General features: G+C 34.6%; 4 protein-coding genes and 1 non-coding gene across 9 annotated transcripts; 4 read left to right on the plus strand and 1 right to left on the minus strand.

Moving 5' to 3' along the window:
* Window positions 1-6,176: 6,176 nt before the first annotated feature.
* Window positions 6,177-70,646, plus strand: LOC126816386 (nuclear hormone receptor HR96). Of its 2 annotated transcripts, XM_050542853.2 has the most exons (6): window positions 6,177-6,365; window positions 32,454-32,553; window positions 45,237-45,407; window positions 46,860-46,977; window positions 52,361-52,779; window positions 53,877-70,646. In XM_050542853.2, exons 2-6 carry the CDS (start codon window positions 32,488-32,490, stop codon window positions 54,351-54,353), a joined length of 1,251 nt encoding a protein of 416 aa, XP_050398810.1. In that variant the 5' UTR covers window positions 6,177-6,365; window positions 32,454-32,487; the 3' UTR covers window positions 54,354-70,646. The 2 variants fall into 2 exon arrangements, with proteins under 2 accessions (XP_050398810.1, XP_050398811.1); XM_050542854.2 differs by lacking the exons at window positions 6,177-6,365; window positions 32,454-32,553; window positions 45,237-45,407; window positions 46,860-46,977 and having other exon boundaries at window positions 50,306-52,779.
* Window positions 70,647-72,977: 2,331 nt separating this feature from the next.
* On the plus strand, window positions 72,978-84,769 carry LOC126816387 (coiled-coil domain-containing protein 172). Of its 2 annotated transcripts, none has more exons than XM_050542856.2 (10): window positions 72,978-73,287; window positions 74,467-74,552; window positions 75,329-75,445; window positions 76,986-77,151; window positions 77,965-78,066; window positions 78,282-78,384; window positions 79,088-79,388; window positions 79,929-80,006; window positions 82,968-83,073; window positions 84,399-84,769. In XM_050542856.2, the coding sequence occupies exons 1-10, from the start codon at window positions 73,152-73,154 to the stop codon at window positions 84,416-84,418; spliced, it is 1,215 nt and encodes a 404-aa protein (XP_050398813.1). In that variant the 5' UTR covers window positions 72,978-73,151; the 3' UTR covers window positions 84,419-84,769. The 2 variants fall into 2 exon arrangements, with proteins under 2 accessions (XP_050398813.1, XP_050398814.1); XM_050542857.2 differs by having other exon boundaries at window positions 72,978-73,236.
* On the plus strand, window positions 81,651-81,723 carry Trnat-ugu (transfer RNA threonine (anticodon UGU)). The gene has a single exon. It is a non-coding gene; the product is annotated as a tRNA-Thr (tRNA).
* A 1,633-nt stretch (window positions 84,770-86,402) lies between the features above and the next one.
* Window positions 86,403-100,459, minus strand: LOC126816382 (docking protein 1). 2 transcript variants are annotated; one of them, XR_007678326.2, is made up of 4 exons: window positions 100,323-100,459; window positions 96,200-96,557; window positions 92,497-95,217; window positions 86,403-92,419 (listed from the first exon to the last, which is right to left on the minus strand). XR_007678326.2 is itself a non-coding variant. In XM_050542846.2 (3 exons), exons 1-3 carry the CDS (start codon window positions 100,386-100,388, stop codon window positions 93,734-93,736), a joined length of 1,908 nt encoding a protein of 635 aa, XP_050398803.1. In that variant the 5' UTR covers window positions 100,389-100,459; the 3' UTR covers window positions 86,403-93,733. The 2 variants fall into 2 exon arrangements, 1 of the variants encoding a protein (XP_050398803.1); XM_050542846.2 differs by having other exon boundaries at window positions 86,403-95,217.
* A 9,622-nt stretch (window positions 100,460-110,081) lies between these two features.
* LOC126816383 (probable ATP-dependent RNA helicase DDX41) lies at window positions 110,082-132,080 on the plus strand. Of its 2 annotated transcripts, XM_050542847.2 has the most exons (15): window positions 110,082-110,277; window positions 111,961-112,038; window positions 113,991-114,165; window positions 117,295-117,369; window positions 118,140-118,200; window positions 120,035-120,244; window positions 120,576-120,729; window positions 121,721-121,857; window positions 123,425-123,587; window positions 124,388-124,591; window positions 125,830-125,926; window positions 126,592-126,741; window positions 127,804-127,875; window positions 128,052-128,162; window positions 130,391-132,080. In XM_050542847.2, exons 1-15 carry the CDS (start codon window positions 110,239-110,241, stop codon window positions 130,525-130,527), a joined length of 1,863 nt encoding a protein of 620 aa, XP_050398804.1. In that variant the 5' UTR covers window positions 110,082-110,238; the 3' UTR covers window positions 130,528-132,080. The 2 variants fall into 2 exon arrangements, with proteins under 2 accessions (XP_050398804.1, XP_050398805.1); XM_050542848.2 differs by lacking the exons at window positions 110,082-110,277; window positions 111,961-112,038; window positions 113,991-114,165 and having other exon boundaries at window positions 117,295-117,368; window positions 118,138-118,200.
* The last annotated feature ends 685 nt before the right edge of the window (window positions 132,081-132,765 follow it).

Consider the following 132,765-nt stretch of genomic DNA (forward strand, 5'->3'; position numbering starts at 1 on the left):
GGATCTCAAAAAGTAAATTAATGGTTCTTTGAATAATAATATGCACTTTGCCACCCATCCTTGACATTTTTAATCTTCAGTTAAAGGGGCATTATGGGAGATTAGATAAAGAGCTGGCAATTGGTTTTCACTATAATAGTTAAAAGCTAGATCATGTAAAGGGAATATGCTGAAAATTTCAATGAAATGCTCCACTCTGAACCGAGATATTAGCGATTGAATTTTAGGCCTAGCCTGGAACATCATTACTGAAGTCAGTACGATAAAAAAAAAACCATGGTCTCGATTATCTATTTTTGCACTTAATCATCAATGAGCGCTGAGCAGCAGATCGGGTTCAAATCCAGTGAAAATCGAACACATATTGTCGGACACAGAGAAATGAAATGAAATGAAATGGGGTTTAACGTCCTACTGTTCTGCTCCTATACTGGGCTAATGAAGACGAGCATACGCCATACAGTGTGCTATGAGGAAAATTTTGCCCGGACAGCGGCACTATCGCCTACTCTTATATCGAATTCCAACTGCCGTCCTAGACATTATGGAAATGATCGCCGATTTAATAAGAAATGTACTTTATTCAAAATCCAGCCAATCCGCGCCATGGGAAGGGTGCACCTTTTCGGGGTACATTAGGGGATGCAACCCTGAGATCGGGCATTTGTCACCGAAAGGTCATTGAATGGTGGCCGAACATTCCCCGAGGATTCAAATATCCTCGAAGGTCCCTTGATATGTCGGCGAGACATCGCCGATGCAGGTTCGTACAGTCCGGTAATTCGTATACTGGTGTGCAGGCCAATCCTTACACAGTTTCCATCGCAAAGTCTAGGGCATTTACAGGTCATCAACTCAAGAACAGTATCCGGTGCTGGTAGTCCTGTCAGCCAGCATATCCCAAGCTCGCCGTCTGTTAGGTTCCTTCTTTGTCCATAAGTTGGACTGTATCTGTGGTGAACTATCTAGATTTCTTCTCCAGGTCGCCGTCTAGTAATTTGCACGATTCGTATGCTGTTGTAGTGCATCTTCATATGGGTGCCCTACAACTACTCACAGAGGTTTTACACGAGTGGTCTACAATGCTCACTGTGATATTGCTAACAGTTCAACTAAAGACATTGGTAGTTGGTCAACATCACCCGACATTCATTAGTTTTGACATGGCTCTTTATAAAAGGGATGTACAGTTGCTAGATGCAAGGCCAAAAAATGAAGTTGTTCCGAGACTTGGGGAGCTACATGCTGTAGTGACGGCACTGCTGGCTCTTGGGACCTTAATAGAAAACTCCTGGATCGATGAAGCATCGGTTGAGACAGATCTGTACGGTCTATCCACAACAAGACAAATTCTCAAGTGCAGCCACTACAAAAGAGCACTCTGTCCACACATCCATGACTCTATTCGAACCTGCTGTGGAACAGTTCTTCAAAGAGATGCCACATCTAAAAGAAGTGTGCTTGAAACCATCAACTAAGTTAGAGGAAGCCTCTGCCAACACAACGTCTGGATCAAATGGTGGAGAAGAACGCATCAATATTGCAAACACTACTCTGCTTCAAGTCCTGAACAATGAAGATATCATTGCACAACTGAAAAAGTGTGAAGACAGGAAGTCAGCTAATGCTATATTCAAACATCTTGTTCTTCATTGAATCATCCAGAAACGCTGATCTTTTTCTCCATCTCTAAGCCGAAGATGCACTCAGCAAACTCTTCTTCGCAATGGATAGAATGGAACACAAACGCCTCTATTTTGCCGACATGCATGACATGAAGACCAAACATCCAGCAACATTGCAAGAACTTAAAGATGGAAACAGTCCGTAACCAAGAGTGTAATTCCGTGTGTATCAATAGGTGCTGAACATGCCCGTGGGCACCTCAACAGCCTGATGGAGATCCTTTTTGGCTCTTATGTGTTTCTAATAATCATAATGTCCGACAGGGATTCTTCTTGGCCTCCCCAGAGATTTCCTGTCTCTCTACTGAGCTTAAACTGCAGCCTGGGCTTCAGTTAAACAAGCCAGAAGTACACCATGTTATACGACACACTGTTGTCAAACAAGAACATGCGGCTGTTGAAAAACTCAAAACAACAATTTTGAACTATATAGGAGTCCATTTGCCGCTGAAGGTGACCAGTTGCACAACTTCATAACACATGCATACGTCCCACAGATTCTGAATGTTGATAACATTGGTCAGAAGCTCTACGAAGAATATGTCACCGAACGTATCAACTGGCAACAGTTTAAAAAAAACCCCAGAACATCGGGGTGTATATCCGGCATCAAAAAGCAAACTGTAAAGATTCGAGACCAGACAAAAAATCTGTATGGTCGGTTGATGGTTTTAACCAGATTAGACAGGGACATTGAATCTTCGAGTTCACACATACCCCAAAGGCCCTGTTTGCATCAGGTGGGTCAATGCTGCTATGCACAGACAAATCCAAACTGATACATAACCTTGGGAAGTTGACAAACCTGGAAGAAGGCCATGAGCAGACAGGGATATCAATACCGGGATGATGATACACCGAAAATAGCTGTTGTTGGCGGAATCTTTCTCGTCCAGACAATGACAGTTACGACTGGTCCACTCAGCACAGTGAAAGATCTAGCCCAATGAGTCAATGACAAGCTTGACATCGGGATTCAGTGAAGTTATTCTGGTCGTTGACACGTACAAATCCGACTCGCTGAAAGAGAAAACTAGAGAGCGGCGACGAAAAGGGAAAGCTCCTATACAGTACCAGATCGCAGATGATACTTACATCAAACACATTCACCTGACATGGTTTCTGTCATATGAATAAAACCACATCAAACCTAACAGAGTACCTTGTAAATGCAACACTCGGCTTCAGCAGGTCGTAGTTTTGGCATCAGGTCAAACCAGAAGCAACAAAGATCTACGCTTTGAAGACAATAACCAGGAAGAAGCCGATTCGCTCATGATCTGCCTGGCAGCTTAGGCATCACAGCGCTGTCCTGGTGCACAAATGGTATTTTGTACTCCTGATACAGTGCCAAGCTCTGCAAAATAACTTCCCTCTCTATAGCATCACATATGGTAGATATATTGAGCCAATGTGGAGAGCTTTGGGATATGTGCTACCCAGACCCTGATTTTCTAAAAGTGTGTTATCGAAATATGGACATGACTGATTATGAAACTTACTGAGCGTGTTATGGACTTCCAGATGTGCAAAGTTTCTCCATTTCAAAGCATTTCGGTTGGTACAATGGACCAAAAAGGGTACCAAAGACTAAACCGGTTGCGACAGGAACTATATTATATGCTCATCACGGGTTGTGATATTTCTTTCAGAACGAATTATCTCAAAATTGTTATAAAACGAACATAATACACATGTATAATTAAATTGATTTGTTAACATTTAATAATAACAACCCATATAATTATATAATTTGGCATGTCAACAAGTAAGATTTGGCCATTTAACCACGATATAGTTCGTTTCTAAATAATACCTCATACATTAAGAAAATAACTCATTAATCAATCAGTAGGCGTAAACAGAATCAGTCTGCGTAAAGTGCGTTGCATTTTGTGTTGCAATTGTGACAGGCATATTGAAGCGATATGTCGATTCCAGCACAAATGTGACCAGAATTTGGACCCAAATCTCTCGCGGCTTTGGAGATGGAATCTGCATCTGCAGGCATAGTTTGGTGTATCCCAGATGAGTGGATCTTTGTAGGTCTACATTAAACATTGAAGCAGTTGATCGTGTTCCAACATGAGTTTTATTATGTCCAAGTGCTTCTTATATAATGCCAGGTATGGTGGGATATTGGTGGTTCGAGCAGTTATCGTCGTATAGGCTACAGTTACACACCATTCTAAAATTTAAAAATATACCATCACATGAGACATGTCGTTGAAATGAAGAAAACCCTACACTAGACCTTTAATAAGGTGGGGGGGGGGGCGAATCTTTTTCGACGTTCCAAAGTAAAAGTTCGGTGCTAAGACCACCCAAATATACATTTTAAATGTTCCTATTATTAATTAGAACACGTTTCGCTATAATTTTTTTTTATATTTTACTCTGATATTTTATTGTTTTTAATCTTCCTAGTGCTTTTGACCTCCGGGGTCACAAAGAACAAAGGTGAATTTAGCAAGTTTACATTTTTATTGAAAGTGTGATTACTTTCGATCATTTTCAGCATATTTTCATGATACAAGAATGAGTGCGCATTCACTTTTAGTGCAAATGAACTCATTTGACCTTTGACCCCGAATATCTCGAAAACGCCCCAACGGCGGACTGGTTACCACCCTGCGTCGTATTCTACGCGAAAGTTGGGTCTGGTTGTGTGCCCCCCGCACTGAGCCTCCAGACTAGTACAATTTGATGGACATTTTTACCAAAATATCACTGTTTTTTGTATATAATATATCATTCAATTCATTAAGTTTTTAATTTGATTCAATAGAAAGTGTGAACCAAATAATTCCTTAAAGATCTAATATGGTCGCAAGGACCATAGTATTACATTCCCCGGTTATACGTGACAAGGAGTAGGTTCGCCTGTCCAACCTCGTGGGTTTCCCCCGGGTCCCCCCCCCCATCCACCTCTGCTAAAGACCCCTACTAAGGAGAAAATTATTGAAATAAAATTGAACAATATTACGTTAGTCCCGAAATGAATTAGTTTGTGTCGAGTGGGCGTTAACCCCCCCCCCCCCCTCTCTCTCTCTCTCGACCTATAAAATGTAAAGAAATGAAATACGGCACATGCCCCATCGAATGGGCGAATGTGCCCCATAAAAATCGTTTCTGTAATTATTTTCTTCAGAATTCTAATCTTTAAAAAGAGACTAAATGGCATTTCATTGTCCATTAGGGCATATTCCTGATGTCAGAAATGTAAATAATATTATGATTATAAGAAAATCAAAGTGATATATTCGAGAAAACTCTAATTCCCCTACATACATAGTCTACTTATAATTACAAAATTAAAGGGAGGTGGGAGAACTTGCCCCGAGGGTTTAAGCCTACTGTACTACTTGCCCTGGGGCCTGTTTCACGAAATTTTAACTAAAGTTAAAATCCAAATTTTAGTAGATACTTCAATTTTGATTGGCTAAGCACTAAAATCAATCTAATATTATCCAATCAAATTACTAAAATTTGGATTTTATCTTAGTTAAAATTTCGTGAAACAAGCCCCAGGGCCCTTATTCACGAAAACTTAAACTAAGTTACAACCGAAATTTTAAGAAATACTGCAACTTCATTGGATATATGCAAATTGATTTTACTGGTCAGCCAATCGAATTGCAGTATTTATTAAAATATCGATTGTATCTTAGTTTAAGTTTTCGCGATTAAGGGTCCAGGGGCCTATTTCACGAAATTTTAACTAAGATAAAATCCGAATTTTAGTAATTTGATTGGATAATATTAGATTGATTTTAGTGCTTACCCAATCAAAATTGAAGTATCTACTAAAATTTGGATTTTATCTTTAGATAAAATTTCGTGAAACAGGGCCCGGGGCCCTTATTCACGAAAACTTAAACTAAGATACAATCGGAATTTTAAGAAATACTGCAATTCGATTGGCTGACCAATATGCAAATTCGATATATGCAAATTGATTTTACTGGTCAGCCAATCGAATTGCAGTATTTCTTAAAATTTCGATTGTATCTTAGTTTAAGTTTTCGTGAATTATAAGGGCCCGGGTCTCCCCAAACAATTTCTCATTATAGGCCTACCCTACCTACACGCTGTCAAACAAAATTTATGTTAAACCCGGTGAACCCGTGTCTGTCCCATACCGACATACTTTCCCGTGCTTCATACTTCATCAATATTTTTACTTTTTAAAACTAAAAGATTAGCGTCCTTAAATAAAGCCTTCCTTGATTCGAAATTTAATTTTAATCATGAATATTAAAGATCTATCTTATTATATCTATAATCTATTTTAATTTTGATATTCTAGCTTCTAGCATCTACATCTTGTTTTGAATGAATCATTATTAAATAATTATAGGCCCGCGCTGAATATGGTTTTTAGATGTGGGAGTCTATCTTTATAAGAAAGGTGGGTCAAAGACATTGCTTTGAACCAGCCTGAGCTATAGTCGGTGGGATCAACAAGGAGACCCAGTTTGTACTACTTACAAGGTGAAGGTTATTTTATACCTATTTAACACGCAAGATGGCAGTCTAGCCTAGTTATTTATTAATCAGTTCTTGCCTTCGGATTTTATGACAGTTCGTCGCGATTTATTCTATTTTCACTGTTGTTTTTCAACCAAGCAATAGAAAGGGATTAAATATTATACTAATTACAACATTTAGGTCACACAGGTCAGTGCTATTTCTATATTACTTGCCGATAATGTGGAGTTGATTCACAACAGTGAATAAATATCAGAAATAGACTACACATAATTGAGAAGATATTGTTACGTTTTAGTACAGTACCGGTAGACTATAATTATAATGAATGTTTTGAGTTTGATATATGTATTTTTTTTATTTTATGAATTATGGTTGACATATTGTTAATTAAGGCAGTTTGGGATTGCATTTCTTGTTTATAAATAAATGTATTTTCTCTATACAGTCTATAGTATATAGGGTGTTACGTAAATTTCGTACGGTACTCGGTAGATCTAGGCGAGTAGCAAAAAAGTATAAAATAAATTACATGCTTGAATGAGCAGACATTGACATTTCACATTTCATCAAATTATTCTTGTATTTTACCCAGATTGACCAATATTTAACCTCGGCTCTCATTTATTTTCATAATATTTCTCAAGTTTAAATAGGCCCAGGTACTTACTACTTAAGTGTAGGTCATTTTCTGATAAGCCTGTAAAACCATATATAGGCAGGTATAGATAACAAATCTTATCTCTCAATCTCAACCCTCCGTGTTTCGAGATAAGAGTTGATGCTATTAACTTCAACGTAGCATATGCGGGAGCGATTCGCACCCGGCATTTGTAAACAAAATTGACAATAGTTTTAATCAAAACGACGATTGATTATTGTTATTTATAATATTTCTGCCACACCCAACAACAATTAAGCATATAATCCTACCTGAAACGGGTATAAATCGTCGTTTTTAAAATCGAGGCGTTAAGCCGTTACTAAGACCACCATCTTTTTAAACGATATGCTGTCATCATGAAGGTGCGGCTAAATATAAAGCACTGTAACTATGAATGGATTTCGATGGCGGTGAATGTCAGACAAAAACAATGCTTCATTAATTTAAACGCGAATACATTGGCCTCTGTAAGTTATTTTAAAGATGTTACGTGTATTAATAAAGAAATTGAGTTTGCCACTTGGAACTAAAGGCATCCAATCGTAGCTAAAAACAAACACATCAGTATATCTCAACGTTTTTAGCTAGAGATAAGTTATATAGTATGGAAGGGTATTGCTGCCAATATTAAATGCTCTGCTAAAATATCTTTTTCATTGATTATGTGTAAAAGGTACAATGTACAAAGTCCTAATACTGGCGGGGCGTTGGATGGCTGAATGGTTAGCATGTGCACGCTGTACCATAGTCTGTCATTGAGTCAACTGCCGTAGTTTCGATTCCCCGGTTGTACGTGACAAGAAGTAGGGTCGCCTGTCCAACCTCAGGGGTTTTCTCCGGGTCCTCGGGTTTACTCCCACTGCTAAAGAACCCTCTACGCGAAAGCGAATTATTGAAATAAAATTAAACCATATTATGTTAGTCCCGAAATAACTTAGTTTATGTCAAGTTGACGTTAAACCCCATTTCTCTCTCCCTCCCTAATACCGGTAATGATAAAGTCAAAATACCTCTAAGGGCAAAGTTAAATGTAAAACGTCAAATGCAATGTTTCAAATGTCAAATGTTTTATTGGAAAATGCTGTTTTTTTGACGTGTCTACATTTTACATTTCCTTCATTAAATTTTACATTTGCGCTCTGTCGCATCACAGTTGTTTGTCACGCTTTCTACATAGCATCTTACGCAGAGCACTAAGTTTTATATGCAAATGTAGCATATCACGTGACTTATTAACATATACGGAAACGAGGCCGAGATCAACCGGGCACAGGTCGGGGTCGATCGGCAACTCTTCCAGTGGTGCGGAACTGTTGTCTGAGGCGAGCAATGGTCGATGGGTGGACGTTAAAGTGTCTGGCGACGGCTACCTGTAAAGCCCCCTGATCCAGTATACCAATAGCTCTGTTCCTGTTTTCTTGTGTAAGGCGTGGCATTTTTCCGAAGTGATGAATGTTGAAATTTTGATCTGTATTTAAAGGGCCAGAGTGCAGAGAATGCACATGCAAAATGTGTGACACAGGACTGCCTAAAATCATGAAAAAAGACAAATGTTGCCTTTGCATGAACCAAGTTCATTATCGAGAACTGATATTGGGTTCAAACCCAGAACTTCACCTATGTGCCATATAATAGGAAAGCCCAAGAAAATGTTTACCAGAAATATTTCACGAATTAGGCATTGTGTTTTTAATGGCTTTTAGTATAGTATAAAATTATCTCTTTTTTAAGATATTACATTACATGCATTAATAAAGAAATTTGCCACTTGGAACTAAAGGCACCCAATCGTAGCTAAAAACAAACACATCAGTATATCTCAACGTTTTTAGCTACATTCTTGTAGCTAAATGGAACCTTGATCTTTGGGATATAAATCAAAATCGGATCAAAATTGTGACCTGTAGAGGGTCTACCACATTGGTATTAAAATGTACCGGTACATACTTTTACACTATTTGAGTAGGCCTATGTGGCGCAGTCATGTTGTCTGGCAGTTTTGCTCCATTTCAACCATTACTATGGTATAAAATTATCTCTTTTTTAAGATATTACATTACATGCATTAATAAAGAAATTTGCCACTTGGAACTAAAGGCACCCAATCGTAGCTAAAAACAAACACATCAGTATATCTCAACGTTTTTAGCTACATTCTTGTAGCTAAATGGAACCTTGATCTTTGGGATATAAATCAAAATCGGATCAAAATTGTGACCTGTAGAGGGTCTACCACATTGGTATTAAAATGTACCGGTACATACTTTTACACTATTTGAGTAGGCCTATGTGGCGCAGTCATGTTGTCTGGCAGTTTTGCTCCATTTCAACCATTACTATGGTTTATAATTAACGATGACATATTTAAACGTTTTTTTCAATTCTGCTACCTCTACTGGCATTAGGGGGTCCAACGGTTTTTTCAAATCTGTTAGCTCTACTGGCTCTTGAGGGTCCAACTCCAAAAGCTAAAAATGTGATTTTTTGTACAATCGGGGGTCATAATCCTGGATGTTACGGTCCAATATGCGCGAATATCGACTGGAACCAAGATCTTTGGGATATAAACATATATTTTAACGTTTTTTATGTTTGGATAAAAATTGTGACCCCTCGCAGTCTAATTTTACAACTTTTCGTCTGTTATCGATCTTACATTGTACCTGCAGTAAGTTATAATTATATAAGGATTACTTGTGTTTTCCTTCTGCTTTCGTCACTTCTGGTTTCTTCAAATCTTCATTACGCATCTACAATGTACCTCAACAATAATCACTGAAGTGTTAATATTATATTTGGAATGTGTTTACCAGTTCTGTCACATGTACTATTGACTGACACAAACATTGTCCTTTAAGATGTGTGACAATTGTGTTATTTATGAATTTGCTTCATGCTCATCATGCTCATACAATATAAATAGATTATTATTATTATTATTATTATTTTGTGTGCTCTGTTGTCATTTAATTCAATAACTGTATGATGCTTCTATTGTTTGATAAGGTCACATGATACCTGGTTAGTAAAGGCTTTAGAAATCGAAAAATTTCAGAGTGAAACCAGTCAAAGCGAAATTCACTAAGATAGTCAAAATGTACCCCCCACCCCCCACCCCAAATGATAATAATAAAAACCATTTCGATGCAATGACTATCATTTATAATGTGTGCACTGTCAATGAAAATATGTCATTGAGTCCAATGGCTTGGTTTTGATCCCACACTTTTAGGTCACAAGGAGTAGGGTCGTCTGACCTCATGGGTCTTCTCTTGGTCATCCGGGTTTCCTCTCACTGCTAAAGACTCACAAGCAAATGGTGTATTATTATTATTTATTATTTCTTGCATCACTTTCAGAATCTTCATATCATTGTTACGGATCAATCATGTAAAGATGCCTATGTTAATATTATATTTTTAATATCTGTTTAAAGGGTGTCTCTATTCTTTGGTACCTTAAAATAGGCGAAAATGGGTCTAAAAGCACATATAAATATAATTGTATATAAATTATGTTCGGTGAAATACTTGAACAGGCCGAATTGAACGACAGTCATTTATGCAAGCTTAGTCCATTCTACATGTTTTTTTATTGTCCCCGCCTTTCAAAGAAAGCAGGGGACTATTAAAATGGGTTTGTCTGTCTGTCTGTCCGTCACACTTTTTGGGACATAATAACTCTCCTAATTGAGCTAGAAGGTTCAAACTTGGCGTAGGTGTTTATTAGGTCAATGCCTTCATGGAGTTCGAAGATGAGCATTTTCTGCTTAGGATAAGCAGAGATAAGCAATTTGATTGGTTCATCCTTCGGGGCACGATAACTTTGGTTATAATTAAGTGAGAGTGATGAAACTCTGAGTATAGATTCATTATATCATTACCTCGATGAAGAGAATTTTCTGCTTAGGCTAAGGAGAGATAAGCAATTTGATTGGTCAAGACTTGGAACATAACAACTCTGCTTTTAATTGAGGTAGAATGTTCAAACTTGATGTAGATGTTCATTAGGTGAATGTCTTGACTTCGATCAATGATTAATATTTTGAGCTAAAGCTAAGCAGAGCTAAGCAATTTCATTGGTCAATGCTTTGGGACAAGATAAGTTTGATTCTATCTGATTGAGAGTGATGAAACTTAGTGTATAGTTGATAATCAGTTTGATTGCCTGATACTTTTGAAAAAAATAAATGTATGATAAATTAAAATGTGTCATCTATTTATTTAGGGTTTCAGTGGGGGACATCAGCCTCACTGTCGGCATGTTTTATATACATGCAGTTAATTATTTAAAATTGTAAAAAAAAACTAATGTTGGCGTATTTGCTAACAAATAAATTATTCCAGGTAGTTTGGATGCTTTCCAATAATTGATAGTTAACCATTATATAGTTTGGATATTGATTGCTGTGGAAATATAATTTTAGCTCTTGAAATGTTTGTTAACTTCACCCTTTAGAATGATTTTTAACAAGTTTCCCTTGTAATCGTGTTAGTGTTACAATATTCCTAATACAAGATTATATAACCTTCTGATTCTGCCAGACCATTACTAATAACTGATAGACTTAATCTAAACTTAAATACATATGTAAGATTTAGATAGAAAGCTGACCATTCTTGCAATACATACTTACAGTTCAAAAATTGATAATGAAAAATGAATATATTGAAAATTGCATTCAAATTACTTTATTCTGGGCAAAGTTATGACTGTTTGGAGATGCAGCATATGTTCGTTTATCATGAGCTTGATTATCCTTTTTTTCATTAAATTTTTGAATGTCACAGTTGTTCAAATCCATTTAAACCCCGGCCATCCGATGCTCTAGAGAGTTGATTGTGTACCCATTTCATTTCACCAAGTAATAATTAGAATTATAAGAACACTTTGTGTCTTCTTTTATGACTTAGTATAAATTATATAAATACATGTACTGCCATTTTTGTCATAAAAGTAATAATGTCAACAACTCAGCCAGTTTATAACCAGGTGTTCTTTTCCAGCCAAACCTGAATCCAGGTTTCTGTGTCAAAAAGGGATATTGACGGTTCAGTCATACACCAGCATGACATTATCTACCAAATTAGCAAGTAAAATTTAAATGCTATTTCAGCATGTCAGTTTATCTCTAGGTTCCTTTTAAAATTGGCACATATTGAACCGCATCTTCCTGGATTACGGCCCCTGATTGTACAAAAAGTCACGTTTTTAGCTTGTGGAACCTCTACTAGTCACAAGTTTTGTCAGATTTTAAAAGCTGTTCAAATATATCAGTATTACACCTTAGTAATGTCTAAGAATGACAAAATGGCGCCTCCCTGTACGCAAATAGTGTAAAAGTATGTAATACAGAGGTTGTTACCCCTCTAAAGGTCACAATTTTTTTCTGATTTTGATGAAACTTAAAATATATTTTTATATCACAAAGATCTGGGTTACTTTTGATGCGTGTGTCTATCGGACCCCAACTTCTTGGATTATGGCCCTTAACCTGATTTTTTTTTAGCTTGTTCTCTGTCCATCTCTTGAAAAATGTGGGCCTATCTTGCATGGCAACATCTTGTTTCTTTGATGAGTACATGGTTTAATTCTGATTAATTCAAAATTAACCTAGCAAGTTTTGTCTGATCTGATGAAAGAAGCCACTAAGAAAAAAAAATTACATATCTTGCACGTCTTGATCATAGTAATTTGACAGGGGGTAGTATTAAGGTACATATTGAAATATTAGTCTGGGCCAGTCCTAACACAGGAGGATGTTACATGTATTTAACTAGACTAGACCTACATATAGTCTTTATTATTAAAATATTTTACTTTTAAGAGTGTATCCGCGAGAAGACCATGCAAAAATCGCAAAAAGTACTAAGATGGGGGGTCGGAAGTTTTTGATCAAACTTATGGTATGACACCCCCTAGATGCAAGAGGTAACATGCTGAAGTGGTTACAGTCTGATGTATCTCTAAAGGACTGTACAGGAATTATTCATTTTATGGGTAAAATTGCGGTTTTCACATGTGTATTTATCACCTTTTTTAAGCACAGACTGCATTCTATGGTGGAATAGCAACCTTCTAATTTTGACCCTGTCTGGTAAAGCGGGTGGTCAACTTCTATCCCAGCACTTATTTGAAAAAAAAAATCAGTACATACTAATTTTGTATGGACTTGTTTTAGGGTACCATATTCACATTGTCCTTATAGTGCAGAAAAAGATACACTGTAACTTTTTCTTTCATGGTCGCAAGTAGAATTTCTTTGGATGGTTTTGAAGTGCTACGCACATAGTATCCATAGGTGTAAAAAAAATGAACGGAATGCAACATACTTAAAATATACAGCTTATTGAAAAGTGCTAAAAAAAAGCTTTTGTGATACATTTTTTGGCGAATTTAATTAGAGAAATAAAATTTTTGACTTTTATACGTTTTCATCATATCCATAGCCATTATTTGTACCATGTTGTACTTTATATAAGTGTGTATTTGTATTTATTGTATATTTGGTATTGTCGTATTGTCCCTTTAACATATTTGTTGTATTGTGTCTTTAAGATTTCATTTTCAAAAACAAGTTACCGAAAATGGCTACAAAATGTTTAATTTCAGAGCATGTTTCCACTATTCATTTTGGGACACATCCACTAATTTCTACAATACAGAAATGTGAAAGCTTAAATATTAACTGCAACGAAGCCTAATTGCGTCGAAGTGGGTGACATTGAACAGTGTAGTATGGTAGCTACAGCTCTCGGGCACCGTCAGCTGCACCTTCAGGGCCGGATTTAGAATAAGAGAGGCCCTAGGCAAACCCCCTGAACAGGGCCCACGACATGGACCTTGGGGCCCTGGGACAAGCAACTCGGTGAGAGAGTGGGTCGGGGGAAGTCATGCGGTTGGTGGTTCGAATCTCACTTTTAGGTGAATTTTTCATTTTCGTTGGATTATTTTATTTAAAATAATGTCTATTTGAGAGTAATAGATATGTTTGTTAAGATTGAGCACGTCGAAACTCCAATGGAAGGTCGTGGACAACTGCAGAAGTCAATTCCCGTTGACGCCAGATGAGCCATGAAAGTATTTTTTTCAAGATCTTTTTATAAAACAGATACTAATGTATTTTAGGGCTGGTAGTAAGCACCATATGAATGAAAAGGAAAATAAATTGTTAGTTTTTTTTTATCTACTACGGTTAATTATCTCCAAAATAGGGAAATTACAGGTTAATTTCATGGGTCATTGTTTCCTTTACCTAGTTTTTGTCAAGTCGATTCCGGTCATTTTTATTTTTTGTATCAAATGTTGGGAGGTTGCTTGTTCACGTGACCATAAATTTTTTAAACCCACCCCATGAAAGAAGTAGCTATAGGGCGTCAAACTTTGGGTGACGAAAAATGGGGAATTTAGACAGGCTTTGATATCCAGTCCGTATACAGATCTCGTTCGCAAGAATCGTCTGAAGTTAATATTGTGGTAACAGCACTGAGTCATCGATAAACTGTGTGAGTTTGGTCTTTCTGCTACGTATAGTAAAGGTGTAAGGACTTGCCAAAGTTGGTATTTGAGAAAAGACAGATTTTGGCAATTTCACCATATGAAAAATGTTTTTTCAATTTTCTCATACAGGAATTGAAAGATTTATCTAATATTGCACATTTATGTGTTTTGGGACTATCCCAACTTATAAACCAAATTTGGTCAAAATCTGTGATTGAAGCCTTAGCACCTTCTGCATGGTTTTCTCGCGGACACGCTCTTAAATTGCTATTTCAAGCTTATATTAGAGTTAAGAGGACTAGCAACATGTGGTATCACTTAAGAACATTGATCCACACTTAAAGGAGCTAAATCGCTAATATTTGGGACATAGAAATTGACACAAATGAGATGCAACACATGTAATAATGTAATATGAATGTATATAAACTGATTTACATTCAATTGTTTCTGTTTTTACTCAAATCAGTTATGTTCGGCGAATTACGTGAGAAGTCTCAATCGAATTGCAATCTCTAGCGTCTGGTTATTACAGTCTACACCGGTAGTATTTATTGCGCATGCTCTACAGATAAGAACATGGAGTCACCATTTGACATGACTTGTGGAAAGTGTTTAGCCTCATTGTTCGAGTTCCTTGTTACAAATGGTGCTGAAACGCATTCTTGTACAGAATTTGTGTACCAATGGTAAAATGTTTATTTTGTCTTAAATATTGGATATCAGAAACCCATGTTTTCTTTTCCCGGTAAGATCACAACACCCATGTTGATTTAGATTGACAAATAATTCGTGTTTTCAAAGTCCAAGTCTGTGGATGATATTGAGTTAAAGACTTCGCTACTTTAAAAAGCAAGGATTATGTGCAAAATGATCCCATAAACCCCAGTCATTGGAATTGGAAGTATTTTCACTATAATGTTTTATGATATTTTGTCAGACTACCATTTAACATTAAAGGAGCTAAATTGCTAATATTTTGGATCTAGAAATTGACACAAATGGGTCGCAACGCATATAATAATGTAATGTGAATGTATATAAACTGATTTACCTTCAATCGTTTCTGTTTTTACTGTAATTTCGAATCAATTTTGTTCGGCGAAATACGGCAGAAGTCTCAATCGAATGGCAATCTCTAGCGTCTGGTTATTCCTCTCTATACCGATAGTATTTATTGCGCATGCTCTCCAGATAAGAATATGTAGTCGCCGTTTGACATGACTTGTTGAATATATCTAGCCTCTTTCTACGAGCTCCTTGTTAAAAATGGCGCTGAAATGCACCATGGTACACGATTCATGTACCAATGTTTACTTTGTCTTAATTATTGGATATCAGAAGCCCATCTTTTCCTCATAAGATCACAACATCAATGTTGATTTAAATTGACAAATAATTTGTGTTTTCAATGTCGAAGATTTTGGATGATATTGAGTTAGAGACTTAGCTACTTTAAAGTTTATATTACATGTATATGAGACATTGAAAAAAACACTTCTTGGCAGATTTAGCTCTTGCATAATCTATGTTTAAGCTGTCATTTGAAGTTATTGATCATATTACCTTCCAGATAATGCAGGCAAATTTTGCAACAATACTATGAAGTACAGATGTTACCTGTACATCATCATGTTACCAAAAGTCGGACGGTCACCATTCAATCCATTTGATTTTAATACGCCACATCATCCTTTCCGCCCGTCAGTCCTTCCATACTTCTTATCAGCGCAATAGAAACTACAGTCTTTATCAGATTTTTCTGAAACTTTCAGGCAACTTGTATTATGACAAGATGAGAATCCCTATTTCTTTTCGTCAAAATTGAATTAATATTTTTAAAATTATGCTCCATTTTCACCGAACTGTCCCCACTTCTTGTCAGCGCAATAGAGGCTACAGTTATTATTACATTTTTCTGAAACCTTCACGAAACTTGTATCATCGGATTAATATTATTAGGGTTATGCCCCTTTTTACCAAAACATGTCTACACTGCTTCTAATGCTTGTCAGATTTTTCTGAAACTTTCAAGAAGTATACATGTAGCTTCTAATAATTGTCATCACGTTAGAGGCAAGTTTTCAACAGATTTTTCTTAAACTTTCATTCAGGTAGCTTGTATTATGATAAGTTGAGGATCTTTGTTTCTTTTTATCAAAATCGGATTTATAGAGTTAATGCCCTTTTTGCCGAAACCTATCCTCACTGCTTGTAATGCTTGTCAGCACCATAAAGGCCAGAGTTTTCATCATTAATATTTGTAAAGATATGCCACTTTTTTTTTGCTGAAACCTGTTCAAACTGCTTGTAGTCTCGGTCACCCAGTACCTCTTAGTCTTCAACGTACTGTTGGGGGGTGGGGAGATCTGGGAACGTTGTCATTATCAGACGAAAAGTTCCATTGCTCATGCATAACCCTGAGTTTGGGTTTTTATTTGGTTGATTATCCAGTATCTTTGGCTAAGTCAAGTAAGAGTTGTGCACTTTTCCGCATTATTATAAACAAACACGAATCGTGATGACGAATTAGGATTAATTAAAAAACATAGATATGACCCATGAAGAGAGAAATTTTACAATAAATAAAAATAAGAGTGTTGGATATTGAACTGACAATGCAATCAAGTGGATTTTCTTAAATGGCATGCTTAAATTAATTTCATGGGCCTCGACAGCTTGTTTTAGGACTAGTTACCTCCCTTAGACTTTATTTATGTTAATGTAAAAGACCGGTTAATCTTGCCAATGACCTATTATTCTCAAATGTTGACAACACATCCAGACACTGCTTGTAATGCTTGTCAGCACTTGTATTATGATAAGACAAGAATCCATATTTCTTTTCATCTAAATCTGATTAATATTTTTATAAGTTATGACCCTTTTTATACGCCAAGATGGAAATATGGACGTACATTGCCATCACGTCCGTTCGTCGTCCACGATTTCTTGTGAACACTCTAACGTCAAAAGTTATGATCTAATTGTCTTAAAATTGATATATGTTGTTTACATTAGTAAGATGAAGAACACTATTGAATTTCAATAATTTCTGTTAATTACTTGGCCCTTGTTTCACTTTCTTGCACCTTGTGAATGTTCTAACATCAAAAGTTATCTGCCGATCTGTATAAAATGTATAAGTGTCATTAGATTAGTAATCCAATTAGATTTCAGCAATTTCCGTTAATTATATCTGGAGTTATGACCCTTGTTTCACTTTGTTCCACTTTCTTAATTCTCCATTGATGAATGTTATCATCCAATATGTATGAAATTTATATGCATCATTTAATTTTGTGAGACGGAGGTCTATTGAATTTCAGCAATTCTGTCAATTACTTCTAGAGATATGGCCCATGATTTACTTTGTGAACCTTGTGAATTTCGAATGACAAAAGTTATCATCCAATCTGTCAAATTCAAAATTTTTCCGTAAATTACTTCTGTAAATTTTCTGTAAAGGCCCTTCTCTCAATTTGTAGAACCTTGTGAACCCTCAAACGACAAATTATAATCTGATCTGTATGATATTGTCTTTGTAAATGCCCTCAATTACCTACAAAAGAATAAATATCCGACAACCCGTCAACCGCTCAGACAATTTAACTGTTGTGGGCATATGTTTTGCTGAAACATGTCCCCCATGCTTGTAATGCTTGTCAGCACGTTATACCGCACACGTTAATGTGGACATATATTCTAAAAATTACCAGTAATGGGTCTTTTTCATGGATGACTTGAGTCATTTGGGTCATGACCTATCAATATTCATAACCCTTTTTTCATGAGTTTTCCCTCTTTGCCAAAAACCTCCTGAATGTGAAAGAGGCTAGGTTTTAACAAATATTTTTTCAAATTTTGTTGGAAATGGGGTCATATAATAGGATGAACTCTAAGAGATAAAATTTTCTTCAAGGATCCTAGATCCTTGTGAAATTTGCCCAACATCCAAGTTTTCCTTTCGGATAAGCTGCAGTTGAGACAAAGCTGCTGTGTGAGCGTATTCCATGCTTTGTGATGCCAGTTCTTGATTTATACATGTAGGTCCACATATCTTGGAGTTAATAGACTGGAATAAAACCAATTAGAGATTGGGTAAATACCTCAACTATATGCAAACCTGATGGATTTGTCATTTACATTAAAGCTTCTTATTTATTAAAACTTTATAGTAATAGTTTACATACAGTTCATCTACATAATATGTTCACGTATATTCAAGGGTAGATACTTGTGTTGACAGATCACTGCAGATTCATGCATTTGATTGTGTTATAAATGAATGAGTTATCATTGCATTATCAAGTTGTTTAGAAGATCAGGTGACAATGACATGTTGAGATGCATTATGTAAGATTTAGATAAAGAGCTGGCCATTCTTGCTATGATATTATAGGTTAGAACTAGATAATGAAAAATTAATATATTGAAAATATCAGTCAAATTATTTTATTCTGTGCGTGGTTATGACTTGATTTAGCTTTATAGTCTTGAATGTCAAGTACCATTGCTATGAAAATAAAAAAAAGTCTTGATTATCCTAGATGCTAATCCTCTTTTAGAAGCATCTTGAATAGAACATCGTGCCCATTTAAAGGTTAAAAATACATGTATTAACTTTCAAACTTTTTGCATGTCAAAAAGTAATTAATCATAAGAATAAATCTAACGGAAGTGTCCTTTTTGTCCCCCGCCTTTCGAAGAAAGAAGGGGACTATTAAAATGGGTCTGTCTGTCTGTCTGTCCGTCCGTCACACTTTTTGGGACACAATAACTCTCCTTCTAATTGACCTAGAATGTTCAAACTTGGTGTAGGTGTTTATTAGGTCAATGCCTTGATGGAGTTTGAAGATGAGCATTTTCGGCTTAGGGTAAGCAGAGATAAGCAATTTGATTGGTTGATGCTTTGGGACACGATAACTTTAGTTCTAATTAAGTGAGAGAGATGAAACTTGGTGTATAGTTTCATTACATCAATACCTTGACTAAGTTCGATAATGAGCATTTTCTGCTCAGGGTAAGCAGAGCGATAAGCAATTTGATTGGCCGAGACTTTGGAATACAATAACCCTCCTTCTAATTGAGCTAGAATGTTCAAACTTGGTGTAGGTGTTTATTAGGTCAATGCCTTGATGGAGTGTGAAGATAAGCATTTTCTGCTTAGGATAAGCAAAGATAAGCAATTTGATTGGTTGATGCTTTGGGACACGATAACTTTAGTTCCAATTAATTGACAGTGATGAAACTTGGTGTATAGTTTCATTTCATCAATACCTTGACTAAGTTCGATGATGAGCATTTTTTGCTCAGGGTAAGCAGAGCGATTAGCAATTTGATTGGCCGAGACTTTGGAACACAATAACCCTCCTTCTAATTGAACTAGAATGTTCAAACTTGGTGTAGGTGTTTATTAGGTCAATGCCTTGATGGAGTGTGACGATAAGCATTTTCTGCTTAGAATAAGCAAAGATAAGCAATTTGATTGGTTGATGCTTTGGGACACGATAACTTTAGTTCCAATTAAGTGAGAGTGATGAAACTTGGTGTATAGTTTCATTACATCAATACCTTGACTAAGTTCGATGATGAGCATTTTCAGCCCAGGGTAAACAGAGCGATAAGCAATTTGATTGGCCGAGACTTTGGAACACAATAATCCTCCTTCTAATTGAGCTAGAATGTTCAAACTTGGTGTAGGGGTTTATGAGGTCAATACCTTGATGGAGTGCGAAGATCAGCATTTTCTGCTTAGGGTAAGCAGAGATAAGCAATTTGATTGGTTGATGCTTTGGAACACGATAACTTTAGTTCTAATTAAGTGAGAGTGATGAAACTTGGTGTATAGTTTCATTACATCAATACCGTGACTAAGTTCGATGATGAGAATTTTCTGCTTAGGCTACTGAGCAATAAACATTTTGATTGGTCAAACTCTTCTTCTAATTGAGGTACAATGTTTAAACTTGATGTAGATGTTCGTCTTGACTGAGTTCATTGATTAACATATCGATGTAAATCTAAGCAGAGATAAGCAATTTCCTGCTTTGGGACAAGATAACTTTGATTCTATCTGATAGAGAGTGATGAAACTTAGTGTATAGTTGATAATCAATTTGATTGCTTGATACTTTGGAAAAAAATAGATGTGCGATTAATTAATATGTGTCATCTATTTATTTGGGGATTTCGGCGGGGGACATCAGCCTCACTGTTGGCTTGTATTTTTAAGTAAAGCTGTTTTATTGAAGGGAATGAATAATGGTTTTTAATGGCAGATTATTACCCTATGGCTATAGGCCATGACCATAGGCATTATTCCAAGGACCCTAATTAAGTATTGGTCAGATTTGAATGATTGTTCGATAAATAATCCAATTTACATTAACAACACAAATGAAGTGAAAGGTTTTAAAAATTAATTGAAGATTATCTTATTCTAATACTTTGCCATATTCTCCAAGTTTTTATTTATCATCCCTATAGTTATGGCTGAACCTGGAAATTGTATACAAAGTTTATTTTATAATTGATTATAGTAGCCGAGGGTGTTCACCCTTGAGCATTTTGAGAACTTCAAGATAACGTCCAAGACGAACGCTATTTAAAATAATCCCTTTTAACTCCCATAGTATTTAGTCTAGGATGCCAAATTTGGTATCTAACCATATGTTTTAGGGGCCAAGGAATACACTGAAATCGCTCATTATGTTGTGGGGTGATTAGACGATAGTAAAATCCAAAATGCAAGCCAATATGGACTTTTAACAAACTATATATTTCTTGACATAGGAGCATGTAAGTGAGAAGATAACACCAGATGCCTACATGTAGCTATCAGGACTTCCAGGGCGACATGGGACGGCCCTGAAAAGGGGGGCACCAGATGTTTTTTCAATATTTAAAATAACAAATTCTACTTGAAAAACAAGCAAATAACCCCCACAAAACTAGGATAAAATTAAGTTTAATCGTATAGTCGTGTTTCTGACTGCAACCTGTAAGAAAGTCTGCAATCCACCTTCGAAATGCATGCTAGCTTCATTATCATGTACTGAACTTTGTACCAGCAATAACAAAATGAACATGGTGGGTGAATTTTCAAGTTAGTAGATCCTCTCATTCAATTTTATTTCTTCCGTTTATTCAAGTTTTACAAGCTCATCAACTTAACTAGAAATCATTTATTATCGTTAATATTATAGTGAGTTTAATCCGAAAACCGTGTGAATGTCTATTTAAGCCGTTTTCTAGAGAAACGTCGCAATTCTTGAAAGCTTGGAGCATGAAAGTCGGATATGCGTGTTTTCAGTAACTAAACTTGGAAATATAATGAAAGCACTTCTGGTGAATTCAGTTGATGATAAAACATAGATTTCAACACTTAGTTTAAGTTTTTTTCATATCAGAAGCTGTAATAGCCAAACCAACATATTTCAGAGGCAGCAAATTTGAATCCAAAATGGCGGCGAAAATGAGGTCAGATTGTGTGTGTTCTGCATTTATTCAAAAGAGAACATCAAAAACTACCCATATGCCAATTTTCATGCTTTTGACAAAAAAGAGAACGATTCTACGAAAATATCGGCCTAAGCAATTGAACTATTTTAAGAGCTGTCATGTTTATTATGACTATAACATGTTTCGTTTATCGAATTGTAATTATTTGTGGTTAAAATACTTCATGGGTATTTAGTGTTGTTGTAAATGCTTCCATTACCTACAAATAAATGAAAATGGATTGCTTGGACGATTTAGCTGTGGGGTATATTTCGTTGCCTAGCAACCTTTCTTTAGATTTTGAAATTATAGTAACCACTGATTTTTAACAGTTGGGTTAAAAATACAGCTCTGTTTACACCAAGAACACAAATGCACAATTTTAGAAAACAAAATAATACCAGGAAATAACTTGGAGAAATCTTTATGCTTGATTTACTTTTGTGTTTTTTATACGCCCACATGGTGTGAACACTACAGACTTCATTTATCATCAGATTGTTTTGAAATTTGTAAATGTTGTTTACATTGGTGAGCTGAACTACTTAAACTGTCTGATAACATGAACCAATACAATAGAATAAGAAATAAATCCTAATTTTCTATATCTACTGCATTGATTAGAATATCTCTTTGTCTGATATAATATCACCATTTTTGGTTTGATCATTGATCATTAGAATCGACATTGTAATCATCTTTGTCCTTCTGAACTTATGTTTTGTAATAAATAGTAACTGTTGCAAGGAATTAGAGAAATGTGCTCTTGACACACGTTCCTCATTGTCATTATTGTGACATTATCATTTGCGTTATTTTGAGTCATGGTTTTGGAGGCGACTGGTAGATTGGTTATAAGGTTTTATATATATACATATGAAAGGATTTGATCCAACACTTGTCTGTGAAGGCCTGCTAAACCTTGTGGACTTTCCCAGGTTCTCAGGTTTCCTCTTAAAAAATAAAATATATCTTGTTTGTCCTGAAATAACCTATTCAATGATGAATGGATGTTAAACTCGATTAACCCCATGTCCTACTTCCGGTTAGCGCTAGCAGAAAATATTGATATTGCTGATAATTGTTGGTAAAGTGTTTTGAGAATAGACAATCGATACAGATTTGAAATATCAATTGTCAGCCCTACTTTCTGGTTGGGGGGGTGGGGGGTGGAGAGCTGAATGGTTAACGTATGTGCATCAGATCAGTGGGTACGTGACAAGGAGTAGGGTCGCCTGTCCAACCTTGTGGGTTTTCTCGGGGGCCTCTGGTTTCCTCCCAGTGCTAAAGACCCCTATTCACAAGCAAATTAATGAAATAAAATTAAATCATATGTTAGTCCTGAAATGACCTAGTTTGTGTTACGTGGAGTTAAACCCCATTTCTCTCTCTCTCTCTCTCTCTTTCTCTTTTCTTTCTGTGTGATTGTATTTGGAGAATAAAAATCAATATTCATATTTGTAGACACTTTATGTTTAAACGGATATTCCCTTTTTACATGTAAAAAGAACACTATGATGGAAAATCATTGTAATTGTTTCTGCTTACATGTACAATGTATAACTCATAAGAATGAGTTGGAACAAGTTTTATTGTATGTAATGTAGATCTTAGGGTTTTATTATTCAGCCATGATCGATATTATAATATTCTAAAAACAACAGAATGTTTGTTTGCAGTAAAATGTTTTCCGATACGGATGTTTTGCAGGATAAATTCATTTTTTTTCACAGAATAGGTTGAAGTGAGGTCTTTTGTTTTGTTCACCAGAATTGTTCTGACATATTTAATGTCGGCCATTAGTTCAAGGTTTTTCAGTGTCGGTGCTAGAATTTGTGTACCTGATATTTTATTGTAAAATTTTTTGAAATGTTTATTAAACATCTTTTCTCAATGTAATATACATTGAAACTATTTTATCTAAAGGAGCTATGAACACAAATGGGTCGGAAGTTTCTCGGAATGTAATATGAATGGACATAAACTGATATACATTCAATCATTTCTGGCATGCTCGGTGAAATACGCGAAGGGTCCGAATTGAATGGCAATCTTAGGCATCTGGTTATTCCAGTCTACACTGGTAGTATTCTCTCAGTGGGATATGTTAGCCTTGTTCATTGAGTTGCTTCATTACAAAGAGCGCTCGAAAGCATTCTGGCATGCGATTCATTTGCCAATTTAAAAATTTTCATTTTGTCTTAAACATTGGATATCACAAGCCCATCTTTTCACCGTAAATAACAACATCAAATTGATTTAAATTGACCAACTTCTGCAATCACGCAAACAGAATTCAGTGTGTTCAAATTTCAAATATTATTTGCCAGCTATACATGTTTATAATTTTATAACAACTGAAGATACGAAACGTCTGCTGTTAACAACCTATATTATATACAGTAGTGGTTGTTTATTTGTAGTAGGCCTATGTTAATTGAATTGTGGTATAGCCATTTACTGATATCTATATTGTTTATTGACAATTGACATGTGGACAATTCTATATATATTAACACATTATTGTCGACATCATCAACTTTTGAAAAGTATATGTCTTCGTTCGTTTCCATTTTGCTTATTTATAAAGTCACATGACACATGTCTCTTATCACATGATGTTATGTCCATGGAAACTAGTTTACACCCATTGTAAAACGCTCATGTCAACAGCAACTAGTTGCCCCTAGTTGAAAAGAGTTGCATGGGTAACTGATTACAACTGACTGGAACTAGTTGTTTTGAATTGTGAGAGGCACTCATGGCAACCTTTTTCAGTTACATTCAGTTGAAGCCAGTTGCTCCCAGTTGCTGAAACACCAGTTGCTCTCAGCTGTAAGGTCGACATTAAAGCCAACCTTAAGTATTTCATTAATATACCGGTAGACAGCTAAGGACTATCTGTTGACAGTTATCAGTGGATTATCCTTCTTGAAAGAGATAAAACTTTGTAATCTCTTATTGACCCAAATAGAGCTTTGTTAAAAAATTTATTCACTTATCGTCATTATTGATGTTTTACTTTTTTTAAGCTAACTAAAAAAACTCATAAATGCCTTGTTGAAACTAATATCAGATAATTACATTAAACTCTTTAAGATCATATATTGTTATAAGTTTAAACTACCGTAACTTAATTTTTGATCATCTGTGATAATTTAAATTCCTTTTAAAACTGTAATATATTTTTGAGGTGATAGAAATGATGAATTAAAAAAAGAGAGGATATGCTGATCCATGGTGTGGGTTAGGCATAATGATTTTAATAATGACCAAGACTGGACAGAGTTAACTACCCTGGTAGTTAAAAAAAATTAACTAGTCAAATTTGTTTTAACTATACTGACGTCCAAAAGAAAGTATACACACTAAAAGTATGACTAAGTTTTGTTTAGATTAAAAACATTTGATAAAGCATTACTGAGTTTGTCTCTTGCGTCCAAACTCAACATTTCTAAGCAAAATAAAAATGTGAAACAAATTGACATTCTACCCTAATACCGTATACCATGGAAAAACGACTTTGGTTGATGCAGCACAAAATGCACAGTGTATACTTTCTTTTGGACGTTAGTATAGTTAAATTAAAGTTAAAGTTTTAACAAGAAATATTATGTACACTTACAGCAATTTACTAATTTAGTTCAATCCATTTATAATCAATTGAGACATATAACACCGTTCGACTTTCAGGGAATGTAGCTCGTCGACGGGTGTTCTTTAAGTATCAGAAATGAATACAGATTCTTGGAATGGATCTTCAACACTTTATTTCAGCAGCAAATAATTAACAGCAACAATTTAACAACTTATAATTTCCTATATATCGGCCCTCCAAATAGTATGTTCCCTAAGCTGGTCTCTCCAACTAATAATCTCATCTAATTCGTTCGTTTCTGGGGTTTTACGTCCACTTCCACCTAAGGTGATATCATAGACAAAATCTCATCTAACATACATTTGTCTATTTACAAATCAGTTACTTAGAAAGTGTTGACATAAACATATAATTATTGAAGGATTAAGACTTAAGGCATTTAAAACAATAGTTAGATGAGACTTAACAGATCAACCACTTTAGTTGCCAGTCTGTCATAATTTGACTGACAGGTTAATTGGTGTATGACTAACCAAGCATTAATGAAAATTAAAATATATACTTGAAATTTAAAACAGAATTGACAAATAAGAAAATAACAAAACAACATATGACCTAGACATCGGTCATACATACATGTATAAAGTCTATATGGATTTTCACTAAAATTGACTTTTCCAATTATCAAAAACACTTTAATCCCCCTTTAAACTCCAGTGACTTATGCATATTAGAATTACCATCTACATAGCTGGGATGTGTACTCATTAATGCCTCACTGATTCCTTAATCCCCTAAGAAAATAAAACAATTAAATTCTCGATGTGCTATATGATTCACTTGCAAACTACAATATTGTGAAAGATGAATCTCTTAACAGGAATATCAGTCCAAAAAGGTTAAATCCTGTTTAGTATTTACCAAAATGTGAGAAATTTGATATTTTAGCGAAAAATGCAAATGACATGCTGTTGCTTTAACTACAAAGTAACTTGTTGTCTCCTGCCTTTCGAAGAAAGTTGGATGATGGACATTTTCTGCTTAAAGGCTAAATAGAGACTTTAATCTTTTTGGTCGAGCCTTTGGAACACAATAACTCTCCTTTAATTAAGGTAGAATTTTCAAACTAGGTGTAGGTGTCTATGTGGTGAATTACTTTTTTGTCTTACATTTTACATGTACATGTATATAGTGCTTGCTTATTTGTAGCCCAGGTAATGATTGGTTCAGTTAGTATGTTTATTGAACTGTCAGTAAACATTAGTGATATCGTATTTTTATCGAATGGTGTGAAATTGTTGTAAAGTGTATAACACTACCTTGAAGTACGTATAATTTTGTTTGGTCATTCTATGTGCTCTTTGAATATAATTATTTTGGGTATATGATTATGTTAATGAGTTGAAATTTTACTGCCGCCCACAAGTGTTTGCCAAATTGACCTTCAAACTGTACAAACAACTAACAATGGTAAATATACTAAAGGAACAAATTGTGATTTGGATGTGATGGTCTGTAAATATGACAGACGAACTTGAGTTTATGTCCATAAACCAAACTCTAATTTTTTCATATTTTTGTCCCCCGCCTTTCGAAGAAAGCAGGGGACTATTAAAATGGATTCGTCCGTCTGTCTGTCCGTCTGTCTGTCTGTCTGTCCGTCTGTCTGTCCGTCACACTTTTTGGGACACAATAACTCTCTTCCTAATTGAGCTAGAATGTTCAAACTTGGTGTATGTGTTTATTAGGTCAATGCCTTGATGGAGTTCGAAGATGAGCATTTTCCACTTAGGGTAAGCAGAGATAAGCAATTTAATTGGTTGATGCTTTGGGACACGATAACTCTCTTCCTAATTGGGCTAGAATGTTCAAACTTGGTGTATGTGTTGATTAGGTCAATGCCTTGATGGAGTTCGAAGATGAGCATTTTCCGCTTAGGGTAAGCAGAGATAAGCAATTTGATTGGTTGATGCTTTGGGACACGATAACTTTTAATTGAGCTAGAATGTTCAAACTTGGTGTATGTGTTTATTAGGTCAATGCCTTGATGGAGTTCGAAGATGAGCATTTTCCGCTTAGGGTAAGCAGAGATAAGCAATTTGATTGGTTGATACCTTGGGGCACGATAACTCTCTTCCTAATTGAGCTAGAATGTTCAAACTTGGTGTATGTGTTGATTAGGTCAATGCCTTGATGGAGTTCGAAGATGAGCATTTTCCGCTTAGGGTAAGCAGAGATAAGCAATTTGATTGGTTGATGCTTTGGGACACGATAACTTTAGTTCTAATTAAGTGAGATTGATGAAACTTGGTGTATAGATTTATTATATGAATACCTTAACTAAGTTCGATAATGAACATTTTTTGCTGAGGGTAAGCAGAGTGATAAGCAATTTGATTGGTAGAAACTTTGGAACACAATAACTCTCCTTCTAATTGAGGTAGAATGTTCAAACTTGGCATAGGTGTCTATTAGGTGAATGTTTAAACTTGATGTATATGTAGATGTTCATTAGGTGAATGTCTTGACTGAGTTCAATAATTAACATTTCGAGCTGAAGCTAAACAGAGCTAATCGATTTCATTTGTCGATGGTTTGGGACAAGATAATCTTGATTCTATCTGATAGAGAGTGATGAAACTTAGTGAAAAAAATAAATGTGCGATTAATTAATATGTGTCATCTATTTATTTTGCAATTTCGGCGGGGGACATCAGCCTCACTGTTGGCTTGTTTTTTATTGCTGTGTATAGCCAAGGTAATAAATGATAATTACCACTCTTATTTATTCTTCAAAAGACAGGGGACTATTGAAATGGGTCTGTCCGTCCGTCCGTCACACTATTTGGGACGCAATAACTCTGCTTCTAATTGAGCTAGAATGTTCAAACTTGATGTATGTGTTTATTAGATAAATGCCTTGATTGAGTTCGAAGATGAGCATAGGGTAAGCATATTAAGCAATTTGATTGGTTGATACTTTGGGGCACGATAACTTCAGGTCAAATTAAGTGAGAGTGATGAAACTTGGTGTATAGTTTCATTACATTAATACCTTGACTAAGTTCGATGATGAGGGGGTGGGGGTGGATAGCCGAATGGTTAGCGCGTGTGCGCTTTATGAAAAGGTCTTTCATTGAGTTAACTGGTGTGGTTTTGATTCCCAACTGTATGTGACAAGCAGGGTCGCCTGTCCAACCTCGTGGGTTTTCTCTGGGTCCTCCTGTTTCCTCCCACTTAAGACCCCTACGTGCAAGCGAATTATTGAAATAAAATTGAACTGTATGTTAATCCCGAAATGACCTAGTTTGTGTCGAGTGGACGTTAAACCCTATTTTCTGCTTAGGCTAAGTAGCGATAAGCAATTTGATTGGTCAAGACTTTGGTGCATAACAACTCTGCATTTAGTCGAGGTAGAATGTTTGAACTTGATGTAGATGTTCATTAGGTGAATTTCTTGACTGCATTCAGTGATTACAATTTTCCACTAAAGATAAGCAGAGCTAAGCAATTTCATTGGTCGATGCTTTGGAACATTATAACTTTGATTCTAACTGATGGAGAGTGATGAAACTTTGTATATAGTTTCACTACCAGTTACTTCAAAACCTGACTGGGTCTGATCGTGAACATTTTATGCTTAGACTAAGTATAAATAATCAGTTTGATTGCTCAATACTTTTGAAAAAGATAAATGTACAATTAATCAATATGTTTTATCTGTTTATTTTGGAATTTCGGTGTGAGACATTTAGCCTCACTGTTGGTTTGTTTATATTGTATTTGGAAAGATTACGAATCCACTACATTACTTTCATGCCTTTTGTATGATATTATGGTCTGCCACATTTTTATTTCTATAGAATTTGTATTAAACATACATTATGCAAGAACTAAATCTGCCTATTCCAGGTCTTTCTTTAGGCCTGAAATGTTATCTAAATTATTAATTAGACATTAATTAACTTATCCAGACCATAATCAACTCTCGGTGTCATCGGTAGCCTGCGATATTTACTGGATTAGGATCCGATTTGCTGCTCAACTTTCATTCATGATTTAATCATGAAATGGATAATCAAGACTATGTTTTTTATCGTACAGACTTTAGTAATGATAAATGATGATCAAGGATAGGATGGAAATTTAATCGCTAAATTCTCGTTTCAGAGTGGATCAATTTGACTGAAAATTTCAGCAAATTCCCTTTACATTATCTAGTGTTTAATTATTATAGTGAGAACTTCCAGCTCTTTATCTAATCTCCAATTAAATGTATCTTTATTAAATCTTCTATGGTCATGTTTAAGTAGTTATTACTAAGCTAAAAACTGCTCAGTTTAAATTAGTGTTTTATTCACATAATTAAATTTGGTATTTATGGTCATCAATAAAATCGGTTATTATTTTTTATGTGACTGTGTTCATCTGTTAGCTATTTGCATGTGCATACTCTGCTGCAGAGTTAAATACATGTCTTGCAACCCACATCAAGTGTAAAGGAAAGCTTAATATTGAGTCAGAATGTTTTTTTAGTTACCTTTTGTTACACTTTTGGGACTTTATGATGACAACACTGATTCAACTGCATATCATACTTTTATTGTTCTTCAAACATATATCAAGTACAAAATATCTTATAGTTGAAGACCCCGTAAATAGCTTGTGTGGAGGGAACCATGGTCCTAGCTTCCAACTAACTTACATGTACATGGCCGTTGTCCGGTCTGAACTCCTAGATGCCCTTACCTTGACTGAATAATCTCCTTTGGATTTCTGCTTATAATCGAAAAGATGATCGAAAAGATGATGCAGCTGGCTATATTGTATCATAACTTGGACCAGGGGTAGTAACTAATGACTCCCCCCCCCCCCCGTAAAAAACTTGTCGACCATAAAAACAATAGACAATAGATATACATTGTCCGTCAATTTTACAGCACCCCTGAGAACACTTCCCGCCCCCCTCAGTGCTCCGTTGCTCCGAGTTAGTTACGGCCCTGTACTTGCTTTTAAAATATAAGTGCCTGACAAATTGACGCTGACAAATCTTTAATTTGTCGGTGACAAGTGGCTTATTTCCCATCTTACTAATAGGGTTATAGTATTATCACTGCAGTCAATGCACTTCAGATTTTGTCTTTATTGCCGAAATAGTTTTAGTATTATAAATTTTAAATTATTTCAAAAAAAAGCTTTTGGAAAAAGTGTATTTGACATAGTTATTAAGGGTGATATAGTTTCATCCCAGGCCCAGGGTTGTGTTCATATCATGGGCGCAGATCCCGGGACGCGTCCCCACCAATATTTTTAGTGGTGGGGACATGATATACTGTGTCCCCACCACTTATTTCCGATGTTTTGCTTACTGTTTATATTTTGAAATTGAAATCATTCCAGAGCTTTTATTGACATTTCAGAAAGTGTAGAGTTGGTCCCAGGCACTTGAGGCCAGGGTGCTTGAAGTTATACAGCTGCACCCGGTGACCGATTTTTATTTAACAGGGAATATGTGATAATTCATATTATAACAGTAAATAATTAAAATATTCCATAGGGATTATAATAATATGTATATGTAGGTGTGCATATCTGATACGCTGGGTATTAAATAACTGAGATTTTGTTTTTATCTGGTATACTGGATGATAAATCACGCAAATTATAAAATTCCAAACGCGAAATTTCTAACATAACATTACCACTGTCACATTCAAAATAGATAATATAATACAACTGGTACTATGTGAATCATTGAAATAGCTCTGGGAACAATATAAACAGCTAGATTTAACTTTTTAAAAAAAGCGAAAAGTTATATTTCAATGTGGTCGCCATTTTTTAATTTTAACGTGGGAAACTTCGCCTTTGCCATCGGATTTTTAATCACCAATGATTTACATTTATTTCAATTGGGATTGAATATTGATATGTTTAGCTGTGTGTGTGGCTTGTTTTAGTTTATATAAATTAAAAGATTTGTAAGCCTGTAAATTTGTGTATCCAATTGAATACACATTTTGCTCAAAGACTTTACGTAGTCTTCGAACACTACTGGGAATGGAGGCGGAGCTGAAATCTCAGTAGTGTAAATATTTCTAGTTCTTGTAGTGTACATGAGAGAATAAATCGTTAACGGTGGCTTGAAGATTTGTCTTTAGATTAGATTTCGTATCATTTGCTGCCTCAGGGATTAGAATTGTTTGCCAGAAAATGATGCTGAAAATACCCACAGAGTGCGTTTTAGAACGTCTAGTTTTCAAAAAATTTCGGGGGAGGAACCCCGAACCCCCCTCTTTACCAATATTCGCCCGCGCATGGACTGTCCCCACCACTAGTTTTTGGCGATCTGCGCCCCTGGTTCATATGGAAAAAAAATTCAGAAATTAGTATTTTAATTTCAAACAAGATTGCACAGATTATTATCCCTTCTCTACACAATTCTGATAAAAAAAAAAGTCTGCTAAATGATAAAAATCGCCAAAGGAAAAGAAAATTTAGCTGCCACAATAAGATGGGATATATATGTACATGTAAGTTATATGGCTGTACAAAGAAGCCAGTAACTACTGTTCAGTCAGACCTTGTTTAGACTGGGTTTTCAGTTATTCTATTTAACTATTTCAAGATTGTCTGAGCATAACTGATCAGGGCTGATCTTGAGTCTTTAGGAAATTTGAAGCTTCATTTTAAATTTAGGGGTAGCCAAAAGCCTGTACAGGACTGACAAGGAAATGGTGTCTAATCATTCAGATAGGATAATAAACATAGGTTCTGTGTACTAATTTCACTACATATACAAAAGAGTTGGTATAGGTCCAGAATGTCTCATAATTTCGCAGCTGAAGCCCAGAAACGATTAACTAGAAAATCACAAAACATTATATTATAAATGTTAACATACTTTATTGGGGAATTCATTGCCTTATTTTATTCGTTAATTACCAACTAAGACTGCATTTAGGAAACAATATTCAGCACCCAAATTACAATAATTTATCATTCTTTCCAGGAGATATGTTAGGAATTGAAAGGTAAAATTAGAAATGGATGGTTCAAGCAACTCATCATGGCTGCCTTTACCATCCAATTCGGAGGCACAAGACACTCAGGTAAGAAAGTATCATCTTCTTTTCAGTCTCACACATGTTCAGGGGATAGTTAATTATAAACTGTCCGAAGTAGAGACATCTTTAATTTGTTGGTGAATTTCAACATAACTTGATTATGGTTCTGACCAATTGCAACAATCCCATTTTTTTTTTGTAGCATTGATTTAGTACCACAATGTTGTCTTGCTTTAAATTTAAAGGGTCATGAACTGTACACTTAATTTCATGTCATTTCAAACTCCAATCATTCCATACCATTCCATACGGTCATTGTTTTTGTTTTAAGAGTTATTTGAACAAACTTTTCAAATGTCTCATAAATGGATCTATATTATAGATACAAACTGATATAAAATCATTTATTTTTAACAATGATTTAAACAATGACATAGTTTTATCCTCTTGTTCCTAGTGAGGTAGATATTGATCATGTCTATTTGAAATTTATTGTTCTGAAAAATATGTCTATTTCAGAATATTACATACTAAGTCTTATGACATTATTTAAAACATCTTTGTAATTCTTTGTGGGAGGCCTTATGCAATTAGAAAACCATTAATTTCTATATTTATATGCCACTTGTAGTATGTACATGTACATAATGTATATATTTAATAGTAGATCATCATAATGTTATTTTGATTCAATTAAGGACGCCTGTAGCGATTTGAAATCATTAACGTTAATTATCCGGTTGTCTCTTGTGAATCTCACCAACATTAGATGTCCCATTACGCGTACTATTGTTTCTATGCATTTAAATCTATTTATTGAGTTTTTAAAAGACTTTATATTGAGTTAAGTACAACATTGCTTCTAAACTAAATAAAATGTTTTATATATACCTCGCCTTATATGACATCTGTCACTACTTCTAGTCACAAAAAATGAACATTATCGTTTTTACAGTTTTGCAGGTAAAATGATAGGCATAGATAATACACAATACAAGAGACTTGATAACAATAAGTAAAAATGAAAATGTCTAATAATAGATAAGAAATACAACACATAATGAACTAATACTATTGATAATAATCAGGTTGTTGGAAAGCTCCCAAATAGCAAAGTGTGTTCTAAAGACAAATGAAAAAAGGAAAAGCAAATCAGTTCCCACTGTTTATTAGCTTGTTTCATTTTTTTTACCCCCACATAGAAATATGGTCATATATTGACATTCCATCTGTTGTCCACAAGTCTAGAGGCTAAAGTTATCATCCAATTGACTTGAAATTTGTTCAAGAGATGAAGAAACCTATTGATTTTCAACAATGTTTGATCAATGTGAACACGGGACCTCAGTCCTTCACCACTGACTGACAAGGGGGAACCAATCTGGAAAATCCTTTTAAACTTTCTCGGCCTACACCGGGTTCGAATACGGAGCCACCAGGTTATCGAGTCAACTGAGCCACCGTTATTCCCTTGACAGCTCAAACAGCTCAAGTTATTATCTTATTACTGGTATGGTGGGTTGGGTTGCCGAATGCTTATCGATTCCTTCACCACTGACAAGGTTTCTGAGTCAGTGAGGTGTATTTGAGACAGTGTCGGTGTTTAACGATCTTTTCCATTCTTACTTTAAGGACATTTTAAGACAATCTGTGTAATTTAATGTAATTTATAAAGTTTCTTTAAGTTATCTTATCTTCTTTGTGTAACGGTAGTGATGTTTGACATTATCAATTTCGTCCACCATCACATCCGTTACACGTAAAATCGGAGATCAAACTGTTATCAATTAAATTTGCGTGATTCTTTGTTCGATCACCCGAATGTGTGGAATGGCTGTTCATTTTGAGCGCAAAGCAGGTGGCTTTGGCATCTGTAATATCCTCTTCTTTTTTTTGCCAAATTCTTGTAATAATATAACGGACGTGATTTTGGCATAACGGACGTGACAACAACAGAAGTTTAAGGATGGAATTTACTTATCGTGTCCCCGCATCGGCCATTCTTAATTACCCGTATGAACAGTGTGTGGAACAAGGGAGCTAATAACCGCAGAAGAGCCATGAACGGGACGGGATATATTTATCATCAATCATCATAAAGGCAAATAACAGACGTGATTTTTTAACAGAATCTCAAGGAGACGATCGAAAATGTGAATAGTTTCTTCTCAAATGTACATCATATCACTCAAGTACATGTATACCTCTTCATTTGTAACATAAACATAAATATAGATACAGGTGATGAGCCACACTTTCAATGCAGTAAAAAAATTGTTTTATTTTTTAAACAGAATTTGTAACGTCCCTTACACACTTGTAAAACAGTTTTTTTATTGAAAAATACTAAGATTGTTGGAATTTGACACTCCTTCAATTTAAGATACAACTTGTAGATTTCAATCCATGTCTTCAGTATCAAAATACTTAACTTTTTTCAAAAGAGAGAGAGAGAAATGGGGTTTAACGTCCACTCGACACAAACTAGGTCATTTCGGGACTAACATGGTTTAATTTTATTTCAATAATTCGCTTGCGCGTAGGGGTCTTTAGCAGTGGGAGGAAACCGGAGGACCCGGAGAAAACCCACGAGGTTGGACAGGCGACCCTACTCCTTGTCACGTACAACCAGGGAATCGAAACCACGCCAGTTGACTCAATGACAGACCGTATGATACAGCGCGCGCGTGCTAACCATTCGGCCATCCAACCCCTTTTTCAAAAGAACAAGGGTATTTTTGTCACAATAAATACTTTATTTGTACTATTTTGATCATTAAGTTGTGATTATTGTACTATTTTGATCATTAAGTTGTGATTATTGTCTCATTATATATATTATTTTGTGTATAGCCATATCAAAAATTACACCGGATTTGTTCCAGTATCGAAGAAAATCAATTCAAGCAAAACCAAGTGTTAGCTCTACACCTTATCGTGGCCTGTGTCATATACTTGTCAAAGATTTACAGCTAGGATTTCCTTTAATCTCATTTAAACCCAATTATAATTCCCACTTGTAATTTCAAGTCGAACCTGTCTATGTCCCTCACATTGAAGACATTATTAAAGTAACCAAGATATCCATGGACTGAAAATCAATATGTTTACCATTTCTACCAATATGAGAGACACAACAGTTTTTAGAAGTTTATAATCCCACATCTGCTGATACAGATATAGAAATCCAAGGCCTCAAGTGGAAATGAATTGAAATGGGGTTTTCTGCACCAACCTAGCTAATGAATACAGTCTTTGACCCCTAGATCATAAAGTCTGTCATGAATGTGGGTGTTGTGATTTTGATCCTGTGCTTGTACATGACATGAGAGTAGGGTTGTTTCCTAACCCGGTATGATACTCTTTTCCCACTGCTAAAAAAGAACCCTGTGTCTAAGTGAATTATTGAAGTATAAACTATACCATATTTTAATTCCAAAATGATCTAGTTGGACGTTAAACTCAATTTTTGTCTCTCTCTGAATTGTAATTTTGCAGTATTTTACCATCTCTGCTTTATGAACTAGTTGTGTGTTCTTTTGGTGCTGGGAGCTGCAGTGGCTCAGGGAGTATGATGTCGGTTTACTGACCTGAAGGCCCTGTGTTCCGCCTTGTCATTTGGTGTAGAACACAGGGGATCTGGCAAAGGACAGTGTATAGTTGTTCAGCTGGGACGAAAAACTGAGGTCTTGTGTACACATAGGTGTGTTCGCAAAAGATTTGAGGTCCCGTGCGCCCACGATATAAGAGTAGGCCGTAGCACACTGTACAGCCCAGTTGGAGCAGAACAGTAGAATGTTAAACCCCATTTTATTTCATTTCCATTTCACTTCTTTTGGTGCAGTTGTAAACTGCCCTCCTGGCTGGATAACCAATCTCATGTCTCTTAATAACCATCTATTGTTGACTAAAATTTATGTGTATTATTGAGAATAGAAAGAACTATATCGGATCGACATGAAATTTATATTACGATTATTGTGACAATACATGTATATATATGTACATTTTATTATTTGAATAATATTTACAGGGTTCTTTATACACTGTAACCAGGGTTTCATTTAATCTTGTATATCTAGCACTAATTTCTTTCACATTCGTTTAATATCAAATCTTTGTTTATAAATTCGTAAATACACAAGATTAAATAATACCCGGATTCCAGTGATAACTGCTGGTCAAATTTGGAGATGAATAATTGTGATCTGGAAACACATATTAAAGACAGATTGTAGACTGCCAGCTGCAGTTAAAGGACAATATTGGTGTCAACCATTGTCACATATGTGATAGAACTGGTTAAACACGTTCCGAATATAAATTTAACACAAAGATCATTGCTACAATAGATGCGTAAGAAGATTTGAAGAAGCGGAAGTCACGAAAGCAAGAGAAAAACACTAGTCACCTTCTATATAACTGACTGTCAGTAGATGAGAGAAAACCAAAATAATAAAAAAAGTCAGTGCATTACCATGGAATGTATGGGCTATTTCTATTTTTCTTGTTTTCTCTTATCTAGTGACATTCAATAATTTTTTGGTCTTCGAAATTCAGCTGTGTATCTGTTATCACTCGTTACTTCAGTCAATTATATAGAAGGATAACTTGTGTTTTCCTTTTGCTTTTGTCACTTTCGTTTCTTCAAATTTTCGTTACGCATTTATCGTAGCAATGATCTCTGTTTTTAAATTATGTTTGCAACGTGTTTATCCAGTTCTATAACATTATGTGATAATGACTGACACCAATATTGTCCTTAAAGCCTAGTTAGATACATTGATAATGGCCTCCTGTCAACCATTCAAAGTTTAAACCTTGCCATTTAAACCTTGCCATGTTGTTTGTTTTCACTTTCCATTATTTTCTTAACAAAGACATCATTATTTGAAGTAATGAATGATAAATAATTAAGTGTCTGTAATCTATACTAATGTCCAAAAGAAAGTATACACTGTGCATTTTGTGCTGCATCAACCAAAGTCGTTTTTCCATGGTATACGGTATTTGGGTAGAATGTCAATTTGTTTCACATTTTTATTTTGCTTAGAAATGTAGAGTTTGGACGCAAGAGACAAACTCAGTAATGCTTTATCAAATGTTTTTAATCCAAACAAAACTTAGTCATACTTTTAGTGTGTATACTTTCTTTTGGACATCAGTATACATATATATACATGTAAAAGAGAAAGTTTGTTTGTTTGTTCGCTATTGGAAACTGAATTTTTGAATTTTTAAATAACTTCATAACTAGCTTTCTACATGAAATTTAACAATGTTGTTGATTTTGTATTTGGTGCTTTGGGAGTTATGGTGGCTTGTTGAGTAAGACGGTGGCCTGGTAACCTGGAGGTCCCGTGTTTGATCTCTGTGTTGGCCAAGAAAGTTCATCAGGATTTTCCGGCGTTGTTCTTCCTTGTCAGTGGTGCAGGACGGGACGACATATAGTTGTTCGGATGGATCGAAAACCTGAGTTCCTGTGTACACATTGGCGTGCACATAAAAGATCCCTTGGCAGTTGGAATTCGATATAAGAGTAGGCCGCAGTGCCGCTCTCCGGGCAAAATTTCCCAGTATGGCGTATGCCCGTCTTCATTAGCCCAGTAGAACAGTAGGATGTTAAACTCCATTTCATTTCATTTCTATTTGGTGCTTTACATGACATTCACAACTAATGATTATTGCATTGTTATGGATGTTATGAGGAGTATTTTAACATCAAAAAAAACATTCTAAAACATAACATACTTTTCTAGATTGGCTCATACATTACATGTACCTACTGGAAGACTCGTTATTTTTCAGAGCAGAACAGTAGAACGTTAAACCCCATTTTATTTCATTTCCATTTCACTTCTTTTGGTGCATTTGTAAACTGCCCTCCTGGAATGTATGGGCTATTTCTATTTTTCTTATTTTCTCTTATCTTGTGACATTCAATATTTTTTTGGTCTTTGAAATTCAGCTGTGTATCTGTTATCACTCGTTACTTCAGTCAATTATATAGAAGGATAACTTGTGTTTTCCTTTTGCTTTTGTCACTTCCGTTTCTTCAAATTTTCGTTACGCATTTATCGTAGCAATGATCTCTGTTTTAAAATTATGTTTGGAACGTGTTTATCCAGTTCTATAACATATGTGATAATGACTGACACCAATATTGTCCTTAAAGCCTAGTGAGATACATTGATAATGGCCTCCTGTCAACCATTCAAAGTTTAAACCTTGCCATTTAAACCTTGCCATGTTGTTTGTTTTCACTTTCCATTATTTTCTTAAGAAAGACATCATTATTTGAAGTAATGAATGATAAATAATTAAGTGTCTGTAATCTACATATATATAAAAGAGAAAGTTTGTTTGTTTGATCGCTATTGGAAACTGAATTTTTGAATTTTTAAATAACTTCATAATTAGCTTTCTACATGAAATTTAACAATGTTGTTGATTTTGTATTTGGTGCTTTGGGAGTTAAGGTGGCTTGTTGAGTAAGACGGTGGCCTGGTAACCTGGAGGTCCCGTGTTTGATCTCTGTGTTGGCCAAGAAAGTTCATCAGGATTTTCCGGCGTTGTTCTTCCTTGTCAATGGTGCAGGACGGGACGACATATAGTTGTTTGGATGGATCGAAAACCTGAGGTCTTGTGTACACATTGGCGTGCACATAAAAGATCCCTTGGTAGTTGGAATTCGATATAAGAGTAGGCCGTAGTGCCGCTCTCCGGGCAAAATTTCCCAGTATGGCATATGCCCGTCTTCATTAGCCCAGTCTGAGTAGAACAGTAGGATGTTAAACTCCATTTCATTTCATTTCTATTTGGTGCTTTACATGACATTCACAACTAATGATTATTGCATTGTTATGGATGTTATGAGGAGTATTTTAACATCAAAAAAAACATTCTAAAACATAACATACTTTTCTAGATTGGCTCATACATTACCTACTGGAAGACTCGTTATTTTTCTGGCAAAATTAAGTCTATATAAGATAATCATCTTGATAACTAGGCTAAATGAAATATAAATCAAATGATTAATCATCAATTTCAGTGTGCATCATTCAATAAAATTGCTGTGAATATCAACACTTTCTAAAGATTTAAAGGAGCTAAATCGCTAATAGTAATATTGACACAAATGGGTTGCAACGCATATCATAATGTAATATGAATGTATATAAACTGATTTACATTCAATTGTTTCTGTTTTTACCATAATTTCTTATCAGTTATGTTGGGTGAAAAATGGCAATCTCTAGCATCTGGTTATTTCAGTCTACACCGATAGTATTTATTGTGCATGCTCTCCAGATAAGAATATGGGGGTCACCGTTTGACATGACTTGTGGAATATGTCTAGCCTTGTTCTTTGAGTCCCTTGTTACAAATGACACTGAAACACATTATGGTACACGTATTATGGTACACGATACGTGTACCAATGATAAAATGCTTATTTTGTCTTAAATTTGGATATCAGAAGCCCATCTTTTCGTGCTAAGATCACAACAATTGATTTAAATTGACAAATAATTTGTGTTTTTAATGTCAATGACATTGAATGATATTGAGCTACTTTAATTTGGCTCAAAAACTTGATTAGTAGATCAAACAGCTTTAGTAACTTACTCTCCTATATGATGTATTTCAAATAGAATAATGCATTCTGACATTATCCTGCAGAAAACCTGAAAAGTACCAGATCAAATACAAAACTTGAATTTGTGCATTAAGGGCTACTTATAGTATTTCTAGGAAGATCTAGTTTGTTCCTAGAAGAATGAAAATTTTTGCTGTCCAATTTTGAAATTAACTTTTGAAAGAAAAACATTTCCGAAGTAGGTTTGTTAAACTGTTAGACCATGCATAGTGAAAAATTCGAACCAATCATGTTGGACATGTTGGACTCCTAGCTTGTTGCTATAATGTTTGGAATCCTGGAACTGTCCAAAACAAACCATATACAGGATGAAAATAACATTAAAGTCTACAGGGAAATAATTAGTAGCTCTATAGCAAAAAGTGAAATTTTTGTAACTTTAATGAGTTTTCGTATCAACCCAAAATTTAAAAGAAAAAACGGTGTGTATAAATCCTCTTATTGTCACAAAAACATCTCTCATTACCTGATCATTCACGATAAAATGTTGTTGTGGTATTGTGAGTTTGTTTGTTTTGGGAGTTATTTAAACTGATTTCCTTAGTATTTTAATCCCGAAAAAACTTCCTTTCACCCAAATATAAGCATTCTGACATTTTCATCTGTAAAATAATTCTGTTCTCACAATTGAAATACAGAAAACTTCTCAAGATTTCTAAGAATAACATTCTTACTGCAATATTAGGTTACATTTATAATAATTTTTTTTTTTTTCTGAAATTTCGTTATAAAGTTTATGTTTAATTTTAAACCATGTTACCATTCCTCAGGATTTGTGTTAACAAAATATTAAACTCCCAATCCTTGATCACATATTTATTCTTGTCTGTGGATTTAACAAGTAGTTTATCCAGTGTAAGTTGTAGTTTCTCTTTTTCGATATTACGCCACTTTGTCAAAATTTCAGCCATCCAAAATTTTGTCAAATTTTTATGAAATTATTTAAATTTTGGCTAGACAATTGATTGTTAGGATATGCATATCTATAACATATCTTTCCAAGTTGGCCACTCTTTGCAATGCTTTGGGCATTATTGCCAAATAATCGCTCCAAACCTTGTATTGGATTAGAAGGATACACATCAGTGTCATTCCCCATGTCTGGTCATCAACCCATTGTCCACAATTGCTTGAGGACACCCTAGTGGCTAAAGTTACCATCCGATTGAATTGAAATTCATACATGGTGGTAGATTAATGTGTTTTTTAATTTCAATAGGTTTTGGATAATTAATGCCAGAAAATCCTGGAAAATCCTAATAGACTCCCTTGAAATCCAATTGGTAAGTCCCTCCATCAAAGTATCATGAAATAGAATGATGACTGTTTATTTTTGGCATGGGCAAAGGTGGTCCGTGCTCATGCAGAGCCTATACATGATCGAGTCTAGGAGAGAGCCTATACATTTAAAAAAGTAGATTTCCTTCAGAAATGGCCTCAGATGCAAGAAATCCCCCCATACCCTCTCAAAGTTCTGAGGTCTGTCACGCCCCCCCCCCACCCCCCCACCCCTCCCGGATCATTTTCTGCATCCACCATTCTGAAAAACAGAAGAAAAAAACAATCAGTTTCCTGAGGGAAAAAGTTTAGTGAATCTATCAGAGGTTTTGCTTTCCTATTATGGTCAAGGCTAGAAATTATACAATTTCAATTGACCATTATATATTACCCATTATGTGAGAATCTGTTATTTACAAATTTATTTTATGACAAAAGTCTATTAAGGTATCTAGTGATTTATGTGTAGTAGTGACGATCCGAAAAAACTTCAATTGTTTGATTGAAGGGGTGACAATGAAGGCATGCGCTGAACAAAAATAGATTACTGAGTGTTTATATCACTGCTTTGAACAATATATTCGAATATGTTGTCCTAGAATTGATTATCAAGATCTGTGACAGTCAGTGTAGATAATCGCAACAATCAATATGTTTGCGCAACTCTGCACTTACATTGTGTTGTATTGGTGTACTGTTTTGTATGTTGCTTGGCAGTTATGATGCATTTTATTGCATGTATATACCTTTAGTAATTGTGATTTGAAGAAATTAACAGAACATAATTATAGATAAGTAAGCTATGAAATTGATATTATTAATAGCTTATAGCTGTGAAATTGATGTTAATAACCTATATTAGCCTACTTATAAATCAAAAGCAATGTACATAGCAAATGCGGATTTAAGGGAGGAGCTGGGTGGGTGGGTTTGACTGCCCCCCCCCCCCCCATGAGACTATCTAAGCTCCCCCCTGGCCCCTAAGGTTCACACAAAAATAAAAAATAAAAATCAATAACAATCAATAATATGACCTTGAATAAAACTGCTTTCCGGTGAAATAACAATCGGCGAACAACTATATGGGCAATATGATCTACCGTTGGCACTCAGTGTTATTTTATTAGGTATTTTGTTGGCATTCATAATGGGGTGGGATTGTGGATGGTGCCCTAGATTTTGAACTGCTCCCCGGTACTTGGTTACTCTTCTTAAAAGCTGATTTTGAAATTAAAATAAACACTTTACATAACTTGAAGTGGCTATTTTTTAACTGTCACTCATGTCATATCATTATTTCTTTTTTTTTACCATTGAGCTGTATTGTTTCCCTTTAAAATATGAAATTTTATTTAGCTTAAATAGTTCTGTTCTCTTTTTTCTCCTTCATTGCTCCTACCACTATTTTTATACGTCCTTAACTATTTTTATACACCCTTATTACAGTACAGCCAAGAACATGTTAGTAGATGTATTTTGCCTGGCAAGTTATCTTATTGTAAGGTTTGCCATGCCATTTCTTGGTATAAACTTAAAGGCTCAATACCACTCTTGTTGTAACTGAATAATATGTCCCAATCTTTATTCTGGTCAACAAATTGTACTATTTTACAATATTCCAATTAATTGATGATACAAATTTCATCTTAACACACCTAATTTAAAAAATTGGAAAAATTCAACTAAATGATTTGAAAAGCCTGACGTAAAGCTTTTCAAATGTGACTTGGATTTAAAAATATTTTTGAACCCTCTGGACAAGTAAAATAGGATTTAATGGATAATTTACACAACAGGTAGGACACTAACACATCTAGTACAAAGAATAAGGCTATTTTTTATTTTCTGGAGCTGTCAAGCCAGCAAGAGTGTTATTGTCCCTTTAACACCTTCATCATTTTAAAGATGCATTCTATATAGCTAAATCTGATTATTTCAGTTTTTAATGTTATATAAATTATTATTTAGACCTTTATTAACATCAACTCTCTAGACTATTGAATGGCCGAGATTTAAATGGTTATAAACACCTGCGATATATTAAAATTTAACAATAAAAGTCTCAGTTGTCAAGTACCATTGATAGGTTAATGAATAATCTACACCGTAACTTTGCTTAGAATAAAGTACCAGTAATTTGAATGAAATTTTCAATATATTCATTTTTCATTATCTATTTTTGAACTATTATAGCAAGAACGGCCAGCTGGCTTGTTATCTAAACTTTACATAATGCATCGTTGAATTAGAAAACAGTCTTAAAAGGATTTTGCTTCGGGTGACTGTACAAATAGAAAATCTTCTTATTGTAAGGCTTTATAATCAACAAGATTATCTGTGTTCATGATGACAGTTACTGATATATTTTCTGAATTAGATCTGAAAGCTACCATATTGTATTGATTTATTTATCCCATGAATGAATAAAGGTCTTGTCTATTTTTCAAATCATAGAAAACACTTTATCTTTCCTATAAAATGTAAACAACCACATTTTATGTTGAAGTTTGTCTTTATTCCTATCTTTAAAATTATCAGTTTAGAATACTGCTACATTTTATGATGAACTTATTGCCCATGTCACTCAAACCATGAAAATTTATCATATGAGGAGCTGCTGGAATTGTTAATAAAATTAGTCTTATCACACAAGATGAATTGAAATTTAATGCCCGAATTATAACTATTTTTAGAAGCACTGAATATTTTGAAAAATACTTTAAAGTGCCAAATATATACACTTGTTGAGATTGCATTATCTGAGATCATCTGGATCTATGTAAATGGTTATAATTCGGGCATTAAAACATATGCTTTGATGGTATCTATGAAGAGCAAAGAATGTTGTGAGAAGCCATAACACATCTCAGAAACTATAGTATTTATAATGTTAGATAATGTGACATTCACAGGAGGTGTCGACCGTGTCATAACTCTGTGAAAATTTGGTATGTGACCCAACTGTGTTGTGTCCATACTTTTGTTTAACTGATTTATAATTCCATCTTTTATTTCTAAATTTTCAAAAGTTTTGATGGAAGCAATAACCATCCAATAATACGAGCACAAAATATTTTAGAATATTATTTTGTCATTAGCTCCTGGACTATTACAGAATTTACAGTCATCCATATTTAAGTTAGCAAATGGAGAACTAATAGTTAATAAATGGTTAAAAACTCAAATACCTCAGAGCAATCGGTGCTGTTATATATAGTCACTTATTTATAATTCTTGATGACAGGGTCTATGGAGTAAGACTAGTAATTGTTTCACCTCATATCATAGTAGACAAATGTAGTCCGTCTATTTATAACAATTCTTTCTCCCCCCCCTCCCTCCCTTTTCCCCCTTTTTGGTCAACAATCCAAGAAGAATGTTTGAATTTATATTTTGTGCCGGGTTCTGAGTGTTATTTATGATTTTGAGGCGGACAGAATAAGAAGTAAACAGACATGGAAATCACCTACTAACAACTCACAGCCTATAGACTCCTTTGACCAGGCCAAGAAAAAAATAAGTCTTTATCAGATGATTGTGACATGTTGCGCTTGTTTCAAAAAAAATTTTAGCATTTCAATTACTATGCCCATGTGGTGCTAAATACATATTTGTTTCAGCATTGTGTTGGGTTGCCAACCTTTGCCTGTAAGGGGGTGCTCATTAAACAATATTGGAAATATTTATAAGCAGAATGTAATAGTATAAGATAAAAAACAACTTTTGTGGAAACACCAATAGCAAACGTACTTGGAATATATTTTTTCTGTTTTGTTTTAATCAACAGCTGCCATCAACATCTGCTAAGAAAAAAGAACAAAAGCGTCGTCCAAAACCTAGAGATGGGACTGTGTTGACTTGTGGCGTATGTAATGATCGGGCTTTAGGCTATAATTTTGATGCAATCACTTGTGAATCCTGTAAAGCGTTTTTCCGACGTAACGCCTCCAAGAATAAGGTATGGTACAAGATTTATCCTAAGTTGATAAACATATGTTGGATTTAGGATTTCTGGTATTTCCTTCCTTGATGTCCAATACCAAGGTATTATCTAGCAGCTGATAAGCAATACCCAGTAATTATGACAGAATTAGTCCTGCTGATCACATTTTTACAGACGGGAAGATGGTCTTGATATTCACATATTGGCAGCCATTTGTTGTATTTTTATTATTTGTAGTTTAATGGTCGAGTGCGAGACATTAAGTAATATATTGATATTGTACGAGTGTGATAGCATGAGGGCAATATCTATATATTATGCAATCTCTTGCACAAGATCATTAAACAACTTAAAATACAGACACTATCCAGCATGTGCATTTCAATAAAATATGTCATGCGGGTCCAATATTGCAACTAGTATAAATAATGTACGCTTGGCACATTGCCCGTACCATATGAAATAATGGTACGCCAACATCAAATAATTATGTCACATCTGTATTTTAAATTGTATTAATTCATCCTTCCCACAATTTATCTGTATTCAAAGAACTTAATAATATCCATTTACTTCTTAATTCACTGTCAGATGTCAAATAAACACACATGTCCACTTTGGCTCTTTCATTATTAGTGCATATGGAGTTGGCTAGTGTCACTTGTCCAATCCTGGGGTTTGATGAGAAACATCAGTGGGATTTTCCTGTAAGGTGTCTCCTTGATACTGATTTGTCTTTAAGATGGGATGAAAAACTGTAATTTTACTCTTATCATAAATGTATATACTATTGGCAGCCTGTTTAAGATCCCTTTACAGTTTCACGTCGAAATAAGAGTAGGCTTATGGCGGTCATCATTCGTCCAGTTGGTGAAGAAAAGTAGTGGTTAAAGCCCATTTTATGTCATTATTGATTGTCCAAGTAAAAAATAAAATTTGAATTGCATACTCATTTCTGGACGGAATTAGTGCTTTTAGATTCATAGATTAAATTTTTTCACACCTTGATGAGGTTATCATGTGCTAAGTAACCTATTGTCCAAATTGTCTCCTTAATTTACAGAATATCTTCACACAAATTAAGCCATGGAAATTGGAAGTGACTTAGAAATTTATCTTTATATAGATTTTGTTTCATTATATTGATTTTAGTTCCATTCCTAATGTCAGGTCTCCAGTAATGATCTATACAGATGTTCAAGTGTGGACTTGATTTGAATAGTTGTTTGACTAATAGGCACCATAGTCCCCTTTTAAGAGTAGCACCTCAGGCAACAAGCAACTCAAAAACAATTATCTCTGATCTACATACATTCGGAACTTTAGTTGATCACATCGTATTTATTTAACGTTAATATGTTATATTTTTATTTCATAACTATAATGCATCCCCCCTCCTTTCCACCATCTTCCAAAATCTAGTTTAATATACATAATTGTTCATTCCATTACCTTCTTTTTTTGTAGAGCTTTACATGCAGTTTTGAAGGAAATTGTAAATTGGATGCTCATACGAGAAAATTTTGTTCGGGTTGTAGATTAAAGAAATGTTTCAGTATTGGAATGAAAAAAGATTGGATTTTGAGTAAGTTTTCTCACTATTTCAGTGTAATTTCAAGGATTCAGGTTTTTAAGTAAATAAGTTAATGCTCACAGTGAGGTAAAATAAAACTACAAATGAAATATTGACCTTAAGGAATTTTGAATTTATGTACAGTCACAATAAACTCTGTGTTGTTCTTTATCCATGTTGGCCGACTGTCCACAATTTGTTATGAATAGTCTACAGACTACAGACAAGTTTGACCTTGTGTCAGTTGAATACATTGATTCACAGGCGACCCCAAAATAGAGTTGGACCAGAAATTAAGATATATTTTTTAAAGTATAGTTTTATCATTCAAAATATAAACTAAAAACATGTATTCCTGATACCCAGTTTTAAATTCTGGATAGGGATATTTTGTGTGGGTTTTTTGATTGAAAATATTAATATTGTGTAAGAATATGATGTTCCAGGAGGACATGATACACAGAACATTAATTATGGTGAAAATTTAATGTATGGGTATTTACAATGAGCATTTGAACTCCCGGAAAAACTTGATAAAACAATGTATCTGTACAGGAAAAAAGTGATCTTTTTATACGCCCAGATTTTCATGTGGACGTATATTGTCGTCGCCCCTGTCTGTCCGGACGTACACCAGTCCGTCCACTATTTGTTTGTGGACACTCTACAGGTCACAATCCGATTTTGACGAAACTTGAAATGTAGGTTTATCTCCAAAAGATCTCGGTTCCTTTTGATATTGTCATGTATCTGATCGAAACTTCATGGATTATGGTCCCTGATTGTACGAAAAATCATGTTTTTAGTTTGTGGCCACACTAGAGGTTACAATTTTCATCTGATTTTGATGAAACTTGAAATACATGTTTATAACCCAAAGATCTTGGTTGCTTTCGATATTTGCGCATAACGGATCGTAACTTCCTGATCGTATGAAAAATTGCGTTTTTAGCTTGTGTACCACAATATCATTCGATTTAAAAAAAACGCTTGAATATATCACCATTACACCATAATGTCGGTTGAGTTTGAATTTCGTGAAAATTGGACCAAAACTGCCAGAAAAAATGGTCGCCCCTCGTACGCAAATAGTATAAAAATATGGTATATCAAGTTTGTGGCCCCTCTAGAGGTTAAAATTTTGATGCAACTTGAAATACATGTTTATAACCTAAAGATCTTGGTTCCTTTCGATATTGATTGTACGAAAAATTGCACTTTTAGCTTGCATACTTTCTAGAAGTCACAAATTTTATCCAATGTGAAAAAAAAATGTTCGGATATATCACCGATAAGTTTGATTTTAATGAGAATCAGACCAAGACTGGCCAACAAAATGGCCGCTCCTTGTACGCAAATACTGTAAAAATATGTAATACTAAAGTTGTGGAGCCTCTAGAGGTCACAATTTTTATCGATTTTAATGTGTAGCCTACCCTCTAGACGTCACAATTTTTATCCGATTTTGATGAAACTTAAAATATATTTTTATATCCCAAAGATCTTGGTTCTTTTTGATATTGTCACTTGTTGGACCATAACAACCTGGATTGTGGTACGAAAAATCGCTTTTTTTTTAACTTGTTCTCTGTCAATCTATTGCAAAATTTGGGCATGTCTTGCATGGCAACCGCTTGTTTTTACAACTGTTTGTTTTCGGACCTACTTGGATCGACTCCCTCCTAGACCGTCTGAGTTATAGAAATAGTATACAGTCCTTCAGTAGTTCAGAGCTATTCACATGACTCAGGTGATTTGCGAGCTGAGACTGAGTAGCATAGTAGTTTCAGGCAATCCTAAGTTCTGATGGGTTAACCAATATTAGACAGTGGTTTGTTTTATTAATGGTAAGCTGAATGACTAAGAGTCCCTGTAAATAGGCCCCACCAAAATGGTGACAATTGCTACCAGAATACTGTATACAGTTATCATAACAGAAATTATCATCTTGTTTGATTTGCATTATTTGCCCTTTTGTTATTTAGCCATGATAACCACACATATCACGTTCAATGTTGTTTCCATTTTTAGCACTACCTCCAACCATTTAACCAGATGAAGAACAAGTCGCTTATATGAACGCAATGTTCCCGTTCAGACGTTCAATCACCCAATTGAGCACGCAGTGGCCACACCAAACAACCAAATAATGATGGAAATTTAGAATTTTGAATCTAATATACCAACATACTTTCAATGCTTTCTGCTCGTTTGCCCTATATCTTTTATAATCCATCAGGTTTTTTCATTCCTGAAATTTAATGGAACTAAACTAAATATTTGGTTTTCTCTTTTATTGTTTTTTTGTTTGATTGGTGGTAGGACTGGCTCAATAGGCCTGAGATAAAGATTAAATAGAAATCGGTTCTTTACTGGTTCTAGTTTAAATTCTGGTTTACTGTGTCAAAAATGAAACACAGAATTGATTACTAGTATGGTACCGTATATCTCAATACTGATTTTATGTAATGCCACAAAACAAATCAACTTACTAGGTAACACATAAAATTCAATGAGGTCTAGCAGCATCCTTTCATGACTACTCATATAGGCCAAGCAGACGTCAATTTCAGTGTTAGTGATAAGGGAGATAACTCTATTTGGTTCTATATAGGATTCAGACCACCAAATAAATTCTCTTCTCTCTTTGTCCGCCAAATTTTCATTGGACTGAATGCTCTTCACCACAGCATCTATCTGAACATATCTTGCTTCAAAGCTTGCATGAGGTTATATTGGAATTTTGAGATATACAAATTTGAAGAAGCATATACCTAATCATTATAAACCCCAGAGGTCAACTTGTTATAATCATCTGAAGAGTCTAGGGCCCTGTTTCACAAAAACTTAAATCTCCTTAAAATTGTCTTAAACTAAAATTCCATCCTAACTTAAGATAGATGCGTTTCACAAAACGATTTTAAGCATTTTAGATAAAATCCACTAAAATAATATTGTAAGTTAAAATTCTATCTTAACTTAAAATAGTGGCGTTTCACAAAGCTATTTTAGGGACAATTTTAACTAAAATCAATTTTAACTTAGGACAGCCGTCACCCTCTCCTAACTTAAAATCACGACATTAACAAACATTGATTAGAGCTACGTTGTGGGATCTATTGCGACATATGGATATATTTGGAATGATGATAATATTGCCAATGGCCCGGGTTGTATAATTTAAACATACTATCATTCACAAAAATAATTCTCATTCATTTTTTTTTTATTGCATGGGAAATATAGCTGCGGCCCACTGTAAGGCAATATAAGCAATTAGATGACGCCCCAAATTAAAACCCCAAGAACAAAAAAAACTCTCAAAACTCTTTGTTACTGTTTTATATATTACTATGATTCAAGTATAAATAATATTATTTTCAAATAATTACACCCCCCCCCCCCCAAAAAAAAGTCCTAAAAAAATCTAAACACACTTCATATCTAATGTCTAAAAAAATATTTTTGTAGGCCTACAATTGTTTAGATAGATAGAGAGAGAGAGAGAGAGAGAGAGAGAGAGAAAGGCTTTTCGGGACTAACACATGGTTCAATTTTATTTGAATAATTCACTTGGGCGTAGGGGTCTTTAGTAGTGTGAGGACACCGGAGGTCCCGGAGAAAACCCAAGAGGTTGGACGTACAACCGGGGAATCGAAACCCCGTCAGTCCTATAATACTAGATACGCCATATGCAAAGTAAATGAAATGAAAATGAAATAAAATGGGGTTTAACGTCCTACTGTTCTGCTCCTATACTGGGCTAATGAAGACGGGCATACGCCATACAGTGTGCTATGAGGGAAATTTTACCCTGGCAGCGGCACTATCGCCTACTCTTATATCGAATTCCAACTGCCAGGGGATCTTTTACGTGCATTCCAATATATACACGGGACCTTGGTTTTCCGTATCATCCGAAGGACTAGACAGCTGTCCTTGTCAGGCCCTCCGTCCCGCATCATTGACAAGGGGGAACCACGCCGGAAACCTATGCACAGTATTTATGGCTTTGGGGTTATGATGATTTATAGGAGCCAAGGGTATTTTATATTGGGAATAGATAGGCATTATCCAATAAGGAGTGTGGCACTTTGGGATTTTCAAATTATTATTGAAAGGGTCCATGGGACTGACATTTCAAATCTAGGCATCACCGGAACATTGGTTATTTTGTGTAATAATTTAAAAGTTATTAAATACTTTTAATAATTGACAATAGTTTAGTCTAGATTAATCGTTTGAGTCAGAAATATCACATGTTTGTGACAATTTCTCAGTAGTTTCTGTTATCCAAAATACCATAAAACTACGAAATTCAAGCGATTTAGTTTATCGATAGGCCTACGCATTATTTCCATTGAAGCCTGTGAGTAAATCAAATGCCAAGGTCACGTAAGCGACATGCAAGTTCAAGGCCAACCAACTGATACATTTCAAAACAAAAAACATGCAATAAACGTATTTATTTCATCTCTCTGCGATTGACTGACCATGTTCAGACATTGTTACAACGTATGAAACCCCCCTCATTGGTATTGTAACGGTTAGTTCAACCTGGCAACAGTTTTCAGTTCCGAAGCGTGTACGCTCACACCCTATGTGACCTCACCGGAATTGTGCACTGCGCGAGCGCAAGCAATTTTAACTAAAATCTATTAAAATTGCATTTTAAGTTACAATCGATCTTCGTGAAACGCTTAAAATTTAAAATTTCAATTTGATTTTAGTTAAAATCTGTTTTAATGATTTTAGTTTAAGTTTTTGTGAAACAGGGCTCAGGGGAAGAACGATCTAAGTCACATTTTTGTCTTTTCGCATAAAAGGCAAAACAGACTTTTGGACGAGAATGCTTGACGTGAACAGAACAACGAGTTGGTTTAATTATAACTTCAAAATGATGTTTAATACAATCATTATTACCAGTACAACAACTGACTTCCACTTTTCAGCCAAATTACGGTCAAATAAAGGGTGCGATGAACGTATTTGTCCAGGAGGCCATTTCAGACGGGCCTTGGTTCGATGTGACTCCAATCGTTTTTACCTGAAATTGATTGTTCCACAGAAAGCTTATACAATTTTCTACCAGATGGCGTCATTAACTGGGGTTCATTGAAAAAGTGACTTAGATCGTTCTTCCCCAGGGCTCTTCATCTGATAAATAAATTAAAGAGGGTTGACTTTTGTTGATTTTTTTCTAAGGACTTGATGTCATTTTCATAGCTGATTTCCCTAATGCACATAATTAACTTCCTGATACATCTGCCTCAAAATCTCATAACAGCTGTACATGTCATAGTTCTTCGTGCCTGTTACTGAAATCTTGTAAATGCCCTACAGTGAACTAATGTCTTTGAAGGCCTGCAACTAATATTTTTTTAAACTTTTTCAGATGAAACTCAATTAGCTAAAAGACGACAACGAATAAGGAGTCAAACATCACAGCCATATCCATCTGTGGCCGATTCTCCGAATACTTGTGAAGTTACCACTAACTTTTCTTCTGATGAAGTATCTAGTCCATCCCCCGGTTCCATCTCCACCCTTAAGACTGATACAGATGACGATGAATACCCTAAACCACTAGCATCAGAGATCATGTCAGGTCTTCAACTGATGGAAAAAACATATACCACAGTACTGGATGCTCCTTATGAGGGTTCTTCAGCTGTAAAAGTTTCAGCAAATCCTAAAGACTCCAGTGATCTCTTTAATTTAACTGATATGTTCATTAGGCGTCTTATTAAATTTGGTAAAGTTTTACCTGAATTTAAAATGTTGTCGCAGGAGGATCAAATAAGCATTCTGAAAGTAAGTAGTTACTGAGTAGTGAATAATTACGACAAATGATTTGAGGTTAAGCGAATTTTGTCCGAGTAGTGGTGCATGCATATGAATTTGGTTGATGTATTTTCATTTGAAAATTTATCTTTTAGATCAATTGGTTGTGCTATTGTAAGTGCAGTATTCCTCTATTGTCTGTTATGTCTGGTTTTTTTTAAGAGATATTCATGTTTTTTGTTTTGATCGACCAACTAGTGAAGGAACCACAATGGCCTGATACAGGAGGTTCTGTGTTCGAATCCATGTGTTAACCAAGAAAGTTTCTCAGAATTTTCAAGCCTGGTTCCCCTTGACAGAGGGCCTGGCAAGGAAGTATGTCAAGTCACATGTGTGTGTGCCATTGACAGAACATTAAAGATTCCCTGACAGTTGGAATCCGAATTAAGACCAGGCAGTAGCAAGAGGGCAATTCCCCTCTCTGCAGTCTGCATTGCATATGCCGGACGTCATTAGCCTAGTCAGGGCAGAAAAGTAAGACGTTAAAACTCCATTTCATTTCACCAACTAGAGCATTGGTTCTCAACCTTTTTTGCCAACGCCACACCTTGGAACACATGCTAAAGTAGTGGCACGTCTGGCTAAATATATATGAAAAATATTTGAATTTTGCAAAATAAAAACATGACAAGTCATAGAAAGCATACAACCGTAGACACAGACTAGTCATAGACACATAGTATGACTCAAACTAAATAAAGAAAAAACACAGAAATGAACTTACTTTATTGCAGTGTTTCGAATGTCATCAGTCAAATAGCTGGCTTCTCTAGCGAGAAATTTTCTTAGTATGCCATTCAAAATTTCGCAGCACACTTAGGAAGATTTTGAGGCACACCTGTGTGCCACCGCACACTGGTTGAGAATCACTGAACTAGAGCATTGTGCTGAACTCATAGTTATAGATAACTGTTAATTTCTCAGCAAATTTTTTAATATATTCAATTTTAATAGGGAAAGAAGGAATGTGGAATTACTGTGTACAGTAAATTCAATGAAATTCCACCTGCTGACAGTACAATTAAATTTTGATAGAATATAAGTATTATTGTTTATATTTTATTTAGGGTGGAATAATGGAGATCTTTGTACTGCGTTCAGCTATGGCTTTCGATAAGGAAAAGGAGAAGTGGAAATATAAGGATGAAGGGGGTAAAAAAGAATTAGATCCTAAAATTATAGCATCTGCTCTCAGTTCTGACATGTATTCTTCACATATTCAATTCGTAAGATCTCTACATGAATTAATTAATAGTAACAGACTTATTTTAATGCTGCTCTTTATTATTGAATTATTTTCCCCGGATCGTCCAAACTTAAAAAACAAAGAACATGTTGCAAGAAGTCAAGAAAAATACTCACAGTGGCTAAAGGCATATATGGAATCAGTTTATCCGGTGCAAACAGCTAAAGTTCTGTATCCAAAAGTGCTCATGAAATTAACTGATGTTCGTAATTTAGGAGCAGAAAGTGCTAAACTTGCTGCTCATGTGGACATCTCTAAACTTGCACCCCTTCAAAAGGAAATGTTCGATTTAGACTAATAGTAGAATGTATATAGCCATGTAATCTGCATTGATACCGGTAGTTGTTTTAACCACAATCGTTTAAGTACATCTACAGTACTTGCCCATTTTTATGTGTAACTTCAACACCAAATGGAATTGGGGTTATATTGTTTTCTTCATGTGTTGTTTTTGTTGATCATAACTGTGTGTACTTGGATATTTTGTTACCTGGATATTTTGTTATCATCTGTTTATTGTTGCGGTTTTGTTAGTGGCTTAGTCCCTTGCATTGTGTTGGAAGAGTTGCTGAAAACCTTGGAGTAAAATTCAACCTGTGATTGTGCATACTACTGAATACATCAATACATGCTGTTACATTAGAAAAACATTGATTGTTTCCATTGATTTAGATGCAGATTATAATAATAGGAATATTGCAAAGTAGCCTGTAGAATTATAAGAATAAAATAAACCTGTCTTTAAGGGTCAAATATCTTAATCTCCTATGAATTTATATAAAATATTTTTGCTTTGCATGATAATAATAAAATGATATTTTGTGTAATTGTGACAGGTTAAAATCATCATAGAATTTAAATTAGTATTTACAACAGGGCATGATCTCTGAGATAGCTTTATATAATTTCAAATCACTTAGAAATACACATTAGAGATAATATTAGCAGTATTTTTATACTCCCAGATTTTCATGTGGACATATTATGCTGTCGTCCCTGTCTGTCCAGACGTCTGTCGACAATTTGTTTGTGGACACTCCACAGGTCACAATTTTTATCCGATTTTTATGAAACTTGAAGTATAGATACATCTCCCGAAGATCTCAGTTCCTTTCGATATTGGCATGTATCGGACCATAACTTCATGGGTTATGGCCCCCGATTGTACGATAAATCACGTTTTTAGCTTGTGGACACTCTAGAGGTCACAATTATTATCCGATTTTTACAAAAAAATGTTCGATTTTATAACTGTTACACCATAGTGTCAGTTGAATTCGAATTTCGAGAAAATCGACCAAAAATGGCTGCCCCTAGTACGCAAATAATGGAAACATATGATATATCAAGGTTGTGGACCCTCTAGATGTCACAATTTTGATCCGATTTTGATGAAACTTGAAATACATGTTTACAGCATATTTATAGTGCGGCCTTTCATATAACATGTTCAGGGGCACTTTACAAAGTGACAATGTAATCATAAATAAACAACAAGATTATTCACATGTTAACAATTGTATACAGAGTCAGTTAAAAGCCTGATTAAATAAATGTGTTTTAAGTTGTTTTTTAAAAGAATATAGAGATGTACAACATCTTAAACTAAATGGTGGATCTTGGTTCCAATCGATATTCGCGTACATCGGATCATAACTTCCTGAATTATGGCCCCTGATTGTACAAAAAAAATCACGTTTTAGCTTGTGGTCCCTCTAGAGGTCACAATTTTTATCCGATTTAAAAAACCGTTTGAATATATCACTGTTACAGCAAAATGATGGTTGGGTTAGAATAGGTACACAAATAGAGTAAAAATATGGTATATCAAGGTTGTGGAACCTCTAGAGGCCACAATTTTTATTCGATTTTGATGAAACTTTACATTTAGGTTTATATCACAAAGATCTTTGTTGCTGTCGATAATCGTGCATATCAAAACGTAACTTCCTGAATAATGGCGCCTGATTTTTAAAAAAATCGCATTTTTAGCTCGTGGACCTGCAAGAAGTCAAAATTTATATTCAATTTTAAAAACTGTTTAATTATCACCGTTACACATCAATGAAGATTGAGTTTGAATTTCATAAAAAAATCTGACCGAAACTGCCAGACAAAATTGCGGTGCCTTGTACGCAAATAGTGTAAAAGTATGTCATACCAAGGTTGTGGACCCTCTAGATGTCACAATTGTTATCAGATTTGATGAAACTTAAAATATATCTTTATAGTCCAAAGATCTTAGTCCCTTTTGATATTTGCACATTCCGACCATAACTTTCCGGAATATGGCCTCTGATTGTTTGAAAAAAAGCTTTTGTTTTTAGCTTGCAAAATATGGGCGTATCTTACATGGCAACTGCTGTTTGCCATAGTATCATTCATTAATTACTTGCCTTTAAATCAATTATAACCGTGCCTGTTTCTGTGTGACTGTTTAATTTTGACCTCATCTATTCCCTTGAACTTTCCTTTAGTTAATAATAAATCTCTTATAATTTCACTAACCATTATTGTATTGAGTGATAATCAGATTAGGACCTCTGCATTAACTGATGATGTTACAACATTAGATTTACATGTAAATATAGCATACAACTAAATACACACATTGCCTTAAATTTATTTTTATGTGATTAATCTATACCAAATAATAATATAGTCATAAATTTTAAAGGAGTCTTCCCAGGGTAAACTTTGCAAGTGCTCTTGAATATGAAACTGAAATGAGAAAATGTAAAACCATAGCCAATTTACTTTTCTTTTATGGTAAAAAAAAATATAGAGCCAGAACTGTTTTGCTGACTTAGATAACTGTTTCATTTATGGCTGTATTGGGCATGTCGTATGACAAGTGATTATATTTTACAAACTTGATAAGGCACTCCTGGATAAGATAAAATTTAAAAGTAAAATATAGTCTGGTGGCCCATTCTTCTAAAGTAAGTTTAACATGTTTTCGGAATAAGCAGGTGCCTTGAATAGGAGATTGTCGATTTTCCCTGGAACACCTCGAACAAATTTGTCCTGCGTCTTATACATTGATGCATCCTATACAGTGGAAAATACAGTATTCTGTTTATTAATTTTTTTGATGTGTTTTCAAAATAAAACTTTAAAAAATAATTGAAGTGACAAAAGTGGTTGCCAACCACACCTGAAACATACCCATTTGTATTCCTTTAAATAATTTTCACAAAACATCAAATGTAAGTCATCTTAAAGGTTTGATAAACAGACTGGTGCGTAACATCCTAATTTTGTGTACCACCCATGAAAATGGTAAATCTTAGAACTTTTCACACTAACCTAACCAGTTTTATTCATCAAATCTAGGACATTGGGATGGCTCCTTCAAAATCGGTACCAGTAATGTAACAGTTTTGATAAGATGCGCCAAATGTATATCAGTGGTTTTATGTTTAGGAAGTATCATGTTTTAAATGTTTTATTCACGTAACTATCAGATGTTTATTACATTAACATGTAATTGAAATATATGACAAGTTGTTAAACTGTTTTCTCTATTTAAATGTGTTGATTTAAAGTCATGAATTTAACATTTTTGTGATCTCTGTCTGAATCATTCGGTCATTTCTTTATCATTCCCTGTTGTATGTAAAGTACTGATTAAAATGATGCTATTCTGGTAAACTTTAATTACATTTGACAGGTCAACTGTATATATCTGCACACAAGAATATAAATATTTGTGAATAGAGACATTTTCTATACCAGTGAATCCCATTGATTTTTTTGTCTTAGAGTATTAATAGTATTATATAGCCTTGTTTTGCCTTGTGATAAAATATAGATAAGTAGAATGTAAATGCTTTTACTTATATTTTATATAGTATAGGTCATATACAGAGATACACAAAAAAACATGGTTATTTTTTTTCAGAGGTGGAAACTTGAGTCTGACATAGTCGCGTCACAGCTCGACTCGAAATATTTGTCTCGACTAGACTAGGACTTTGGCAGACGTGAAAGTTTTAAGAACTAAGACGGTTAGGTGAAGAACTCTAAATTGTCTTTTTCGCCATGGCCTTGATGGTCATGACTCATTTGATGAACTGGCGATTTGAACAGGACTTGTTGTTTGTGAAGACTTGGGATTTGACTCAACTCTCCCTGAAAGTCAGTGACTTGGGAAACCACTCTGACTTAAGGAGCAACGACTTGGGATTCGATTCGGACTACAGGTCCCGCAACTTGTTTCCACCCCTGTTTATTTTTCACCCCTGATGCCCACTAACATATAAAGTAAGCGCAGGGGGACAGCACCACACATAATTTACACAAAAACAAAACCACTGACAAGAAACAATACGCAGAAATCACAAACAAACAAACATATCAAAGTAAGTGGATGGATCTGGGGGCTAGCCGTAAGCATCCACTGTGCTGTACAGTCCAGGGCCTGAAGTGATGCACACTTCACTCAAATTTAAAAACAATTAGGAATATAACCCAGAGAAACCATTAAGTAATGCCAGCATGAGTCATGATCTGCTATATGTTACAAGAAATATGAAGTAACCACATAAGTGAAATGTATAAAAAACCAAGTAGTCTAAAACTAAATGTTTTAAGTCAAGTGAGAAACATTTTTAGTATTCAATAGAATCGAAATATATTGAATATAGTCAGGTCATATGTTCCATTTACCACAAAAACAGAGTAAAAAATAAAACAAAACCGAATACAAAGAAGTAAATGAGAAAATGTAAACCGTCTCGAAAGACAGTCGTCTGCTGACTGAATGACGTGACGTAAAAGGCGGTAGGTTGCCAATGATGTCAAGATTTGAAAATGCAATAAAAACCACAATAAAAAGGGTGATAATCCAGATAAGATAATGCCAAAAGGTTGATAAAACATCAATTTAGGAACTAATCGGAATTATTCAGCTATGTAATTGCACAAAATATAATACGTAATACCCCTACAAGAGAACTAGTACCAGTATATGTTATTGTTATTTCAACCCTATGTAAATGCCAGGATATATATTATTCCATTTGTGTCAATAAATATTGAGGAAAATTAGGTACAGAGCAAGGAAGAAAACAAAAACTATCTGTAACTCTTTGAAAGAAAATTTCTTCGTCCTTTGGCTATGACAATAGATATTATTTTCCTCACTTGGATTTGAGGGTGAGGCTAGTGTTGGATGTGAGGAAGGATATTGTCATCAATTTGTAAAAAAAAAAATGTTTCATGTATGAATGAGGAAGATATTTTTCTAATTTGGGGTGAGGAGACATATTTTCTAACTTGAGAGGGGAGAAGTAAAGTGCAGGTCACAGGGACAGGGATGTGAGGAATAACAAAAGGCATATTGAGTAAAAAAAGGTACATTGTGGAATGAGACAAACTCCTGGTTTAACTGATAAATAACGACCTGTATGAATTAGTACGATTTTTTATCCAGTTTGTTTGAGTAACTCCACTTGTGTCACAAATGAAAAGTGTGGGTACAAATGGAGTGTAAGATAGGTTTGCATGGATAATATTTCTGTTTACAGTACAAAACAATTGATTTATATTAAAATAACATGCTATTTCACAGTCAACATAATATTTTTCATTTATCTTTATGTATGGTTTTATCAACTTTTATAGCTAATCCATACATAAATGAATTAGTCAAATTAATTAAAGTGTGTATTAATAACTCTCCAGAGACAAAAATAATTTTGATTTATTACTATGTTTATTTGTTCAAATAGACAAGCCTTCAAATACAATTTTATAAATCCTGCCATTGTATATTCTTTATGTAATAATTATTATTTTATACTAAAATAGTTTCAACCATGTTCAATTCCAAGTACAAATCACCTACAGACATGTTTATAGATTATGGGGAGTAGCTATTATAGCATGAGCTCATGGTTTGTGTTATAATCAGTGAATGAAAATTACCTTTATGGTGTCTTGATTTGTTAACTAAAAGTGGAATGTGGAAAATATAATACTAGTTATAGTGAATAGAATATAAAGAATCTTCAATGTGGACGTTTTATGTCGTCACCCCGGTCCGTCGAAGTGTCCGTTCATTTTAATCCAATTTTGATGAAACTTGAAATATATCTTTATATCCCAAAGATCTCTGTTCCTTTCAATACCGACATGTATCAGACCATAACTTCATAGATTATGGCCCCTGGTCGTATGAAAAATCACATTATTAGCTTGTGAACTCTCTAAAGTTCACAATTTTTATCCGATTTTCATGAAACATCAAACATATGTTTATATCCCAAAGATCTCTGTTCCTTTTGATATTTGCTCATTTTAGACAGTAACATTCTGGATTATGACCCCTGATTGTAAGAAATATTGTTTTTTCAGCTTGTTCTCTGTCCATCACTTGCAAAATTTGGGCGTATATTGCATGACAACCACTTGTTTATTTTAAGTATGAAAATGTTTGTTTATTTGACTGGTGTTACATTAGCATCGGGGGGACAGTTGGTTGTATTGTATTTGAATCAATATCCCAACAAGTATAATTATTAATGCAATTAAATCAACAAACTATGTACTGTGGTTACAACAGATTTCACATCAATCACTATTATCAACCAATCTCAGATGTGATTTAAATGATTACTAAAGATTGCCATGTGATTAACTATCCAACAGTTGTCTAGACACTTCCTGTACAAAATTTAAATGGTTAGTGTTATTGGTTTATATGTTCTACAAATAGCATTTATCTTTTAGAAATGAAAATTGGTTTATTCATATTTCTCTTTGAACAATTTATTTTAAAAACATATTAAGTACATTATAATCCTGCTGGATGAAAACAGAAGAGAGCTGACTTGATATCAAATGTTGACAGATTTAATTAGAACAAGAGTTTGATGACTCTGGTCTGACAACTTATTATCATGTCCACTATGATCCTTTTCTGTCAAATCCAAACATTTTTGCTACAGGAAAATTATAAGAATTCAGACTAGTAATCACAAAATTACTAAAGGATTAGTCCTACAATACAAGTATATATGCCAAATTAACATTGTCTTGTTACTGTTAGTGTACATTTAAAGGTGACAACAACATATATTTTATTCACAGGTCTTCAAATTCCATTAAATTATACAGAAATGATAAAATTTTGCAAATTATCATAAAATTGCCTCGTTATATTACAGGCCGCTGTCTAAAGTTCACGCATCAAAAGCGTTTACTAGAATTAATTTTGTTTGAATGTGAAACCATGTATAGTGTGAAATAACATCTAGGGCCTACATGTTGTATTGTGCCTTTAATAATTAATTTAATTATATACATTGTTTTTCATTGTATGTGAAGTAGGATATTAATCAATTGGACATACATTAATTCAATAATTATGTTCAATATAATTATCATCTAATTACTGATACATGTTTAGTGTAATAAATGTTAGCACAATGAAGAACTAGAAAACAATAAAATTTTAATTTTTACTGATACTGGTAAATACTTCAATGCTTGTTACTCTTGGTCAGTTTTTAGTGTCTTGTGAATGTTCCCATTACCTGCAAATGAATTAATCTGCGACAAGCTTTGTGGACTGCTTGGGCAACTTATTTGCTGCAGGTATAATATGTTTCTTTACATGGCTATTTATAACATTTGAATTTTGTGAGACTATTCATTAGGCATGAAAACAGGGTATTGAATTTTAAATATTTTGTATAAATTGTATCATTATTTTTACATTCACAATTTAACTTTTAAAACTTCACAATAGATTTGTTAATCTTGCTCCAAATGATTTTACTGCTAATGGGCTTATAATAAGGAGGGCTGACTGTGGAAAGGTTACTTTGCGGGGCTTGTTCTTGTTGACAATGATTTTAGAGCTAGTATGCACGAATTGGTTGTTAAAGGGGGGGCTATACTATATACCGGAAAACACCGGAAAACTACCGGAAAACACCATGTTATACTGAATACGGGAAAACACCGGAAAGCACACTAAATACCGGAAAGCACACTAAATACTGGAAACCACCCTAAATAGGTAACCCGGAGAAGGGCTATACTGTAAACCGGAAACTAACCCTAACCCTAACCCAGCCCACAGAGGACCAGGCTCCCGGTTACCTATTTAGGGTGCCAGTCTCCGGGTTACCTATTTAGGGTATTTTCCGGTATTTAGTGTGTTTTCCGGTATTTAATGTTTTTCTAGTGTTTTCCGGTATTCAGTATAAAATGTGTTTTCCGGTATATAGTATTGTGGGGGGGGGGGGGGGCGGCTAGGAAGCTTTCTTTGAAATTGGTTAAGATTGATTTTCTCCCATCGACTGACATTTGGCTCGTATTCTAAAGCTACACAAACTGACATCAATGACTTTACTCTTTATCAAAATTTATTCAGTTTTTTCTAGTCAAACATGATTGTCTTGCAAAGATCCTGATCACATAAGAGGTAAGAGTGATATTTACACTTTGTGTGTGATGCACAAATATTTAAATCTGCCTTGTGTATTTTTCACAAAATACAAGAAAAAAAATTCTCTGGTAAACAGTTCAATCTGTAATGTTTGGTTTGTACTATATCTTTTGAAAACAGTTAAACAGGATTATTGATTTGCTAGTACATGTTTAATACAGTAGGTGTGGCAACAGGACTATATTTGTTTTATGAAGGCATTTTATAAAAGGTTTCGTCAAGAACAACTGGAAACAGAAATTAGAGAACCTATATTTGTGTATTTTTGATGGACATGCCCTTTTCTATTTAAGAATATTTTTATTGTTGAAATAGAGCCCTACTGGTGTTAGTGTAAAAAGGGCAATTTTCTTTCCCCTTATTGATACCATGTATATTGAATAACCATATGTGAAGAACGAACTGTTGATATTTAATTGTTGAAATACATCTTTTAGTGCTAATTTACATGATATATCTTATATATTTATTCATATACTGATATATGTTTTTATCTTATTATTGTGTTTATAATTAGAATCAAAATGGATTTTAAGTTTGATTTGAAGAAAAAATTACAAATGGCATACAATTTCCAAGAGAACTTACAGTAGTATAGATTAGTTCTATGTAGGCCTATCCTTGTTATTATTGTTATTTTTATACACATCAATTGAAATGTGGTTGTCTTTAATTGTTGTTAATTCATCATCCATCCACCCATATGGACGCTCCATGTTATTATTGCATCTTTTTTTAAATTTATATGTATTGTTTATATCCAATTATTACAATTAAAGTTATTGCCTTTGAATGCTATAGAAGCTAACATTAGCATCTGATTGACTTCAAATTTTACTTAGTAGTTACGATTACTAGACAATGACTTGAAATTTGTTGTTAAATTATCTATGTTAATGACATAGATAATGTCCTTGATCCCTTTGTAAATAGAGGCAACAGGGGCGAGGTGATTCATGATTTTGCATGAGGAACCAAAAACAATATTTATATGTGTTTGTGGGTGAGGGGGTGGGGTGGCACTGGTGGCAGTCCATTCCAGTGCCACTGGGTAATATTGGGCCGTGTCGAACATGCTAGAGTCGATTTATAGCATATATATCTGACCTACGGTATATGTTTGACACTGGTTGAGCATTATGATTACGATTATAATGTTGAAAAAGCATTGAAACTACGTGATTTTTTTCCTTTTGCGAGGAGACGCAAAAACTCAAGTGGGCGCAAAAACTCAAAACCATGACGCAAAGCTCGTCATTGCATCCCTCTCACTTAGCCCCTGAGAAGCAAATGGGGCTCATTTTTATGTACTGTATTTTTCGGTGCAATAGGCGCTGGATTTTTTGTGTATGAAAATGAAAAGGCGAATTTAATTTCAACAATTTTTGAAAATTACTTTCTTGTGGCCTATCCAACAGCTAAAGGTATCACCTGATTAACTTGAAAGTTAATATTGTTATATAATTATTAATGGAGAATATGTATTAAAGGCCAGAAGATGTTCTGATGGAACTGAAAGCACTAGACGCATAATATTGTGTTTCTTTCTTCAACATTTTAGTTTTCATATATATATACATAACTGTAAAATCTTTAGACAAAACAAATTCTAAATTGTTTGCATTCATTTTTGCAGGGTTAGATAAGTTATTGTAGGTTGAAGTTTCCTTTTCACATGGGAGTATAAAGTAGATTTATCTTAATTTCTTAATTATCTTTGTCTATTTTAATGAATAAAAAAAACCACATTGCTAATCTGTGTATATTGCCTGGTTTTTTTATTGTTCTATTCTTCATAAATAATTGATGTCTAGTCTGTTACCTTCTATTTTTGATGTTAATATTAGGCTTTGGTTTGTACATGTCACATGTTAAATACAGACACAGACCATAAATATTGAAAAACAAATGACGTTTTGGATTTTTTTGCTAGCTCAGTTTATTCATCCGTTTATTTTATGCACTTTATTGTAGTCTGATATAAATGTATACATATAACATTTCTGCTGTTTAATTTATTGTACATGTAATCTGATCTTTGATATGCATACACATAGCATTTCTGCCATTTACTTAATGGTCTACTGCAGAATATTGATTTGACACATTTTTCTAACTCATATAATTAGTCTTGATAATCAAACCTTCAGCTCTAACCATGATGGTCTGGAACCATTGTATAAATTTTCAAACATACATGTATCTATAGTATATAGCTGATCATATTTTTATCCGCCCACGTGGAAATAGGGTTGTATATTGCTGTTGGCCCTGTTGGGAACATTCTACAGACTACATTTATCATCTGATTGCTTTGAAATTGATATGTTGGTTACATTAGAGAGATGAAGACGCCTATTTATGGCGCTTGTTTCACTTAACTGAATGTTGTGAATGGTCTAATGACAAAAGTAATCATCAGATCTGTATGAAATTTATATGCATCATCCCGTCTTCATTAGCTCGGAGCAGAACAGTAGGATGTAAAACCCCTTTTCATTTCATTTCATTTATATGCACCATTTAAATTAGTAAAATGAAGAAACCGATTGAATTTCAGCTATTTCTGTGAACCCTTAAACAACAAAAATTATAATCTGATCTGTATGAAATTGTCTTGTAAATGCCGCCCTTTAGTGACGAAAGAATAAATATGCGACAACCCTTGTCATCTGCTCAGATGATTTAGCTAATGTGGGCGTATGTTTAGTTGCCTGGCAACCTATCGTTTGCAGTGATTTAGGTAAATAATACAATTTATTTCACATATCTATATTTATTCTCAAATTGTTAATAATAACCATTATAGTTAATGTTTTTGACATTCATTTTTTTCATTGTCTGGTAATTATCTCCCTTATTTGCAAACCCTGTTTTGACATTATGATTATAGTCTACTGTTGCTCAGGAGCCACAATGGCTCAGTGTGTAAGACGTTGTCCCGCTAACCTGGAGGTCCCGTGATAGATCCCTGCCTTGGACGAGAAAGTTCATCAGAATTTTCCAGTGTGGGTACTCCTTGTCAGTGGCATGCATGTTAAAGATCCCTTGGCAGTAGGAATTTGATGTAAAAGTAGGCCATAGTGCCGCTGTTAAGGCAAAATTCCCCTCATAGCACACTGTATGGCGTATGCCCGTCTGCATTAACCCAGTTGGAACAGAACAGTAGGATGTTAAACCCCATGTCATTTTTCATTTCATTTCTAATGTTACTGGTCACTTCTTCAGGATAGCTAGTTTCCCGTATTACATGCATTATAGTTTTAGGTGGGTTTTGGGGGGTTTTTTTAGAAAAAGGATGTGGGCTCCAATGTTGTATTTAATACATTCTTTCCTACTCTGTTATAAAGCATTGACCTATTTCATCTGAATGTCATTGCCTTTTGCATGTTTTTTTATAGTTATGTCATGCTGATGAGACAAAAAAACAAAAAAAAACCTATCTTAAACAGAAAAGAGAATGAAGTATTTTTTTATTTATTTTCTTCATCGTAATTACATTCTGTAGTTTCCATAATCGCCATTTAGAAATAATAAGCTTTACAATTGATTGCATGAGTTAAAATGGCTATCACTGTACATATTACACCCGAATTTCATTTTCCTTGCTCCAATACTCTTCTAGGCCATCAAAACAAATTACTACCTATACAAAGCACTTTTAAGTCGCATTTAGTCTAAGGTATTATTCACATAAAAAATGTTAAAATATTATAAAATCTGGGTTACGTAGTGCACAGGGATGTTTTTTCAGATTGTTTATTTTATTTAAACTGTTCAAAACCAGTTTATAAATATTGACTGATTACTGTTTGTTATATACATGTATATATGCAGAAGCAGTATATGGGGCATTCAACTTGAGCTAGAAATGTGATAGTGGAAAGTATATTCATCATATGACAAATGTAGTTTGCTTCTACTCTGCTGTTGTTTTGACATGTTACTTTAAACCTCAAGTAATTTGCTCTCTCAAGCCCAAATAAAGTACAAATGTATATTAATTCTCTAAGCTAGTATGCAGGTAGTTACTAAAGTAACTAGTATGTTGGTACCTAAACCTTAAAGCTGCAATTTCATATTTTTAAGTTATATTTTTAAAATTTATTAAAATAAAGCCTTAAAATAGATGGTATCTATAAACAGTCCTACCTTGTTAAAGAATAATCCTATTAATCCTATAATTTACTATTGCCAGTTGAGAAATTGGCAAAAATATCATTTTCAACTTTAAATTCAAACGTTTGAAGATAGCTATTCCATGGGGGGGAATAGAAAAACAAGGGAGGTAATTGTGTTATTATTTCCGGGGTCAAAGGATTTTTAAGAGGGATAATAATACCTATAATCGTATAATAGTGAGTTGACAACCTATTGAGCAAAAAACATGGAAATAATTATGTTTTGACTTTCTTAGAAAATATGAAATTATCGCTTTAAGTAATTATTGTTTACTCAAGCGAAAATAAAGTAAAAATATGTATATTAATTCTCTAAGCTAATATGGTACTGATCCATGATGTCATCAAGAAAAAAAAATATACTTATAGGTTACATTAAAGGGGAATCCTAGTCTTACCAGATATATTTTATTTACGATAAAACGACGATCTGTACTTTGGGTTGAGCATGTCTAAAATGCCCACATTGTCGTCACCCCTGTCTGTGTGTCTATAATTTGTTTGTGGACACTTTACAGGTCACAATTTTAATCCAATTTTGACGAAACTTGAAATATAGATTTATCTCCTTAAGATCTTGGTTCCTTTCGATATTGGCATGTATCAGATTCAAACTGTAACTTCATGGATTATGACCCCTGATTGTGCGAAAAATCATTTTTTAGATTTTGGACACTGTAGAGGTCACAATATTTATACGATTTTGATGAAACTTGAAATATATGTTTATAACCAAAAGACCTTGGTTACTGCTGATATTCGTGCATATCAGATTGTAATTTCCAGGATTATGGCCCCTGATTGTACAGAAAAAATCACAGTTTACGGTATCGTCCTTCTAGAGGTTAAAATTTTCATTTGATTTTAAAAAAAAAACATTGTTCTAATATATAACCGTTTACCATAATGACGATGGAGTTTTGATTTTGTGAAAATTGGAGCAAAACTGCTCAACAAAATGGGCGTTCCTTGTACACAAACTGTGTAAAAGTATGGAAATATGAGGGTTGGGAACCCTCTAGAGGTCACAATTTTAATCTGATTTTGATGAAACTTAAAATATATGTTTATTTTCCAAAGATCTTGGTTCCTATCGAACTGTAACTTTCTGAAATTATGGCCCCTGATGGTATGAAATAGTGTTTTTTTTTAGCTTGTGGTTTTGATAAAACTTAAAATATATGTTTACATCCCAAAGATCTGGGTTCCTTTTGATATCCGCACATATCGAACCGTAACTTTGCTTTTTTTTTAGCTTAAAAGTATGTAATACCAAGGTTGTGAAGTGAACCCTCTATAGCTAGATGTCACAATTTTTATATGATTTTGATAAAACTTAAAGATAGGTTCCCGCGTACAAACTGGGTGATTTAATGGTATATATGGACTAAAAACATATTCAAAGTAATTTATTTGTCATAATTTTGCTTCAAATCCTTCTCAAACATTGTAATTGCGAAGGAATGTCCTGCTATTAAAATTTGATCAAACCGGGTCACGTTTACGTCACGTGACTTACCTCTCTTGGAAGTCAGAAGAGAATTCATTACATACACAAGACGATGTTGTCTTTAATCGCTTACTATTTATTACAAATATCGAATCCTAAATAAATTATCAGATTTTCCGTCATTTTTATCTCGGAAAGTGTTGTACGTCTAACTCTTCATAAAGTTTATCAACTTGTACATCAAGCACTCATTGTTTACGTGTGACCCTTGACATCACGCGTGCAGAAATTCCTAATCGTCGGGCTGTTGATTAGGGGAACCCTTACATTTTTGTCCTGTTTACGCTCCATGAGTGTTTTTCGGGGAATCCAGTATTTTTCTAGTAAGATTGGATATCTCTACCTTCCATATATACCAAAATAACCATACTTTTATTGGAAATAACCACCCGATAAATACTTTTCTGGAAACCCATCTTTAACCCATGTTTATATCCGAAAGATCTGGGTTCCTTTCGATAACCGTGCATATCGGACCATAACTTTGCTTCTCTTTTCTTAGCTTGTTCTCTGTCCATCCCTTGCAAATTGTTGGTGTATCTTTAATGGCAAACGCTTGGTAATACTAGATTCTAGTAAGGCTTTCCTTTAAGGCTTTTAAGTTAATTATACAAGTCGAGTGTTTAAGTTTTCATAATAACTGGAGTACAACAGGTGCTTATCACTGAAATTGAATGTGTGCTCTTAAAAGTGTTACAATTAAACATGGACCATAAAAGCTGGGGTATTTGCATAAACAAGGTATAAACATGTGGCTTTTTGAATATGAATAAATAGTAATGTGCATATAGTTACTTGTTGATATTTTGCATTTATTTTAGAGAATATTTTTAATCAATTAGAATGCTGATTAGGGTTGTGTGAAAATGAAATTTTGTTTTGTTTGGATAAAACAGCAATAACTAAAGTTGAACGACTTAAATGTTTAAAAATTCAGTGGTTTTTGATCAAATAGAACATCCATTCTTGACTATATCAATATAAACATTGTAGGAATTTCTTTCTGGTTTAAATAAATACTACAATGGATATTGATATTGCACATTTTATAGTTACTATCAATCTTATCAGTCTTTTTAGTCGTATAATGTATTGGTGTGTTGATAAAAATCACAAGATCTGAATGTATGCAAATTATATAGCCCAAAAAATATTTGTTAACTTAAAGTAGCTAAGTCCGTAACCCAACATCATCCAAAATCTTCGACATTGAAAACACGACTTTTTTTGCAATTTAAATCAGCATTGGTGTGGTGATGTTACCTTGAAAATATGGGCTTCTGATATCCAATATTTCAGACAAAATAAACATTTTACCATTGGTACACGAATCGTGTACCATAATGCGTTTCAGTGCAATTTGTAACAATGTGCTCAAAGAATGAGGCTAGACATATATTCCACATGTCATATCAAACGGTAATGCCATATTCTTATTTGTAGAGCATGCACAATAAATACTATCGATGTTGACTGGAATAACCAGACGCTAGAAACTGACTTTCGGTGGAGACTTCTGGCGTATATCGCCGAACATAACTGATGACAATTCACAGTAAAATAGAAACGATTGAATGTAAAACAGTTTATATAAATTCCTATTATATTATTATATGTGTTGCGACCCATTTGTGCCAATTTCTAGCTCCAAAATATTACCGATTTAGCTCCTTTAAACATGCAATTGGTCCTTTTGGAGTGAGTTTTGAATGTTCTAGTTGGGCACATCTGAAGACACAAAACAAATTCCAGATTTATGAGTGGACAATTGTATAGTCATCGCTGAAGTTAAAGATGCCCACGTATAAACTATGTAATTTCATGATATATTGGACTAAAAAAGTATTCAAACTAATTTATCCATAAAAAGTTGGGTGTTTTTGAGGAATCCAATATTTTTATAGTAAGATTTGGTGTTTCTACTTTCCATATACATTGTATACCAAAATTACCATACTTTTATTTAAAATATTTTCCCAATACATATTTTTGTGGGAATGTATTTTTAAGGCTGTTTATATATTAATTAAGGCAGGTACTTTTATAATGTTCTTGTTTTGTTGATGAGCAATAGATAATTAGATTTTTGCAGTATTACATAAACTGGTGTTTACATATTTTGTATACAGTCAAATAGTTTCAGATGTAAAGTTTTCATTGATTTGCAACATTTTGCTAACACACAATTAGCAAAGTGGAAGTTGGCTTGGCAGGAGCTAGGGAGATTGAGATTTTCTCATCCCCAAATGCTGAAAAGATGAGGTGTGATCGAGTCCCTCTCCATTAAGGATTGCACTTACATATTTAGATTGCTTTAAATAAAAACAAAATATAAAAATCACAATCCAACTGCCCATCCCTCCACCCCCAACACATACACATTCTAGTATAATATCAAGCTCTGTCTAAGAATACTCCAAATAAAGCCAAAATATTAACTACCAAAATTTTGCACAAAAACCAATACCTCAGCACCTGCAGCACTTGGACATGAATGTCTTTCTCCAAACAGAAACAGATGTTCACTATTGCATATTTTTTGTGTAATATTATACATCTCTATGAGATTGCACTAAATGGAGACATCATTTCCAATTTTTTTTGTAACAAATATCCCGAAGCTCCTTGCAGTCTCATACCCACAGTGATTATACACTGGATGGAAGATTAATTTTTTGAATGCTGAATCTATGACAACTTCTCCCTTGAGAATTCATATACATAGCTGACAAATGTTTGTTTTACCACCTAGCAAACTCGCACCATCAGTTCAAATCTGAGCACATTTACCAAATACCTTTCTATATATGTCAATGCATATTTGACAATTTGTTGTTTTTAACAGAAAAAAAAATACCTCAGTTGAATGTATATATACAACATTTCAGTAAATTTATCCTAGTTCTTTTTGTTCCTTGATTTTGTTACTTCAAATGGCATTCTAATTAGTTTTATTGTATATATCCAAAACAATATATTCTGAATAAGAGATGGTAAGGATATATATATTTATATGTGCTCTTATTATACAAATACATTAATAATTTTAAAAGACGCTTTAATTAGTACACAGGGTCCTGATGTATACACTCAAGCTGCTTCTTTTTCTGTGATGCAATACTGGTAGTAACTGAACCAACACCAGTATTTTAGTTAGAAATAAATTCCACTGTGATTCTTGTACACACACAAAGTAAAATATATTTTCTTATAGGTTAAAAAAATATTTTGTTTTGCAGCAAGTACAATTTTATTATTTAATTCCATAGAGAGTAAAATTTTATTAAGTTTGCAACAGTTTTTATTACTGGAGGCTTACAGGCGTAATAATAGGGCTACCAGTGAGTACCAGATATAGTGTTTATCGTTTTCTGACATGTCATTACATTGTTTTTACTTTATTAACAAAAATATCATCAGTTCTAATTCTCATCCATTATACAGCTTATATTGAATGTCATGAAAGGTTTATGTATAGAGGGTTATTTGCTCAAACCACTAATTGCATCCACTATGTTAATAAACCATGTGATTTAACATGTTCACACTTGTCTTTCCATTTAGATATTCTATATTTCTTAATATATTGAATTATATGTATACAAAACTAGATGGGAATCATGTTTAACTTTTTGTTAATAAATTCATTTCTGGGTTTTTTCTGTGGTGAATAAATGATGTTATCAATTCTATTGTTCTTTGTTATTTGTGTACATTGATAAGATAGTGCAGGATGACAGCACACACACACAACAATATAACATACACCAAACTGGACTGGAGAAACAATGTTCAAAATTATATGAAATTAAACAAAGAATACAAGAGCAAAATGCCACTATTTCACTTTGGGAGAATTTGAAAATAACATTGAAAATTTCCAGGAATATTATTTGTGTCCAAGAACTGTCGTTTCAGTTTCAATGACACAGTCTGAAACAATAGAAACCTTCCTATCTGATTGGTTGAACGAGAGGGGGTGGGGTATATCCTATAAGAGGTAACCTAGTCCAGCTCTGAACGTTCAGAGCTGGACTAGAGGTAACCCTGATAATTATTCATTCAATAGCATCTAAAAAATGATGTCACTATATCATTAGAGGGAGTCACAGTGGCTCAGTGAGTAAGACATTGGCTCGCTAACCGGGAGGTCCTGTGTTGGTCAAGAAAGTTCATCAGGATTTTCTGTTTGGTTCCCCCATGGTGCAGGTCGGAGGGCCTGGCAAGGAACAATGTATAGTCATTTGGAGAGAACAAAAAACACTTTGCAGTGCACGTAAAAGAACCCTTTGCAGTTGAAATTCAATAAGAGTAGTCTAGGCATAGCGCGTTGTCAGGGCAAAATTTCACTCATAGCATGATGTATGCCCTCTTCATTAGCCCAGTTGGAGCAGAACAGTTGGAAGCTGTGTAGGCCTACCCCATTTCATTTCATTTTATTTCTATATCATAGAAAATTCCAAGTAGTCGTATGCCATGGCCAATCCTTTTAAAAATTCCTGTATTCATTGAAAAATGGAATAGAATTTGTCTTTTAATGTTATGCAATGCAAAAGTCAATGAATTTTAACAGGATAACAATACAAAGAATAGTTGTCTGAAATTTTGTGACAAGGGGGACAAATCCAATTATCAACCTCATTTTAGAAAAGTTATCTACCTTTGGTTTCATTACTTCGTACCGTTATTTTTTTTTTTTTGTAGACTTTATATGACTGAAATTTGTATTCTAAATTGTGTTTCAAAATCTTTCCAGTTTACTTTCATAATCTGTCTACACACTCTTGTTTCTCTTTTAATAATATTTCTATCGTTTCGTTTAATTTCACCTCTTAAAATCTGACAAAAATCAGTCAAGTTTTCGCCGTCTTCTTAAAAAAAAACCAGAATGTTGTGGAACAGGCCTTTTTATTTTTGATTCCTGATTGATCAAGAATTTGGAAGATGACCTCGACGCTAGATGAATTATTTGATCAAATAATTCATTCGGAACGACGGGCACAGGAGAGGAAGAACCGCCTTCTTGAAGGCAAGGAATCTTTTCATCCGAAGGATATAAAACAGACCTGCCTATGCTACCGTTGGTTGCTTAGTTAATTAGTTAGGCTAGTCGACCTAATAAACAAGGTCGCCTGCGCATTGACTAGACATTACGCCTACGTCGATTTGCAAGAGAATAACTAGGCCTATAATCGTTTTTTTGTTTGTTTGTTTTTTGTTTTTTTTATATATAAAATAAAGTAGGTTTAAAATTAAAATAACCCCAGGTAATTCTCTAGCCTATAGCCCATAGTTATTATTACTAATACTAGGCCCAAGTCAAGCGCATGCGAAGTTGCTTTTGCCTTTTGGAACAGTTTCTGGTCGGACCATTAACTGAGATATATTTTTCACAAACTCCTTTAATTAAACATACACTATGCAAGAGCCAATTCTACCTATTGCAAGTCTTTCTTTAGGCCTGAAATGTTACATAAGCTATTAATTAGACATTTATTAACAAGACCATAATCGACTCTCGATGGCATGGGATGCTCAAGATTTTAACTAGATTAAAAAGGTTCGCCATTTAAAAAATTATTTTTAAATTTAAAAATGGGAAAGCTAGGCAAATTATACAAGTGCCCTGGTTACCACTGTGCACACATCTTGTCAAAACTACAAACAATAATAACTTGGCTGAGAATGAAGTAATTTGAATGAAATTTTCAATATTTTCTTTTTTTGTCATCTATTTTTGAATTATTATAGCAAGAATGGCCAACTCTTTATTAAACTCCTAACTATTGTAGGCCTATCTTTAAATCCACAATTTGCCTGACTCGTAAATTGAAAGTTAAGCTTGTCTCAGAATAGTCTCAAATTTTTTCAAAAGATATTTATCTTAGGCCTATTCACTAGATATGAATGGAAGATAGGGGAACAAGCAAAATGTCTATGTCAGGCTAGCCTCAATCATCATTACTAACGTTGGTACGATAATAAACAAAGTCTGGATAATCCATTTTTACATTAATTTATTCAAATCCACTAAATACTGCAGGCCAACGATGGCATCGAGAGTTGATTATTGTCTTGATAAGTTAATTAATATCTATATTAGTAATTCAGATAACATTTCAGGCCTAAAGAAACTTCAGCAGAACAGTGGGACATTAGACCCCATTTCATTTCTTATTTGATTTAAAGTCCGTGACTCATCAGGAGATTGTTATCTGAAACTCAGTCCTGGTGTAACCTATAGATGGTTTTATTGTAGTGAAAAGAAAAATTCAGAAATGCCAAGAAAAACTACTGGCAACCAAAGAAGAAAGAGAGAGCCAACGTGGTCGACAGGTTTTAAAGGTTTGTGTTTACAGAATAGACAGATAATCTATCAGTTAATAGTTAACGTAGCTAAATCTCTAACTCAATATCATCCAAAGTCTTCGACATTGAAAACAGGAATTATTTGTCAATTTAAATCAACATTGATGTTGTTATCGTATCGTGAAAAGATGGGCTTCTGATATCCAATATTTAAGACAAAATAAACATTTTATCATTGGTACACGAATCGTGCAGCATAATGCGTTTCAGCATCATTTGTAATAAGGGACTCGAAGAACAAGGCTAGGCATATTCCACAAGTCATATCAAACGGCATTTGTAATAAATACTATCAGTGTAGACTGAAATAACCATTCGATTGACACTTCTGGCATATTTTGCCGAACATACCTGATTTGAAATTAGAGTAAAAATGGAAACGATCGAATGTAAATCAGTTTATGTACATTCATATTACATTATTATATGAGTTGCGACCCATTTGTGTCAATTTCTAGGTTCCAAATATTAGTGTTTTAGATCTTTTAAGATTTATAGTAGTCGGCAAGAACATATTTTTGAGATAAAAAAATGCTAAGAAATGGGCGAGCTTATTAACTTATGGTAATCAAGGTACATGTATGGTTTGCAGGTACTTTTTGTTGTTTATTATTTATTAAAGTTTGTTTTATTATTGAGGTACCAGTAAGTTTATCCCTTTAAACTTTGATTAACCTGTATGGTAACTTTCTCATCTTTTGCAGAATGTTAATGTTGCACATAATTAATGGAATGAAGTATTTTTTTTCTAGGTACAACAACTGAACGAAGAAGAATTGAGATTAAAATGGTTGACTAGTCAAGAAATAATTCTAACAGAACAAAAGCAAATTGTTCTTGAAGAAAAGATGGACCTAGAAAAAAAGATGGTCTGTTTTAATATACTCTATAAAGTTAAGATGATTGGGTGGCATAGCGGTATAAAACTGTGTACCACAGTTGTCATGAAGCTGTCATATATGTTGATTGTGACAAGAAGTAGAATGTAGTGATACCTACATGTACATGTACCTGGGGGTGGGGGTATTGACTGGTCTAATGCATGCACTTTAGATTATATCATTGAATCAAGTGGCATGGTTTCAAATTAACACTGCACATAACAAGGAGTAGGGTCGCCTTTCCAACTTTGTAGGTTTTCCCCAGGTCCTCCCATATCCTCACACTGCTAAGTGAATTGTTGAAATAAAATTGAACCATATGATGGTCTCAAAATGACCTAGTTTGTGTCTAGTGGACGTTAAAGCCCATTTCTCTGTCTCTCTTTAGTCTTTACATGTACATGTATGTATATCACCAACGTGTTTCAGGGCTATTCTTCGTTGGAATGCGCACCCAGTACAGGTGATACATATCGATGAGCTATGAATGGGGGTGGGTGTAGGTCATTACTGATGGGCAGTATTCTGGTGAAGGTGGTCACTGTTCATGAATAAGTCCAATTCCAAATCCATTTCATTCAATATTACTATATATACAATTAAACATAGCCTACATTAATATACAAATTATGGTTAAAAAAGGTCTTACTCTTAACTCTAACTCCAATCTCATCTCATCTGTTTCTCTCATGTGATTCTCTTTTCTCTCGGATTGTTGTAGGGGTCTTTTAAAGAAACTAATTTGCAAACAGATAAAAGGACAATCATTTCGACAAATCAAAGATAAAATTAGGGATAGTAAACATTGTTGTAACAAATCAAATTGAAGAAGTTAAATTAATTCATAAATTTCATTGGTTAAAATTTCATAGTAAAATATAATTAATAGAATCAGTTAATAAACTTTAAGTCATAAATACAGTAAACACTTGATTGGCACTGATCTGACTGTATTGTTAATTGCTCAAGATGTCTCTTAATAAGCCTATGGCACCCAAAGATTATAACACAGTCAAGACCATTCTTGCTTTAGAGCTTTAAATCAAAATATTAACATATTAGATTAATGACAGACAGGCCGATAATCTTAATGTCAGCCATATTGTCTGTATATGTGAATGTAGAATTAAGAAATAAATTATGCATTCTTAAAATAAAATTTGAAATTAAAATTAGTATCACTATTTGGTGTACCTACTCCTAGTGGGTTTTATTGGGATGCATCCTACTGCTAAAGAACTTTGCCATGCAGGGTCTTGTTAAATTGGAATATTATACTTTACAACTCTTTTTAACTTATGTTTATTTAACATCATAATGGGCACCTCATCTCCCTCTTTGATAAATTAATGTAGACTAATATGTCGAGCATCTACAAAACGACTTTTTATGTCCATTTTTGAAATCCTAGGGAACTCTCATTTTCTTGATAATCGATCCAGTTTTAGGCCTGATCAATGTTGGCTAACCAGTATTATAAACAAATTTGCTTTATAATTTATGTGCTGTATTTTATGTACCATTACAGGAAACAGCAATTGAACACTCTGATGAAATTTTGAATGAATTTGGAAAAAATGTTAATGAATTTATGAAAGACTTTGATTTGACTGATAAAGATACATCTATCCGTGATGTCACTTTAAAAGATGAATTAGAAGGATTACTGGTAAAAGAAACAGAATTGTCTGCTGGTGTGTAAAAGGACAGTTTTTGTCCTGTTTTTTCTAGGTTGTTGAAAGTTATAAAAACTGAGATATGGCAACCTTAAAGGGGCATTATGTAAGATTTAGATAAAGAGCTGTCCGTTCTTGCTATATTTCAAAAATAGATGATGCAAAAGGAATATATTGAAAATTTCATTCAAATTACTTTATTTTGAGCAAAGTTGTCAATGATTATAATTTTAACAAGATGTGTGCATTGATTGTAACCACCGTACTCGTCATTGGAGTCTTAGCCTCGCTTCTCCAATTTTAAATTAAATCGTTAAATGGCCGAACCATTCTAATCTATTTAAAATCAGAACCATCTGATTTCATCGAGAGTTGATTATGACCTTGTCATGTTAATAAATTTCTAATTAATAATCTATATGACATTTAAGGCCCAAAGAAAGACCTGCAATAGGCAGATTTAGCTCTTACAAAATGCTTGTTTAACTTAAATCTCTTAAAATTGGTTCAAACTTAAAATCAGTTCTTACTTTCAATTCAGTTGATTATCAATATCATGCTAAATGAAATATACAAGTTAGCTTCTAGGAAATCATTTTGATCTCAAGACAAAATAAAACAGAAGTCCCCTATGTAGTATGTAGTCTGTTTGAGTGAGTTATATGACTAGAATGAAACTTGGATCAATTATGAAAATTTAATTATAGATATTGATGTGTCTGGATATTTGATTATAGATATTAATGTATATGAATATTTAATTATAGATATTGATGTATATAAATATTTAATTATAGATATTGATGTATATTTTAAAATATTTTATAACAGATATTGATGAATATGAAGCACACATAAGAGAAATAAATAGATTAACTGATGAGAAGGAGATTATAGAAAACACAGTTTTATCTTTAGTACAGGAACAAACGGGTGGGTCAATGGGATGTTTATGTAAACAAATTTTAGTTCTCTAATTCAAATAAATTTTGGATACTTTCTAAAAAGGGATCTTATCTTGTTACTTTCATTCCAAAAGTTTGTAATCACATCGGCTATTTCACCCAGCAGGAATTTGATGACTGACTTTCTATATCTTTGGCAATGAGTGTGGACTAAAGAAAACTGTTCTTTTTTTTAATTTTTAGAAAAAGATCAGCTGTTATCTGAAGAGAAGGATAGTCTGAGTAATTTAGAAAGAGAAAAGAAATTATTGAGTGATTATCCACATACAAATTCTGAATTTTGTAGGTATGAAATTATTCACATTGCCCTTTATATTATCAGTAGGTGGTGAAGAATTTCTGTGCTTCATTAACCAACGAAAATTTGTTTTATTCTATTAACACATTTTTAGTGTTCTACTGTTAGTTGAGATTGTTCTAAACGGTTTAAATTCTCAATGCATGGATTTGTAGTTTGTACATGACAATCAATACTGTGACAATTCAGGACTTCAAATTGTCGTGAAAATATAAATTGTATGGTTTGAATATGTTGACTGAATTTATTTATTTGTGGCACAAAAAATTCCCTTATATTTAGATTTGGTGAATTAAAAGTAGTAATGAAATATCCTTATATTTAAATTTGGTTAATTAAAAGTAATAAATGTTGAAACCTAGCAAGCTGTAGTGTGTCAAGGGAGGTAACTCTTCCATTACCTCTTGTCTCCCCTTAGACCACAAACATTCAGATAACACATATCAGTTACCGTTAAATGTATGAGATGATTATTTCTGAATCAATTTAAATTATATTTGTAATAAAGAAAAGTTTAATGTGTCTATTTACACCTGTTTAATGGGATCTGATCTAATTGATCAAAATTTTCAGATAACTCTACCCAAGTTTACTCCTTTATGTGAATGTTGATGATAACTATTAGATTATAATGACATGTAATTGTACTTATAAAATCATTTATATTAGCCATGTTGTATGTCTTAAATAGGTTACGGTCAGATTTAAATCATTTAATATCGCACAGTCTGGAAGCAGAATCTCAAAAGTTGCAACAAGAAGTAAACACGTTGCAGCTTATGTTACGTCGTAAACAACTTGAAAGGGGTGAAAAGTCGACGAGTGGAATACTAAAATCAAGAACGTCAATGGTGTCTGCACCTTCTTTTGCTCAAGAAACATCCAATCACACTCAGAATACATGTACCAGTAACAGTGAAACTCATTCAAATAGTGCCCAGTTTGATGTCACGAAAGTTAATTCAGGAAATGAAACTGAATTGAAAAGTGAGGTAAATTTATGAATTGAAGAACTGAAATTGAATTAATTGGGTGTAAAAATTAAATTAATTAGCAAAAGGTTTGAAACTAAATCAGAAAATGTATTACGCAAGTTTGAAACTAGCATTATTGTTATAAAGATTTATTTTTCTTAAAAACTACAGAAATACTTCAGATGCTTTAATTTAAAAAGCCCATTGGAAATCTGATTTAATCAAAATAAATTAAAGATATTTTATACTTTTAGTGGTGGAGATTTTATTTATAGTAAAAATATAAAAACCTACATTTTCTCATTACCCCTTATAGCTTTTGAAATTTCTTCCACTTAAATTCAGAGATAATATTTAAAACTGAGTGACAGAACACCTAGAATGTCATAGGTTTCTGGACTGAGAAGAACAATCAGGAATTTTTGAATCCTTGTCTCTCATGTTTTAAGGGAAGAACATGTTGGGCTGACAAACATAGAGTGATGATATAGCAAGGTGGTACTGTGTACACATTAAATAATTTGAATTTTAGAATCTGTGTATTATATTATATTATAGGGAGGAAGATGTGAAACTAGTAACAGGTTATATATTAGAAGTTATCCTACATTAGATAGACAATCACATACTACACAGGTATTATTTCTCTTTTATACATCATACTCATCAGTGGAACAGGTAGGATTTATGAAATATAATAGGGGGGTTTGGGGGGCTGTGGAGTTGGGTGGGTGGGTGGCAGAATGGTAACGTGTACATGTTAGATGATCAGGGATGTCATTGTGCCGTGGTTTCCATTCCCTACTTGTACTCAACAAGGAATAGAGTCGTCTCTTGAGTTTTCTCCAGGTCTACCATCGGTTTCCTTCCTCAGCTAAAGACCCCTACACACAAGCAAATTATTGAAATAAAATTGAAACATATGTTACTCCTGAATGACATAGTTTATGTCGAGTGGACGTTAAACCCCATCTCTCTCTCTCTAAAATATACCGGTCCACATAATGTTTAAATAAAATATATAAACTGATGTGAAATGGGCTGCAATCTGCTAAATAAATACACCACTGCAACTCAGTATTCTGTATTCTTGGACAGAGGTGTTACCACATTCTCTTATTAAGCCTCAGCCCAAAGGGCTTATGTCTTCACTTCTGTTCGTCCATCCAGTATAAACCATTAGTCATTTTTGAATTATGGATTTCAACACAATTTGGTAGGAATCTTCCTTAGACTTAGATGTTGAAGATAAAAGTTTGTTACAATTAAAGGGCTGTATCCGACTGGGGCCAAGGAGGACAGAGGCATTTTACGGATTGTCATAAATATTGTTATGAATGTTGCTTTAGATTGTGGTTATTCAGTTATTCTTACAGTAACTGATTGTTGAATTTCCACCGAACTTGGTAGCATAATGTTGATTTGACAATACTTTTCCTGATTTGTCCAAATAAAGTTATTTAGCTCCAAGGGGTCAGAGAAGGGGCACCTGGTAAAAACAGTCAGATGTTTTGGATTACTAACTCAATGGATTTACTACCAAACTTGCTGGAGTGGTTCTTATTCTATGTTGCTTGACCCTATAGGGGTGGGAAGACACCTTGATGAGGTAATTCTAAGCACTTTTGACAAACCATTTGATGGATTTCAACCAAATTGCTTGGTTGCTTGTCCATATTTGTTAATTAGTCCCAAACCTGCAGATTTAGATATTTTCAACATTTTTTCTAACTAACTCAATAGATTACAACCCAAATTGATAAATATGCTGCCTGGATTGGGCTTTTGTCCGATTTGTTGAAGCAATGTTGCTTTGGTCCATGGGGGCATAGCAGTCCAACTTTAGGGAGCATATGTTGACATTTTTTAACTATGAAATTATTTTACTTTGAAATTTAAAAAAAAAAAATCGTTCAGAGCATGCCTTTTAATGCTATTTTTGGGTCGGCCACAGGATTTTAACTAGGGACAGGCCAGGTATATTTCTTTTGAATGAATACTATCCCAAGTACCTACATTTCATAACTTAAATGTGTGTGTGAGGGGGTCTGACCTGGCCTTGAAACCACACCCGTATGAATTGTGGGTTCAAGACGCAAGAACCCTGGTCAAAACATCCCTAGAAATAAACATCTAAAGTAACTTATTTTCCATATAATTGTGTCATGTTTTATCCTATAGTGTAGTCAAAAAATAACTCTGTCTATAATCAAATACTACACTATATGATCAATATCAGAAATATGAAAACAACAAAATATGTTGCCAGGTTACATACAGGCCTCCATAGCTCAGTGGCTAGAGCACTGGTCTTGTAAACCAGGGGTCGGGAGTTCAATCCTCCCTGGGGGCTAGGGGTATTTTGATTTGTAAAATTACTAATTCAATTAAAGAATGAATATCTGATCAATCAATATAATAGTTGTTACAATTGTTTGGTTGGCCAGAGTTTTTAGAAAGTCCCATGACCGAGATATATTATGCTATTCCTGATATATTACTGCATATTATTAAATCTCGTATCTTTATAAAGTCGGTTACTCAAAACTTCCTGTTGACTTGAGAGGGTGTGTGGGTGGTTTGTGTCTAATTTGGTTCTGTACACGATTTGGTGTGTTGCTTGCACATCTATTTAAATTTCAGTTTTCTATTTTATCAAAGCTGAAAACTGCTTTATTCCATTTTAATTTTTTTACAATTGTTATATATGTAATTATCTGGTACTCGTAAAGTGCCTTTCAATAAAACCAACTGTTTTAGTCATGACTTTGATTTGGTGCCATATTTAGTACTCAGAGAGTACTGATGATTTCGAAGATAGCTATGCATTGCGTGGAATACGCCCACACAGCAGGAAAAAATGGGGTCATAAGAGAATGAACCCTAGAGATTAGGTTTCTTCAAGGATCCTAGAACCTTATCCAATTTGTGGACGTTAAACCCCATTTCATTTCATTTCATTTATTTATCCAATTTGGTCATCATCCAAGTTTTCCTTACGGATAAGCTGCATTGAGACAAAGCTGCTGTGTGGGTGTATTCCCACGCTTTGTGTGACTATCTTTACTTGCACAAAGCTTCAATGTACCAATTGTATCCAGGACCACATCAATGCTACAATATTGCAACTATAGACCTGGAAAGTCAATTTTATCATATAGACTATAGAGAGCTTGTCCCATTACTAATGGAAATAACACATCAAATTAACTCAAATAAATACTTTATTTTGACATACATTATAGAGGTTTAGCATCTTTAAAAGAGATAGTAATGTATCAATCTTTAATAGCTTTCTGAAATCTAAACCCCTTCAATTGTAACTCTAAATTAAAGATTGTATTTACTTCACGACATCACTTAAAGAACCAGAACAACTAATTGGAGCAGAAACACCATTAACAGTTAATTTCAACAGACAAAATTATCAAATTTGACTGATTTTGTAAGAACATTGTCGTTTTTAAGCATGGGGATTAGCGTTTGAATGAGTAGCTGCCATCATTATCTGTGATGCAGAAAAAAGATGGACTATCTCCTTTAAAAATTTAGCATTAAAAGGTTTAATACTTTTATTTTTTGTTTATCTCTTTTTAGTCAGAATTTAAAGGTTTAGTAGCCAACTCTGCCAACCATGATACAACCTCATCTGATCTCAAAACTAGATCTCGACCAATCATACCTAAAGCCATATTTAAACCAAGTAAGTTTTCTTCAATGTTTATCAAGATTCGTAGTGAAATGGCATCCAAGCTAACAAAAATTATCAGAGCTGTAATTAATGAGAAGGTGATGATGATATTTTTTCACTTTAAAAAAAATTTAAATTGAAACATGTGACATAGCTGAGAGTAAAACTAACACTAACCATGAAGCAAATATATTAGTCAGGATAAAAGAAAATGTGGGTCACCTTTATTTCAGTTCACCTACTCACTTCCCCTTTGCTTTAATTGTCCCCTGCCTTTTGAAGAAAGCAGGGGTCTATTAAAATGGGTTCGTCTGTCTGTCCGTCACTTTTTGGGACACAATAACTCTCCTTCAAATGGAACTAGAATGTTCAAACTTGGTGTAGGTGTTTATTAGGTCAATGCCTTGATGGAGTTCGAAGATGAGCATTTTCTGCTTAGGTAAGCAGAGATAAGCAATTTGATTGGTTGATGCTTTGGGACAGAATAAGTGAGAGTGATGAAACTTAGTGTATAGTTTCATTACATCAATACCTTGACTAAGTTTGATAATGAGCATTTTCTGCTCTGGATAAACAGAGCGATAAGCAATTTGATTGGTCAATACTTTGGAACACAATAACTCTCTTCTAATTGAGGTAGAATGTTCAAACTTGGTGTAGGCGTTCATTAGGTGAATGCCTTGATAGAGTTGGATGATAAACATTGTCTGCTTACGGTAAGCAGAGATGAGCAATCTGATTGGTTGATGCTTTGGGGCACGATAACTTTGGTTTTAATTAAGTGAGTGTGATGAAACTCCAGAGTATAGATTCATTATATCATTACCTTGACTAAGTTCGATGATGAGAATTTTCTGCTTTGGCTAAGGAGCGATAAGCAATTTGATTGGTCAAGACTTTGGAACATAACAACTCTGCTTTTAATTGAGGTAGAATGTTTAAACTTGATGTAGATGTTCATTAGGTGAATGTCTTGACTAAGTTCAATGATTAACATTTCTTCCTAAAGCTAAGCAGAGCTAAGAAATTTCATCGGTTGATGCTTTGGAACAAGATAACTTTGATTTTATCTGATAGAGAGTGATGAAACTTAGTGTATAGTTGATAATCAGTTTGATTGCTTTATACTTTTGAAAAAAATAAGTGTGTGATTAATTATATAATATGTGTCATCTATTTATTTTGGGATTTTGGCGGGGGACATGTTGGCTTGTTTCCTATTTTATTTGCGAGGGTAAAACAAATATCATAAATATCAAGATTACTATAGAGTTCTGCCATTTTAATTTATTTCCTATTTTGTATTACATCATTTATTTTATTGTCATTCATTTCAGAAAGGAAGAAATCTGTATAAGAACAAATCACTCTTATTGTAACATTCTTACTTTTAAATATTATATTCAAGGAAATAACTACTTGAACACTAAGCTGGGGTATTTATTCTACCTAAAAATTATAATCATTCAATTATTGCAAAAGCTGATGAACTCGGAACTAATTTTCTGTCTTACTTTTGGTATGAAAAAGGTATTACAGTCCAAAAAAAAAAACATCATGTGGTCATTAGATATTCGAATATGATTATAGTGAAACATTCATCAGGAATTTTCCAAAATCCGTTATTGGTTCCTTAAAAAAAATATCTAACTGAATGCAAGAATTTATAATAGAAATATGAAAAGGAATAATAAAACAAATAAATTTTTGTAGTTTGTTGGTAATGGTATATAATGACATTGTTGATGGAGTCCTGGTATTTGTGATAAGAATACAATGACAATTTTACTTCCTAGATTGGATGTTCCTGTGTAAACAAGCCTAAGGCCAAATTAGAAAATTTAGAGGTATGCTATATATGTATCGTTGAGAGCATTGATTTCATGACAGGTATAACTGAGTTTAAAGCGTGGCTAATACCAAACCATAAAACACATTCTTTTAAAAAATCTATAGACTTCTATTTTATAAGTGCAACGACCAATAGGCCTACTGTCCAGATAGGGAATGGATCCATATATAACTGCTTAGAAAATGAATTCTTATGGCAGTCAGAGTTTGCAAAAATGGCAAAAGTTTAGTACTGCACTTATTTAAAATGCAATTATTCCGTTATTGAATATTCATATATTGCTAAATAAAATAAGAGAACAAAGGGGATAATATAATAGACGGAAACAAACAAATTTTGTGCGAGTAGCCTTATTGTCATTATATATATATATATATATATATATATATATATATATATATATATATATATATATATATCAATCCAGCAGGATATATACATGTATAACGGTGTGTTCCCACTTAGCCGGCAGACTGTTATCCATTTCACATTTCCTTTTGGTCATAACTTTAGCTGCATTATTTGTATAATGATGAATTGGCAATATTTGTTAATAATGCTGACCCAAAAGAGCACAGAATAGATAGACCTTTAGTATATAGGTTGGACATTTTCTAGCAAGAGATTAAAAACTGCAATGTTGAACCACCAGTTTGAATGAAGTTCTGTCCTGTTTAGAAATGTTATATTAATACAGTACACAGAGAAAAAAATGCATGGTCTGTGGTTAGATATTTTATAAATGATTTTGATATATCACATTTTCAGAAAACTGTTTTTGTATGCCTACAGTTAATGTTGACAAATATTGTTGTCACCTTTGTCCACCCATTTATTAAAGTCTGGATGCGCCATTTTCAGGAATTGGAATCACATGTAAACTACAATATTGTGAAAAATGAATCTCTAATAGGAATATCAGTCCAATAATGGTTCGATTCCATTCATTATTTAAAAAGATATGTGGAATTGAAATTTCATCAATCTATGCTGCCCGCTATGGAATAAGCCCATCATCATTTTGTAGTCTATGGATATTTAATGATAGGCCTGTTTTAAATCCAATTGAATCCAAGTCGGAACATTATCTCGGATATGTATTTTGATTTTGTTTCATTTATTAAATGTTAAATAATTAATTACAAATAATTTCACTCTAAATTAAATAAATATAAAGTATTATATAAAACAAGAACACATGTATTCTAATTTTATTGGGTGCCACGGTGGGTCCATGGGTAAGACACTTGCTCGCTAGCCCGGAGGTGTCAATCCCGGTGTATGCTGAGATATGTGGTGTGCACGTAAAAGACCCCTTGACAGTTGGATTTTGATATAAGAGTAGGCCGTACTACCACTGTCTGGGCAAAATTTCCCTCATAGGACATTGCATGGTGTATGCCCATCTTCATTAGCCCAGTCAGTGCAGAAAAGTAGGACATTAAATCTCATTTCTTTTTTAATTTTATGTAAGCAATACAACAATAAATAGACATTATATATTTATATACACGTAAGTTGTAGGCATATAATTTACAATTGTGATCATCTATTCATTTCAAAAAATATTTTATATATGTAATAATTTCAAAATAATATCAAATATATATGGTATAATTCATTTAAAAATATTTTTAACATACAACAAAAATAATATAGAATTTACTATAAAAATTCAACAATCATAAAAAAAAAATGGAATGAGTTTTTAACATAGAACAATTGGATTAAAACAAATCTGCATTAAAATCAAAGCAGAAATATAACTCATCTATTTCTTTATTTATCAGCTATTCCCAAACTTGATTTACTCTTGGCACATTTCAGAAGAAGTACAAACTATTTTGCCGCATGTTGTACATAAATTTTGAAAAATCTTCATTAAAATGAAATATAGATAATAAAAAATATAAAAAAAAATGTACGTACTTTGAATACTCTAGAACAAAGTTATGAATGAGTAACATGCGCTTGATGGTTTTTGAGAAGGTTGGGAAGTATAATTACATCACTGTGTGGCATATTGTTTGGAAACCACTGATAATGATATAGCAGATAATCAACATGATAGCTTATAAATTTGAGAGGTTTCACAACTTAACAGTTACACTTACATTTACATTTACATAAGTGTAAGTTGAAACTGTACATTATGATGTTTCGCTAAATTCACACTTACAGTTACACTTAGTAGGTGGTGCACAAACTTGATCCACGATCTCGATAGGCATTAGATGTACGTTTTGTCTCAGCCTCTTCTTATTTAGTTTGTGAAAACAACGATTCAGAAAAAAATTATGGATTGGATAATAGAAATTAAACAAGGTTTAGCTAAGTGTTGTTAACTTACAGTTATGGAGGCTGCTATCCGACGGACACACTTTTATGATGTGCGCTTCACGTCATACATCACAAAAACTGATGATCTTTAACCATCTAAATGTAAGTGTAAATGTAAAGTAGCAAAACCTCTCTAATATACATTCTATGAATGGCATTTAGTAATTGAAACATAATATATCAACACAAATAAATAACAAGTGGTTGCCATGCAAGATATGTCCACTTTTATAGCAGATTTGTGAATTAAATCTTGACCCTCCATTAAAGAATATACATGTAGGTTCTGAATAATTTAAATTGTTGTTCACAGAAAATATGTTCTAACAAAACATATACCCACGAGCAACCAAGCTCTATTTATAAAGGGACATGCCAGCAGGAACTAACACATGTGTCGTAAAGCTCAATGTGATGCACTATGGAAGACAAAGCTGATGACTTGTCCTGGCAAGTTATCATTGTATTGTTTAAGTTAATAATATTCTTATAGTACAAACTGTTGATTTAATGATATATTTGGACCTAAACATTTTCAAACTAATTCAAAAGTTTGCATCAAATCCCTCTCAAAACTTTGTATTCGTCGGGAGACACCGCAAGCTATAAATAAACTGTTGTTAGACGCCATGCCTGTCAGCTCAATTCACAAAGGGAGGGGCCATTTATCAGAATGTATTTTTCGTTACTTACTGTCCATTTATCATACATAGTAACATATTGAGACCTAAGTAAATTCTTAATTATTTTCTGTCAACTCCCTTTTCTGCTGTTTAATTGCAGAGTCTTTTGTACCTTGATGCCTCTCAATGTTCCCAAAACCGCCCAAACCATTTGATCAAGAAATAACAACCACTCCCTCAGTCAAGCTAGCACACAATAAGCTGGCAGACAATAGTCGAGTTGCCAGTTTGATACCGTGACATTTTTGCCCAGTGCTTGGCCCATGGGTGTTTTTCGGGTAATCCAGTATTTTTCTAGTAGGATTGAGTGACAATACTTTCCATATATACCAAATTTGCCATACTTTTATTGGTAATAACCACCCAATAGTTACTTTTGGGACAATGTATCTTTAATAGTAAAATTCTAAACCTATCAAGGATTAGATAGAAAATAACTTATATAATTATTAATATTCTGAATTATTAAAATTCCTGACTCCAATAATTGTCATTGTAAAGATGCATAATGTAAGAGCTAAATCGGCCTATTGCAGAGCTTATTTTGGCTTCAAATGTTATATATAGACATTTATTCACATGACAAGCCTATACTCGCTAGACCATTTAATGGTTTAATTTAACCAGCGGCTGCCAGACAGGATACGCCCACATTTTCGAGAGATGGATAGAGAACAAGCTAAAAAGAAAGTGATTTTTCCTACAATTTTTCCTACCTCTATAGGGTCCACAACCTTGATATACCATATTTTTTTGCTATTTGAGAACAAGGGGCGGCCATTTTGTCTGTCAGTTTTGGGACGATTTTCAAGAAATTCGAACGCAGCTGTCCTAAATTTGTTCTAAATCGGATAAAAATTATGACCTCTATAGGGGCCACAAGCTAAAATTGCGATTTTTCCTACAATCAAGGGCCATAATTCAGGAAATTACAATTTGATATGCGCAAATATCGAAAGGAACCAAGATCTTTGGGTTATAAACTTACATTTCAAGTTTCAACAAAATCGGATAAAAATTTTGACCTCTATAGGGTCCACAACCTTGATATACCATATTTTTTGGCTATTTGAAAATGAACGGCGGCCATTTTGTCTGTCAATTTTGGGCCGATTTTCACGAAATTCGAACGCAGCTGTCCTTAGGGTGTAACGGTGATATAATAAAATGTTTTTTTTAAATCGGATAAAAATTATGACCTCTATAGGGTCCACAAGCTAAAAATGTGATTTTTCGTACAATCAGGGGCCATAATTCAGGAAGTTACCGATAGGAACCGAGATCTTTAGGTTATAAACTTACATTTCAAGTTTCAACAAAATCGGATTAAAATTGTGACCTCTATAGGGTCCACAACCTTGATATACCATATTTTTACGCTATTTGAGAACGAACGGCGGCCACTTTGTCTGTCAGTTTTGGGCCCATTTTCACGAAATTCGAACTCAGCCGTCCTTAGGGTGTAACGATGACATAATAATATGATTTTTTAAATCGGATAAAAATTATGACCTCTATAGGGTCCACAAGCTAAAAACGCAATTTTTCGTACAAACAGGGGCCATAATTCAGGAAGTTACATTCCGATATGCTCGAATATCGAAAGGAACCCAGATCTTTGGGTTATAAACTTACATTTCAAGTTTCAACAAAATCAGATAAAAATTGTGACCTCTATATACCATATTTTTACGCTATTTGAGAATGAAGGGCGGCCATTTTGTCTGTCAATTTTGGCAGATTTTCATGAAATTCGAATTCAGTCGTCCTTAGGGTGTAACGGTGATATAATAATACGTTTTTTTAAATCGGATAAAAATTATGACCTCTATAGGGTCCACAAGCTAAAAATGCGATTTTTCGTACAATCAGGGGCCATAATTCAGGAAGTAATGGTTCGATATGCGCTATATCGAAAGAAACAGAGATCTTGGGGTTATAAACTTACATTTCAAGTTTCAACAAAATCGGATAAAAATTGTGACGTCTATAGGGTCCACAACCTTAATATACCATATCTTTACGCTATTTGAGAACGAACGGCGGCCATTTTGTCTGTCAATTTTGGGCCGAGATCTTTAGGCTATATACCTACATTTCAAGTTTCAACAAAATCGGATAAAAATTGTGACCTCTATAGGGTCCACAAGCTAAAAACGTGATTTTTCGTACAAACAGGGGCCATAATCCATGAAGTTTCGATCCGATACATGCCAAGATCCGATACATGCAGCCGAGATCTTTTGGAGATAAACCTATATTTCAAGTTTCGTCAAAATCGGATAAGAATTGTGACCTGTAGAGTGTCCACAAACAAATTGTGGACGGACGGGGGCGACGGCATAATACATCCACATGAAAATGTGGGCGTATAAAAATGGAGAATCAAGGCTAAGTCTTGAATAACAAGTAAAGTTGTTACGATAAAAATATTACATAATTTAAGCCACATCTTGTCAAAACTTCAAACAGTGATAACTTCACTCAGAATAAAGTAATTTGAATGAAATTTTTAATATATTCATTTTTCATTATCTATTTTTGAACTATTATCGCAAGAATGGCCAGCTGTTTATCTAAATCTTACATAATGCATCTTTAAGTACCCAAGCAGATATTACATCCACTATGGTAATCTTCTCTTACATGTATTCACCTTGTCTTCTTTGATTGGCATTTAGTAATTGAACATATTAACACCAGGTACAATTTCATGGATAGACAATTTCTGAGTTTAATACTAAGCGACATTTCGACGAGAATACTCTTGTCTTTATCAAGCAAATGAAGCAGATATGTGAATAGTAGACAAATATATACAGAATATGAATATGCAACAAAAATTAGCAATACAATTAAAACTTAACACCTTTGATTAAGGGGCCATTTACAACTAAACCAAAACAGCAGAAACTCTTACAGGCTTAAATAAAAGAGGGAAATCCTATTATTTATAAAGATCAAAGTATTAACTATAATGGGAAACCAATTAACCTGAGCTGTAGACAACGGGTGTATGTAAGGATGTAAGGGGGCAGTGTGTGTGTGTGGGGGGGGGGGGGTGTATGAGTGAACAAGAGTGATCACTGATGCAAGGGAAACCTTACATATATTAATTCAACAAACTCACTTCATGTTATTCAGCAGGAAGTATGGACAAATGCGATAACAGTTGTCAGTTGTTTGAAAGTACTATAGAAACATTTTACGACAAAGATATTTGCTTCAACATTTAACTACTATATATCGTGAACAAATACATCCTCTCCAATAAAAACAAAACTGATATTGTCAAGCTTTAGATTATATAGTGAATCATATATTTTATATCAACTCTTTTATGTAACAATACATAAATGGACCTGCCATAAATGTAATTTAGATTAGTGCAAGGAAGACTTAATATATTTGAAGGAAGATATTTTGGTGTATTTTTATACGCCCACATTTTCATGAGACAAATATTGTCGTCGCCCCTGTCCATCCTTCCACATTTTGCTTGTGGACACTCTCACAATTTTTTCCGATTTTGACGAAAATTGAAATATAGGTTTATATCCGAAAGATCTCAGTTCCTTTCGATTTTGGCATGTATAGGGCCGTATCTTCATGGATTATGGCCCCTAATTATACTAAAAATCATGTTTTTAGCTTGTGGACACTCTAGATGTCACAATTTTTATCCTATTTTGATGAAATTTGAACTGTATGTTTATAACCCAAAGATCTTGCTTCCTTTCTATATTCACACATTTTTAGCTTTTTCTGTCCATCTCTTGCATGGCAACCCCTAGTTTTACCTTATCACAATTATACCTCCACAAAATAGTTAAGCATATAAAACATATTAAAACAAAGCACAATGTCTTTTATATAGAAACATAATTATTTTGAATATGAAGTCATATGGCTTTAAACAATGTTTCTAAAAAAAAAAAGGGGGGGGGGGGACTCCATTAAATGCTCATAGTTAATGATTATTTTTAAATTCATTTTTTATATAAACAAATAAATAGTTGATAAAGCAATGGACCTTATAATATATAATATATGTATTTTTGGTCCATTATAAAGCCGTTTTCGGCAAACTCTCATAGAAATTTATTAACAATCAATGCCATATTTGGGCATTTGGCACGTCTTTGTGGAAGGGTAACATTTATGGGGTCACGGAAACTACACAAGATCTGTGGAACGTTCAAACGGGAATTGAAACCATGCCACTTGACTCAATGGGAATTGAAACCATGCCACTTGACTCAATGATTTCACCGCATTCAAAGGATGACATATTATACATTAATCTACCGCTGCCCGGGCAAAATTTCCCTCATCATAGCACACTGTATGGCGTATGCCCGTCTTCATTAGCCCAGTTTAGGAGCAGAACAGTAGGACGTTAAACCCCATTTCATTTCATTTCATTAATCTACCATCAACACTATTTTGACCATTATTAACATGCCTACTGTTTTACTCAAACCTGAAATGGGACTTGCACTTTTTATCCCCAAAATCTTTGATTATTTTTTAATAACAATCATGATATTCTTCTTAAACCAAAATCACCACATTAAAAGCATCCTATATAATACTATAATACATAATACATACATGATTGTATTGGCCCAAAAGGCCTACATACCGGTTCATAACTCGAGCTGCATGAGTTATTTTGTATAGTAATATTTAAAATACTTTGTTTAATTTGCATGCAGAACATCAAACAAACATTAGTCTTTATTTATAAATATAATTTTTCAGAAAACTGAAAACAAAGCACCATTTTCTTGTTGCCATTAAATATAAGTATTTGAGTTAAAATTGCATAAATATCGTTAGAAGTCGAGATTACCTTTTTTTATTATTTAAATCACATTTCAAACAGGTTTTACTCAAATTTTTACTCCTTGTAAGCACTCAGTATTAATAAGCAGTTCAAATAGGATCAAGAACAGACTTCAAGGAGAAACCCAGTCCAACATTGATAATTTTGCATAACTATATTTACATCAGGGATATTCAAGTTAGAATGAACTTGAATCTGCCGAAATATTAATTACGGATAGTTGTTTTTAAACAGACAGACAAATAGAAATGGAGGTTTAACGACCACTCGACACAAATTAGGTCATTTTGGGACTAACATATGGTTCAATTTTATTTCAATAATTTGCTTGCGGTAGGGGTCTTTAGCAGTGGGAGGAAACTGGAGGACCCGGAGAAAACCTATGAGATTGGACAGGCGACCCTACTTCTTGTCACGTACAACCGGGGAATCGGATCCACGCCAGTTGACTCAATGACAGACCTTATGATACAGCGTGCACATGCTAACCATTCGGCTATCCATTCGGCCATCCACCCCTCGCCTGTTTTTAAAAAGATCAGTAGCAGCTAGTCCCAAATATCTCAGTAGAACTAATTAGTACACTTTTTTTTTTAACAAGATAAACTTATTTTTCTATATTTGTCTTGTAAAGTCTCATTTTCCTCATTCAAAGTAACAATAAAAGTTAAGGGCCAAAAAGTGATTAAATGAAAAATAATCAGGCTAGACAGTATTGGTTATAATAGTAGGCCTATAAATTACATTAGGGTTGATCAATTTTTAAAAAAAGCTTGTCCAGTCTGCTTTTTGACCAGACTACTTGTGTATATGTATGGACTGAAAGTCTAATTGCCCTTTAGTCGGGAAAATTTCACCTTTTGGTTTGCCGAAAAGGATATTATGAGGCATCATTATAATCATACTTGTGTTTAATGGCAACCAACTTTAATATTTCAAATATCAATTTCAGTTATCTGTGCTTTCTGTTAGATATTCAGTGCCTTCTAAAACTAGAACAGGCTTTTTAAAATCAGACAAAGATTTTACTGAAACCTTAATTGGTGCCTCTTCGTATCCCCCAGAAGCTGAATGAGCATGAAGTACTTTACCTGAACTCATGCCATAAATATTTTCTGTCTCTACTGAAGTTGTTTTATTACTGAAAGTATCATATGTCTCATCTTCATAATCATCTTGAACAGGGTATTGTTTATCATTGTAATTTGCAAACTCAGTTGCAGTCATTTTGATATTAACATAATCTTCAACATGACCATCATCATCTTCTTTTCCACCATATTGTCGCCAAGCATCAGAGCGTTTTCCTTCTGGTTCTGCGTAGGTTACTATTTCCTGTGATTTATCCCCTGCTACATCCTCAGGATTACTGTAAAAATTTCCATTTCCTTCGTTAGCTGGAATCTGGACTTTTCTGTTGGATGCTTCTGCATAGGCCCCAGAGGCTCGTACCCCACCATCATCAATATCCTCATAAAGATTTGGAGTAGCTTTGGCACGTGTAGGTTGTGGGTGTCTGGAAACAGCTAATTCATCCATTTCTTCATATACTGGTGATGGATCATGGGTGTCAGGTTTTGACTTAACTGGAGGTGGTGCTGCCTTATCTTTTCCTTTCTTCTTGTCCTTATCCTTCTTTTTCTCTTCCTTTAACCTTTTCTCTTCTTGTTTTTCACGTTCTTTTTTCTCTTTTTCCTCTCTCTTTTCACGTTCCTTATCTTTCTTAATCACTTTTGTAGTTTTTTTACCTTGTGGATTTGTGGCGGTGGCCTGAAAATCAGTACAATGGGCCTCACCAACAAAATTGTTCTCAATTGATCCTTTATAAACTGGCTTGGTTTCATCTACACTAGGGGATTGTTTGATCAATTTTTCACCAAGTTCATGTTTAAAATCTTCATTCACAGCTGATGATGAATTGCTAGATGACAATATCAAGGCTTTTTTCACCCTATCTTGAGACTTTGTTCCCGTTGTGGCTTCTGAAGGCATCTCTGTTTTAACTGGTTGCTTTATTTGCGGTGGTAAACTGGGAGGTTCACTAGAAGATACTGTCATAGCTGATTTGGGTTGAGTTTTCTTGAAGGCCGCTGCGTCCGTTTGGTAGTCTTGATTTTCATCCATTCCTTGACTACGTTGTGTCTGTGTAAATTTTCGTATATATTCAAAAATGGCATCGCCTTCATCAGTAATTATATTGAATTCTCCAGCTCCAGATGGACATCTTCTTCCAGAAAATATAAGAAAAAGTCCTGCATGTCTTCCAAATCGCCTGATGTATTGGTATGGCCATTGATATAAAATTGTTTTTGATGGATAGTCAAGTAATGCTATATTATATTTATTAACAGCCAGGAAATAGATCTTATCTTTTTGAAGTTGGCATGTTTCTGCTGTTTCGTTCATATCAATCGTCACACGAAACATTGGTGCTAAAAAATAGAACCAGAAAAAATGGTAAAAGTGCATATGCTTATGACTAGCTCTCTTTGATTTGACAGGAAAATAAAAGTGGCGATATATATACTGTCTGAGCTGTGAAAGATTAGATGTCCGAAAAATGCAAATGACAATCAGCAGACTTAACATGATTGCAAACTAAAATACATACACACAATCTATATTTAAGTAAAGTAACCTATAAATTATTGAATTCCGAGAAATTCGCTTTGAAATCTGAACTCACCAGGATGTAATTGAATAAGATTAGGTTTCCAGGCAACAATAAAATGTCCACGGTAGCTAATTCATATGAATGGTCGACAAGGGTTGTCGCATTTCTTTTGTAGGTAATGGGAAGCATTAACAAGACAATTTCATACAAATCAGTTTATAATTGTCGCCGTTTGAGGGTTCACAAGATTCTACTAACTGAAAAATGTGATTTAATTCTAGAAGTAATTAACGAAAATTGCTGAAATTTAACAAGTTTTTTCATTTCACTAATTTAAATGATATAAATTTCATACAGATCGGATGATAATTTATGTCGTTAGAGCGTTCACAAGGTTCAACTAAGTGAAAGATGGGCCATAACTCTAGAAGTTATTACTGGAAATTGCTGAAATTCAATAGGATTCTTCGTTTTACTAATATAAATAATGATATACATTTCATATAGATTGGATGATAAATGTTGTCATTAGAGCGTTCACAAGGTGCAACAAAGTGAAACCAGGGCCATAACTCCAGAACAAATTAACAGAAATTATTGAAATTAAATAGACTTCTTCATCTCACTAAAGTAAACAACATACATTAATTTCAAAACAATCAGATGATAAATGTAGTCTGTAGAGTATTCACTAGAAACTGTGGACCACAGACGGACGGACGTGGGCGTCAGGCGAAGGCATTATAGGACCACATTTCCATGTGGGCGTATAAAAATGTGGATACTTATAAATTACTTACGAGCATCTAAAGATTCATACAACATATTATCATCGAGGATAATAGAGTCGTCATTCCGACTAATCACTGAAGTTCGATCTCCTACTTTTTCAGATGTTTTTAATCTTAGTATTTTGCTTAACGCTTGTATCCATAGATCTTCCTCGTTTGAGTCTTCACACCGGAAGATATGTTTTTCTTTTTTCATGCATACTTCAAAACCTTGCTCAGTTTTCAGTTTTTCTACACTAACTATTTTATCCAAGTCTATTGTTTTTGGACTAGATAACTTTTCTTTGGAGTCGTGTAACTGCAGGTAGCTAGGTATTCCAGTTGTAAATACATGTAAACTACACCATTTTTTAATTGCTTTAGTACCCTGAAAAATATACCAGAAATAATTTGGACATGTATTTAAATGATGCATATAAATTTCATACAGATCAGATAATAACTTTTCTTGTTAAATCATTCACAAGGTTCATCAAAGTGTAACAAGGGCCATAACGCTAGACGTAATTAACGGAAAATGCTGAAATTCAGTAAGCTTCTTCGTTTCACTAATCTAAATGATGCATATAAATTTCATACAGATCAGGTGATAACTTTTGGTGTTCGAGCATTCACAAGGTGAAACAAGGGCCATAACTCTGGACATAATTAATGGAAATGTTGAAATTCAATAGGATTCTTCATTTCACTAATTTAAATGAAGCATATAAATTTCATACAGATCGGATGATAACTTTTGCCGCACGAGAGTTCACAAGGTTCATCAAAGTGAAACAATGGTCATAATCCTTTTGGTTAATGGCCCTGGGAGAGTTGTATAGATATGACCCTGTTTTTTGTCCACTTTTTCAAAACTGGTTTGTGGGATTTTGAGAAAAATCTACCTGTCGCTTTTTTCGAACTTGTCGCTGTAGTAACTCATTACTCATAATTTTCCAAGTCACACACTATTTTTACACGAATGTTCCTTACTTACATATCGTGCATTATATGATAGGCTATACTGTTCAAAAGTCTCATAGATTGCACTTCAGCCTATCTTAACTTCTGTATCATGTACAAAACAATAGACCTATGATGTACAGAATCTGTCCACAAAATATTTCCATAGGCGGATGAGCCAGGGAGGAAGGACGCCAGGAGGGGCAGCTGATCGATGTAAAAATTATAAAATCTAATTTTAAATCTTACAAAATTGTCAAAAACATCCAAACTATGTGATCACAAGCCAACAGTGAGGCTGATCTTCCCCGCCAAAATCCCCAAATAAATAGATGACACATATTAATTAATCGCACATCTATTTTTTTCAAAAGTATCGAGCAATCAAACTGATTATCAACTATACACTAAGTTTCATCACTCTCTATCAGATAGAATCAAAGTTATCTTGTCCCAAAGCATCGACCAAGGAAATTGCTTATCTCTGCTTAGCTTTAGCTCGATATGTTAATTATTGAACTCAGTCAAGACGAACATCTACATCAAGTTTAAACATTCTACCTCAATTAGAAGCAGAGTTGTTATGTTCCAAAGTCTTGACCAGTCAAAATGTTTATTGCTCCTTAGCCTAAGCAGAAATTTCTCATCATCGAACTTAGTCAAGGTATTGATGCAATGAAACTATACACCAAGTTTCATCACTCTCACTTAATTAGAACTAAAGTTATCATGTCCCAAAGCATCAACCAATCAAACTGCTTATCTCTGCTTACCCTAAGCAGAAAATGCTCATCTTCGCACTTCATCAAGGCATTGACATCATAAACACCTACACCAAGTTTGAACATTCTAGCTCAATTAGAAGGAGAGTTATTGTGTTCCAAAGTCTCGGTCAATCAAATTGCTTATCGCTCTGCTTACCCTGAGCAGAAAATGCTCATTATCAAACTTAGTCAAGGTATTGATGTAATGAAACTATACACCAAGTTTCATCACTCTCACTTAATTGGAACTAAAGTTATCGTGTCCCAAAGCATCAACCAATCAAATTATCTCTACTTACCCTAAGCAGAAAATGCTCATCTTCACACTCCATCAAGGCATTGACCTAATAAACACCTACACCAAGTTTGAACATTTTAGATCAATTAGACGGAGAGTTATTGTGTTCCAAAGTCTCGGCCAATCAAATTGCTTATCGCTCTGCTTACCCTGAGCAGAAAATGCTCATTATCGAACTTAGTCAAGGTATTGATGTAATGAAACTATACACCAAGTTTCATCACTCTCCCTTAATTAAAACTAAAGTTACCGTGTCCCAAAGCATCAACAAATCAAATTGCTTATCTCTGCTTACCCTAAGCAGAAAATGCTCATCTTCAAACTCTGTCAAGGCATTGACCTAATAAACATCTACACCAAGTTTGAACATTCTAGGTCAATTAGAAGGAGAGTTATTGTGTCCCAAAAAGTGTGACGGGCGGACAGACAGACGAATCCATTTTAATAGTCCCCTGCTTTCTTCGAAAAGCGGGGGACAACAAACTACAAAGCAGCCAACTAATTCTATACACCATTCATTAGTATATTAAATTGTATTGATAAATGGAGCTTGATAAACAGAAGAGAAATATTGTTTTCGTAAATTGTCATATGGGCAATATACATGTAACATCTTAAGATTACACTTTGTACATTTGTTATATTATGAGGAATAAAAGGTTTACTGTATCTTCCTTTTTCAGCTTCTTTGCACTAAGGCTATAATAAATGCTTTCATTCTTCTTCAGTACAGTACCCTTAGACATTTGTTTTCTTTGTACGAATTCGTATAATATAAATATTGTATTCAATTTGATATTAAAATTTATATGCTGGGCAGACTTTTCTCTTAATATAGTTTAAAATCAATTATGTATTATTTTATTGTTTGTGCAATAAAATTTTGCCCATTCATATTTCCACTAACATTATTTGGATTTGACATATACACTAGTACTAGCTTTCATCGGGCTGCACTATATACCGAAAAAAAAAATCTGAAAAATACCCCCCGAAAATCTGAAAAGTACCCAAAAATAAGACAGAAAAAAAAAATTTGATACTAATTACCAAGAAAAAAAAATAACTAATTAACAAAAACAACCTCGAAATTCTGAAAAATTAGGTTTCCCACACTTGGTTCCTGGGCTCCAAGCCTTCCCAGCTAACCGCTTACACTAACCCAATTGAAACTGACTTGCGGTTGAGACTTCTGGCATATTTCGCCGAACATAACTGGTGACAATTCACAGTAAAACGGACTCGATTGAATGTAAAACAGGTTATATAAATTCATATTACTTTATTATATGTGTTGCGACCCATTTGTGCCAATTTCTAGGTCCAAAATATTAGCGATTTAGCTCCTTTAATTGTTAAAAGTAGAAAGGGTCAACTTGATAAACAAAAATTTCATTGCTTACTTTCATTGCAATGCCCACAATCATCCTACTTACAGAGGGGAGGGGTATTGGCCGAATGGTTAGCACATACGTGCTGTATCGTAAGGTCTGTCATTGAGACAACTGCCGTGGTTTTGATTCCCCGGTTGTACATGACAAGGAGTAGGGTCACCTGTGTCCAACTTCGTGGGTTTTCTCTAAGTCCTCCGGTTTCCTCCCACTGCTAAAGACCCCTAGGCAGAAGCAAATATTGAAATTAAATTGAACCATGTGTTAGTCGCGAAATGACCTAGCTTGTGTCGAGTGGACGTTAAACCTCATTTCGCTCTCTCTGTATCACATAGTTTGCTAAAGCTAGTGTGCGACCACAGCCCTGTGGATATCTGCCCTTCCAATAACCATAGTAAAAATAATTCATGGGAAAAGTAGGCCTATAGACATTTGATATTATAGATGACATATTTGGGTCATTTTGATCTTCAGGAGTCTCCACACATGTGTAGCCTATTATACCTGTCAACTAAACTGAAATTTAGCTGTTTAATAGAATATAATGATAGTGATAGAGAGGTGATTCAACTTGTTGAAGAGAAGGTGAACTGCTGCATTGATCATATCTGATGTAGTGACCAGTAATGATAGCCTAGCCTATAGTACCCGGGGCCCTACATACATAGTACCTACATCAGCACTCAGTTAGCAGACGACTTTTTCAATCAACACTACACAATGTTGCCAAAACTTACCAGAATCCCTTTCTGAATACTAAATAAATAACCACTCTTTAATTCAGTAGAATTAGATTGATCCATATTGATCACAAATCTGAATAAAAATTGGAAGATAAATTTTGAAAGCTCTCATATCATTATCAACGAGGAAGTGTATTCAGTGTAGTCTCTATCCTTCAGACAAATATTCTACGAAGACTAGGAGGTTCTGGGTGACCGAGACTTGTAGTATACGGCTAGATGCCCACACTGAACAATTTAACAGTACAGTGCTGGATATGCGCTAGGGTGCATAGAAATATACGATCTAGTATGCTGAGGATATATATGAGAGGGATTACGTCGATTCCGCTTCATTAATGAGCTCGCGATATTAACTTTTTTCCATCTGCAAATTAAATTCTAAAAAAACACCTTTTTGAAGTACCGGTATATAAGAAAAATAACTCTTTGGAGTATATCTGGCTAAAAAAATATTTCATATTTCATAGTCATTAGTTAGTGTAAATGAGTATACATTAATTAAAAAACACCATTCTTCCCGGACCAGTAAACATTGAACGAGATATTGCCCAATGATTGAATGAATGCATATATGTTCTTTATAAAGGTCAGTCATTTTAAACAGAGGAATAAGAATTAAGGCCTCTTTAATCCTATATATATTATGAAACAGATTGTGTTATATCGTGGATCATTGACAGCAGAAGCTGTCGTATCTTCGTGTACGCGGCAGAAACTTAACGATTTCCTGAAATTTTATATCAAAAATAAAACGAAATAACCTTTTTCAAACCAGATGCACGCTGCAAGGTGGTTATAATTTTTAGTTAGATAGATCATTGTTTTGCGTACCGTATATTTAGGCAGGGGCTAAATACCACGCTTCAAAATACCACGCTCGCCTTACTGCTTCTATAGAAACGAAACGTGGTACGCTGTTTCGGTACCACTTACTATTTAATTATAGGGATTTTACATTATTTATAGCTAATTTTTTAAAATATGTTGATCATTTAATCAATTTTGATGTTTTTATAGGCTATATTTATACTTTATCTTAAAATAAATTAGGATACAGATAGCCGATCGGTCGGTTGATGCATGCGGTTAATAATACGGTGTAACCGTTATTATACCCATTTTAAAAAGCCCCTACGTGGTACATTGGAATATTAGATAGGCGTAGATATGAAACAAAACGTGTCAGGTAAAAATTAACGTGGTATAATAAAATATGGGGACGATAAGAAAGAACCATAAGTTGATATTTAAAAAAAAAATATGATGTAATAGAATACGGGGCTGCGATAGCCGTACCACGCTTACTTGTGCTATAGATACAAACGGAACGTGTTACGCGACTTCGGTACCACGTTTTTTTTATTTATGGGCACTTTAAATTATTTGTAGCAAAATTTGCAAATTGTGTTGATTATGCCAAGGGATCTTTTACGTGCACGCCAATGTATACACGGGACTTCGGTTTTTCGCCCCATCCGAACGACTAGACAGATGTCCTTATCAGGCCCTCCGTCCTACACCACGTCGGAAAATCCGATGAACTTTCTCGGTCAATGCAGGGATCGAACTAGCTACGAGAACGTAGCTAAAAACGTTGCGATATGCTTATGTGCTTGTTTTTTTTAAACACGGAGGGTTGAGAGATAAGGTCAGTTATCTAGGATCGAACAAGCGACTTCCACGCTAGCGAGCCAGCGTCTCAACCACTTAGATATGAAACAAAACGTGGTATATAAAAACATGTTATAATAAAATGCGAGGATGATACGAAATTGTAATGAGTCGATAAGTAAATAAAACGTGGTATAATAAAATCTGAGGCTGAGATAACAGTACCACGCTCGCGTTATTGCTTCTATACAAACGAAACGTGGTACGCGACTTTGGCTTATTTTGCAAATTATGTTCATTATTTAATCCATTTTGATGTTTTTATAGGCCATATACTGTACTCCATTTTAAAAGACCCCACGTAGTATATTGGGTTGATATGAAAAAAAAACGTGACAGGTAAAAACGGGGTATAATAAAGTATGTTTATGATACGAGAGTACCATAAGTTGATAGTTAAAAAATAGTGGTACAGTATAATAATAGAATCCGAGATTGAGATAACCGTACCACGCCCGCTTTACTGCTTCTATACAACTGAAACGTGGTATGCTCGCCTTACTGCTCCAATACAAATGAAACGTGGTATGCGGCTTTACTACTTCTATGCAAACGAAACGTGGTACGCGACTTTGGCTTATTTTGCAAATTATGTTGATTATTTAGTCTTTTAGTCTTTACAGGCCACGAGCTGTACCACATTTTAAAAGGTCCTACATGGTATATTGGGTAGATATGAAACAAAACGTGGCAGGTGAAAAGGGGGTATGATAAAATATGTGGATAATACGAGAGTACCATGAGTTAATAGTTGAAAAAAGGTGGTACAATAGAATCCGGGTGAGATAATCGTACCACGCTCGCCTTACTGGTTCTATATAAACGGAACGTGGTACGCGACATCGGTACAAAAATCATAATAATATAGAATTCGATACTGATCGAGATAACCGTACCACACCCGCCTTACTGCTTCTATACACCTGAAACGTGGTATACTCGCGGTTACCACGTTTTTTTTGTACCGAAGTCGCGTACCACGTTCCGTTTGTATAAACCAGTAAGGCGGGCGTCCTACGATTATTTCAGCCCCTGATTGTATTATACCACTTTTTTTTAAATTATCAACTCATGGTAGATTGGGTAAATATGAAACAAAACGTGGCAGGTAAAAACGGGGTGTAAAAATATGTGGATGATACGAGAGTACCATGAGTTGATAGTTTAAAAAAGTGGTATAATAGAACCCGGGGCTGATATAACACTACCACACTCGCCTTACTGCTTGTATACAACGGAAACGTGGTACGCGGCTTTGGTACCACGTTCCTTTTAATTCGAGGCTGTGATAACTGTAGCCTACAATTTGTCAACTTGTGACCTGTAAAACGATTTGATCCTATTATGACCATGACACTTTGACATGAATTTCGACTGAAAAGGGCCTTAAAATTCGGTAGGAAACTGGTTGTTTTGACGAAACTTGAAATATAGGTTTATCCCCAAAAGATCTCGGCTGCTTTCGATATTGGCATGTATCGGATCGAAACTTCATGGATTATGGCCCCTGTTTGTACGAAAAATCACGTTTTTAGCTTGTGGACCCTATAGAGGTCATATCGGATAGTAACTTCATGAATTATGGCCCCTGATTATACGAAAAATCGCCTCTTTTAGCTTGTGGTCCCTCTGAAGGTCACAGTTATTATCTGATTTTAAAAATCGGTTGAATATATCACCGTAACACCATAAGAAAGGTTGAGTTCAAATTTCCTGAAAATCAAACCAAAACTGCTGGACAAAGTGGCCGCCGCTTGTATGCGAAGTAAAAATATGGTATATCAAGGTTGTGGACCCTGTAGAGGTTACAATTTTAATCCGATTTTGATGAAACTTAAAATGCATGTTTATAACCCAAAGATCTTGGTTCCTTTCGATATTTGCGCATATCGAATTGTAACTTCATGAATTATGGCCCTTGATTGTAGGAAAAATCACTTTCTTTTTAGCTTGTTCTCTAATATCTCTCAAAATATGTGGGCGTATCCTGCCTGGCAGCCGCTGGTGTTTTACTTATCCACTCATTGCACTTTCGTATCATCCTCATATTTTATTATACAACGTTTTTACCTGCCACGTTTTGTTTCATCTAGCCAAAAGCCCAATATACCACTTAGAGTCTGTTTAAGTAGGGTATAGTTTACACAGTACCAGTATTATTAACCGTATGATTATTAACCGAACAATCGGCTATCTGTATTGTAATGTATTTGAACATAAAGTGTAAATATGGCCTATAAAACATCAAAATGGATTAAATAATCAACACAATTTGCAAAATCGTCTTCAAATAATGTAAAATCTCTATAATTAAAAGCACGTGGTACCAAAGCCGCGTACCACTTTTCATTTGTATTGGAGCAGTAAGGCGAGTATACCACTTTTCAGTTTATAGAAGCAGTAAGGCAGGCGTGGTACGGTTATCTGGATTAGTATTGAATTCTAGTATACCACGTTTTTTGTACCGAAGTCGCGTACCACGTTCAGTTTGTATAGAACCAGTAAGGCGAGCGTGGTACGGTTATCTGGATTAGTATTGAATTCTAGTATACCACGTTTTTTGTACCGAAGTCGCGTACCACGTTCAGTTTGTATAGAACCAGTAAGGCGAGCGTGGTACGATTATCTCAGTCTCGTATTTTTTTATACCACGTTTTTTGTGCCGAAGTCGCGTACCACGTTCTGTTATAAAACCAGTAAGGCGAGCGTGGTACGGTTATCTCAGCTCTGAATTCTATTATACCAGTAAGGCGGGCATACCACGTTTCCGTTGCATAGAAGTAAGGCGGGCGTGGTACGATTATCTCAGTCTCGTTATCTGGATCAATACATATTGAATTCTAGTATACCACGTTTTTTGTACCTAAGTCGCGTACCACGTTCAGTTTGCATAGAACCAGAAAGGCGAGCGTGGTACGATTATCTCAGTCTCGTATTCTTTTATACCACGTTTTTTGTGCCGAGGTCGCGTGCCACGTTCCGTTTGTATAAAACCAGTAAGGCGAGCGTAGTACGGACGGTTATCTCAGCTCTGAATTCTATTATACCAGTAAGGCGAGCATACCACGTTTTCGTTGCATAGAAGTAAGGCGAGCGTGGTACGATGATCTCGGTCTCGTATTCTATTATACCCCGTTTTTTGTACCGAAGTCGCGTGCCACGTTCCGTTTGTATAAAACCAGTAAGGCGAGCGTAGTACGGTTATCTCAGCTCTGGATTCTATTATACCAGTAAGGCGAGCATACCACGTTTCCGTTGCACAGAAGTAAGGCGGGCGTGTTACGGTTATCTTAATCTCGGATTCTATTATACCACTTTTTTTTTGTACCGAAGTCTGGTACCACGTTCCGTTTGCATAGAACCAGTAAGGCGAGCGTGGTACGGTTATTTCAGCCCCGGGTTCTATTATACCACTTTAGTTTATTAACTATTAACTCACGGTACTCTCGTATCATCCACATATTTTATTATACACCTTTTTTTACCTGCAACGTTTTGTTTCATATCTACCCAATATACCACGTATGGACTTTTTAAAATTGGGTGCAGTATATAGCCTATAAAAACATCAAAATGATTAAATAATCAACATAATTTGCTAAAGTCGCGTACCACGTTTCGTTTGTATAGAAGCAGTAAGCGAACGTGGTACTGTTATCTCAGCCTTGGATTCTACTATACCACGTTTTTTTTTTTTGCTTATCAACTCATTGCACTTTCGTATCATCCTATTTTATTGTACCACGTTTTTATCTGCTACGTTTTGTTTCATATCTACCCAGTAGTCCAATATACCACGTAGGGTCTTTTTAAATGGGTTACAATAAATTTTACACCGTACCTAAATGGCGATTATTTTCTATGTTTTAACCGACCGATGGACAGTCTGAATTAGATTATATTAAACATTAAGTGTAAATATCATCTATAAATAGTATAAAACATCGAAATTCATTAAATAATTAATGTAATTTGCAAAATTTGCTTTTAATAAAGTAAAATCAGCAAAATTATAAAGTTCGTGGTACCAAAATCTCGTACCACGTTACATTTGTATAGAAGTAATACTAGGGACGAGCGTGGTATTTAGCCACTGCCGTATAGGCACCCAATAACAGCATAATTATATTTTGTTTAAAATAACATTTTATTTTTTTTTATTTTTTTTTTTTTTTTAGCTAATATATATATATATATATATATATATATATATATATATATATATATATATATAGCTTATAGTAGAATAATATTCCTTAAACTTTAAAACGTAAATAAATGGAAGATGAAAAAAAGCAGTGCCGGCCGTGCCGTGTCTTTTCTAAAGCATCTTCAATAGAAGGCTTGATCTCATTTTAACTACGTACATCTTATCAAGATGTTGTGAAACTCGCAGTCGTTGCTTCAGGAACATGATACTAAAGGGGCATTATGGGAGATTAGATAAAGAGTTGACAGTTCTCGCTATAATAGTTTAAAAAAAATAGATAACGTAAATAGAATATGATTTCAGTCAAATTTCTCCACTCTGAACCGATATTATGCTGAAAATTTCAGTCAAATTGCTCCACTCTGAACCGAGATATTAGCTTTTGAATTTTAGGCTGGCCTCGATCATTATTACTAAAGTCAGTATACTACGATGAAAAAAACGGGTCGGGTGTTCGATCCCTGCATTGGCCGAGAAAGTTCATCCAGATTTTCCGGCGTGGTTCTCCCTTGTCAGTGATGCAGGACGGAGGGCCTGACAAGGACAGCTGTCTAGTTGTTCGGATGAGACAAAAAACACATTGGCGTGCACGTAAAAGATCCCTTGACAGTTGGAATTCGATATAAGAGTAGGCTGTAGTGCCGCTGTCGCTGTCCGGGCAAAATTTCCCTCATATCACACTTTATGGCGAAGGCCTATGCCCGTCTTCATTAGCCCAGTCCGGAGCAGAACAGTTGGACATTAAACCCCATTTCATTTCATTTCATTTCACGATAAAAAAAAAACCCCAACAAATTCTCGATTATCCACTTTAACGTTTAATTATTTTTAAAAAAAATGTATTCCAATCCGCTAAATATCGCAGGCTAGCGATGGCATCGAGAGTTGATTGTGGTCTGGATAAGTCATGGACCTTATTATAAGGTCCATGGATAACTTAATTAATGTCTAATTAATAATTTAGATAACATTTCAGGCCTAAAATTAAAGAAAGACCTGCAATATAGGTAGATTTAACTCTTACATAATGTACATGTTTAATTAAAGATCAACTATATGTAAGAGCTATAAATCTGCCTATTACATGGGTTTTATTTCTCGCATCAAATGATATAAATTAATATTTAGACAATTATTGACATGACAAGCCTATAATAAACCTTCTACATCATTGGTCGGAAAAAGGTCCGAAATTGACAATATGTCGAACAAAAAATCGCGATTTTTAGCGCCTAATGAATCGAAGACGAAAGTAAAAGTCTCGCTTTCAGTTTCGGTTTTAATAATCGGATACCAGTCAGCCTCCTAGAGCGACCATTGTAACGTTCTATTATAATTATAGGCCCGGATGATAGCCACAAACGGAACAAGGACGGGCCGGGGATCCATGACGCTAAGGCCAGAGCAATTACTTTATACTTTTTAATTTACCAATTTTTATACGGCCACAGTTTTATGCCGTCGCCCCTGTCCGTCCGTCCACAATTTGTTTATGGACACTCTACAGGTCACAATTTTTATCCGATCTCGGTTCCTTTCGATATTGGCATGTATCGGACAATAACTTCATGGATTATGGCCCCTGATTGTACGAAAAATCACGTTTTTAGCTTTGTGGACACTCTAAGAGGTCACAATTTTTATCCGATTTTGATGAAATTTGAAATGTATGTTTATAATCCAAAAGTATTGGTTTATTTCAATATTTGCGTATATCGGACCGTAACTTCCTGGATTATGGCCCTTGATTGTATACGAAAAATCACGTTTTAAGCCCGTGGACCCTCAAGAGTTCGCAATTTTTATTCGATTTAAAAAAAAAACACGTTTAAATGTAGCACCGTTACCTAATGTCAGTTGAGTTCGAATTTCGTGAAAATCAGACCGAAACTGTCTGACAAAATGGCCACCCCTCTTATGCAAATAGTGTAAAAATATGGTATATCAAGGTTGTGGAACCTCTAGAAGTTACAAATTTTTATCAGATTTTGATAAAACTTAAAATATATGTTCATGTCCCAAAGATCTCGGTTCCTTTCGCTATTTGTGCATATCCAAACGTAACTTCCTGGATTATAGTCCCTGCATGATTGTACAAAAAATCCCATTTTTGTTTAGCTTGTTCCCTCTCCATCACTTGAAAAATTTGGGCGTATCTTGCTTAGCAACCGCTGGTTCCCAGAAAAAGTGAACTGACAAAATCCGATTCTAATCTTACCCATGCCACCAGGTACCCACATTCAGAAAAGGTTTCTTTTATTTTCCGATCACGTAACAGTGTATTTTTTATTACTGTATACCAAAATGTGGGCGTATCTTGCCTGGAAACCACTGGTTCCCCAAAAAATGAACTGACAGAATTCGATTCTAATCTTACCCATGCCACCAGGTACCCACATTCAGAAAAGTCACCGTATAGGTTTCTTATATTTTCCGATCACGTAACAGTGTATTTTTTATACCAACATTTTTAAAAAAAACAAAAACATGACTCAGCATACCTCAGTTCGGGTAGTATGGAAAAAGAACCTCTGACAGTTGAAATTCACGGGCCCTGTACACAGACACTGCAAAAAATAAACAAAAAATATCAATTCATGTGAATGGATCCGGGGCTAGCAATAAGCGCGTCCACTGCGCTGCGTCCTCCTGTAATACCGAGAAGCTCCTGCTCCTGTAATAATGCACACTAAAGGTTCCTAGCCCTTAACCCCACAATCCTGGTATCAAAATATTTCGCTCGATTTTGAAGATCTAGTATTGTGCTGTAATAATACAAGCTTCACTCAAAATGATTTTAAGACGTACCGTTGGACTGGGTTAACGGGGCTTCGTTTCCCATCGTATTTTGACGGCTCTGTTGTTATATCGATTCTGTAATATTTTCTATCAAAAAGAAAATGGCAGTATCACTGATCCATTATGGTGGCCATGCAGCAGTCTTGCTCAGCTCTGCTGTTTTATGGATATGGCGCTGTTGTGTTAAAATTGGTAAAGATTGTTATGTTTGGTAGGCCTTCTATCTGTCAGTTCGAAACGGAAAAGTACAACTGCATTAAATAATTTTGATAATATCATTTCCCAGCGTGGTTTCTCTTGTCTGGCAAGATATGGTGTCTAGTCCTTCGGATAGAATATCCTGCGTAAAGGCTCTCATGCATAAACAAAACCTGACAATTGGAATTCAGTTGCTGTCCGGGATTGGGTAAATATTGTATGGCGTATGCCCGAATTCTACAGCCCGGTTGATGCAGAAAAATCGGGACGTTTAACCCCATTTCATATTCTTTCATTCACTATACTTCACGTTATATCTTGCCGCACGCCGGCAACTGATAGTTAATTACATATCTATATGTAGTATCCCGCGTTGGCCGGACTTTCCATCGTGGTTTCCACTTGTCAGTGATGCAGGACGCAGGGCCTGGCAATAAGGAACAGTGTCTAGCTTCGTTCGGATGGAAAAAAAACCCCTGACAGTTGAAATTCAATTGCTGCATGGGCAAAATTTCTCCCCTATCTATAAGCACACTGTATAAAAAGTTGAAGTTGAAGTATGGCGTAAACCCAATTCTACAGCCGCGTGGTGCCCACTTCATTCATTTTTTCATTATCCATTCCATGTACATCTTGTCTGGCAACACCGAGTATGACAGAATGTCGGGTATGATTTTGGCACTATCATGCTTCATTTCGATTAATGTAAATCCTTTTCAAACCAAACTACCCAGAACTAATGATAAAAAAACGTGTACATCATAATCTATTTTATAAGGGTTTATCTTTTTACTATTTCGTTTCGTGTTTATATCGCCGGAGTTGAAAATTTGTAATTATCATGCGACGAAGATATACGGCAATCTCTCGTAGAAACTCAAGATACGTGTACGTACGTTTTTCAAACGAAGTGATCAGAGAGACAAAATTAAATATTATGCAGATGTAATATTATTATTTATTGAATAATGTAAGCCATATTACAGATATTTACCTCTTTTTGTACTAAAAACTACAGAATTTGTAAGGATGTCGCATTCTTATGGAAGAAACAGACTTCAAAACAAGGTAAACATTGTTCTACTTTTCCTTTAGCCTAAAGTTTTAGGTACCATCCGTATAGTCTAGCTACAAATGTCGTACTCGTAGAGCTAATCTTTGTTTAACGCTACAATTGATCCAGTCTAAGACTCCTTGCACACGTACAAATAGGTTCAAACGCACAATTGTCAACACATATAGCATTACAGTTTATATTGAAATAAGTAATTCTATCACAAATAGTGAAGACTTAGTCCAGCTCTGAACGTAGGTCTCTTTACAGTCGACACTACGTCCAGGGAAGCTAGCATTGAATCAATGTCGAACGTAAACGACCGCCCCAGTCAATTTTACTGGGCAACTTTTTACCGCTAAACGGTCGCGTGGCAGTCCCAGTGAATACCTGAACAATGTAAAGGAACATCTTAGTGAGAAAATAAGACCTCGCTTACCTCGCTAGATCCAGTATGAGTGACACAACAGGCTGTTAAAAAATACGTCTCCACCTATCAAGTTGCCTTTTCGCTGCCATGACACTCTAAATAAAGGTCAACGTCCATATTTAGGAATGTCGGCCAAAAACACGACGAAACGAAATTTTGATAAAAATTAGAATCTTTGAAAAAAATTAGAATCTTCAGTCATTTATTGGTGTTGTAATATGTTCCTTTACATTGTTCAGGTATTCACAGGGACTGCCACGCGACCGTTTAGCGGTAAAAAGTTGCCCAGTAAAATTGACTGGGGCGGTGGTTTACGTTCGACATTGATTCAATGCTAGCTTCCCTGGACGTAGTGTCGACTGTAAAGAGACCTACGTTCAGAGCTGGACTAGTGAAGACTGGACCACTAAAATAGTGATCAAACAGTTTTTCTTTGTGGTAAAGTGATAGATTTCTTATGTAAACCACCATGACACCAGCCAGGTGAAATCGCGCCAAATTTCACGCGATATATTTCTTATGTAAACCACCATGACACCAGCCAGGTGAAATCGCGCCAAATTTCACGACACGTTAGCCCTGCTCATTGTTTCCAATATAAGACTGTGTCACTACTCTCGGGAATTACTATCAGAGAATATAGGATCATAACAAATGTTATAGATTTGCCAAATCCAGTTGGCAAGACACCCTTTGTACATCCTACTTCTGAACATGTTCCTGAAGCAACGATCGCGAGTTTTACAACATCTAACCGTTGCTTCAGTACTGGGCAATTCCCGAAATTTTGCGCTCGTTGTGTTTACACGTGATCAATTAGCATTGTCCAATCAGGGGTCGTCGAACATAACACATTGTAAACAAATATGGCGGCCTCCATAGAAACTCTTTGTTGATCAGGTATGATTTCCAGCAACCTTGACATTAATCGAACCTTGAACTTTGCAACTCGATTGTCACATGTAGACATTTTAGCTATAAGCGCGAGACTTGATAATCGTAACGATATTTTTAACGAAGGAATCTGATAGGATCACAAGCTGGGCTTATACCCAGTCAAAAATAGTGCCAAAATATGCGGGGTATTACGTGAAGGGCTTGATAAGATGTACGTAGTTAAGGCGAGATTAAGCCTTCTATTGAAGATGACTTCTGAACAACATGTTACATAGTCAATAATCAACTTTTGTTGATGTTTGAGCAAGAAATTAATACCCATTTTGTAATTTTGTATATGTTTTCCAGATTGTATTATTTCTCCTTTCAGAGACAGAATGAAAGTGATTCCTCTGATGACGAAAACTATGTCCCATATGTTCCAATAAAACAAAGGAAAAAACAACAGGTAATAGCTTTCATGTGTTTGCATGTGGTTCACCACTACTTTATAACCTGCAGGTTTTGGGAGCCACAGTGACTCAGTAAGTTGGACTTTGGCTCGCTCACCTGGAAGTCCCATGTTCAATCCCTGTGTTGGCCGAGAAAGTTCATATGGGATTTTCTGGCGTGGTTCCTCTTTGTCAGTGATGTAGGACAGATGACCTGGCAAGGGACAATGTATAGTCATTTGGATGGAACAAAAAAACGAGGTACTGTGTACCCATTGGCGTGCACGTAAAAGAACCATTGACAGTTAATGGAATTCGAAATAAGAGTAGGCTGTATTGCTGCTGTCCAGTCAAAATTTCCCTCGCTCATAGCAAACAGCATGGTGTATGCTGGTCTTCATGAGCCCAATAGGAGCAGAACAGTAGGACGTTAAACCCCATTTCATTTCATTTTTTGTGTCTCATCTTTTCTCACTTCAGACACTTGTGTTTGAGGCACTTACATTTAAATTTAGAGCTTGGCTCACTGAAGAGAAGAGTCCATTCCATTCCCAACCAGTGCCATACTTTATTACACTAATATTTCTGTCAGTGTTTTAAAAATGTAAGTAAATCGATGATTTTCAATCAAGTGCTTTAGTTTTGTAAAAACTCTAGTTGGTACCATTATTAAAAACATAGACTGGAAGTCAAAACTTATATGGATATACATTAAAATGGATATGATCACTGTGTTACAATGACTTTACCAATAGGGTTTAATAACTGGGTGATACAAAAAGGTGACGTCTTCAAAAATTAGAAGTGAAAAAAGAAATAAACTGGAGTTTCAGTAGAAATTTCATATTTCAGAGCATTAACCAGCCATTTAGCTCAACTTCTTGTGACATGTTTTAAATTATTATCTTTCAAGAAATTAGTCTGTTGTAATTTTTAAAGTTAGCAATAAATAACTGAAGATCATAATTTTTCTCCCTTTTCTAACTAAATTTCCTTTTGTCTTCATCTTGTCAATGTTCCTAAGTTAACGTGATGTTTTCTGCAATGGCACAACCTAAGCTATTTGACAGAAAGATGCCTGTTTTTACCAGGTCTTGTTTTCTCGGTGAAATGTCCTTTTAAATCGTACAGGCGTTCACAGGGGATGACATGCAAACATTTAGCCGTAAAAATGGTTCCCGGTAAAATTTACAGGGACGTTTAAATGAAATGAAATGGGGTTTAACGTCCCACTGTTCTGCTCCGACTAGGCTAATGAAGACAGGCGTACGCTATTATGGGGGTGCAGTGAGGGAAATTTTTGCCCAGACAGCAGCACTATTGTCTGCTCTTATATCGAATTCCAACTGTCAACTGTTCTGTTCGTGCACGCGAATGTGTACACGTCTTTTTGTTCCATCCAAACGACTATATGCTGTCCATTGCCAGGCCCCCTGTTCTGCACCACTGACAAATGAGAATCATGCCGCAAAATCCTGATGAACTTTCTCGGCCAACACAGGGATCGAAACATGGGACAGCCAGGTTAGCAAGCCAACATCTTACTCGCTTGGTCATTAGAATTGTCCCTGAACATATACAGACCGAGTGTAAAATAACATCTGTTCATGAGCTGAACTGCTTCGGTTCTAGTCTCAAAAAGTTACATGGAATACAACTGGTAAGAATCTGGTTATTGTTCTTTTGTAAATATATAAGAGAGAGGGAGAAAGAGAAATGGGGTTTAACGTTCACTCGACACAAACTAGGTCATTTCGGGACTAACACATGGTTCAATTTGGACAGGCGACCCTACTAATTGTCACGTACAACTGGGGAATCGAAACCACGCCAGCTGACCCAATCACAGCCTTATGATACAGTGCACATGTGCTAACATTCGGCCATCCAACCCCCCAAAATATATAAGAAAAGTACACCGTAAATAAACAATTTTTTAACTGTGTGTTTTTGTTTTGTAATTTAACAGATACAGAAGATAGAAAAGAAACTTGGTAGAACAGCACTGATTAAAACTGAGGAAGAGAAAAAGGAAAGTACAAACGATGAAGAAGAAAATGAAGAAGATCCACAAGTTTCTGTTGGACCTAATGCCCATATAAGTCTTTTAGATCAACATAGTGAATTGAAAAAAAAGGCGGAAGGTACTGATAACTTTTGATTTTTTAAGATTTTGGCATTTAAATGCACATTACAAAATTAACACAGTTATATGGGACAAGTGTACATTGTTTCATACAGATAGTGGTTCGTAGCAGGATTGATTTCTGGGGCAAAAAAAACCCCAAGATGGCAGTTCTCGCTATAATAGTTAAAAACTAGGTAGTGTAAAGGTAATTTGCTGAAAATTTCAGTCAAATTGATCCACTATGAGCCGAGAAAGAAGCGGGTGAAATTTTTGCATAGTCTCGGTCATCATTACTAAAATCATTAATATAAACAGCATAGTCTCGATTATCCACATTTATTGATTTAATTATCAATAGCCGTTAGCGGCATATAGGAATCTAATCCAGCCAACATCGAAGGCTAGCCTTGACATCGAGAGTTTATTATGGTCTGGATAAGTTAATTAATGTTTAATTGATAATTTAGATAACATTTCAGGCCTAAAGAAAGACTTGTAATAAGCAGATTTTGCTCTTGCATAATGCATGTTTAATGCAGTCCAGGTTAAAGGTATTTGAATCCAGAATTTAATATAGTTGTTCCAGTTAGGTTAGATTAGATAAAGGGCTGACAGTTCTCGCTATAATAGTTAAAAAAAATAGATAATGAAAACAGAATATGCTAAAAATTTCAATCAAATTGCGTCACTCTGAAGTCTGAACTGAGATATTAGCGATTCAATTTTAGGCTAGCCTCAATCGTCATTATTACTGTTGGTACGATAATAAACAAAGTATTGAGTGTAAATCCATTTTGATTTAAAATGATTCCAATGTTATCCAACAGTGTTACATATCATTTATGTCTCAGTCAGGTTCACTTGTGAAAAGCCCAATTATTTGTATTGTAACACTTCTACTCGCATATCAGCCTTCTAAATGATGTGATTAGCTTTTTATACGTCCAGATGTCCGTCCACAATTTGTTTGTGGACACTCTACAGGTCACAATTCTTATCCGATTTTGACGAAACTTGAAATATAGGTTTATCTCCAAAAGATCTCGGTTCCTTTTGATATTGGCATGTATTGGATCGAAACTTCATGGATTATGGACCCTGTTTGTACGAAAAATCACGTTTTTAGCTTGTGGACACTATAGAGGTCACAATTTTTATCCGATTTTGTTGAAACTTGAAATCTAAGTTGATAATCCAAAGATCTCAGTTCCTTTCGATATTTGCGCATATCGGACCGTAACTTCCTGAATTATGGTCCCTGAGTGTACCAAAAATTGCGTTTTTAGCTTGTGGACCCTATAGAGGTCATAATTTTTATCCGATTTAAAAAAACGTTTTATTATATCACCGTTACAACCTAAGGACGGCTGAGTTTGAATTTCGTGAAAATCGGCCCAAAATTGACAGACCAAATGGCCGCCGTTTGTTCTCAAGTAGCGTAAAAATATGGTATATCAAGGTTGTGGACACTATAGAGGTCACAATTTTTATCCGATTTTGTTGAAACTTGAAATGTAAGTTTATAACCCAAAGATCTCGGTTCCTTTTGATATCCGTGCATGTCGGGCCGTAACTTCCTGAATTATGGCCCCTGATTGTACGAAAAATCAGGTTTTTTGCTTGTGGACCCTATAGAGGTCATAATTTTAATCCAATTTAAAAAACGTATTATTTTATCACTGTTACATCCTAAGGATGGCTGAGTTCGAATTGCGTGAAAATCGGCCCAAAATTGACAGACAAAATGGCCGCCGTTCGTTCTCAAATAGCGTAAAAATATGGTATATCAAGGTTGTGAACCCTATAGAGGTCACAATTTTTATCCGATTTTGTTGAAACTTGAAATGTAAGTTTATAACCCAAAGATCTCGGTTCCTTTCGATATTTGCGCATATCGAATTGTAATTTTCTGAATTATGGCCCTTGATTGTAGGAAAAATCACTTCCTTTTTAGCTTGTTTTCTATCCATCTCTCGAAAATGTGGGCGTATCCTGCCTGGCAGTCGCTGTTTTTTTCTTTTCGGCGAGAGTGTACGGCATGGACTATTTCTGAATAGGATAATAGATGCCATTTCTTTTGGTAGGGTTTATTAAATTCAACAATAGAGGGATCATAATCTGTTATATAATATCATTGAAAACTCTAGTGTTATTACTTCAGATATTTTTCGCAAACCAGCGGAGGAAATACATGACAGATCGTCATATCATATTCCTTATCCCACAATTAGTAACAGGAAACCTGTAGCAATAGAGTTGATCGGTTCCTGAGGTTAGAAACCAGCCCATTTTTCTGCACCAATATACGCGATATATATGGCAAGGTAGTAAAGATAATTAGGTATATCTATTAAGGGAGTCATTATCATAAAACCTGATAGCACAATTGCCAAACAGCAGTTGAATACTAAGCCTGATTATAGACTAAGAATACATGTTTGGACAAGTTCTAAATTATACTATCTAATACTAGAAAAACTTAGTGCATATTACACAATCATTTTAATAACCCAGTCTGGTTATCCAAATAATTCCCTCTTGTTTATATTAGTTTAAATGACACAGTCAAATGAGTTGGGAACCTTAGAGTCTATGCAAATAATCATTTTATAACGGCAATTCTTTAGCCGTCTTCTCTTTGTTCACTAATAACGGAAGCAGTTGCTCCGATGATACAGCACTGCACCGGTCCATCCGAGACCCATTTTGTGCTCCGGTCCCCGATGACTACATAAAGGGAACATCCACACAATCTCACTTAAGCCTGATGAGTTTGAACTGAACGAAACTAGTCGCTTCATGAGAAAAATCTGGGACAGCTACTCGCCACTCATAGATTTCTAATTTTATTCATTTTTACATTAAATCATCATTACATTAAGTATATTTAGTTCCACTAAATATCGCAGGCTAACGATGGGATCAAGAGTTGATTATGATCTTGATAAGTTAATTAATGTCTAATTAATAATTTATATAACATTTAAGGCTCAAAGAAAGACCTACAATAGGCCTATTTAGCTCTTACATAATGCATGTTTAATAAACTGATTTATTTAATTTTTGGCTGTTTTTATGTTCCCCCTGCTGTGTTATATATTGCTACACTATAGTAACGTAAGTAAAAATCACTTTCTTTTTACAGCTAGGAAAGAAACAGCCAGAGAAAAACTATTAAAGGAAGAAGAAAAGATTTTAGAAAGTGTGGCTGAGAAAAAAGGTATAATATAGTACACTGTATTTGGTTCACAAGTGGTTTCACCTTGTGAGACTAACAAACACAGTTTCAATTGAATATTGATTATTTTGGATTATTTTATCTGCTTAGTCAGTGATAGATTTAAACAGAAAGGAGACTGATATATAAATATTTTACATTAAATCTTTATCATTGCGATAACAGTGGTGTATTCTATAGTTTATAAATATCAAGTGAAACCTGCAGTGGGTCATTGACAGAGGTTTCAATCAGAGTTCTTGATCCATTTTGAAATGAACCAGACAAATTTGGGTCACTAGACGTCGTTGTCATTGTCAACTTCAGGTAATAGCTTAAATAAGCTTCTTTGCAAACTGTTGTGGCAAATTCTCACTAAAATAGGACTGTTAAGGATAATCTGACAAGTTGATTAATTTATTAATCAACAAGTAATAATAGTTTCTTTTGTAATTGAGCTGATTTATGATAAGATAGTTGTCAATTACTTTCTTTTATCAATAGGCTTATTCAAACATCAAAGAGAAAATCTGACTGTTATCAGCCAATTAGGACCACTGGTTTTATTTCAAAAGAATCTTTCTAGTAACTGAGAGTTAAAAAAAAACAATGTAACACATTTCAGTCAATTTTGCCAGAACATAAGGGATGTGCAGTGTAGTCATTATAAAGTGATTAAGGAACTGTTATCAATCATGAAATTATTTGTAAATATAATTCTTTTATTCAGTATAAATACATAATATTTCTATAGTACATAAATTGTTTTGTAGCTTTAATGGGTGTGGCTGAATTAGCTAAAGGTATACAGTATGAAGATCCAATTAAAACTGGGTATGTTATTGTACTACATAATTATAAAAACTTACTGCCATTTGTAATAAGACAGGTATCAGGACAAGGCCAGCATTATTCTCAACAATATAATATACCCTTGGCCTAAAGTTTCTGAATTTTACCAAGTCTTTTTGATGGCAAAATGAATGGTTGATAGTCAGTCAATTTTGAAAATAAATAGGGTAGACATGTAAATAACTATCCTAATTGGATTTATTTTGAATCCCAGTAACTGTCCGGTTGGAAATATTACATCCTAATTTGTTTAGATTGTGTGTCCTATGTAAAATGTGTAAAAAATGAATTAGATAGTAATTGCTTTAGAATGAAAGATAAGGTAATAACTTGTACCATGACTATAAATAATTTTTATATGCCCACATGGAAATGTGGTCGTATATTGCCGGCGCCCCCGTCCGTCCTTCTGTCGGTCCGTCCGTCGTCCACAATTTCTTGTAAACACTCTACAGAATACATTTATCATCTGATTGTTTTGAAATTGATATATGTTGTTTGCATTAGTGAGATGAAGAAGCCTATTTAATTTCACGAACTTCCGTTAATTTCTTCTGGAGTTATGGCCCTTGTTTCACTTTTTTGCACCTTTTGAACGCTCTAACAACAAAAGTTATCAACCGATCTATATGAAATTTATATGCATCATTTAAATTAGTAAAAGAAAGAAGCCTATTGAATTTCTGCAATTTTCGTTAATTAAATCTAGAGTTATGGCCCTTGTTTCACTTTGTTGAATCTTGTGAACACGCTAATGACAACAGTTATCATCCGATCTGTTTGAAATTGATATGCATCATTTAAATTAGTGAAACGAAGAATTCTATTGAATTTCAGCAATTTCCGTTAATTACGCTGTGAGTTATGGCCCTTGTTTCACTTTGTTGTATCTTGTGAATGTTCTAACGACAAAAGTTATTATCCGATCTGTATGAAATTTATATGCATCATTTAAATTAGTAAAACAAAGAAGGCTATTGAATTTCAGCAATTTCCATTTATTACATGTAGAGTTATGGCCCTTGTTTCACTTTGTTGAATCTTGTGAACGCTCTAATGCCAACAGTTATCATCCGATCTGTTTGAAATTGATATGCATCATTTAAATTAGTTCAATGACGAATTCAATTGAATTTCAGCAATTTCCGTTAATTACGCTGTGAGTTATGGCCAATGTTTCACTTTGTTGTATCTTGTGAATGCTCTAACGACAAAAGTTATTATCCGATCTGTATGAAATTTATATGTGTCATTTAAATTAGTAAAATGAACAAGCCTTTTGAGTTTCAGCAATTATCCGTTAATTACATCTAGAGTTATGGCCCTTGTTTCACTTTGTTGAATCTTGTGAACGCTTGAACAACAAAAGTTATCACCTAATCTGTATGAAATTCATACATTTAAATTAGTGAAATAAAGAAGCCTATTGAATGTCAGCAATTTCCATCAATTACTTCTAGAGTTATGGCCCTTGTTTTACTTTGTTGAACCTTGTGAACGTTCGAGCGACAAAAGTTATCATCCGATCTGTATGAAATTTATATGCATTATTTGAATTAGTAAAACAAAAAAGCCTGTCGAATTTCAACAATTTCTGTAGATTACTTCCAGAGTTACGACCCTTGTTTTAGTTTTTAGAACCTTGTGAACCCTCAGACGACAAAAATTATAATTTCATCTGTATGAAATTGTCTATTAAATTCCCCTAATTACCTACAAAAGAATAAATATGTGACAACCCTTGTCGACCACTCAGACGATTTAGCTGCTGTGGGCGCATGTTTTGTTGCCTGGCAACCTATCTTATGTTTTGTAGGTGGCGGCCACCAAGGTATATTATGAATATGCCAGAAGCTAAACATGACAAATTACGTAAGAAATGGCATATTTTGGTGGAAGGAGATAATATACCACCTCCTATCAAATCATTTAGAGAGATGAAATTCCCAAAACCAGTATTGGTGGGACTGAAGAAGAAAGGTATTAGTAGACCTACTCCTATTCAAGTACAAGGCATACCAGCTGTGTAAGTTTGTTTATAGATTTATAGCTGAGTTCAATAACACAATTTGAAAACCTCTAGGATAACTTTTAATGGTAAATGGTTTCACTAGTATTGTTTATATCTCTGGTAATATGGAGAATTGCTGGGACAGATCCATCCTTTTTATAAGCCCACATTTTCATGTGGATGTATATTGTTGTTGCCCCTGTCCGTCCCCTAAGAGTGATGTTAGCAACAGTTGGCTAATTCTAACGGCATAGATAACTATCGATAGTGAAATTTTGAAAGTAAAATGTATATTATTATCATGTAGTTTAATGTATGTTATAATTGAATTATTATGTATTTTCAGTTTATCTGGTAGAGATATGATTGGTATAGCTTTTACAGGATCGGGTAAAACTTTAGTCTTTACCCTACCTATTATAATGTTTGCTCTTGAACAAGAGAAAAAACTACCATTTATGAAAGGTGAAGGTCCCTATGGTTTGATTATATGTCCATCTGTAAGTTCTTAATGATTTTTATCCTGATTTATGTATAAAAACAAGCGGCTAATCTTATTATATTTTTCGAAATATAAGCATGCCCATATTTGTTTTAAATTCCAAGCTCTTGGATTCAGTCAGTACTGGAAGATAGTGTTAACTCCATCTTTGTAAACACACCAGATGACGTGGTGGGTGACTTTATTCATTAGAATTACCAGTACTTAAAAAATATATATATTTTCTACGTAACTGATTTAAACATGGGTGATGGTTTAGATTTGCCAGATGTATATCGGGCACCCAGAAAAACGAGTACATTATTTAAAGTAAGATGATTAAACTGAGGGGAATGTGCAAACTGTTTCACAGAGAATTACGAGTCTAGTATAATATCTCTGTCAAAGATGACTGCCTTAACACGTGCCCTCACAGCACGCAGCGTCAATCATTGGCTGAATGGCGCGTGCATTGTTTACATAAGACGTTACTGCTTCGGAGAGAATGCTGCATTTTAGTCATTTTAATACCCATTTACACTAAATAGGAAATAATATTTACCTACAAATACATCAAACGCCTTTATTTATTTTTCCAATACATAAAAAAAATGTTTTAGAATTTAATTTGTCGCAGGAAAAAAGTTAATATTTCTGGCTCATTAAGTCGCATCGATGTCATCCTTATCAGTGATTGTAGCGGCCTAGCAAATATTCACTGCGGATCAGTGTGGGGAATGTGATGTGACTTTTCAGTCTGGCAAAACTCAATTTGATATTCTTTTTTAAAACTATCACTATGTTAACACTTTTTGAGCGTTAGACCTAATATAAATTGAAGGGAAGTTGTCAAACATCCATATTATGCCACATGTAAAATGTGAATGATATTGGGACAATACTGTTGTAATTAGTGCACTTCAAATAGTGTACTCATTTGAATCAACCCTTGATTCATTACAAGTTTCTTATAAATTATTGTAACATGTTTTCTTTTCTTTTTTTTAAAGAGAGAACTTGCAAAACAAACATATGAGATTATCAACTATCATATAAAAAATTTAGAGAATGATGGCTACCCTACTTTACGTACAGCTCTCTGTATTGGCGGTTTAGCTATTAAAGAACAGTTAGATGTTATCAAAAGGTAATCCTATTTTCAAATGTAATCTTTTTGTTAGCATTTTCTTGAATACTATATGATATAGTTTAGGATGGTGAATAAATTAGGGTTGTACGTAATACACTGTTTGATAATATACCTCAGGCTACACAAAATAAATGTCTTGTTTCTCGGGCAACTGACAGCTGAAACTATAGGGGGGGAGGGCGGGTTATTTTTTTTTTTACCTCATTTCTGGCTAGAGGATGGTTCAAAATAAAATTTGGCTATTGTTGAAAATTGTTGGGGCGGGAGGGCGGCCTTGTATTTTTTTTTTTTTTTAATGAGGAAGTCATTACTCGTCTACAGTTTTGCTTTCAGTTATATATTATACATACTTAGAACATAAACCCAAAAATCAAGTCTACTCAAACACTGAACACTGACTGAAAGGAAATAATTTTCCATATTTAATTCACGTAATGTAGCTTACTAATGTAATGGTGACAACCATAATTAAAATTGGTTTAAAATAAAATTCCGTACGACTATTAATAGACGTCCATAATAACGACAATGTTTTAAAGAGTAAGCCTCTGTCAGCATGTGTATCAAAAATAATCATCACGGTAAACGACACTTAGATCTAAATCTAGTATCGCTGGTTTATAATGATTGACCTAATTCCAACCAATGCATGTCACGTGTCATCGGGATTCGGGAAATGACTGTTTCTCAGGATATTCAGTGTTCTATCTGGGGTTTATATCAAATGACTATTTAAATTTAACTAACAACTGGTCAGTAAAACCATCAAATGTGTAATCCAATTATTATTTTCCGGATTATCAAAACTACCGTTAAATGTGCTAATGACCCAGATTCTGACTAAGCTATGGTGACTATCATCGTATCGTATTCGTACTCGTAGCCACAAGTTATAATAATTAACCTGTTCTACGATTCATTGTTTTATAAGTAGGATTTTTTCAAACATGGACCGACTGAAGCCGGCAATAATGAGCCGATTAAGATCGAATGATTGAAATACATTGCATTGTTGTCAATGACTTTCGGTGTTTAACACGAATCAAATTCTAGTTCACAAGGGGAAGTAATTAAAATCACGTGATACAAAAATGGAGGTTCTTTCGATATCAATAAAAAAGACCCGTAAATGAACGTTTGCATCTAAATCAGTTTAATACGTTTGAATGGGTTTGAATGGATATTCACGTATGGGGCATGTAGATACATGCGGCATATTCTTTTTATGACTTGCTTATCGATGTTCGGGCGGGCGTTACATATTTTTTATTTTTCATCAAGACTAATAAATAGGCCGCACGCGCAACCAATTTTGCGTGCGGGCTGTGCCCCAGAAACAACTTATTTTATTTGTGTTGCCTTAGGGTGGTAAAAGTTATAATGATTTATTTATTTATAATGTTAGATGAATGTATCTTTTAGGATTGTACCTATTATAATGTTTTGTATATTTTGAAGGAATATATAGTGTACAGCTTGATATATACTTAGGGTTATACAATTGATAATTATTGCTATATTTTAGGAGAGTACTTATTATATTATAATGTTTGATATATTTTAGAGGTGTACATATTATGGTAGCTACACCAGGTAGATTAATGGATATGTTAGATAAAAAGATGATAAATCTGGATGTATGTAGATATCTGAGTATTGATGAAGCTGACAGAATGATTGATATGGGATTTGAAGAAGATGTGAGAACTATCTTTTCCTATTTTAAGGTACATAACGAAACCTCATAACATATTTCTGTCTTAAAGGAGCTAAATCTCTATTCTTTGGGTTTTCTCCCACTGCTAAAGACCCCTACGTGCAAGCGAATTATTGAAATAAAATTGAACCATATGTTAGTCCTGAAATGACCTAGTTTTTGTCGAGTGGAGTTAAACCCCATCTCTCTCATTCGCATCGACTTGTGGGATATGTTTAGCCTCATTCATTAAGATATATCATTACAAATGGGGCTCGAAAGCATTCTGGCACACAATTTGTGTGCCAATTTTAAACTTTCCATTTTATCTTAAATATTGGATATCAGAAGCCCATCTTTTCATGATAGGAGAACACTTTTGTTGTTTTGTACAATACTGACTATGATCCAACCAGTTAGGTAAAATGCTGTGTAAGCTATATGATCTAATATACTGTTGTAGGTAAAGAATATTGATCAGAAGCATAACAGTTAATTATCATTCCTTTTATTTCATTATTTAAAGATGCCTTTCCACGATATATTTGATGATATATTTTGACTAAAAACATATTCAAAATATTAATCTATTAATAATTTGCTTTAAATCCATCTCAAAACATTTTAATCCGAAGAAAACAGAACTACCCTAAGATGTAAAGTCTAAGTTAAGCATCCTTGTTTTTCATGTGACTGGATTGAAGGGAAGAGTCCATTTTCAGCTTGAACAATTTGTCACACTTTTATTGGAAATAACTACCCTATAAATACTTTTGTGGAAATATCTTAAAGCTGTCATTGAATGAATTAACTTTTCATTTCTATTTGCAGGGTCAGAGACAAACATTACTATTTTCCGCCACTATGCCAAAAAAGATCCAGAATTTTGCTCGTAGTGCTCTAGTAAAACCTGTAACAGTAAATGTAGGTAGGGCGGGAGCAGCTAATCTAGATGTAATACAGGAAGTAGAAAACGTTAAACAAGAAGCTAAAGTTGTTTATTTATTAGAATGTCTACAAAAAACAGCTCCACCTGTAAGTTATCATATGTTATCAGTGTTTGTTCCTTTTATTTGTCTATAATGTAAAAATAATTATTTTTGAAACTACCCGAATTTTAGACGTCTTGTTACAGGTGGTGGTATATCTTTATTGTGGAGCCAATCTGTTTAAAACACAGATCCTATTTCGTTTCTTTTCTAAAAGTTCAAAATATCGTTGTTAGTTGTTAGCTATGGTGAGTGGAACTGTGGGTTGGCATTCTCAGCGATAGAAAAGAAATCAAAGCAAAAGTTGTATTTCCGAAAACCTGCTGAAAGAGTGAGAGAGAGAGAAATGGGGTTTAACGTCCACTCGACACAAACCAGGTCATTTCGGGACCAACACATGGTTCAATTTTATTTCAATAATTCGCTTGCGCGTAGGGGTCTTTAGCTGTGGGAGGAAACCGGAGGACCCGGAGAAAATCCACGAGGTTGGACAGGTGACCCTACTCCTTGTCATGTACAATCGGGGAATCGAAACCCCGCCAGTTGACTCAATGACAGACCGTATGATAGAGCGCGCGCGGTGCTAACCATTCGGCCATCCAACCCCCCGAAAACCTACTGAAAACACTGACGCTGATTGGTTAACCAAAAGACTGATTCATAGGATCAAAAACTGCTTGACACAACATCCCACTACAACCAGTGGAGGTCATCAAAAGTATAAAAACTAAATGTAATATAGATCTGGATGTTAATCTGATTGTTTGTGGGCCTTTTATTTGGCAGATTAGCATGACTATCACACTTTATATTTACATATGAATAGATTGAGTGTTTCATGATAAATAACAATATTAATGAATTTAGAATGTGAATATAGGATTAAAATAACCTCCTTCTTTAGGGTGGGTGAAAAATAAAATTGTCAATTTCATTGGATTTTGTATATTGGAGAGGAAATCTGCTTTCTGTCTTAATCTTACTTCCAAATGAAAATAAATGTTGAGATATAAGCAGTTGTTTGTTGACACAGGAGCCAAAAGTGAAATTAAATTTGGTATATACTGATTTCCCTTTAATCTTTCGAAACTAAATTTTAATTTTCTAGATAACTAGCCCGATACTCGACTTCACCCGGGGCCCAAGATCTGCTTACTCACCCCTTTGTTGCTAGCTTACATCATCCATTACTTTTATTAAGAAATTTACTAACAAACTTGAAACTGTCCTCACTTGAACATCCAGTTAGTATTTGTATATTTTGTTAAATGTGTTTATTTCTAGGTATTGATATTTGCTGAGAAGAAACAAGATGTAGATGCTATTCATGAATATTTATTATTAAAAGGTGTAGAAGCTGTGGCTATACATGGTGGAAAAGGTATGTCATTCAAGTCAATCTATAATTACAAATACAAACATCATGTAGATAGGGGGGTGGATAGCGTGCTGTATCATAAGGCCTGTCATTGAGCCAACTGGCGTGGTTTCGAATCCTCGGTTGTACGTAACAAGGAGTAGGGTTGCCTGTCCAGCCTCTTGGGTTTTCCCCGGGTCCTCTGGTTTCCTTCAACTGCTAAAGACCTCTACGCGCAAGCGAATTATTGAAATAAAATTAAACCATTATGTTAGTCCCGAAATGACCTAGTTTGTGTCGAGTGGAGGTTAAACCCTATTTCTCTCTCTCTCATATAGATATTTTATGCTCAATATCTGACAAACTTAAATTTGAGAAAAAATTTATTTATCTGTCCTATGTATGTATGGTTGTCTTGTAATCTATGTTTCGTTGATGTGTAGATTTGGAATTATTTCCACTTTATGATATTACCTCCTAAATATTGTTGTAGTTGAACTCATTTCTGATTAAATTACAAGAAAGTGGCCTTCTCTAATGAAAGAGAGAGAAAAATGGGGTTTAACTTACACTCAACACAAATTAGGTCATTTCAGGACTAACAGATGGTTCAATTTAAATTTGATTTGGTATATGGGTCTTTTGTATTGGGAGGCATTCTAATGAAATATTTTTTGTTATTTAAATAGATCAAGAAGAAAGAAGTCGATCAGTAGATCAGTTTAGAAAAGGAGAAAAGGATGTTTTAGTAGCTACTGATGTAGCATCTAAAGGTCTTGATTTTCCTAATATACAACATGTTATAAACTATGATATGCCAGAAGACATAGAAAATTATGGTAAATACTTCATGTATATTTTATTATACTTCATTATTTAATGCCCTGTTCATCTTTCTGTTGGTCTGTCCACACTGTAAATATACTTTTTTGTCCAATGTTGAGGGTAGTTACTAGTTGGTATATGGTTTTTTTTTTATCTGTGAGAGTCTTTAATTATTTTCCACCATTAATTGTAGGCCTGTAACAATATACCAGTACTGGTAATCAATACATTTCATTTAAACATTTTATATTGATTTTTGAAAGATAATGTATTGCAACATTTTATTTTAATGAATGATATTTTTTCTCAAAACCTTTCATGCTTTTATTGTCAAAATGTATGTAATTTTTTAGAGCAATTGATTGATTGTTGTTGATTAATAGATCCATTAGAACTATCAAAACAATAATTTATTAACTTCATTTACAGCATTAAATAAAATAAAGCCCAGTTGTTAATTCACAGGTCCTTTGTTCATTTTTGAATATTATTTATTCATATATTTCAATGTATTAAGATGCTGTATTATGTGTAGAAATAGTGCAACACACAGCCTTAATGACTAATCAACGTACATTTGAATAACTTTCAAACACATTTCTATAGTTTTTGTACGCCCTATTGATTTTCAACGATTTCCGATAATTACTTCCAGGACACTTTAGAGGCTCAAGTTGATATCCAATTGACTATATACAGTGTTTAAGGTCATGAGACGAAGAAGTCTATCAATTTTCAACGATTTCCGATGATTATGGAAATTGATATTAAATGTTTTGTATGCTAAATGTTAGAATAGGGCAAACTAGAAACCAAATGGGTTGTTACTTGTAATCATATTTTAGTGTGTTGTATTTGTAAGTGTTTTCATTCCCGACAAAAGAAATAATATGCGAAACCCTTGTTGACTCACCGGACGTATGTTTCATTGCCTGGCAACCTATCTTTTTATTATCTGATTATATATATATATATCCACAACATCTCAGATGAACTTTAATTAAATTGAATCAGGAAACAGGATCATTTTTTCTAATTCTTTTGACTGAACTCATTTTGTATTTTGTATATTACAGTTCATCGTATAGGTCGTACTGGACGATGTGGTAAAACAGGGTTAGCTACCACTTATATCAATAAAAATGTTGGTTAGTAGACTAGTTTATTTCTCTTTTAATAATTGTCACAATTAGGGTGATAGTAGATAGTTGTTTCCAAGGAAACGTGCTGAAAAAGGACCAGCATGGAAAGGGGGCTATTGAAAAGAAATAGCCTCTATTTGCCTGATTTGCTTAAAATTTATATCAATTTTATTTTTTTACAGATGAGTCTGTCTTATTAGATTTGAAACATCTTTTAAAGGAAGCTAAACAGAAGGTGCCACCATTTTTGGCATCATATATATCAGAAAGTGAAAAATACCTGGATTTGGGAGGTAAGGCATTTAATCTTTATCTTTAATTTTCCTTTTGAAATACAAGTTATAGAAAAATAATGATAAAACTTCTTATCTATAATGTAAGGTGCATCAGGGCAGACATATTAACTCTTGTATACTATTCAAAAAAAGTAGGGGATATTTGATTTTGGGGGCATAATACTAAAATATGCAAATGACTACGAAAAAAGTCACTATAGAACCTAACAGAAGAAACATTTCCAGTTACATGTGACGCCCAAACGCACCAATAGCTACCGCATGGAATGCAGGTGATGCTTGGGATCATCATGGGGGTCCAACCCAAGATTTGCACGACTCTGACTTTGAATGTTACAGTCATTGTGGCATTGAATTCCAGGGTGGAAACATCAGTTTAATTGTTTTAGTGACCAGAAAACAAATTTTGATATGCGTCGGCTTACCCAAAATGAAAGGTTACGTGCCCTTGGCATGCTACAGATCGGCACAACACAGGCGGTTGTGGCGCGGACGATGAATGTTTCTCAGTCTGTCATAAGCAGGCTATGGTCCAGATACCGTGATACACAATCTGTACAGGACAGACCACGCTCAGGTCGACCAAGGGTGACAACTCAAGCCCAGGATCGATTTATCCGTACCTTGGCCTTGAGAAATCGTGTCATCACAGCAAATCAGATCAGCGCTCGTCTTCAAACAGACACTGGTGTGAGAGTGAGTGGCCAGACGATTCGGAATCGACTGCATAGGGGTCACCTTCGCGCCCGACGTCCTCGCGTGATCCCTTGTTTGAGAGATCATCACATTCAGGCAAGACGTCGTTGGTGTAGGGATCGTCAACACTGGGATAATCGACGCTGGAGCAATGTGATGTTTTCAGATGAGTCAAGGTTCACTGTTGATTTTTTGGACAGACGTAGGAGGGTGTGGCGTCGTCGAAACGAGCGTTTCCAAGACGTTAGCGTCATCAGACATGATCGATTTGGGGGTGGTTCTGTTATGGTGTGGGGAGGCATCACTGTTGCTGGAAGAACGGCTTTACATGTTGTTGCAGGGCGTGTTACAGGCCAGTACTACCGGGACAACATCTTGGCAGTCCATGTTGTGCCGTTCGCACGACGTCATGGCCGCCGTTTCATCTTCCAGGATGACAACGCAAGATGTCACAGGGCCAGGATCGTTACAGGTTACCTCCAACAACAGAACATCACCACATTACCTTGGCCAGCACTGAGTCCCGACCTCTCCCCCATCGAGCATGTCTGGGACATGCTTGGACAGAGGTTACGTCAACGTCAACAACGTCCTGCCAATGTCCAAGAACTTGCTGCTGCGTTGCAACAGGAATGGGACAATCTGGACCAAAATGACCTTAGACGTCTCATTAGGAGTATGGTCGGATCAATGCTTGTTTGGCAAACAGAGGAGGATTTACCCGTTACTGACTTGGTTGTGATGCTGTGGTAACTTTGCTGTTTGACCCCGGGTATCATTTTACCCTTATAATGGTCAGTCTGTGCCTTACTTAGTCTAACGATCATTTGGAATAAATCGATGAATGTGAACTTCATTTCATTTTGTCATTTGTTTCTTCGTCAGTTTCATTAGGTGACTTTAATAACACTTAAAAATCAAATATCCCCTACTTTTTTTGAATAGTATATATATGAAGGGATGATATTGTTGTGAAAATTAATGACATTTATAATTGTATAACATATTCACATAGATAAAGTCACTGGTCTAGATCAAGATTTTCAGACAATATGTAATTTTGATTATGTAACATTTAATTAAGAAAGCTAAATTTGGATTCAATTGGATTTTAAAAAAATAACTATCAAACAATTTTATCAAATTAGGTATTGTTTGTAGCATCTGCAGAAGATGTCCAATGTTGCAAATTTATCAGTTTATAAAATCATTTTAAATACTGAATGGAATTTAACCAATTTTGGACTAATATTCCTTTTAGAGATTCAACATTCACAGTGTTGTTGTTTGCAAAAGATTTTCAACTGATGATCCTTTTAGAGATTCAACATTCACAGTGTTGTTGTTTACAAGAGATTTTTAAAATCTCTCAAATGATGATCAACAGCTCTAGAACCTTAGAAACATATTAAATTTTACACTAGGTACAGTGTGGCTTTATCAGTAAAGTAACTTGTAACTATATGAAATGTTTCAAACAGTTTTTTGTTTCAATTTACTAACATTATGATATTTGAATCTATCTTCAGGTGAAGTTGGCTGTTCTTATTGTGGTGGTTTAGGTCATCGTATTGCAGATTGCCCAAAATTAGAGGCCATGCAGAACAAACAAGCCCAAAATATTGGCAGAAGAGATTATTTGGCCAATAGTAGTGCAGATTGGTAGAATTCACATGTGATAAAAATTATTGACATTCAAGTACTTACTTTAAATGAAATGAAATGGGGTTTAACCTCCTACTGTTCTGCTCCTATACTGGGCGAATGAAGATGGGCATAAGCCATACAGTGTGCTATGAGGGAAATTTTGCCCGGGCAGCGGCACTAACGCCTACTCTTATATCGAATTCCAACTGCCAGAGGATCTTTTACATGCATTCCAATATATACACGGGACCACGGTTTTTCGTATCATCCGAAGGACTAGACAGCTGTCCTTGTCAGGCCATCTGTTCTACACCACTGACAAGGGGAAACCACGTCAGAAAATCAAGATGCAATTCTCGGGCAATGCTTCAAGTTCGATCGAACACCCGACCTCCAGGCTAGCGAGCCAGCATCTTAACCAACATGTGTTAATGTCTAAATATACATAAACAGGAGGTCACAGGTTTGATCTAGATATTGGTAGGGTGCCCTATGCGGTCAAAATTTGCTCTATTAAAAGTTGAATGTTCACGCTCAAGTGATTACAGGGTAGACATGCAGCAGGTGCATAATCCAGAGTATGTACTGTTAGACTATAAATAGGCATCGCATGTGAAATTTTCTACACATCTATCAACTATTAAAGCTGTAAAAATTCTATTGTTAACGATTCAGAAAAACAGTAATATTTGGATTTTTGGTTATTACTGCAGCTTTAGAAAATTGAGTTCATTTTGTTATTAGTTTGCTTTATTATTAACTGTATGTCAGGAGCGGTATCTTTTGGTTTAGTACAAATAATACACAACAATAGACAACAAGTAGTAATTTACTTTTATAAGTTTCTGAAAACAATTGTTGAGTTGCCTAACTTGCAAGTTACTAAATTAGATTTCTTGATCAAGCTTTCTGTAATGTTTCATAGACATCGTCTGGTATATGCAATGAATTCTCCTCCGTCTTTGCACTCGTTCCTAGGTGCCGCGTCAGCCAAGTCACAGGACACAAACTGGACTTCTTTTAATAGATTTTTATAGCAGGGGTATTCCCTCATGAATACAATAGAAGGAGAGAGAGAAATGGGGTTTAACCTCCACTCGACACAAACTAGGTAATTTCGGGACCAACATATGGTTAAATTTTATTTCAATAATTTGGTTGCGCGTAGGGGTCTTTAGCAGTGGGAGAAAACCCACGAGGTTGGACAGACGATCCTACTCCTTGTCACGTACAACCAGGGAATCAAAACCACGACAGTTGACTCAATGAATGATACAGTGTGTATGCGCTAACCATTCGTCTATCTAATTCCCCGAAGTTGAAGGATTTGAAGCAAAATTTTGATGGATTAATTAGTTTGAATATGTTTTTAGTCCAAATATATTATCAAATCATCCATTTTGTATGCGGGGAAGGTATCTTTAAAATGTAAAGTAATATTATTAACCCTGAAAACAGGTTTTGTATGTTTGTATTGTCCTTTTCTCATTTAAATGTACCATTGAATTGTATACAGTAGTTTATTTCATCAATGTCTTCTATGTATAAATACAATAAAAGTGTAAATGATTAGTTCTATTGAAATTGGTTATAATCTTTGAATATAAGGGACACAAATGAAGATGTTTTTGAAGACTAAAGGGAGGTAACTTCATATTGTTAGGAATGTAGTGCAAGTTAGAGACAACTTTTCCCTTAATTTTTTTCTCCCCTTTTCCTGCATTTTTTGGTCTAGAATTGGAGAAAATGGATATAAAATAGCAGTTTTGTGTAATACTGATTATATTATAGCGGGGGTGTACTGTAATGTGTCTCTATGTAGAGCAATCATTACATTGTATGTGACATTCTGACCCCAGTCAACCCCCTACAAAATTAGGAGGAGCGTGCCAAATGCAAAAAGCTACATCCTGTGATGTTACAGCCATTTAACATTGAAGTCAATTGGCAAATAATTGCTAGTCCAAATCTACTCATTTCCTTGCCTATAAGTACTGTAAAACAAATTTTTAACATTCCGATTATCTTAATCTTTATAACCATTAAGAGCCCAACATGACACAATCATCGGATTGGGGGAAAAAGGATTGCCATAAATAGATGCACTTGTTTAGGACTAGGGCGACACAATTTAAAGTGGAGGTAGACGCCATAAATTTCCAATTTCCCCTATTGACTATTAATGTAAAGTTTGCCAGGGTGCCCCTCACAGCCAACAATTTGCTCCAATGAAAGTTGAACTTCTGTGAATGTTCAC

This window comes from Patella vulgata, chromosome 3 (assembly GCF_932274485.2).
Source record: "Patella vulgata chromosome 3, xgPatVulg1.2, whole genome shotgun sequence".
NCBI classification, from domain to species: Eukaryota; Metazoa; Mollusca; class Gastropoda; family Patellidae; genus Patella; species Patella vulgata.

Coding starts and splice junctions, on each gene's coding strand:
- LOC126816387 (XM_050542856.2), top strand. CDS start 73,152: ATGACCTCGACGCTAGATGAATTATTTGATCAAATAATTCATTCGGAA. Junction 75,446..76,985: donor TGGACCTAGAAAAAAAGATG/GTCTGTTTTAAT, acceptor GTACCATTACAG/GAAACAGCAATTGAACACTC. Junction 80,007..82,967: donor GACAATCACATACTACACAG/GTATTATTTCTC, acceptor ATCTCTTTTTAG/TCAGAATTTAAAGGTTTAGT.
- LOC126816386 (XM_050542853.2), top strand. CDS start 32,488: ATGGATGGTTCAAGCAACTCATCATGGCTGCCTTTACCATCCAATTCG. Junction 46,978..52,360: donor GAAAAAAGATTGGATTTTGA/GTAAGTTTTCTC, acceptor AAACTTTTTCAG/ATGAAACTCAATTAGCTAAA. Junction 52,780..53,876: donor ATCAAATAAGCATTCTGAAA/GTAAGTAGTTAC, acceptor TATTTTATTTAG/GGTGGAATAATGGAGATCTT.
- LOC126816382 (XM_050542846.2), bottom strand. CDS start 100,388: ATGGATCAATCTAATTCTACTGAATTAAAGAGTGGTTATTTATTTAGT. Junction 96,558..100,322: donor GTATTCAGAAAGGGATTCTG/GTAAGTTTTGGC, acceptor TATATTTTTCAG/GGTACTAAAGCAATTAAAAA. Junction 95,218..96,199: donor GTATGAATCTTTAGATGCTC/GTAAGTAATTTA, acceptor TCTATTTTTTAG/CACCAATGTTTCGTGTGACG.
- LOC126816383 (XM_050542847.2), top strand. CDS start 110,239: ATGTCGCATTCTTATGGAAGAAACAGACTTCAAAACAAG. Junction 123,588..124,387: donor CTATCTTTTCCTATTTTAAG/GTACATAACGAA, acceptor TTCTATTTGCAG/GGTCAGAGACAAACATTACT. Junction 126,742..127,803: donor AGAAGACATAGAAAATTATG/GTAAATACTTCA, acceptor TGTATATTACAG/TTCATCGTATAGGTCGTACT.